The 122,762-nt window shown below is 43.8% G+C and overlaps 3 protein-coding genes across 8 annotated transcripts; all 3 read right to left on the reverse strand.

Annotated features, from left to right (window-relative positions):
* Positions 1 to 5,530: 5,530 nt before the first annotated feature.
* LOC124125829 (alpha-(1,3)-fucosyltransferase C-like) lies at positions 5,531 to 48,045 on the reverse strand. 6 transcript variants are annotated; one of them, XR_006859702.2, is made up of 5 exons: positions 48,017 to 48,045; positions 47,629 to 47,727; positions 11,730 to 12,940; positions 8,836 to 8,964; positions 5,531 to 8,273 (listed from the first exon to the last, which is right to left on the reverse strand). XR_006859702.2 is itself a non-coding variant. In XM_048402573.1 (5 exons), exon 5 carries the CDS (start codon positions 6,932 to 6,934, stop codon positions 5,654 to 5,656), a length of 1,281 nt encoding a protein of 426 aa, XP_048258530.1. In that variant the 5' UTR covers positions 6,935 to 8,273; positions 8,836 to 8,972; positions 11,730 to 12,940; positions 47,629 to 47,727; positions 48,017 to 48,033; the 3' UTR covers positions 5,531 to 5,653. The 6 variants fall into 6 exon arrangements, 4 of the variants coding, with proteins under 4 accessions (XP_048258530.1, XP_046345157.1, XP_046345158.1 ...); XR_007222948.1 differs by having other exon boundaries at positions 8,836 to 8,972; positions 48,017 to 48,036; XM_048402573.1 differs by having other exon boundaries at positions 8,836 to 8,972; positions 48,017 to 48,033.
* Positions 13,471 to 16,431, reverse strand: LOC124125835 (serine-aspartate repeat-containing protein F-like). The gene has a single exon (XM_048402553.1). The coding sequence runs from the start codon at positions 16,429 to 16,431 to the stop codon at positions 13,471 to 13,473; it is 2,961 nt and encodes a 986-aa protein (XP_048258510.1).
* On the reverse strand, positions 29,991 to 85,718 carry LOC124125834 (clumping factor A-like). Its single transcript, XM_046489204.2, has 4 exons — positions 85,661 to 85,718; positions 82,855 to 82,922; positions 70,960 to 71,042; positions 29,991 to 31,476 (listed from the first exon to the last, which is right to left on the reverse strand). Exons 1-4 carry the CDS (start codon positions 85,716 to 85,718, stop codon positions 29,991 to 29,993), a joined length of 1,695 nt encoding a protein of 564 aa, XP_046345160.2.
* Between the last annotated feature and the right edge of the window lie 37,044 nt (positions 85,719 to 122,762).

Genomic DNA, 122,762 nt, shown 5'->3' on the forward strand with positions numbered 1-122,762 from the left:
CCGTGTCTACAGGGCTGTCCCTATATCCGCCATGTCTGTGTCCATGTCTTCAGGTCTCTCCCTATATCCGCCATGTCTATGTCTATGTCTTCAGGTCTGTCCCTATATCCGTCATGTCTGTGTCCGTGTCTTCAGGTCTGTCCCTATATCCATCATGTCTGTGTCCATGTCTTCAGGTCTGTCCCTATATCCTTGTCTTCATGTCTCTACCTATATCCGTCATGTCTGTGTCCGTGTATTCAGGTCTGTCCCTATATCAGTGTCTACAGATCTGTCCCTATATCCGCCATGTCTGTGTCCATGTCTTCAGGTCTGTCCTTATATACGTCATGTCTGTGTCCGTGTCTTCAGGTCTGTTCCTATATCCGTCATGTCTGCGTCCATGTCTTCAGGTCTCTCCCTATATTTGTCATGTCTGTGTCCATGTGTTCAGGTCTGTCCCTATATCCGTGTCTTCAGGCCTGTCCCTATATCCGAGATGTCTGTGTTCGTGTCTTCAGGTATGTCCATATATCCGTCATGTATGTGTCCATGTCTTCAAGCCTGTCCCTATATCCGTGTCTTCAGGCCTGTCCCTATATCCGTCATGTCTGTGTCCATGTCTTCACGTCTGTCCCTATATTCGTGTCTTCAGGTCTTTACCTATATCTGTGTCTACAGGTCTGTCCCTATATCCGTCATATCTGTGTCCATGTCTTCAGGCATGTCCCTATATCCGCCATGTCTGTGTCCATGTCTTCAGTTCTGTCCCTATATCCGTCAAGTCTCTGTCCGTCTCTTAAGGTCTGCCCCTATATCCGTGTCTTCCGGCCTGTCCCTATATCCGTCATGTCTGTGTCCGTGTCTCCAGGTCTGTTCCTATATCCGTCATGCCTGTGTCCGTGTCTCCAGGTCTGTCCCTATATCCGTCAAGTCTGTGTCCATGTCTCCAGGTCTGCCCCTATATCCGTGTCTCCAAGTCTGTCCCTATATCCGTCAAGTCTGTGTCCGTGTCTTCAGGTCTCTCTCTATATCCGTCATGTCTGTTTCCATGTCTTGAGGTCTGTCCCTCTATCCGTCATGTCTGTGTCCATGTCTTCAGGCATGTCCCTATATCCGCCATGTCTGTGTCCGTGTCTTCAGGCATGTCCCTATATCCGTTATGTCTGTGTCCTTGTCTTCAGGTCTGTTCCTATATCCGTCATGTCTGTGTCCATGTCTTCAGGTCTGTCCCTATATCCGTCATATCTGTGTCCATGTCTTCAGGCATGTCCCTATGTCCGCCATGTCTGTGTCCATGTCTTCAGGTCTTTCCCAATATCCGTCAAGTCTCTGTCCGTCTCTTCAGGTCTGCCCCTATATCCGTGTCTTCAGGTCTGTCCCTATATCCGTCATGTCTGTGTCGTTGTCTTCAGGTCTGTCCCTATATCCGTCATGTCTGTGTCCGTGTCTTCAAGCCTGTCCCTATATCAGTCATGTCTGTTTCCATGTCTTCAGGTCTGTCCCTATATCCGTCATGTCTGTTTCCATGTCTTCAGGTCTGTCCCTATATCCGTCATGTCTGTGTCCATGTCTTCAGGTCTGTCCCTATATCCGTCATGTCTGTTTCCATGTCTTCAGGTCTGTCCCTATATCCGCCATGTCTTTGTCCTTATCTTCAGGTCTGTCCCTATATCAGTCATGTCTGTGTCCATGTCTTCAGGTCTCTCCCTATATCCGCCATGTCTGTGTCCTTGTCTTCAGGTCTGTTCCTATATCAGTCATGTCTGTGTCTGTGTCTTTAGGTCTGTCCCTATATCCGTGTCTTAAAGTCTGTCCCTATATCCGTCATGTCTGTGTCCGTGTCTTCAGGTCTGTCCCTATATCCATCATATCTGTGTCCATATCTTCAGGCCTGTCCCTAAATCCGTCATGTCTATGTCCGTGTCTTCAGGTCTGTCCCTATAGCTGTGTCTTCAGGCCTGTCACTTTATCCGTCATGTCTGTGTCCGTGTCTTCAGTTCTGTCCCTATATCCATGTCTTCAGTTCTGTCCCTATATCCATGTCTTCAGGTCTCTCCCTATATCCGTCATGTCTGTGTCCTTGTCTTCAGGTCTGTTCCTATATCAGTCATGTCTGTGTCCTTGTCTTCAGGTCTGTTCCTATATCCGTCATGTCTGTGTCCGTGTCTTCAGGTCTGTCCCTATATCGATATCTTCAGGCCTGTTCCTATATCAGTCATGTCTGTGTCCGTGTCTTCAGGGTTGTCCCTATATCCGCCATGTCTGTGTCCATGTCTTCGGGCATGTCCCTATATCCGTTATGTCTGTGTCCACCTATTCAGGCCTGTCCCTATATTCGTGTCTTCAGGGCTGTACCTATATCCGTGTCTACAGGTCTCTCCCTATATCCGTCACGTCTGTGTCCATGTCTTCAAGTCTCTCCCTATATCCGTCATGTCTGTGTCGTGTCTTCAGGTCTGTCCCTATATCCGCCATGTCTGTGTCCATGTCTTCAGGTCTGTCCCTATATCCGCCATGTCTGTGTCCATGTCTTCAGGTCTGTCCCTATATCCGTCATGTCTGTGCCCGTGTCTTCAGGTCTGTCCCTATATCCATGTCTTCAGGTCTGTCCCTATATCCGCCATGTCTGTGTCCATGTCTTCAAGCCTGTCCCTATATCCATGTCTTCAGGTCTGTCCCTATATCCGCCACGTCTGTGTCCATGTCTCCAGGTCTGCCCGTATATCCATGTCTTCAGGTCTGTCCCTATATCCGTCATGTCGGTGTCCGTGTCTTCAGGTCTGTCCCTATTTCCGCCATGTCTGTGTCCATGTCTCCAGGTCTGTCCCTATATCCGTCATGTCTGTGTCCGTGTCTACAGGTGTCTCCCTATATCCGCCATGTCTGTGTCCATGTCTTCAGGTCTGTCCCTATATCCGTCATGTCTGTGTCCGTGCTCAGGTCTGTCCCTATATCCGTCATGTCTGTGTCCATGTCTCCAGGTCTGTTCCTATGTCCGTCATGTCTGTGTCCGTGTCTACAGGTGTCTCCCTATATCCGCCATGTCTGTGTCCATGTCTTCAGGTCTGTCCCTATATCCGTCATGTCTGTGTCCATGTCTTCAGGTCTGTCCCTATATCCGCCATGTCTGTGTCCATGTCTTCAGGTCTGTCCCTATATCCGTCATGTCTATGTCCATGTCTCCAGGTCTGCCCCTATATCCGTGTCTTCAGGTCTGTCCCTATATCCGCCATGTCTGTGTCCATGTCTTCAGGTCTGTCCCTATATCTGTCATGTCTGTGTCCATGTCTTCAGGTCTGTCCCTATATCCGTCATATCCGTGTCCATGTCTTCAGGTCTGTCCCTATATCCATGTCGTCAGGTCTCTCCCTATATCCGTCATGTTTGTGTCCGTGTCTACAGGTCTGTCCCTATATCCGTCATGTCTGTGTCCATGTCTTCAGGTCTGTCCCTATATCCGTCATGTCTGTGTCCGTGTCTTCAGGTCTGTCTCTATATACGTTTCTTCAGGTCTGTCTCTATATCCATGTCTTCAGGTCTGTCCCTATATCCGTCATGTCTGTGTCCGTGTCTTCAGGTCTGTCCCTATATCCGTCATGTCTGTGTCCGTGTCTTCAGGTCTGTCCCTATATCCGTCATGTCTGTGTCCATGTCTTCAGGTCTGTCCCTATTTCCGTCATGTCTGTGTCCTTGTCTTCAGGTCTGTCCCTATATTCGTCATGTCTGTGTCCTTGTCTTCAGGTCTGTCCCTATATCCGTCATGTCTGTGTCGGTGTCTACAGGTCTGTCCCTATATCCGTCATGTCTGTGCCCGTGTCTTCAGGCCTGTCTCTATATACGTTTCTTCAGGTCTGTCCCTATATCCGTCATGTCTGTGTCCATGTCTCCAGGTCTGCCCCTTTATCCATGTCTTCAGGTCTGTCCCTTTATCCGTCATGTCTGTGTCCGTGTCTTCAGGTCTGTCCCTATATCCGTCATGTCTGTGTCCATGTCTTCAGGTCTGTCCCTATTTCCGTCATGTCTGTGTCCTTGTCTTCAGGTCTGTCCCTATATTCGTCATGTCTGTGTCCTTGTCTTCAGGTCTGTCCCTATATCCGTGTCTTCAAGCCTGTCCCTATATCCGTCATGTCTGTGTCCATGTCTCCAGGTCTGTCCCTATATCCGTCATGTCTGTGTCCGTGTCTTCAGGTCTGTCCCTATATCCGTCATGTCTGTGTCCTTGTCTTCAGGTCTGTCCCTATATCCGTCATGTCTGTGTCCGTGTCTACAGGTCTGTCTCTATATCCGTCATGTCTGTGTCCGTCTCACTTATTGGACTGCAACTCATGCCCTCTTCCTTTGCTTTTTGTTAATATGTCAGCATTGCTTTCCGAAAAGGTGTTTCGTAGCTCGCTCTTCATACGTCAAGATAATTACATGAGAGGGAGACTATCCTCATCAGAAATGTCATTTCACTCTTTCCTTTACTCTTCATGTCTGTCACTTTTTTCATCATGACTACTATCAATTATGTTCCCCATATAGATCGCCTTTACATCCTTATTATCTTCCCAGCATTTGCTAGGTCAGTTACCATGTGGTATCCGGACACACCCGCGTATTAATACAACCACAAGCATCTATCTTTAGTACAACACAAACGATTTCAAGGCCCAGATTTGCAATTTATTATCCCCGTTGTTACATTCGTATCCCCCCTACCTACTTGAGGTATCCTAAGACAGAATGTTCACTTTTCACTTGGTCAACTCAAGTATTCTGTGTGTGGCAGGTATGAAGTACCAAGTTTTTAGGTTGTTGTCATTTCAGGTTGTAAGAATTATGATTGTGTATAGTTTCACCTCTAATAGTATCATCTTTAAGCGTTAGTCTAAACAGATATTTTTAGATCTTTGTCACGATTATTACGGGTACAAGGGGTGATAGGTTGTGTTGTTGTGTCACTGCATGTGTTGTGTTCCTTGTCTGGTGTTGACTGGCATTTTCTAAAACACTAAAACTACTTGCACGTCAGCCATTGCCCTTCACAACAATTAGAGCACGTCAACGATTACATCTCACAGAACTTAGAAATAAACAACAAATCTAAAGCAGCGGTATATTCCTCCCGATGACGTGGCTAGATCTACACCCAAGTGTCACCCACAGTCTGTCTATCAATAAGAGAAAGTAATAAAGACTGACAACCGTAGTCTGTTGCTGGTCTTCCTGTACATCTACACACATGTATACCTTACCATGTATTACTTTAATCCACATTATGTTTTTAATGGGATTTGTTTTCCTGCATATTTCTCCATGAGCCTAATATTGTCATTCTACCCCGTACATATCCTGCCGAACTCACATATATATCAATACTTCATTTATACGTCACGATTTAACGCAAAAGAACTATTGCAAGGTATTTATTAATATAAGGTAATAATGAAAAATACTTTGATATTTTAAATAAGCCTTTGAGTTGTTATCTAATCCATATGTATGTTTTATGTAGTAAAAGTATACAAGTGTTTAATCAAACATTGTTCAAACATCTTCTTTTTAATTTTAAAGTGTGTTTATTCATGTATGGGAGGCCATAGGCCCATGTACATTTCAGTTATATATAGTAATATACAATTATACAATTGAGACAATTTACATTGCAAACAATCTTAAGGGTATAATATTAGGACTTGGTACGTAATAATAGGGCTTCCTTCACATACTTAGCTACATTTCTGAGTATACAGTCATTTTTGCTATTTAAGAGATTACTAAAAGTCTTAATACATGGATTGTTATAGAATCTCACAGGAATATACTTTTGTCTTATTGTTGCGTAAAACGGGCAGACAAACACAAAATGGACTTCGTCCTCAATACAACCATTGTTACATAGCCTACAAAAGCGTTGTGAAGAATCAATATCCTCTCTTCTGCCCAGATTACTCCGTATAGGCAATTCACTTAATCGCAACAGGCACATCATACGTCTATGGTCTCTATTTCTGAAAGCTGTAACATAATATTCCATATCCAATAATATCTTGACGTGTGAATAATACCTTAATTTACGAGACTCATAAATTTTCATCTGTATACTCTGTTTGTTGCAATTCAACAAACGTTGTCTAAATAGCTGCAAGAAACACTTAACATCACCAATATTCTGTTCGTACCACACATTACCAAATCCATATATGTCGAGTAAATATTTAACATGAGTTGCCCAAGTAATTCTACCACATTCATCCAGCTTCTTCATTAACAAATAACACTGTCGGGGATATCTTTCATCATTCATTCTAATCAGTTTACACCAGTAATTAACACACTTCATATGATAATCCACATGCAAACCATTTCTTCCACATTCAGCTAATATTGCCGTACTTGATACATATTTACCAACTCCTAAAACAAATTTACAAAACTTAGTATGAAAAGTTTCGACAATTTGACTACCTTTGCAGCCCCAGATCTCAGCACCATAAAGAAGAATGGGCTTTATCTTAATGTCAAACAATTTAAATAAAATGTTAACTGGCATATTTACAAAGTGAAATTGCAATTGTTTAATGGCAAACAAAGCCTTATTGGCTTTTATCTTGAGAGTATCAATGCATTTAGTCCAAGACAATCTATTTGAAAACAGAACACCCAGATAACTATAGTAAGTACTTACATTTATACGTTTATCATTCAAAAACCATCGTTCATCATACCTTAAAGTACCACCTCTTCTGAAAACCAAAATTTTGGTTTTAGACATGTTAATTTCAAGTCCCCACTTTTTACAAAAATTGGATAAAATATCAATTTTTCTTTGCAGACCTATTACTGTGTCATCAAAAATACACAAATCATCTGCATATAGTAAAAGTAATATGTCCATAAACTCCTCTCCAATAAAAATCCCTCGCATATCACTACTTTCTATCATTGACTGTAATTCATGGATAAACATCGTGAACAGAAAAGGACTCAACACCACCCTGTCTTACACCACTCAGTGATTCGAAATAATCTAAAAGAGAGTTATTTGATGTCCTGACAGCACACTTGATCTTAGAGTATAGATCCTTCAAAACCACCAATAAACGACCATGTATTCCATTTTTCATTAATGAATACCACAAGAGATTTCGGTTAATCGAATCGAATGCTTTACGGAAATCAACAAACAAACAATAAAATTTACCCCGACGTTTAGAGAGATATTTTTGTGCTAAACATTGTAATGTAAATATATTATCAATTGTACTGTATCCGCTTCGGAATCCTGCCTGAGATTCACGGATTGTATCATAAACGTCGGCAAAAGTCTTGAGTCTATCATTTAATATTGTTGTCGTCAACTTTCCAAATACATCCATCAGCGTTATTCCTCTATAATTATTGACATCATTTATATTATCTTTCTTATGCAGGGGAACTACTATACCCTTTGCCCACTCGTAAGGGAATACACCACTTTGCATAATCCTATTAAAAACTATAGTTAAGTATGATATGATTGAAGTACTACAACATTTCACCATTTCCGGTAGAATTCCATCCGGTCCAGCCGATTTACCCAGTTTCAAGTTATGTATAGCTGATGATACTTCTTCTTCAGTTATATCAGCATTAAGGAGATTAGTCATAACATCATCATTACAGTAATTGCACTCATTTATATCATGATTGTTCATAAATGTTTCTGCCTCATCTAGATTGTCCTCATCCACAAGTATACCAGTTAAATTAAACACATGCTGGAAATATTCGGTCCACTGCATATTGGTAATACCTGGGTTCCCTGTCACAGAAGGTGAAGAAATAATATTGTTGATGCGTCTCCAGAAGGATTTACCACTTTTACTATTATTGACCAGATCATTTATACAATGTTCATCATGCTTCAATCTCTTCTGTCTACACATTTCTCTATATTTATTCTTAATTACAACATATTCATTCAAAAGTTCCTTACTTCCTGAGATTCTGAATAGATCAAGTTTATTAAACTTTTGTCTTTTTAATTTCTTTGCCATCGAATCAAGGAATTGTTCTCGAGTTCTCTTCGCTTCTGCTGATCACGTGTCTTAAGGGCGTCTACAAGAACCTGTCCTGGTTTGCCGAGTGTCGATGTTGGAGACAGGCCTATGGCCATGTCTGTCGTGATGGTAGGGGTAGGGGGATTTGGATCCAACATCACTAGAGTTAACGTCAGTCGCGAGGGCACCTATACATGACGGTGTCACTCTGCTTGAACGTTCCCACCGGTCTGGTCGTTCTTGTATAGTGCTTGGTGTACATGCAGCCTTCAAAGCAGAGATTCATACTTGTGCGATTGTTCTTGATACATGTCATGATTCTAACTGATATCATAGACGTTTCAGTTGTATTTATATGCAACATTATTTCTTGTTACAGAAAGTCTATTCTCCAAATTCATCCACTTCCAATTAGGAACTATCTAATTCCTGTAGACTACTGGTATTAAACATCACTCACTTCTTATTTGAATTTCCTGATAGTTGCTTCATTACTCGTATGTTGAATGGCCTACTACATCTCCTCCAAATCAGAACTATCTTTTATGTGTCCCCTATTTCAGTTTAAATTGTTAGAAGAACACCCTACATTTTGCACCAAATACTCCTATTGACCCATCTCAACTCAGTCATGAGCAGGTCACGCCGTGACATAACTGGAATACTGTTTAAGGCGGCGAGAAAACTCAACTCACTGACTCACTCACTCATGAGCAGGAGGCCAGCTCATAAACTTCATATTCGCGATTAGTTTGAAAATAAGACCTGGTATTAGAAATGTATTTCGTATGAGGAAAACATGATTCGTCAACATGTGAATGCCACTCACTCTCACTCACTGTCACGTGACTGATAGTATCTCATAGACTTCGAATAGATTGGCGGTGTAAAACCATACTCAATCCTCACTCAGAGACCGATCTTGAAGAGCATCCTCGATAAACTGTTCCACCAAGATCTGAAACGCTGAACACAAATTCCTTGATTTAGTCAGAGCAGAGTAGTAAGTTGAATCAGTATTACTTGAACATTTCTTAAAAAGTGGCACCCTGTTAATCAGGATTTAACGTCGTGCGGATTATGAAATATCGGAATTAACGAATCATATGTCAAAGATCAATTGTGCAATATTGAACCCCCATTAATCCCTGACACAAATATTATGTCATGTTTATGATGTGTCCATTGTAATCTGTATATGTCTAATTGACTGTAGACATTAATTGACTCTGTGGTTGAGTAATGAGTGACTGAGGTGCCGCTTTGAACAGAATTCCAGTTTATATAACGGCATATCAGCTTGAGTGAGTGAGTGAGTTGTGTTTAACGCCGCTGTTAACATTATTCCAGTTATGTCACGGCGTGTCAGCTTAATGTGGGAGGAAAGCCCCAAGTGATGCAGGTCTTAGACGTTTACCACTTCGGTGAAACCCACGAACACGGGTATGGTGCTGACAAACCTAGAAACATAATCGGAGCGAACCGGGATTCGAACCCACAATCATAGGTTTCTGGCACGTGCACAGATGTTGCTGCTAATAACTAAAGAAAAACTCCTGTTCATTCCCTTAGGTCTTGTGGTGTTGTGTGATGCCCATCTCTCAGGTTAATAAGTGATGGAGAATCCGGACAAGACGGACTGGGAATAATCGAATCTGGGTCAGACAAACCAGTGATTGATATACAATGACCAATATTCCTGGCCGTCGATGTGCGATGACACAAATCCCCCGCGCTACAGATGGCGATCACAGCACTACATTTTAGTCGGTCCTCTGGTTTTTGGGGGGCTACCCGTGACGATCCGGGGTAGAATAGGCCTACAGCAACCCATGCTTGCCGTAAGAGGTAACTATGCTTGTCGCAAGAGGCAACTAACGGGATCAGGTGGTCAAGCTCGCTGATTTGGCTGATGCATGTGTTCGTATCCCATTGCGTAGATCGATGCTCATGATGTCAGTCACTGGAATGTCTGGTCCATACTCGATTATTTACAGACCGCCGTCGTATAGTTTGAGTATTGCTGAGTGCGGCGTTAAACAACAAACAAACTCGGGGGAGGGTGGGATAGCCTAATGGTTAAAGCGTTCGCTCGTCATGCTGAAGACCCGGGTTCGGTTCCCGACATGGGTACAATGTGTAAAGCTCATCTCTGGTGTACTCTGCCGTATTATTGCTGGAATATTGCTAAAGCGGCGTAGAACCATTCTCACTCTGGTACTTGGGACCTGTTCTCAGACGGAAATCCTCGTTTCATTGTTCTATCCGAACACTATTTCATCCAAGGTGTTTAATTATAGGAACGTGTTGCAGAACGTTGATTGACAGCTCATGATGTACATTCTTGGCTGCCAAGACTCATCACACTGCTATCAACCTGTCGGTCATATAATTACAGAGGACTTCTCTATTGTTGTCAGTTATTCAAATATGGACCAACATATCTTGACAATCTTCACCCACTTGGAACCACAACTTTCTAATCATTATAGATGCTGTCGAAACATCTGCCAAAAATTGTCTACAAGAGAATAGGAACTTTTGGTGTTTTTCGTAGTGGGTAAAGTCAGTGTGTGATGTTGGCATTGGCAGGATACCTAAAGAAGACAAAAATTGGAAACAGAATTAAAATAAACCCATTCTGTCCAATCCATCTGTCATCCAGTTTGGCAACCCTACATGAAAAGTGTGTAGTGTTCCAACTGACAAGACTTCAAATAAGACATTCATCATATGTAAGCATCACTACATTAGCATCAAAGACCTTGGTATAAGTGACATACTAGTATCACATAATGCCACACATAATGCTTGTATGTTAAATAAAAACGTAATCTACCCAAACCATGCATCAGCGCTATAAACTTTTGGCTTGACGCTAAAACCTGAAGACATGTCCATTCTTCCTCGCCCTGGATTCCCAAACTCCCAAAACCTCCTTACAAAGAGAGATAACTGATGGGTGCCACCACATCCCCGTGTCAAGGATTACCCAGAATCAGAAAGAATTATTTTAAATTGAAAATATCTGAAAATTGAACCGTACTGACGCTTAGTCCGCTCTCAAATAGTGAGTGAGTGAGTTGGATTTAACGCCGCTGTTAACAATATTCCAGTTATATCACGGCGTGTCAGCTTAATGTGGGAGGAAAGCCCCAAGTGATGCAGGTCTCAAACGTTTACCACTTCGGTGAAACCCACGAGCACGGGTATGGTGCTGACAAACCTAGAAACATAATCGGAGCGAACCGGGATTCGAACCCACTATCATAGGTTTCTGGCCTGCACAGCGAATCGCCTTAAACGACTGGACCACCCGTGCCCCATAATCCGAAAGAAACCTCACCTCTCATTTGATTTCATCAAGCGTTTGATTTCATTTGAAAATAACTCAAGTTAGCAATACTACATCTAAAAGCAGGATACGTCTACCTTTTCGCGAACATCTGGTGTCATTACAATTTGATAGTGATTCCTACAGGGAGACAAGCAAGAGGTACCGGGGATCAGTGGCAGTATCTAAAGGGACTTTATCTTTTGATATGTCTGGACTGTCTCAGCCGTTTACCAAAAACCGGGTGTCGTCACTGTGATTTTACGTTATTCCCCAGATAGTAAAGTATCGTGCAAATATCGTTTCCATTTTTGGAACCCTGTTCCTTTGACAGAGATGCGAATATTACTATCCAAAGTGCATCGACGTTTGACTTGAATACCACTTACCGTATATTCTTTGCACTGCGGGAGGTCATCCGTCGCCCACTTATACAGATTGGTATACGTTTGGCCAGGTATACCCCGGTCGTGCAGAGCTCCGCACAGCGAACAAAAATAATTCTCTAAGTCAAAACAGTTCATGGTTTCCAGGCATGGTGGGAGGTGATAGTATCTCATCCAATCAAAATAGCTGTTATATAAAGTCCTGTTCTGAGCTACTGTAATGATATATGTCGCTAGTGCTGAGATGCTGGGGAAGTCTCTGACATTAATGAAAGATCGTGGGGGCACCAACGCTTTGTAATCAGCTCCACCATGAACAATGGGGATTTGTTCTCTCTGCAACGCCAGCCAGTATTTCTCAGTCACATAATCCTTACAGTGAGAGTTCTCAAAAGAAAGGACAAATTTATATTTTTTTAACTTTTCATTGCACGTTTTGTCCCATCTGCTACATTGTATATCACCACATTCCCCGTACGTGTCTACGTCTATATATCTCTGCAACTCTTTCACAGTTCTATATCGGTGGGCATCGTCTTCGCAATTGCTCGCTGCCCAGAATACCATTTTGGTTTTCTCCGCGAATATGTCTTTGAGTACTGCCCCACTTTTGTCAAGTTTCGTTTCAACCCATCCATAATACATAGGCACTGTTGACTGTCTCCGGTACCAGCTGGTCCAGTTGAAAACACCATTGTACTGCTTAAGATCTCGGCGAATTTTTGGAAGTGGCTCCATATTAAAAAGTACCCAGATTTGTTGCGTTAGTCTTTCCGAAGGGATTGTGACTATGTTGCCTAAATGAAACAGAACAGCTTCGCTTGTCTCAAGACGAGATCGATCTGAAGTCAATTCACATGTTTTTGGGGAATATCTTTTACATTTAGGTAATTTAAAGTTCACATTCCAACTCGACGACCCGAAAAAAGACGTCCAAAGGAGTATGGTTTTGTGGGAGGAGTTTGAAAATTCTCGTGGATGAAATTTAAGTAAGGGCTTCCTGACGTTTAATACCGTTGTGCTTGTTATGCAATATATAATAAACGTTACACAAAATACAATCATATATATGAAAATATGTTTGAGTGTAAATTTGCATTTTGCAAACAGTCGTGTTGGCATCATGTGTCGGAGACTATGGAGACGAAGATTGATACTATGGCGTCAGCTGAGATTACGAGGACTGTCATTCCATAGTATTCCTTCAGCACCGTCTGAAATAGATAAAACATTACCTCCTATACTTAGACAAAACTTGAATATAGGGTATTTCTTCACTCCGTTCCAGCAATAAACGCTTTACACTTTACCTGCACCTAAATGCGTACAGGGTATCCAGAAATACTGTAGCGTCTATATTAATCTGCATGCCGCTCTCCTTGATGTGGATTCGCCCTGATTATACATCATGGTTTGACAGCGCCATACCCAAGCCCGTGGGTTTCACGGAAGTAGTAAACATCTACGAACTTTCGCTTTGGGCTTTCCTCCCACATTAAGTTGACACGCCATGGTAGAACTGGACTACTGTTCCCACGGGGCAATACAAAGTATTGCAGAGAGTTTTAAGATTAGAAAGAAGTAAGACATGTTTCTAAGAGAGTGTAAGATTCTAAGAAAATTGTGTTATGGGAATAGAGAACATATCGCTTTTCAACCTGTCCGAGCCACTATCCAAGTTACTGTCGGAGCCTCTGTACAAGTTACTGTCCGAACCTCTGTCCAAGCTACTGTCAGAGCCATTTTACAAGTTACTGTCTGAGACACTGACCAAGTAACTGTGCGAGCTGCTGTACAAGTTACTGTCAGAGCCACTGTCCAAGTTACTGTCCGAGCCACGGTACAAGTTACTGTCCGAGACACTGTATAAGTTACTGTCCGAGCCACTGTCCAAGTTACAATCCGAGCCACTGTCCAAGTTACTATCAGAGCCACTGTACAAGTTACTGTCAGAGCCACTGTACAAGTTACTGTCCGAGCCACTGTACAAGTTACTGTCAGAGCCACTGTACAAGTTACTATCCGAGCCACTGTCCAAGTTACTGTCAGAGCCGCTGTCCAAGTTACTGTCCGAGCCGCTGTCCAAGTTACTGTCCGAGCCGCTGTTCAAGTTACTGTCCGAGCCACGGTACAAATTACTGTCCGAGCCACTGTCCAAGTTACTGTCCGAGCCACTGTACAAGTTACTGTCAGAGCCACTGTACAAGTTACTTTCCGAGCCACTGTCCAAGTTACTATCCGAGCCACTGTCCAAGTTACTGTCAGAGCCACTGTCCAAGTTACTGTCAGAGCCGCTGTCCAAGTTACTGTCCGAGCCGCTGTTCAAGTTACTGTCCGAGCCACGGTACAAATTACTGTCCGAGCCACTGTCCAAGTTACTGTCCGAGCCACTGTACAAGTTACTGTCAGAGCCACTGTCCAAGTTACTGTCAGGGCCGCTGTACAAGTTACTGTCAGAGCCAGTGTACAAGTTACTATCCGAGCCGCTGTACAAGTTACTGTCCGAGCCACTGTCCAAGTTACTGTGAGAGCCACTGTACAAGTTACTGTCAGAGCCACTGCCCAAGTTACTGTCAGAGCCGCTGTCCAAGTTACTGTCAGAGCCACTGTCCAAGTTACTGTCCGAGCCACGGTACAAGTTACTGTCCGAGACACTGTATAAGTTACTGTCCGAGCCACTGCCCAAGTTACTATCCGAGCCACTGTCCAAGTTACTGTCAGAGCCACTGTACAAGTTACTGTCAGAGCCACTGTACAAGTTACTGTCAGAGCCACTGTACAAGTTACTGTCCGAGCCACTGTACAAGTTACTGTCAGAGCCACTGTACAAGTTACTGTCAGAGCCACTGTACAAGTTACTTTCCGAGCCACTGTCCAAGTTACTATCCGAGCCACTGTCCAAGTTACTGTCAGAGCCGCTGTCCAAGTTACTGTCCGAGCCGCTGTCCAAGTTACTGTCCGAGCCGCTGTTCAAGTTACTGTCCGAGCCACGGTACAAATTACTGTCCGAGCCACTGTCCAAGTTACTGTCCGAGACACTGTCCAAGTTACTGTCAGAGCCACTGTACAAGTTACTATCAGAGCCACTGTACAAGTTACTGTCAGAGCCACGGTACAAGTTACTGTCCGAGCCACTGTACAAGTTACTGTCAGAGCCACTGTACAAGTTACTTTCCGAGCCACTGTCCAAGTTACTGTCAGAGCCACTGTGCAAGTTACTGTCAGAGCCACTGTACAAGTTACTGTCAGAGCCACTGTCCAAGTTACTATCCGAGCCACTGTCCAAGTTACTATCCGAGCCACTGTCCAAGTTACTGTCAGAGCCACTGTCCAAGTTACTGTCCGAGGCACTGTCCAAGTTACTGTCCGAGCCACTGTACAAGTTACTGTCAGAGCCGCTGTACAAGTTACTATCCGAGCCACTGTCCAAGTTACTGTCCGAGCCAGTGTACAAGTTACTTTCCGAGACACGGTACAAATTACTGTCAGAGCCACGGTACAAGTTACTGTCAGAGCAAATGTCCAAGTAACTGTCAGAGCCACTGTCCAAGTTACTGTCCGAGCCGCTGTCCAAGTTACTGTCCGAGCCGCTGTTCAAGTTACTGTCCGAGCCACGGTACAAATTACTGTCCAAGCCGCTGTTCAAGTTACTGTCCGAGCCACGATACAAATTAATGTCCGAGCCACTGTCCAAGTTACTGTCCGAGCTGCTGTCCAAGTTACTGTCCGAGCCGCTGTCCAAGTTACTGTCCGAGCCGCTGTTCAAGTTACTGTCCGAGCCACGGTACAAATTACTGTCCGAGCCACTGTCCAAGTTACTGTCCGAGCCACTGTCCAAGTTACTGTCAGAGCCACTGTACAAGTTACTGTCAGAGCCACGGTACAAGTTACTGTCCGAGCCACTGTACAAGTTACTGTCAGAGCCACTGTACAAGTTACTTTCCGAGCCACTGTCCAAGTTACTGCCAGAGCCACTGTGCAAGTTACTGTCAGAGCCACTGTACAAGTTACTGTCAGAGCTACTGTCCAAGTTACTATCCGAGCCACTGTCCAAGTTACTATCCGAGCCACTGTCCAAGTTACTGTCAGAGCCACTGTCCAAGTTACTGTCCGAGGCACTGTACAAGTTACTGTCCGAGCCACTGTACAAGTTACTGTCAGAGCCGCTGTACAAGTTACTATCCGAGCCACTGTCCAAGTTACTGTCCGAGCCAGTGTACAAGTTACTTTCCGAGACACGGTACAAATTACTGTCAGAGCCACGGTACAAGTTACTGTCAGAGCAAATGTCCAAGTAACTGTCAGAGCCACTGTCCAAGTTACTGTCAGAGCCGCTGTCCAAGTTACTGTCCGAGCCGCTGTCCAAGTAACTGTCCGAGCCGCTGTTCAAGTTACTGTCCGAGCCACGGTACAAATTACTGTCCAAGCCGCTGTTCAAGTTACTGTTCAAGCCACGATACAAATTAATGTCCGAGCCACTGTCCAAGTTACTGTCCGAGCTGCTGTCCAAGTTACTGTCCGAGCCGCTGTCCAAGTTACTGTCCAAGTTACTGTCCGAGCCGCTGTCCAAGTTACTGTCCGAGCCGCTGTCCAAGTTACTGTCCGAGCCACTGTTCAAGTTACTGTCCGAGCCACGGTACAAATTACTGTCCGAGCCACTGTACAAGTTACTGTCCGAGCCGCTGTACAAGTGTGGCAGATACATATTATTGTATTATATAGTTATGTAAATATTAGTTTTAAGTCATTTAAGTGTTGCATTGATATTTGTATAATGACAATTGCATTATGAATTGCAGGTGTATTATTTCCGATTTTAACTAATGAATGTATTTTTTCTAACAACAGGTTTGGTCAATTTTGATACAGGCTATAATTATAAGGACACAGAAGGTTGAGTCTATTATTAGCTCTTTAGTTAGTTTCATTCTAATATGATTAAGGGTAGATAGGTAGGGCTACCACATTATTACGTGGCCTGATTTAATGAACACCGATTGGATCATTCAAACTCTTGCCCTCTTTCCTAATTCAAAGCTGCACTTCACAGTCACTCTTTGCACCATCAGGATTGTAATACCATGGAGTCATAAACAAATGCAAATACCTCACAGGTTAGTTTAATCTCTTACATTGGTTTATGAGTGTGTACACATAACATAACATGACATTGCCGAAGCTCACAGACTTGGGCATCGTTCTTCACATTCAAAGCGGCCAAGGCCAATTATTATCGAATTCCTCACTATTGACTGGAAAATACGTTCCCTTAGTCGACGTAGTGACATCAAAAGTTCAGGGTATGGAATCGCCAGCGATCTCACACAGAGACAACGGAATAAGCTACAAGAACTACGTGTACAAAACAAACGAGGATACTTCAAGAATGGCGTACTTATTGTTACTGACTCCAACCAAGACGCAGCATATGCTGCATACAGTGGTGAGAGATCTGATGATGCTGAGCAAGGTGGTCATAACACGGCCAGTGCTGGCAAATAGGGGTGTGGTCCAGTCCAAGCAAATTCTCGTCGATGTCCAAAACAAGTATTATCTACTAAGCTTCTCTTCTGGAATATATCTGGTTTGGTAAATAAAGTTTCCGACGTAAACTTTATAAACTTTTTATCTAATGCAGATCTTGTTGGATTAATAGAGACATGGACAATTGACTTTCCTTATGACCAGATATTCCACAACTTTACAGCCTACAGCCTAAATGCAATTAAAACAGCAGACAGAGGACGATTCTCGGGAGGTTTAACCGTGATTGTGAAAAAATCCATCAGTGTCTATGTGAAATGGTCCAGAATTGCAGATAATGCTATATTTTTACTTTTCGATAAAAGTGCATTTAATCTTGAGAAAGACATTCTTATTTGCTGTGTATATGTCAACCCTCCAGGATCAAGTTGGTTTAATAACAGACAAACTAAGTGTGGTTTGACTTTATTCTTCAACTCAATAAAATTATTATAGAAGTTATTGGGTCACTAAACAGAGATATACACATCCTCATAGGCGGGGATTTCAACGCCCGGACTGGGACACTGTCTGATCATATTGATGATGATATCGCCGAGGTTTTAGGTGACGAGAATATGTCAGTTATGTCCGATAGTATCAACATAGATAGAGTGTCATGTGATAACATTATAAACAATGCCGCAAAACATCTTGTCAATATGTGTGCCGCTCTCGATATGTCTATTCTAAATGGTCGCTGTGGTACGGATTTAGGTATAGGTGATTATACTTACATCGGTCACTCAGGCTCCAGTGTAATTGACTACATTATTGTATCCAACAGTCTATTCTTCCACTGTTATACATTTGATATTGTGTCCAGGGCAGAATCCTCACACCTTCCACTATCTTGTTCATTTCAAGCACGTGACCTGGAGATTCCCGTTGTGACAGCAGGGGCCGCACGTGCACCTCGTGAAAACTACCACTATGTGTGGGACATGGCGAAACTACAACAGTTCAGGGATAATCTTGTACAGCCACATGTGGTTGATTGTTTTGAACAATGTACTCTGTTACTACCAGATAATATCGATGGTGCTATTAACTCATTCACGGACGCCATTTGTACAGCTGCTCAGTGCATGAAAAGGACTTGTAAGTCTCGCGACAGTCACACACAACCCTGGTTTGATAGCGTGTGTCGGTACTACAGGTGGGAGAGAGAGAGGTGTCTCAGAATATATAGACATCTTAAAAGTGATAGCACCTTAGTTAGTTATTTAAAATCAAGAAATACTTATACAAGTTTATTACGTGATAAAAAGAAAAGTTATAATGAATATATGCGTAATAAGGTTTTATCTAGTCTTCCAAATAGTAAATGTTTCTGGTCTACCATAAGAGGATTATCTCAGAGTGCGGCAACTCGTGTACCTAACATATCACTAGAACAATGGGTCGATCATTTTAAAGATGTGTTTGACAATCCGAGAGCTGAAGATATGGTTAACACCGACACGACTATTAATGATAGTCATGATGATATGAGTTGCTATATTCTGGACTCCCCCATTTCACAAGAGGAGGTGCTTTGTGCAATCAACTCTTTGAAAACTGATAAATCCGGAGGAAATGACCACCTCATTTCAGAATTTTTTAAATATGCGAATGATATTTTTGTCCCGTATCTTTCAGTGTTGTTTAATAATTTGTTTGATAATGCATACTTTCCTGAATCTTGGTCTTTGGGAATTATTGTTCCGATACATAAGCGAGGAGACATCCATTCCCCATCCAACTATAGGGGTATATCAGTCCTTAGTGCACTGAGTAAGTTGTATGTTTCTATTTTGAACAGAAGGGTCACGTCTTGGTGTGAGGTCTATGGTAAAATTGCAGAGTCCCAGGCTGGTTTTCGTCATGATTACTCCACCATAGATAATATCTTTATATTACAGTGTATTATCCAGAGATATATTAGTAAGCGTAAGGGTAGGGTATATGGTTTGTTTGTCGATTTTGCAAAAGCCTTCGACAGTGTAAACCGGATGAAATTATGGTCAGTACTAGCTAATAAAGGTGTCGCTGGCAAAATGATAAAAGCTATACGGTCTATTTATACAGCTGTTAAGGCCAGTGTTAAATTTAAACATACATTTTCTGAAATGTTTCAGTGCCCAAGAGGAGTACGTCAGGGTTGTGTGTTAAGCCCCCTTTTATTCTCGATGTTTATTAACGAACTAGCTGCTGAAGTTGAACAGAATTCTGGACCAGGAATACAACTTCATCCTGATATTATAGAGATATTCCTGTTATTATTTGCAGACGATATTATTTTAATCGCAGATACTATAGGTGGACTTCAGAAGCGTATTGATGTTCTAGAAAAATATTGTAATGATTATGATCTAGATGTCAATTTGGATAAAACCAAGGTGGTTGTTTTTAAGAAAGGCGGAGTGTTGTCAAGAAAAGAGATTTGGTACTATAAAGGTCTTAAGTTGGAGTGTGTGTCCTCCTATAAATATTTGGGCGTTACTTTTACGAGAAGCCTGTCCTGGTCAAGTCATTTTTCTAATGCTGGTCTACAGGGGAAAAAAGCAATGTTTGGAATTTTAAAGTCATTGATAAAAATACATCCTCTTCGATATGACTTATATTTTAAAATATTTGATATGAAAATAGTCCCAATTTTGCTCTATGGTTCCGAAGTCTGGGGTCTACACCAGAATGATGAAATGGAAACTATACATACATTGGCATGCAAGCGCTTTCTAGGTGTCAAATCGTCAACACCCAACAACATGGTTCGAGGTGAATGTGGGCGGTATCCATTATATATTTATGCATACAAAAGAGTTATTGGCTATTGGATAAGGTTATTAAGTATGTCCGATTGTCGCTTTCCAAAGAAATGTTATTATATGATGCTTCAGGCAGAAAGTAATGGTAAAATTAATTGGGTATCAAAATGTAAATTTTTATTGTTCCGTTTGGGTTTTGGCTCTGTATGGGAAAACCAGTGTATAAGTCATCCTCATTCGTTTTTGACAGAATTTATGTCGCGTCTGAAATGTAGTTATGAACAGGATTGGCATAGTCTTCTGGAAAAGGGTAGTAAATCTTTCTCGTATTCTCTATTCAAGGTATCGTTTGGTACAGAGTTGTATCTTAGCTGTATGACCGTCAGTAAATTGAGAGTGGCACTAGCTCGGTTTAGATGTTTTTCGCATCAGCTGTGTGTTGAAACTGGGAGATATGCTGATATCCCACGTAACAGAAGACTATGTTGTGTTTGTAATGCTGGGTATGTGGAGGACGAGTTTCATTTTTTGTTAGTTTGCTCCGGTTATAACAAGATACGCATGGATCACTTACCACAGACATTTTATGAATATCCGACCATACAAAAATTTAATATCATTATGTCTACAACTGATTGTAAATTAATTGAACGTCTAGCTATCTATATCTATCAAGCGATGTCACTTCGTAGTACATTATTGTCACAACAATAACAGCTGTGTACATCACGTCCATTGTAATACAAATGTAACTATGGGCCGATGGCCTACACTTACGAAAATAAACCGAATTGAATTGAGTGTGTACACTTTATATGTTATATTTGTATTGTGTGGATATAAATAAAACAAGTAAATTCAACCTTTATAATGGTAAATCTAACCTAAATGTTAATAACACTTCAGTCAGGTTCTAGTGCATTTCAGAGTATAGAATCAATACAAATAACTATCAAATAACTCATATAATTCATTCAGGTAATAATATTTTCCCTATGAGTGAATTGTGGCATGTTTGAGTGTTTGATTTACTGATTTCATATATGAGAGGAAGAATAGTGTATATGTGAATGTAAGTACGAATGTGATTTTAGCCTAAGTTGTTTTGATGTGTTCCAGGTGTTGGTAATGATAATAGCTATGTTGATTTGTAGTTACTGTAGAATTAATGTTGCATATTGTTTACACGGATTTTAGGTACGCTTGATATATCTGGCTTGGCGGAGCTTGGTGAACGTCGTGTGCACCCTAGTGCCATACACCGGGTAGGAACTATGCTATTTTGCATCCCGTATGTTTATGTGATACTGAGTATCACATCTATTCTATTTGATATGCGTATTACATTAAGACGTCTGTGTCATATTTAATTTGAAGATATGAGTTAATCAAGGAGTTATCTCCCCTTGTTGTATTGTCATACGATCTGTCATTTATGTTTCACCTAATTTGTGTAATGGACTGTTTTTAAGCCTCAGGTATATTGTATGACGCTGTATATATTGAATGATATATTGTTTCAGGGTGTGTTTAACTGACCGGGAATAAAACGTTCTCACCCCGTAACCAGTGTCTTGGACTTTTGATGTTGCCTCCACACTAAAATCGGTTACAAAATGGAGCCCCCAGTGAGGACCAGCATTCCATAGAAACAGCCAGTACAGCCAGCCAAGCCAGTATTGATTCCAGTCGAGTGATTGTTCATCCACAGATATAATCGGTACTGTGAGGAATATTCTTGACACCATGTGACTGGTGCATGTGAATTGTGTTGTTGACATTCAAGAGACAGTTTATATGACTCCCATGAAGGACATGCTAGCTATGTAACTCTTCCATTATGATTTCGTACCCTGGGTAAATCTTTGTTGAGATAATTCATTGCTGTAGCTTTTGTTTGTATTGTAAATTGTGCATTGCCGGCTTAACATGTTATGCTTATGTTGGTACCAACACTTAGTTATTAGATATTAGATAGCTTTCACCATATTAGAATAGATTTTGGACTTAAGTTTATTTCTTATTACCTACCCAAGCCAAGCAATAAAGATGTAATTATTTCTGTTATTTAGTTGTTTACTTGACATCATGTGTTTAATTTAGACATAGGTCATTTACATCCATCATAGTTAGATTATTTCTTTGTGTGGTTGATTGTGAGTAAGTGATTTAATTTGATTCTTCTTTACACCTTATACCTTGCCTACTTAAAATAATAATATTAAAAACAACAACATATATAGATATATATATCAAATATTGCAAATAAATAAACATTAAACCATTGTAAACTAATTTTAGTAAACATTTATATAGAAACCATATTATATAAGCCAATAACACTGCACTTGACTTTGCACTAGTATACCAATACTAACCCTATTCATATATTGCCGCTTGGGATTGTGTGTATTGGTTGGTGATTCATTTAGGCTCAACATTGGTTTAGTAGATGCTGTGATATTTAGTTCTGTTTAACTTTGTTTCTCTTGGTGAGATAACATACATCAGTTGATTATTGCCAATGAGCTAGGTGTTCACTTAGTCTGCTTCAGTCAAGTTTTGGGGTTTTGGTTTCGCTGGTTCCAGTCTGCTTCGTTCCTTTCTGCATCAAGGTTGGCCACTGATGAATTTATTAAATTGTTTCATTCCAGGTGTGACTCCGTTGGGCAACATTACTTGTTTTCTTTCAGCTTCTGTCTTGCTGTTACCATAGTGCCACTAGTTGTTTTAGGTGTTTACTGGTAGTTAGCCATATACTTATCTAACCTTATCTGAAACCATCGAACCTGTATGTGGGTGTTGTCATATTACCAAAGGGTACGTATCCCTGTGGATACAGTTCATCTTTGAATGAACAAGTTCATAGCATCCTTTTGCTTGCAATTTCAAGCTTTGGTTTTTGGTAACTGAGTTACTTTGGGATAATTGTGTGCTTTCCGTTAGCATTTGCTTCCAACTATTATATTAACCTTGTCTACAAACCTGCACCATGGAACTCAATCAGGAGGAACTTAAGAGCATGCTAACCATCTTCGAGAAGAGGGGAATGGCACCAAAGATTGACAACACTGAAGATTTCAAGACTTGGCTCAAGGACACGTCCAAACAGGAAGGATTGATCATTGGACCAGATGTCAAGCCACCTCTTCCATCAGCACCAGTCAAGGAAGGACAAAATCCCACTGCTTCATTTCATTATTTTCCCAGGATACCCTTCTTCAGTGGAGAAGCAGGCAAAGATACTCCCTATGACTTATGGCGATTTGAAGTTGACTGTGTACTCCAGTCTAAGACCCACTCCCATGATGTCATTCTGCAGGCTATTAGGAAATCTTTAAAAGGTGAAGCAGCTCTTATTGCTATGAAACTTGGAAGGAATGCTACAGTGGACAACCTGTTATCCAAGATGAAGAGTGCCTTTGGGACATTACGGAGGAGAGCTACTCTCATGGCTGACTTTTATAGTTGTGTTCAAAGAGAGGAAGAAGATGTCACCACATGGGGTTGTAGGCTTGAGAATATGTTATACCAGATAACGGAGCACCACCCTATTCCAGAGGAAGAACAGGATGAGATGTTGAGGACTCGTATGTGGGATGGACTCAAGTCTGGACTGAAGGGTGTTGCTGCTCATAAGTTTGATGCCATCAACAACTTCGATGACCTACGACTTTGTTTGAGAGAGATAGAGTTTGACCAAAAGAGAGACAAGTCTGGAATAACAACAAAGAAGCAGTCAGCCACAGCTAGGATGGTTACTACTTCGAATGCTTCTGGTGCTGCAGCAACTAAGGAGGAAGTCACAGATCTCAAAGTCATGATGGAGGAGATCCGGAAAGAGATATCCGAGTTGAAGGAGCAGAGTCAGGCTCAAGCACAAGTGAACCAACAAGTTTACAACAACCCTTCCATACCTCAGAGACTTCATGGTCAGCCAGACAGACATCAAGGAAACATTACCAAGCCTCAGCGGAAAGATGCCCATCCAAGTTATGGCTCTTCACCACAGGACAGGTACTTTCCACCTCAGTCTGCTTTTGGACCTTTTACACAGGTTGAAGGTGACCAGCAGCAGCCAAGACGAGATGTTACTTATGAACCTGGTTCATATTCAAGCAGATACACACAAGTGCAAGGTCCACCTAGGTGCTACAGGTGTGGATATCTTGGCCATATCGCACGTGGATGTCGAGTAAGACTAGATCACCTAAGACACCCTTTAAACTTGCCCAGGCCTATGGGGAAGGGCCACCTATAGGTTTACTTAGGAGCCCTAAGGATAAGCGGGTACCTGGAGGATTGATAGGAATGGCCAATGAAGTGGAAGTTACAATAGACAGTGTACCAGTTCATGCCTTATTGGATACTGGAGCCACAGTTTCTGTCATCTCAGAATCATTCTACCTCCAACATTTGCAACATATTCCAATAGAGCCACTTGATGATGTCTTAGACATTGAGTGTGCCGGAGGTGAGTCTCTGCCATATAAGGGATTTATAGAAGTTGGAGTAACAGCTGCAGGTAGAGGAGTTACAACAAAAGAGGAAATACCCTGTTTATTCCTGATTGTACCAGACACAAGATATAATGCTAGAGTCCCAGCTTTACTTGGAACAAACATTTTGAGATGTTTACTGGATGACTGTAAGAAGTCGCATGGACACCAATTTTTACAGAAAGCTGATTTACATACCCCATGGTATTTAGCATATCGGAGCATTGTCTTGCATGACAAGGATCTTTCTCGGAATGATGGGAAGTTGGGACTGGTTAAGAGTGCAGAGACAAGGAACATGGTGATTCCTGCGAACAGTAATGTCATTATTAGAGGATACATTACAAGAGGACTTAGGTCACCACCCGTCTGTGCCCTTTTACAGCCAACTCAACACTCATACCTTCCAGATGATGTTGACATAGCCCCTACGCTCATTTCATATGATGGGTCAAGTTCAGATGTTGTAGAGGTTCATGTCTCCAACATCACCACCAGGACAGTTGTAGTCCCACCCAGGTCTTTACTTTGCGAGATACAGCCGGTCACTCTTCAAGGTCCGCCAACTTGTCTGCCAGTAGACTCTACGACACTTATGGACCAAGTGGAGATAGAAAAAGAGGGACTTACATCTGATGAATTCCAGAAAGGACTTGATGTCATCATGAAGTTTAAGGATATCTTCTCTAAGCATGATGAAGATCTTGGGCACTCTGACTTAGTTCATCATCGAATAGATCTTGAAAATTCCACTCCTTTCAAGCAGAGACATAGGCGCATCCCTCCAGCAATGTACGAGGAAGTCAGAACACATCTACAGGAACTTCTATCAGCAGGAGTTATCAGACCTTCGCATAGTCCTTGGGCATCTAATGTTGTTTTAGCAAGGAGGAAGGATGGCCGCCTGAGGATGTGCATAGATTTTCGCCAGCTTAATAATCGGACAGTTAAGGATTCCTATGCTTTACCGCGCATTGAAGAACTGTTAGACTGTTTGGGTGGGATGAAATTCTTCTCTGTGCTGGATATGAAAAGTGGATATCATCAGGTTGAACTTGAGGAGGCACACAAACAGAGGACAGTATTTACCGTCGGTCCACTCGGATTTTTCGAATATAACTGGATGCCCTTTGGATTGTCCAATGCACCAGCCACGTATCAAAGATTAATGGAACAGTGTCTAGAAGGCCTACATCTCAAGATCTGTTTAATTTACTTGGACGACCTCATCATATTCTCAAGGACATATGAAGAACATGTAGAACGGTTGGAATTGGTCTTCCGGAGACTTGAGCAGTGTGGACTTAAACTTGCTCCTAAGAAGTGCAAGTTCTTTAAGCGCAAAGTCCGATATGTTGGATATATTGTCTCTGAGGATGGTATTGAGGCTGACCCAGATAAAGTAGAAAAGATTAAAGACTGGCCAACACCAACAACTCCAGAGGATGTCCGACGCTTCTTGGGATTCGCTGGCTACTACAGAAAGTTTGTCAAAGATTTCTCAAAAATTGCAAGACCATTGTCAGAGCTTATGCCCAAGACTGGATCCAAGAAGTCACGTCAACAAACTAAGAACGTTGATTGGAATTGGGGACCTGTCCAAGAGGATGCTTTTAAGACCCTGAAGACAAGACTTACTACACCACCGGTGCTTGGTTATGCCGATTATTCAAAGCCTTTTGAATTGCACACTGATGCTTCCACACAGGGTTTAGGCGCTGTTTTATATCAACGACAAGAGGACCATCTGCGTGTCATTGCGTATGCAAGCCGGAGTTTAACTCCTTCTGAAAGAAACTATTCAGCAGATAAACTTGAGTTTCTATGTCTCAAATGGTCAGTCTCTGAGAAATTCCATGACTACCTGTACGGACATCACTTTGAAGTAGTGACAGATAACAATCCTCTCACCTATGTCCTGACTACTGCTCGTCTAGATGCAACAGGACATCGATGGCTTGCAGCCCTTGCAAGTTACAACTTCAGCATAAGGTATAGACCAGGTTCAGCCAATACTGATGCAGACACGCTGTCTCGTTTACCCGGTTGGAATGAATCAAATCAGATGGGACAGATTCCTACCGACTCTGTTAATGCCATTTGTGGAGCCATTCATACTACCAACTTAGTGGAGAGTTTGTGTCTCTCAGCTTCTTTAGTTGGAGATGAAGAGGAGACCGAGGACAGATGCGATATGAACGCAAGGGACTGGAGGAAATATCAAGCCAAGGACTCTGCCCTAGTTGAAATCATTCAACATCTCACAAACAGAACTAGACCAGATTGATCTCGCTTCATTGGCGACAAGGAGATGATTGCATTACTGAAGAGTTTCAATCATTTCAGGCTGAAGAGAGGAGTGCTATACAGAGTGATCAGTGTGGATGGGGCTGAGCAGGAGCAACTGGTTCTTCCATCTAGATGTCGTGAAGCAGCTCTGCATAGTCTACATGACAACATTGGCCACCCTGGCAGAGACAGAACAATTTCCCTATTACGGGATAGGTTCTACTGGCCAGGAATGACCAAGGACGTCGAACTTCATTTGCAGAAGTGTGCACGATGTCTGCGACGAAAGACAGCTACTACAAGCCGTGCTCCACTAGTAAACATTCAGACATCACAGCCACTAGAGTTAGTGTGTATGGATTATCTTAGTTTGGAACCTTCCAAAGGTGGACAACAACATGTTCTGGTAATCACTGATCATTGCACACGCTACGCTCAGGCATATCCAACCAAGAATATGACAGCAAAGACCACAGCTGAAGCTTTCTTCAACAATTTTGTTGTACACTACGGATTACCAAGGAGGATTCATTCAGAACAAGGTGCCAACTTTGTTGGGAAGCTGATGTCAGAGTTATGCCAAATGTTAAAAATCGACAAGTCACGTACCACCCCTTACCATCCTATGGGCAACGGAATGTGTGAACTTTTTAATCGCACACTTTGCAACATGCTTGGTACTTTGGATCCAGACAGCAAGAAGAATTGGAAGGCACATGTAGGTCCATTAGTCCATGCTTACAACTGTACCCGCCATGAGACAACATCACTATCTCCATTCTTCTTGATGTTTGGGAGACCTCCTCGGTTGCCAGTTGACCTCGCATTCGGACTTGATATCGATCCTGGAACATTTAGGTCAAGGTTGGATTATACCAGATCTCTAAAAGAACGTCTAAAACGCGCCTACGATGTAGCTTCATCATCAGCAAGAAAGGCTCAGTCTAAACAGAAGACCTATTATGATCATAGGGCCAGAGCTGCAACAGTAGAGCCTGGGGACAGAGTTCTGGTGAAGATCGTTGCTTTCGATGGGAGACACAAACTGGCGGATAAATGGGAAGAAGATGTCTATGTCGTTTTGGATCAACCTACTCCTTCCATACCAGTGTATGTTCTTGGTAAGGAGAATGGGGAGGGGAAGAAGAAGACAATACATCGGAATCTCCTGTTGCCAGTTGGGTCTCTTCCACTTCAAGAAATACCAGTTCCAAAGCATAGAAAACCTAGGATAACTTCACCTGAACCAGAATCAGCCACAGAAAAACCTACCCCAGTTCCAAAGCCTAGGAAACAGAGAAAAAATTCACCTAAACTTGAACCGGATCCTGTTACATCTGATGAGGATGAAAATGGAGATGAGTCGGTCATCTATGAATATCCTTCACGTACTTCAGTGTCTGCTGACGATGCAGCTGACAGGCCAGCTGAAGATGAGACAGAACAGGCACCAGACTTGGGAGACGATAATTCTGTCAGAGAAGGAGAAGAGATTGATGACGCTGACCGTGACTCGCATGGACGGAATACATCTCCAGAAGAGATTGATGACGCTGACCGTGACTCGCATGGACGGAATCCATCTCCAGAAGATGTTGACGACGCCGGCCGTGACACCCATGGCAAGAATCAGTCACCAGACCATCTGATACTTACTGTAGATACAGAAGAACATCAAGAACCTCTACCCCAGATGCAGACTCCTACTCCCCAACCACGGCGGTCTACCCGAGCTCGGACACAGCCTAGGTGGATGTCAGGAGGAGAGTTTGCCTTCTCTGCAGTGGCTCAACCGGATTGGCTTGTGCGAGCTAACTACCTCAGCTCACTCTTAGCTGAGGGCGTATTTGGCAGCCACCAACACAGAGCATCAGATGCTATTTTGGATCTCATCACCGGTAAAGGAAAATGACGAGGACGACATTTCCTTGTAGGGGGGAAGTGTGTGGCAGATACATATTATTGTATTATATAGTTATGTAAATATTAGTTTTAAGTCATTTAAGTGTTGCATTGATATTTGTATAATGACAATTGCATTATGAATTGCAGGTGTATTATTTCCGATTTTAACTAATGAATGTATTTTTTTCTATCAACAGGTTTGGTCAATTTTGATACAGGCTATAATTATAAGGACACAGAAGGTTGAGTCTATTATTAGCTCTTTAGTTAGTTTCATTCTAATATGATTAAGGGTAGATAGGTAGGACTACCACATTATTACGTGGCCTGATTTAATGAACACCGATTGGATCATTCAAACTCTTGCCCTCTTTCCTAATTCAAAGCTGCACTTCACAGTCACTCTTTGCACCATCAGGATTGTAATACCATGGAGTCATAAACAAATGCAAATACCTCACAGGTTAGTTTAATCTCTTACATTGGTTTATGAGTGTGTACACTTTATATGTTATATTTGTATTGTGTGGATATAAATAAAACAAGTAAATTCAACCTTAATAATGGTAAATCTAACCTAAATGTAAATAACACTTCAGTCAGGTTCTAGTGCATTTCAGAGTATAGAATCAATACAAATAACTATCAAATAACTCATATAATTCATTCAGGTAATAATATTTTCCCTATGAGTGAATTGTGGCATGTTTGAGTGTTTGATTTACTGATTTCATATATGAGAGGAAGAATAGTGTATATGTGAATGTAAGTACGAATGTGATTTTAGCCTAAGTTGTTTTGATGTGTTCCAGGTGTTGGTAATGATAATAGCTATGTTGATTTGTGGTTACTGTAGAATTAATGTTGCATATTGTTTACACGGATTTTAGGTACGCTTGATATGTCTGGCTGAGCTTGGTGAACGTCGTGTGCACCCTAGTGCCATACACCGGGTAGGAACTATGCTATTTTGCATCCCGTATGTTTATGTGATACTGAGTATCACATCTATTCTATTTGATATGCGTATTACCTTAAGACGTCTGTGTCATATTTAATTTGAAGATATTTTGAAGATATGAGTTAATCAAGGAGTTATCTCCCCTTGTTGTATTGTCATACGATCTGTCATTTATGTTTCACCTAATTTGTGTAATGGACTGTTTTTAAGCCTCAGGTATATTGTATGACGCTGTATATATTGAATGATATATTGTTTCAGGGTGTGTTTAACTGACCGGGAATAAAACGTTCTCACCCCGTAACCAGTGTCTTGGACTTTTGATGTTGCCTCCACACTAAAATCGGTTACACAAGTTACTGTCCGAGCCACTGTTCAAGTTACTGTCCGAGCCTCTGTCCAAGTTACTGTCCGAGCCTCTGTACAAGTTACTGTCAGAGCCGCTGTCCAAGTTACTGTCCGAGCCTCTGTACAAGTTACTGTCAGAGCCGCTGTCCAAGTTACTGTCCGAGCCTCTGTACAAGTTACTGTCAGAGCCGCTGTCCAAGTTACTGTCCGAGCCTCTGTACAAGTTACTGTCAGAGCCGCTGTCCAAGTTACTGTCCGAGCCACTGTTCAAGTTACTGTCAGAGCCGCTGTCCAAGTTACTGTCCGAGCCGCTGTCCATGTTACTGTCAGAGCCACTGTCCATGTTACTGTCAGAGCCACTGTCCATGTTACTGTCAGAGCCACTGTCCATGTTACTGTCCGAGCCTCTGTACAAGTTACTGTCAGAGCCGCTGTCCATGTTACTGTCCGAGCCTCTGTACAAGTTACTGTCAGAGCCACTGTCCATGTTACTGTCCGAGCCTCTGTACAAGTTACTGTCAGAGCCGCTGTACAAGTTACTGTCAGAGCCTCTGTACAAGTTACTGTCCGAGCCACGGTACAAGTTACTGTCCGAGCCATTGTACAAGTTACTATCCGAGCCACGGTACAAGTTACTGTCCGAGCCGTTGTCCAAGTTACTGTCCGAGCCGCTGTCCAAGTTACTGTCCGAGCCTCTGTACAAGTTACTGTCCGAGCCACGGTACAAGTTACTGTCCGAGCCATTGTACAAGTTACTATCCGAGCCACGGTACAAGTTACTGTCCGAGCCGTTGTCCAAGTTACTGTCCGAGCCACTGTTCAAGTTACTGTCCGAGCCGCTGTCCAAGTTACTGTCGGAGCCGCTGTACAAGTTACTGTCCGAGCCACTGTCCAAGTTACTGTCCGAGCCGCTGTCCAAGTTACTGTCCGAGCCACTGTACAAGTTACTGTCCGAGCTGCTGTTCAAGTTACTGTCCGGGCCGCTGTCCAAGTTACTGTCAGAGCCACTGTACAAGTTACTGTCAGAGCCACGGTACAAGTTACTGTCCGAGCCGCTGTACAAGTTACTGTCCGAGCCACGGTACAAGTTACTGTCCGAGCCACTGTACAAGTTACTGTCCGAGCCACGGTACAAGTTACTGTCCCAGCCACTGTACAAGTTACTGTCCGAGCCACGGTACAAGTTACTGTCCGAGCCGTTGTACAAGTTACTATCCGAGCCACGGTACAAGTTACTGTCCGAGCCGTTGTCCAAGTTACTCTCCGAGCCACTGTTCAAGTTACTCTCCGAGCCACTGTTCAAGTTACTGTCCGAGCCGCTGTCCAAGTTACTGTCCGAGCCGCTGTCCAAGTTACTGTCCGAGCCGCTGTACAAGTTACTGTCCAAGCCGCTGTCCAAGTTACTGTCAGAGCCACTGTACAAGTTACTGTCAGAGCCACGGTACAAGTTACTGTCCGAGCCGCTATACAAGTTACTGTCCGAGACATGGTACAAGTTACTGTACTGTTACTTTTCTTGGAGTGTGTGATATATTATTCAATCATTGCGTAAATATTCACTGAATTTATGGAAATATGTTATATGGAATTCGTGTCTTTGAAATTTATGACAATATTAAAGTGCTGGATCGAGTTGAAACTTTGATATCCTCTACCTCCAATAATTAGATAATTTAAGGATTTAAGGAGTTCACTAATATAGCTGTTTTCACTTTTTTCTTTTGTACAATTGCATTTGTTTGTTTGTTGTTTAACGCCGCACTTAGCAATATTCAAACTATATGACGGAGGTCTGTAAATAATCGAGTATGGACCAGACAAACCAATGATTGATATCATCGGCACTGATCTACGCAATTGGGATACGATGACATGTAAGTAGTATAGGTAATGGGGGTTCTGGCTCACTTCCACTGGAGCCGGATTCATATACCTATACTGCTACTACAGATGGAATTTTTTATGCCAAAATGACTATGCAATTCAATGATAGTCATGAGATTAAGTTAAATTGACTCTAGCTCACCAATACCTGGGGCCAATCATTGCTTTAGATGAGTCTAAATGGTAATAAAAATATTCTTCATTATTTTTATCGATAAAGCGATATTCAACATTTTTATTAAGTTCTTCGTTCATTTTACTAGGAGACCAGACTATATAACTACACTCTTTTTGTAAATTGATAAGAAACAATTGATAACCGTATTTGGTTGGTTTGACATCACTGATATAATAAAAACCTTGTGGTAATTCTTTCCATTTAATAGTTTTTTCGATCTCCATTATTATATATATTTATGTAAGCATTTGTCTAAATGTGATCAAACGATAGTAAGCAATCTATTTTTAATCTCCAACCAGTTCTTTGGTTTTGGCACGGAATAATTGACGCGCTTGTTGCCTCCCCTGTTCTATGAACTTTTTTTTCTCGTCTTCGCTAATACCACTGGTCTTACGAGATTTTGATCGAATCTCCTGCTTCATTTCATTGTATTTGGTGAGTTCCGACAGCACTAAACGAAACTCATCCTCGGATATCTTACAATCGGCCATTGCTGTCGAAATATGATCCTCAATGCTGTTCAACTTTGCTTCGGCGAGTATCCGAATACTATCGTGTTTTAATGCTTTCTTTTGTAACCTACGAGAAATGAATTTTATCGCTATTCCTGCCAGTCCCGAGACTCCAGCGGTTATTTCCATGCCGAGCACGATAGGCGCGGCGATTATAGTTGATAGTAAACCGATACCCGCTACACCGAGTCCCATGCCAGATACTACAAGAGCGGTGTCAACTCCGTCCAGAGCATTCACGGCTCTGCGATACTTTTTATACAATCCAAGTCTCAACTCCCTATCCTTCCCTATTCGATGTTTTATGTCGCTTATTTGATGTAATCGAAATCCATCAACAGTTTCCATCTTTTCAAATGCTTCACCGAGCGCCGGATATAAACTCATAGTGTATATTACGTTCATATAATAGTCTTTAATTGGTCTTGCTTAAATGTTTTGAGACTATACATCAATCTTATCAAATGTATATTATACGGCAATAATATCTTAGAAAGAGAAATGCTGTCACTTTTAATAATTTGGACCCCCTCGAGGGTTGCAATGGGCGGTGCTCCGATATGAATAATACTGCAACGTTGACGCTCGTGTTTCTTGAGCCATTTAATCGATAGACCTGGTAATATTTCGAAGGCATCTTCCGGTGCATCTCCGAACAAGACTTCAATAATAAGCGTAGAAAGATTAGGTATTGCACTCAAGTTAACTTTAATATCTTCGAATTCAGTAACCAAATTTAAAGTAACATTTTTTAAGGCCGGACGACTATATAACATATGACCTGGGTTTTCTGGCAGGGGAGTAACTAACACACTTTTTCGTTTTGACGGGATATAAGCCGCGAGTACGATGCCACTATTTATTATCTTAGTTAAATTATGTCCCTTACCCATCATCACATAAGGTGGGGTAATGACGATATTCAGTAGCCACTCGATGTTTGCTTCGACCATAGTCCATTTATTATCGTCGTTGCGAGTAATATTGTACGAAGTGTTTTTAAGGAGTCTACTAACATCAACATCGCTTAAATCTCCTAGATTACCCGTGAATGTGACTTCTTTCCGATTGTATACATTATCGCGTAAGTGTTAAGCGTATAACTTACCATCGGTACCGGGTTTACCATATCCTTCTATGTCTCCAAGATCGGAAAGCGCAATTGTATTACATTGTCTTACTGTTCCAGGGCCTGATGCATCAACCATTATTTTTAATATGGAGTGTTACACTTAAGTATCCTATATGTACAGGTTGGTGTTTTACATCTAATACAGAAATTTTGAGGTCTGAAATAATACCACACTTCAATTTTTTATATTGTAATGACGAGAAAGATTCCGTTCTACCGCTATTATATTTTTCATTTTTCACTGGAATAGATCTGAGTAGAGTTGAAGGACTTTCTAGTTGAATATTATCCGTCGTGCTTATTTGATCAAGATGGATGAACAACTCTTTATAGGGAACTAAATCGGGTAATTTAATATAAGGATGTGCACCATCTAAGCGACTAAATTCCTCTCTACCTGGTTGGCCCAATACAATTATATTATTTGCATGGTTGTATTTCACTGTCCCAGTCACCTCATTTTGTGAGAGACTAATTCTATTAGGCTTTAAAATTTCATCATTGAGTGAGCTTACGCTGTAATACCCATCAGGTATAGTAATGGATTTGCTAGTACCAAGTATGGATAATATATTTATCCTATTATTATTTTTTGCAGCATTTATATTGGTCCACCTTGGGTAATACGTTACATCGCATAGAGTGACTTCGAGTTGACCATCCGAGTTATCGATAGTATGAAGCAGTTCAATAGACTGACCATTTGTTATTCCCAGGAGTGTAACATACATATCAAATATACAATGATACTATATCATAACTTAAATATGGAATCAACCATTATTTATAATATGGAGTGTTACACTTAAGTATCCTATATGTACTGGTTGGTGTTTTACATCTAATACAGAAATTTTAAGGTCTGAAATAATACCCCGCTTTAATTTTTTATATTGTAATGTTGAGGAAGATTCCGTTCTACCGCTATTATATTTTTCATTTTTCACTGGAACACTTCTGAGCAGAGTTGAAGGACTTTCTTGTTGAATATTATCTGTCGTACTGATTTGATCAAGATGGATGCACAACTCTTTATAGGGAACTAAATCGGGTAATGCATATACAATTACTGATTCGTTGGGTGCTAATATTACTGGCTGTCCAAATCCAAGTGTAATTGCTAAGTTCTCACCAATAAGTATACCTGTTACTCCAGCGTTTAAAATCAGCGCCCCATTCGACTCATTTTGTGTGAGACTAGCTCCCATAGGCTTAAAAAATTCATCATTGAGTGAGCATACGCTGTAATACCCATCAGGTATAGTAATGCGTTTTTCAATACTATTGCTTTCACCTGGTATAATTATCATATTATTACCTCTCGTAGCACTTATATTGGTCCACAGTGGGTAATACATTACATCGCATAGAGCTACTTCGAGTTGTCCATCCGAGTTATCGATAGTATGAAGCAGTTCAATAGACTGACCATTTGTTATTCCCGGGAGTGTAACATACATATTAAATATACAATGATACTATATCATAACTTAAACATGAAATCGAGATACATTACTAATCAATCGATTATAGTAACTGCCTCTGGTGCTGAATTTTTCGTTAAATTCCCAGATATCTTTGAAAATTACAGGGTCATGGCAACTAGCGATAAAATGGTGCACCACTGGTTTCACAATCCGATGCAATTTTGGCAGAATCAGTTAAACTTTGCCATATGGTGTGCCACAACGGGATGTGGCGTATCTGTTAATGCCCCAGGATATATGCTAAATAAGTCTGTTTTATTATTTCACGTGTATTATCAGATTAGACGTATACTTAAAGAAATTAATGCTCCATTACTGCAGGATCGAGCGTGGAATGCATCAAATGATCCGTATAATAGGGGGGCATATGAACGTATTTGTAATGAATTTAATGTTTCTACGAGTAAAGATTGGCGTATTAAAGGAGCAAACCATGGTCTAGGTGTTCCTTACGCAGATGAAAAAATATCTGTCAAAGAAGAAAGCGATTATGTATATAAAATACTTAATAAACTTCCAGTTAATTTTGGTAAGTTGTATAGCACCAGCAAACTTTAGGCAAGAATATATGATCATTGGCATAAAACCGGTCATTGGTATAAAGGCTGGGAACTTTATAGTAACGATTGGAGAGGGGATATTATGAGTTTTAAGAGTGGTTTAATTTATATTGTTAAAAAATTTATACAACTGAACGATGATGCTTGGAATGAATTTCTTAATGATAAAACGGAAAATAATTTTACTAACCCAGGATTTGTAAGAGTTAATGAATCGATAAGAACTTATGTTTGGGCAATTCTCGGAGCGCAATCGCAAACACGAACGTCAATCATAGGTACTGGGACGGCGTTCGATGCGCAAAAACAGTTTGTCTCAAACGTGGAGGACGCCATTAATTCACCAGTTGACATACCATCGTCCATAAAGCGTTTTCAAGATGCATTACAGTACGCTCAATCCAAAGTGGACTTCGTTTATGCGCCGGGACTATACATGTCTCCGAGTAATATGGAACTTAAGATCGGTCAAGTGATAGGCTATAACAATAAAATTGTTATCGCTACCGATCAACAAAAACCAGGTATAAATTCAGATATTAATGTCGAATTAATAACGCAAACGATCACGGGCGAAAAGGGAATAGTCAAGCCGCAAACACCAACTATCGCTCAACAATCTTTTAATGCACAACCATCTACTAATTCTCAAACATCTACTAATGCACAAGTACCACCGCATATTGAGGCTAAAAATCAACAACATATCGATGAAAAAACAGCGCTTGTAAGGGGTGGAGTCTCGGTTGGTTTACTCATGATTTGGTGGATAAATAGTTCTTAGCGAATACCTACAACAGCCCTGCAATTGCTACGATCAACCCCCACAAGTTTTGACTAAGCCAAGTGGTGGTCTTAGCTAATAAATTCAATAGCCAGGAAACAACACTCCCTATTATACCGGGAAGTGCGGCCGCGGCTTTCTCAGCGAGCTTTCCAAGTGCTGAACCTAATGCTTTTAAATGCTTTTTTATCCACTCTTTTATACCATTTTTATCGTTAGGGGGTGTACGACCACCTGTACTGCCACCTGTTAACGAGAGAGTCAAAGTCGATATAATAAATCCCAACGCGGTTAAAATACTGGCAATTGTTATTCCCTGTTCTCTGAACAATGTTTTAATTTTATCGGTCAGTGTAGTGTCATCGTTGAGGACTTGATCGATAGTTTCTTGAATACGACTGATTTGCGAACGAAGTGCCTTTCTATTACTGGAAGCAGCCTCGAGGCGGGCCAATCTTTCGTCTTCTAAGTTACGCAATCTTTCCGCTACGCGGCGTCTACTGAACTCATCGCCTGCCTGTTCGAGTTTTGTTTTCTCATAAGCTATATGCTTGTCGAGTTCGGATAGCTTGGCTGTATTATTGATGAGTTCTCCCCGCATTGTTCGCATTGCCTTGTCAAGACCTCGTAATTCCCTAATACTGAACTCCGAATATGGTACCTGTAACGTGGAATTATCGTAATAGGTATCTAAGATTTCTCCGAGTCCGTCCGAGGCCACCTTCGAGGAAGCCTCCAAATCATCTGTATTAATGAGTTCAGTACGCACGGTTCGAAGAACCTTAGTAGTCTTCGCGGAAAGTCGTCGGTAGTCCACAAAACCTAATTTATCACGAACAGTGCTGATGCCGTGTTTAGCAGCTATCGTAGACAAGGCTAGGGGCTTACGAGTACGAGAATGCATAAGATCAATATCCGGAGCGCCACGCAGTCGCAATATTCCTTTACTATCTATCGTAAACTTTGAATAGTCACGACCTATTGGGGTATCATCTTTTAATACATCGTAATAATCATTGACGGACGTTTGTAAAATTTCATCGTTAAGATTCGTGCCACCAAAGTTGGTTTCATCAGTACCCTCTTCGTTTGGGTTATCAAAGTCATCAAAGGTACTTAGATCTAAGTCATTATCTAAAATTAGCCATTTTTATATTAAACATAGGGTACATAATTTCAATATAAACAATGTCTTTGCAATACGGACGCAAGTTAAACCCACAACGTAGACTTCGAGATCCATTAGGGGTCAAAGCAATTCGTCAGTCTGTAACTATAACTAATAACCCTAGTACCATCGATCAGAATCAAACGCTTCTGGTTCGCTTTCCTAATCTCGGCGCACACGATGTGTTAGTTCCGGGAACTGTCCGACTAGCATTTACGATTAGTTTGACTTCTACAGACGTTAACAGAGAGCCCGTTCAGAACATAGGTCGTGCTATCGTTAAGAAAATCGCGATTAAAATTAGCGGTTATGAGGTTTTGAGTATCGACGATAGCGATGTATACTATTGTTACATGGATCTCTGGAGAACGGATAATAAAGAGCGGGAAAACTTACAGTACCAAGGTATTTGTAATAAGAACACATTGAGACTGCGCGTGGGTGCTGAAAATGGTGTTGATACCAACGAAAAAGATAAGGCCGTTGCCGACGCATTAGGTAACAGATTCTATATTCCCCTAGACTTTGAATTACTAGATTCCCACATGCCCTTCTATCAAGCATCCCTAGGCGATAGGTTAGAATACGAACTCACTTTTAATGACTACGGTAGAGTAATCAGAACCGGTGGTGATGATGCTAGCTATTCCATTGACAATAACTCGCTGGAGTACGATATGATAACAGATCCCGAATTAGCCAGACAAATTCGTAACCAGTATACGGGAAGTTTACCCATTTTGTACGATCGCGTGCTGCGACACCGAAAGATCACGAGGGACAAAAAAGATACGATGTGGAATATCAATCTAAACGTCCCCACAAGATCGTTGAAGGGTATTTTAATGTTGTTCGAGGACCCCTCCGATGCGTTTAAAAGAAATACCGAGAAGTTCTACAATCCCAAGATTACAAAAGTAGAATTGACTATCGAGGGCGTTCCTAATCAACTATATAGCCAAGGAATGCTAGCGTATCACCAGTGGGATGAGATTAAAAAACTTCCTTCTATAAAACGTTCTCCGGAAGTTAACGCGGTCGTGAAAGATCTGTCTCTCGGGAGTGTATCGATGGGTGAATACCTCACCACGAAGTACGCGCTATGGCTCGACATGCGAACAACGGACGATGACCAATTACACGGCAGTGGGAGGAGAATAGAAAATGCTAGCGAGGGTGCCACCATACAGATAACGAAGCTCCAGGAATCGGCTGGTAAATTAAACATATATTTGTACGTGATTATGGATGCGCAACTTAATATACAGAATGGGCGATTCGTGCAAGCAATCTATTGATAATCTTTTACCTAAAGATCCGCACTGCGCTATCATATGCAGTCAAACGGGCTGCGGAAAAACAGCTTTTATTCTAGATATTTTAGAAAGTCATTATCGGGACGTTTTCGATCATATTATTATTCTGTGCCCGACTATAAGCGTTAATAAAACATACCTATCGAGAGATTGGGTAATGAATGACGACGGGGTACACAGAGTCGATCCGGGCGATCGTTTACAAGACTGCCTCCGAGTATGTCACGAGAAATACAAAGGAGAATCGACCCTTTTCGTAATAGACGACTGCAGCGCGAGTAAAGAACTCACAAAAAAGAAAGATATGCTTTCGTATTTAGCATTCTCCGGTCGGCATACTCAACATAGCGTTTGGGTACTTAATCAAAAATACAACTCTGTCCTGAAAGATCTCAGAGAGCAGACCAAATGGGTAGCGCTTTTTCATTGCAAAGATCGAGATTCATTCGAGGAATGTTTACGCGAAAATGATGTCATTTATACCAAGGGGGAACGAGATAAAGTCAGAAAAGTGTTAGCGGCAATGAAGCACTGTAAACTCGTATTAAAAACCAATCAACCAGCTGCTTATGCAATTGCTTAGCAAAATTATAGCAAAAATATAGTAAAATTATAGCAAATCAAGCAAAAATGTAGCAAAATGTAGCAAAATTATAGCAAATTGAACATTAGCGGTTAATATTACATAAAATGTGGTTCGAAATCATCATTCTTTCGCAACAGTTCATTATTACGGGTTGTTTTGGATATGTCATATTATATTATGTTAGACTTAAATATCTCCTTAGGTATTACATTATGGAATGCGACGAACTCATCGAACAAATGATCAAAGAATCTGATGCAGATCAACAAGTTACAGATAAATCTTTAGATAAACATAGAGAAAGACTCGCGGCTTTGGTAGCCGGTGGAAAATGTTCCCAATATTTGGGGGAAAATTATACCATCGAAAAAATTGATAACATGACCGACGAAGAAATTAAAAAACTGTACGCGCGTTACGAGTCTAGACTGGGAGCTACCATGACTAAAACGATAGGGTCTTCTATATTACAACTATACACAGCCGTAGCTAGTACGTTTCTCCCCATCCCGGCAGAACATCGCCTGTATTTATGCGAGTCTCTCGAGAAAGACCCATTCATCGAACACGCTATAAGCTCAGTGAGCTGTGAGTTTTATCATAGATTCGGAATGTTCTTAACTCCGTTCACCACAGCTTTAATAACGGCTAGGTATTGTCAATTTAAACATACTTGCCCACTTAATAATATAAATGGAGACACAATCACAACAGGTGACACCACAGATTGTGAACGAGGAACCACAGATTGTGGAAATGCAACAACAAGTGAACACACAACAAGTGAATGAGGAACCACCAGTGAATGAGGATGCACCACATGTGAATGAGGATGCACCACATGTGAATGAGAAAACAAAAAAACAACCCAGAGTGACAAAGAATCCTTTGAAAATAGCCGCAGGAAGAAAGGGTGGGCTGGCGAGGAAAGCGAAATTAATAAATAATTCAAATATTAATCCGATTAAAACATGGGCACTAGTAGGAGTTGCTGGTATAGTGGCTGTATGGTTCTTTTATAAGACTGGAGAAGAGAAAACGTCACCCCCGCCGCAACAACAAGTTCAATTAGAGGTTAGTCCTCATATAATGCTATAAGAAGCATGACTACTCCAGCTACAGACGGTAAAATGTTGGTAAAAGCGACGTATCATTCAGCGGTGGTCACCGGCTTGGCCATTGGCTATGCTCGTATGGCTAAAATGATTACTAAAGCCACACCTCCCAAGCTAGATTTTAATGGATATGACATTGGTATGGCCATTCTTGATATTGGATTAGCAATGTGAGGTGAGGTGAAATGGAGTTTAACGTCGCGTCCAAGATTATTGCACTTATATAGCGACGTGCATGCACATGTATGTATGTGTGTGGCTGCTTGTACTAGTCCGGACTGATGCCGATTTATAGTGCTAGCACACTGAGATACCATGCCGCAGTTTAACATGGATACCCCACTCAGACACAGTATACTGACTCCGAGCCGACCAGTCCTTGTTTTAGCCCCTTAATGCCGAGCGTCAGACAGGGTAACAACAAGTACCATCTTTTAACGTCTTTTGGTATGACGCGGCCTGGGATCGAACCCCGGACCTTCCGCTCTCCGGGCGGACGCTCTACCACTAGACCACGGAGGCGGTCTGGATTAGCAATGGCAACGAAGGATATGCTCATCAAACAAGGACTTATCCCGGAAGACATAATGAAGTAATTAAACATTTGAATATTTATATTCATATAAACATTTGAATATTTTATATTATTAAACATGGCAACAATTGCGATGATGGTCGGTGGAGCTGTTGTTAATGCTCTAGCTTTTTCGGGGAGTAATTATTTATTTTCCAGTATGAGGGAATCAAACGCTAAAGAAGTTGAAGAGGAGCGTAAACGACATAATGAAGCTTTAGAACAATACCAAGCAGCCCAGTTACAATATACACAGCAGAGAATGAAGAGATTAGACTTTATTCATGAACAACTGATTAAGGAAGGACATTCAATTCAAACGTTTAAGGATGTCGAATCTGCCATGCACGAATACTTCCTCGTTTATGGGAAAAAACTAGACCCAATACCGAGACCAACAATGAGTCAGTTTTATACACCGTCAGAGGAACAAAAGAACCGAGAGGTCACATTTATCATGTTGGGATAGACTGCTGTATTGATTTTCAGCTATACCATGCATAAGTCAGAGTGACCTATTTTAGAGCGATCTATAAATAGCCTAATCAATATCTCGCCTAGTGTAGATGTGATTTGCATTTAGACAAATGATATGATAGATGTATATACCATGAATAACTGCAAGTTTACACTCATGGGTAAGACTACTCTTTGTAACCGACGCTGTGTTGATGAAATTTACTGCGGTATACACAACTATTACATCAGGCGCGGAAACATAAACTATACGTGTTCTGAATGCGGGATAGGGGTCAAAGGTCGTTATTGTTTATGGAAGAAACACGGTGCTGATAGGGTCAGGAACCAGATTATTTATGCTAGGAAGAGAGATTACATCAATGAGAGGAATAGGTTGGGGAGAATATGTATTTAATATATGAAAACAACCAATTAGACATTTGTTTCATTTTGCATATACCATTCAACCACAATGGTTTTTGTCAGAGAATTAAAAGCTATGGCAAAGCAAAGTGGACTGCGTGGATATTCTCGTATGAGAAAAGCTGAATTGATGGATTTACTCGGTTTGGAATACAACAGACCCCAGACTGTTAGGGAACTCAAAGCTCGAGCGAGAAACAGTGGGCTGAGAGGTTATTCTCGAATGAGAAGAGCTGAATTGATCGCTTTACTAGATAATAATCAACCTAATGATGATGTTGATATTGATAATGTTGATGATAATCAACATCAAGAATTAATATTTGTACCCACATCCGCCGGCGTTGGTAAATATCTAAGAGGTTGGAAGATGGATATTAATTCCAACATGGATGTTAACGATATTAAGCCCATCATATCGAGTAAAATTAACGAGGAATTAGATAATTTACATAGTGTAAAATACCAGCTGACGATTAAAATGACATTGAGTAAAAGTAACACAGACGATAGCACCGAATATACCGAACCATATTTCCGTAGCAATCAAGAAGTTATAACCGAATCCGATACTATAAACTCATCATTAGATACATCAATTCAGAGAATACAGGAAACTTTAGAACACTGGACTAATAGAGGTTCGGGTTGGGGTGTGGATAAAATCGATAGTTTATATTTAGATATAGCAAATTATATGCCCTTCAAAGGTGGATCTTATATAGATTTACCCCCGTATTATAAGAAGAAAAAAGCCATAATTAACGTAAAAAATAAATCCGATGACTGTTTAAGAATGATGATAAGATCTGCATGGTTCCCCGTAGACAAAAATCCGGATAGACCTTCTAGCTATCCCCAAAATGATGGACTCAACTTCGATGGTATAGACGAACCTACACCAATATCACAAATTGATAAGGTGGAAAAGCAAAATAATTTAGCTATAAATGTTTTCGGACATTCTAAAGGAATTGTTGTACACAGGTTAAGCTCCGCTCCGGAAAATATCCCCAGAATCAATTCATTTCTGATCGAAAAAGATGGTAAATATCATTATACGTGGATAAAGAGTCTAAACAGGCTACTGTACGATCAAACAAAACATAAAGAAAAGAAATATTTCTGCGAAAGATGCCTGCATGGGTACAGCAGACAAGATCTATTAGAAGCGCATAAAGAAGACTGTAGAGGTGTTGGACAGAATGCTATCAGGATCGATATGCTTAAAGAGGGAAAAAATATATTAAAATTTGAACATTATTGTAATCAAATGCCAGTACCGTACGTAATTTACGCCGACTTCAAAGCGCTTATCAAACCCATAGAAAATACCAACCATAATAATCAAGAAAGTAGTTTTACCTACAAAACTCAAGAACATATTCCTTGTGGGTTTGGATATATAGTTGTAAGGTATGATGGGGAAACAAACACTCCCGTGATTTACAGAGGTCCCGATGCAGCGGGAAAGTTCCTAGAATATCTACAAAATGAAGAGAGAATAATCAGGGAAAAATTATTGTGTAAGAAACCCATGCGTATGACGAGGGATGATTGGAGGGTCCATAAGAAGTCAACGAGTTGTCACGGTTGTAATAAACCCCTGGATGGGGATTCTGTAAGAGATCATTGTCACGTCACGGGTAATTATCGGGGAGCCGCTCATAACGAGTGTAACTTGAAACTAAAAATAAACTCTCAAACAATACCCATCCCCGTTGTGTTTCATAACCTTAGGGGATACGATTCACATCTCATTATGCAAGCTATCTCGAAGACCGACGGCGGTTTAACGTGCATTCCTAATAATATGGAAAAATACATATCGTTCTCGTTGACTAAACCTATACATTATAGGGACAAGGATGGGAAATCTAGAACAAAGCAAAGTAATCGGCTTAGATTCATAGACTCCGTACAGTTTCTGTTATCTTCCCTGGACAATTTAGCTAATGCGAACAATCCCGATGACTTCGCGATAACAAATAAATATACCGATAAGATAACTCGTCATTTGTTGCTGAGAAAAGGTGTATATCCTTACGAATATATGGATGATTGGTCTAGATTCGAAGAAACTGAATTACCACCCCTCGAATCATTCTATAGTAACTTAACAGAATCTAGAATAACAGATGCCGATTATGAACACGCTCTGACGGTCTGGGATAAATTAGGTTGTAAGAATTTAGGCGATTATCACTTACTTAAAAACCGATGTATTGTTACTCGCCGATATATTCGAGATATTTAGAAAGACATGTTTCAAACAATATGGCTTGGACCCGGCATGGTACTATTCCAGTCCCAGACTATCGTGGGATGCATTGTTGAAGAAGACCGGCGTAGAACTAAAATTACTCACAGATTACGATATGCACTTGTTTATTGAGAAAGGATTAAGAGGTGGTATATCGATGGCAGCTAAAAGGTATTCTAAGGCTAATAATAAATTAGTGGAAGGATACGATCCGAGTAAACCCGACACTCACATATTATATCTCGACGCCAACAATTTGTACGGATGGGCTATGAGTCAACCTTTACCCACGGGTGGTTTTGAATGGGTCGATGAGAATGATAATATCAATGTGAATAATATCAATGTGAATGATGTGAATAAAGGGTACATACTAGAAGTTGACTTGGAATATCCAAGTTCGTTACATAAAGATCATAACAGTTATCCGCTAGCTCCCGAAAGATTAATGGTTAATAAAGATTGGATGTCGGAATATCAACGCTCCTTGATGGGTAATAGTAGGTTAGCTAACGTAGAAAAACTCGTACCAAATTTGATGGATAAGACAAAATATATAGTTCACTATAGAAATCTCCAGTTGTATCTATCGTTAGGTATGAAACTTAAGAAAATACACAGAGTTCTAAAGTTTGATCAAAGCCCTTGGATGGAGCCCTATATAAGGTTGAACACAGATTTAAGAAAGATAGCTACCAGCGATTTCGAAAAGAATCTGTATAAGCTCATGAATAACTCAGTATTTGGTAAAACTATGGAGAATCTAAGGAAGCGTGTTGATGTTAAATTAGTCAGATCTAATGAGGAAGAAAGACTCAGGAAACTTATAGCCAGTCCGGCTTTTAACAGAAGCAAGATATTCAATAACGACTTAGCCGCGTTGCATATGCAGAAGAGTAATATAAAATTCAACAGACCGGTGTACGTCGGTATGAGTATTCTCGACTTGTCAAAACATTTAATGTATGACTTTTATTACAACGAACTTAAGAAGCAATACGGCGATAGATGCGAGGTGTTATATACCGACACAGATTCTTTGTTGATGGAAATACAAACCGAGGATGTGTATAAAGATATGGCAGAAAAAATAGATATGTACGACACGAGCGATTACCCAAAAGATAATCCACTGCACAGCGTTGAAATAAAAAGGTGTTAGGTAAGATGAAGGATGAATGTGCTGGGACCCCTATAGCGGAGTATGTGGGATTAAGACCTAAGATGTATTCTATAAAGAAGTCCGATAATGGAGAGATAAGAAAAGCTAAGGGTGTTAAGAAGTATGTTGTAAAAAAGCATATCAAACACGAACAGTATAAAGAATCATTATTTAACGGTAGAACGTTCAAACACGAGATGATCTCTTTAAGAAGTTACAATCATAGGATATATGGATTAAGAATGAACAAGACATCATTATCCCCCTTAGATACAAAGAGATGGATTGATAATGATGGTGTAAATACCTATGCTCATGGTTATGGTGGTAATACCGTACCGTCGGGAACTATGAACAACTCTTCTCGTACAAATGCCCTACCCGGTCCATCTTAAAGATAATAAAGAATAGGCTCTCCTTCTTTCGTAACCAATCGACTAATGTTTTACGTCTTAAGGGACCATATGGGATCGGTTGCGCGACGTAGGCCTCCTTCGAGTTCACCGGCCTGGTATAAATATCTTACCCTTACTCTATCCGGAAGTTTTCGTTCTTTGCCTCTCCTTGGTGCTGAAGATTCGGAAGTCACGGATTTCATTTTAATAGCATCAGATGGTTTCTTCCCTATTAATCTCGTTACTTCATTATTCAGCCCTGATACAACGGCTGATAATCGTGTCACCCATTCGGTTGATCTCAATCGCTCCGATTTCATTTCGATCCCATACTGATAGCCAAACAAACGTTCCGCTAATGTCCTGTTAAATCTTTCGATGATAGCTTGACTGCGGTGGGCCTCTCTTTCACCACGGACGATTTCGACATCGTTCTTTGTTAACAGTTTAGTTACCGATCCCATAAACTCGCGACCGGGATCTACTTGAAATAGCTTAGGCCATTTTAGCTGTCCGCGTTTATATATGCGACTCAGTGCATTAGCTACCTCTGTTGATTCTTTCGATGTTAATGGCTCAGCCTCTTTGTATCGACTAGCCACATCAACTACTGTTAAAGCGTATTTATACGTTTTGCGTTTTACCTTATCGTGGGGAAGAAACAAGAGGTCAGCCTGATGAACTTCATTCGTCGTAAAAATATCAAACTTCTTCCTCGGTATATAACGCAGTGCTGGTAAGTATATTTGCCACATCGCTTGTTTCTTTAACCAATCCTTGGCCACATCTTTAGATACCTTAGCCGTGGTGGCTAATTTTTTTATTGCTCCTACACCTTTCCAATATCCTCGTGGGCTATAGTCAATTTTATCCATTATTAATTAATATTGATATTTCTTTTAAAACGACTTTCGTTGAATCGCATAATCATTTTTATACTAATAGAAGCAATGATTGGCCCCAGGTATTGGTGAGCTAGAGTCAATTTAACTTAATCTCATGACTATCATTGAATTGCATAGTCATTTTGGCATAAAAAATTCCATCTGTAGTAGCAGTATAGGTATATGAATCCGGCTCCAGTGGAAGTGAGCCAGAACCCCCATTACCTATACTACTCATGTATCAACCAAGTCAGCGAGCCTGACCACCCGAACCCGTTAGTCGCCTCTTACGACAAGCATATGCGCCTTTTAGTGCAAGCATGGGTTACTGAAGACCTATTCTACCCGGAATATTCCTCCACGGATATTGTACAATTGTAATTAGGCAAGCCTTTGTAGCTCATTATGTTTCACATGTGGATAGAGGGAATACTTTCACAACAGGAATAAGCCAGTGCTGCTGTCACGCCTACACACATTATACTGTAAGACGCGGGTAGAATAAGAGTTGTCGTTCTTGTTTGAAGTCGTTCGCGTGTTGACACGATATTAGATGGAAGCCTTTAGAAGGGCACGAGTCTACATTCGGCATGTCCCGGAATGGCACGATCGCGAGTTGGTCGCCAATGTGAAATATCGTGTAATTAGTGCCGTAAGAAAGTGAAACATCACCTCTGTTTAATTAGCGCCCTGGGAAACAGAAACAATGTCGGCAATGCAACATGTTGTGTGAGATTCTTACCTGACACAGAATGCAGCCAGCTGTCGCATTTGCAGGGCCGGGTAACAACGAGGTTGAGTTGATAGAGTTAAGCTTTCTGCCACAACCAGACAGCGACATCTAGTGGGACAAAGTCGCCTTATATGCTCGACCACATCAATTCATTCTATAAATACTTCCCTCAACGATCATGCATGAGTGAAGAAGTATGGCAGTTGTAACGACCCAGGAAAGCATGCTGTGTCCTCGTGGTATTTGGGCAACGACTGTCGAAGTTCTCACATTTTAACACAGACTTATGATAATCGCAGCGCTAACATCGCTTTGTTTCATAAGTATGTCTTTATATGACCATAAATGGCATATGCATATACACAGTGAAATTAAGTACCCGGAGTTAAAGTTTTACCTTTGTATTTAATGTGGAACGGTGATAAGTTCTCACAGCTTAGAATTCTCCTTTCCGAAGACGTGTGTTGTGCCATTAAACCTACAATGGTCTTTAGTCTACAATATTCATGAGTGGGCGGAGCTTATGTGAACATGTCACGTGTGCATTGAGTAAACATTCACTACAACAGTGCAACAGGGTGCGTCACTTAGTGATGATACCAGCACACATCGTTTGGTCTCATCCATACCAATCAAAAGATAAGATGACAGACTAACTAAAGTCATCTGAAAAACGGGCGTCCTTTACTTCTTGAAAGTATCATTCAAGTAAATAGTGGTATGTATTTTGGTAGGAATTTCCACAAGCACATGACGGGTCATGACATACTAATTGCTGATAAGGAAATGATTCATGAGAATCCTTGCTTTACGTTTTTTGCAAAGAAATATTTCAGAGTATCTTAAATTTTTGTGATAGTTTGCTCAACAAGGTCCTTTAAATTTTAAGGGTGTTATATGTACAATGAAATGTAGATATCGTAAAATAGACTGTTTCCTTTTGCTCTGCGTTCTCGGATGTTTCTAGTGCTGTTTCAAAGAAGAGACACTGGTAGGAAGTGTCTCGAGGAAGACCTGTAATAATTGGTGCTGTTTTCATCTGAAGTGTTTCTAACCATAAACTTAACCCTTGTTCACTTCCATTTCGTTAAGTGATGTCTTATAAATACTGTGTCAGGAAGCATATTTCTATTCAATAGCGACTTGGAAAAGATCACTCTTGAAGTTTTCGCAACACTATTTTATATGCGACAGGAACACTTCCTATCTAACCAAAACATTATTCTTTAATGCTTATGACTTTCAATTATGTTTACATGTTTGTCTTCAAACAATAAGTTTATCAAGCTAATTTCATTCACTAAAGAATAAAGCATTGCCTCTGTCTTATTTGGACTTTTGGATACTATCCACTGTTTAGCCGAGTCACTAATTCTGTTTAGGTTAGAATTCATCCCGTGCAATATACCAGTATTAGGACATACAATTAAACATAATAAGTTAGAAACAATGTGAATATGTCCATCTTAGATAAAGCGACATGGGAACATTTAAATATTGAAAGTGATAAGAAATGTTTGTAAAATTATGAGTTTGAAAGATTGTTGACTTTGCTGCACTAAGTTTGTTGTATTTTGTCCACCAGTCTGTGTTTCAACACAGATATGAACATGCTTTTATCACCAATACCTAAGGATATCAATACAATCGCAAATCCATAGTTCAAAAGAATAATTTTAATTTGAGTGAGTGAGTTATTTGGGTTTAACGCCGCGTTTAACAGTATTCCAGTTATATCGCGGCGTGTCAGCTTAATGTGGGAGGAAAGCCCGAAGTGATGCAGGTTTCAAACGTTTACCACCTCAGTTAAACCCACGAGCATTTAATAAATATTTACCATAATATGGATTTCCGAATATATAAACGACTTCAACGTTGATATTTCAGACAAAAACAAGTCTCCTGTCTTTTAACGTTCAGGGGAAAAGGGTTTGCTTTCACAAATGAACATTTGTTTTCACCAATTGACAATCAAATCAAGCCAAAAACACGACAAATACATATATATGGTTAGCGACCGTCATTATACAGCGAGGGGGGAAATTCGTCTGCTCTAACTGCCTTCACAAAAACATTCCAGCCCTTAATTACCGAGGCATCTGTGACGTATTAGCATTACATTCGCTGCGTTTGCAGCATATAAGATGTGTAATCTGTGGAGTAACTAAAGTAATATTACGGCTGAAATCTTACTTGCATGGTTGTTTTAATAGAAAACTTACGTTTTAAAAACACAATTGTTCTCATATAATGTTTTTAGGTTTGGTTTATAAATACTAGAGAAGATTTTTTATACATATACAACTGATCGAAAATACAGCTGAACAATAGAAAAAAACAAAATAAGAGTTGTGAATAGTGACAAATTTTAATTACATCACTGTGTCAATAATTATTGACTGATTCCGTCAAACAACTGTCAAACCATTTATTGCCATGTACGTACATGTACACAGGAATTCGGCGCTATCTGAGGCTCCAGGTAAATAAACATCGTGGTTTTATGACGGGAGATCAGACGAACCGTGAACCAGGGGCATGCGACGTAATTACACCTAAAGGTGGTAGAACCAGGGGCATGCGACGTAATTACACCTAAAGGTGGTAGAACCAGGGGCATGCGACGTAATTACACCTAAAGGTGGTAGAACCAGGGGCATGCGACGTAATTACACCTAAAGGTGGTAGAACCAGGGTTTTGTCTCTTGAACTGGCTAATTGACGGGATTGCCTAAAAGTCGGACCGGGCCGGGCCAAGACGGGCCAAGACGGGCCAAAGTTGTATCGGCTAATTACTCCATTATCGGCGACCATACCTATATATCATTGATGCAACACACACACATGACATTAATGAACAATCATCAACCATGAACGTGCACCATAATTAAGTGATTCGGGTTCGCTTGAAAACCAGAAAGTGGAGCTGTGTGTAAGCCTCGCTGATCTAGGTAACATGTAAAAGGGCAATCGTTAAACGAAATAGGATTTGAAACGTATCAAATACTTCTAGCTATCGTGATACACATTTCCATCGGTCGGCATAGCGTTTACATTTATAGGACAGTACTATATCTAAGTAAATACCACTTAATAATGTCACTGTTCATCGTATTTAAAGCAGACACGTTGGTTAAAGTAGACCTCTTCTCCCCATACTCTCAGCAGTCTCACAAGTGTTCGGTCCGACTTGGCCCGGGCTGTCAAAATCAACTTAAAACACAGATGTATCATCAAATGTGTTTACATCTATAGACTGGTATTATATCTACCTATATAGCACTTTATAATGGCACAGTACATCGCATTGAAAGAAAACTGATCCGTTAAAGTCAAACACTTTTACTGTATTTTCTTAAGAATATCTTTGTCAGAAGTGTTCGTTCCGTCAAAATCAACTAAACCTCACAGATGTAACATCAAATGGTTTCACATCTATCAACTAGTATAATATCTACCTATATATCACTTTGTAGTGTCTCAGATCGCGGTATTTAAAGAAAACAATTGCAAGGTGCTTTTCCCTCTCCATTCTCAACATAGTCTCCATCAGAAGTGTTTGGCTTGTGTTGGGTCCGACTTGGTCCGGGCTGTCAAAATCAACTTTAAACACACAGATGTATCATCAAATGTGTTTACATCTATAAATTTGTATTATATCTGCCTTTATACTACTTTATAATGTCACAGATCGCGGTATTTAAAGAAAGTAAGGAGCTCAAAGTGAAGCCCTTTTCCCTCTACATCTATCAGAAGTGTTTGGCTCAATTCTCATATTGTTTCCACATCATTATAATACACTTGTTTTAAAATAAACTTGTTATAATGTGCCTTCTCTGTATGTTGAATGTACTTCTGTGTTTTGCACTTATTGTGCATATATTTTGTAGTTTGTTATAGTGTAATATTGCCACTGTTTCTTCATGGAATGTTACGCAATACATATCTCATCTTCCACATCTTTGTTGTATGATAGTTTGTTATAGTGTAATATTGCCACAGTTTCTTCATGGAATGTTACGCAATACATATCTCATCTTCCACATCTTTGTTGTATGATAGTTTGTTATAGTGTAATATTGCCACTGTTTCTTCATGGAATGTTACGCAATACATATCTCATCTTCCACATCTTTGTTGTATGATAGTTTGTTATAGTGTAATATTGCCACTGTTTCTTCATGGAATGTTACGCAATACATATCTCATCTTCCACATCTTTGTTGTATGATAGTTTGTTATAGTGTAATATTGCCACTGTTTCTTCATGTAATGTTACGCAATACATATCTCATCTTCCACATCTTTGTTGTATGATAGTTTGTTATAGTGTAATATTGCCACAGTTTCTTCATGGAATGTTACGCAATACATATCTCATCTTCCACATCTTTGTTGTATGATAGTTTGTTATAGTGTAATATTGCCACTGTTTCTTCATGGAATGTTACGCAATACATATCTCATCTTCCACATCTTTGTTGTATGATAGTTTGTTATAGTGTAATATTGCCACTGTTTCTTCATGGAATGTTACGCAATACATATCTCATCTTCCACATCTTTGTTGTATGATAGTTTGTTATAGTGTAATATTGCCACTGTTTCTTCATGTAATGTTACGCAATACATATCTCATCTTCCACATCTTTGTTGTATGATAGTTTGTTACAGTTGTGTACGGGGCAGGTTGGCCAAAGTCGCCTTATGCGCTGCAATTCGCTATGCAGAGTGGTGTCCCTTGGGCACGCCAGAAACCTATGACAGTGTGTTCGAATCCCGGTTCGCCCCGATTATGTTGTCAGCACTATACCCGTGCTCATGGGTCTCACCAAAGTGGTGAACGTCTAACACCTGCATCGCTTCGGGCTTTCCTTCCACATCAAGCTGACACGCCGTGATATAACTGGAATTATACTATTCAATGCGGCGTTAAACCCAACTCACTCACTCACTACTTTTGTGTACGGTTCCGTTTGGTTAACTGGGTTTTTGTTGTGATTACTTCCGGCTTAAATTTGAAGTATGTTCAGAAGAATGTTACTATGTTCAAGCCAAACATCGTGAATATATCATGCAACCGAATTATTTTTCAGGAGAATAATTGCAAACTAAGGGCCAACCAATTGATTTCCCATGTATCCAGAAGCAAAGATCTTATACGGGTGTATAAATCTCTGCAGGAAGTTAAAACAACTGTCAATACAATAAACCATGCAGAACCATAAACCGCCGTATGTAACGGTATGAATCATATTTTACAAACAGTGAACGACTTGAAACTGTGCTCAAATTTGCACAGCAAGCACCATACATGTGATTGGGAAGACAACTTATAACAAATATTTGACCCGTTGTTTTACATGTGTTGTTTATTGAACAAGGTCATGCTTCATAGAAACCTGGGATTTAATCGTGTTGAACAATAAGTTGCAATAGCAGTGTGAAGGGAGAACGACTGAGTGCGCGTTACATGCTTGACCTTAATTCATTCCTGGAACCATTCTCGCTCTCTGCCTGAATAACATACGATACATTGCAAAGGTAGTGCGCAAAAGAGCTATTCGGGTAAGGGAGATTATCACTCATTCTCAGTGATACAGCTTGAATAAGATACGATGTATAGCTTTGCAAGGTCGCGCGTGATAAAGCTCTTTTCTACGCATACAGCTAAAGGAGATAATCGCTCAATGTGCAATAGGTAGATTTGTTAGTAAATTTATTGAACCTAATAAAGTCGATATATTTAATATCATAGATACAAATATGAAATTTTTGAGTCCGATAGTCACATGTTGTCGTTGTACAAAGGCATTGAAAACTGTTCGTTGTCATGTCACATAAGGCCACCAGGGTGCGCTGAACTCAGTATCTCGTGTAACTGCCCTTGGCAGCAATCACGGCTCAATCACCAGCTGTCAATATACAACACAGAATAATACATCAAGATGACGGTTTTCATGTATAGATTAAGTTTTTCTAAGCAAATTAAAGATACATATATCTAGATATTGTACATATCTTTAAGTTTCTTAGAAATACTTAATCGTTACATGGAAACTGTCATCTTGATGTATTATAATGTATTGTATATTGACAGCTTGTGATTAATTGTTCCCAGATGGCTCCAGCTGGGGTAGCAGACGGGACTTTCCAACGATAGGGAACAGGGTAAAAATATGAGTAGGCTGGTTATCATCGTATGTATTGAAAAAACATGCAAATAATTCTCAATCTTATCTTATGTTAATTCAACTCACATACGGGAAAGAGTGTAATAGATTATGTCTTGGTTTCTACAAGTTTGTACAAAAGTGTTTCAGATTTTGACATACTTGCCATACCAGAATCAGATCACCTACCAGTGACATGTAGACTTAATTTAATCCCTCAAGTTAATCCACACAAGACAGGCCAGCAGTTAAAGTCATGGAATAAGCTAAATTGGAAACCAAACTTCAGCCAGCTATATGTTGACCAACTTGTAAATGAAACATGCAACAGCGAGCTGCAAATGACATTTGTAAAGAATCTGGATGATAATGACATTAATGCGGCAGTAAGCAACTTGTCTGAAGTTATTTGTAAATGTGCTATTTTAAGTGGTATGAAACCAAATAAGGGGTCAGAGGGGCGTTCCCCTAGTCAGCCCAAGTGGTGGGACCATGAATGTGAGATTCTCAAAGGTGAAAAATATAAGTGTTTAGACAAGTTTAGATTATCTGGTTCTAACATTAACTTCAAGAACTACATTTTATCAAGAAATAAATTTAAGAATGCATGTAAACAAAAAAAAGCCAGATATGACATGGCGGATAACCAGATGTATTGCGGGTGATAAATAATGCGGGTGTGACCACATGGGACTTATGGAAATTCATCAAACGCTACAACAGGCAAGGGAGGTCTGGCAGTGAAGCAATTTCACCAGAGGAATGGTATAATAATTTTTCATCACTGCTCAACAACAGTAACTTTGATACTGACCCTGACTTCTGTGAACATGTACATAAGTTTACCAGGGATAATGAAGATGACACACCCTGTTGTGACAATGTTGAGGGTGTACAAGTTTTAGATAAGACTATTACTATGGAGGAAATTAGATCTGTAATTAATGATCTCCCCAATGGCAAAGCGCCAGGACCTGATGGAATTTTAAATGAACATTTAAAAAGTGTATCTCATATACTTTTACCATATATCCACAGGTTATTTAACAAGATATTATCTGTTGGAGTTTACCCATCACAATGGGCAGAGGCAATAATATTTCCTATTCATAAAAAAGGTGAAAAAACAGATCCTAATAATTATAGGGGAATATCTTTGTTATCAGTAATTGGAAAGGCCTTTACCAAAATACTAAGTAATAGACTTGTTGGCTGGTGTGAAGAAAAAGAAAAGCTGTATGAGGAACAAGCTGGCTACAGAAATGGATATAGCACCATAGACAATATATTTGTATTACACTCGGTTATTCAGAAATACCTCTCCAAGTCAAAAGGGAGCTGCTATTGTTTATTCATAGACTTTTCGAAGGCATTCGACAGCGTCCTGCACCATTTATTGAAATATGTACTTTTACAAAAAGGTGTTAAAGGTAAATTTTTCACAGTTATTTCATCTCTGTATAGTCAGCTAAAATCATGTGTTCTAGTTAACAAGTCCTCACTGTCTGAGTTCTTTGAGTGTACAATAGGAACCAGGCAAGGGTGTATGGTAAGCCCACTGTTATTCACCCTGGTTTTGAATGAGCTAGTAGATAATTACAGGTTTAATGATTGCAAGGGTATTTTTGTCAATGAGTATGCTGAAAACATCACTTTGATAATGTTTGCAGATGATATTGCTAATGTTGGAGATTCTGTTAGAAGGTTACAGCACCAGATAGATTGTTTAGCAGGATTTTGCAATCAGTATGGGATGAGGGTTAATTTGGAGAAAACGAAAGTCATGGTATTCCGAAGAGGTGGTATAGTAACAAAAAAGGAAAAGTGGCATTATGATGGTATTCCTCTGGAAGCAGTATCCGCTTATAAGTATCTTGGCGTGTTTTTCACCCCTAAGCTCTCATGGAGTTTGGCAAGAAGTACCCTGGCACAACAAGGAGAAAAAGCTCTGTTTATTTTGTTTGGATTCTTGAAAAAGTCTAAGCTTAACATTAAAGAGTCCTTGTTTCTATTTGATAGGATGGTTTCTCCAGTCTTATGTTATGCATCATGTGTTTGGGGATTTGAAAGTGTCCAAGTTATAGAAAATGTGCACTGCAAATTTCTTTGAAAAGTTCTCCATGTTAATTCAAACACTCCAGCAGCAGTCTTGTATGGGGAGCTAGGACGGTATCCATTACATGTAACAACCATGTTCAATTCAATTAAGTATTGGCTGAAAATATTAAACATGTCCACAAATAGGTATCCTAAGGCTTGCTATCTGATGTTATATCAGTTAGATGGGGCTGGTAGAGCCACATGGGCAACTAGAATAAAATATCTGTTGAACAGACTTGGATTTGGTCTAGTTTGGTTTGAACAGGGTGTTGGTGACATAACCCATTTCCTTAGAATTTGTAGGGAAAGGTTGCAGGATTGTTGGAAACAAATATGGGCACTATCTATAAGTGAAACAAGTAAGCTTTATAATTATTCTATTATCAAATCAGTGTTGAAGCCTGAAAGGTATTTGCACAATATGAAGAGTAAAAATTTAAGAATTGTTCTTAGTCGATTCAGATGTGGTAACCACAAACTGGCTGTTGAAATTGGGCGGTGGGGAGGAGTTGCTAGAGAGGATAGAGTATGTAAATATTGTTTTGATAATCTGAGTGTATCAATTGTGGAGGATGAAGTTCATTTTATTACATCATGTTACTTGTATAACAAATTCAGAAATATGCTTTTGCCAAGTATTTGTACTAGTAATCTTTGTACTCTCGACAAATTTGAGAAAGTTATGACAGATAATTCTTTGTCAGAATCTTTAGCACTTTATATTGTTAAATGCACGCAGGCAAGGCAGGTTTATCTCATAGGTTAAAGGGAGACAACTCTATATACAGTTTACGAATGCTTCACCTCCTCTTGATGATTATAGTAGATCTCTTCTAAATGATTGTAATTGTTGTTTGTAACTTAAAATTGTTGTGACTTGATTATATACACATGTACTCTGGGCTGGAGGCCTTTATTACAGAATAAAAGAGTCTTGAAGTCTTGAAGTTAATTCAACAATGTATCATACACTTGTCAGTGGGATATTCTGTGGGAGTAGTGCACTTTACCGGGCGCACTTTTTCAGATCCAATTAGCGCTGTGGGCTCGGACGCTCTGCTCTAATGCGTTAATTAGCCGACGCTCTACCACTGGACCACAGGCGCTATCACAGACAGACAGACAGACAGACAGGCAGTTTATTATAGTCTCACCTCATTACAATGATTTATACATACTTTTAAAATACAAAAAATTATATCTCAAATACATATCATATGTAAAAGTATACAAGTATAAAATGTAACGAGCCACCCTATACAGGGTTACGAGAGACTTTTAAAAAAAAGGGCATATTAAAATATAAATAAAAGGTACATAAACTACAACGCATATTAAAGTAAAACCATGAATTAAGAATAAAGGCAATCATATCTTTTAGATAAAATGTTAAAGCAGGTTTTGGCACTTAAATATATCACATCTTGGGAAGACAGGATAAAACTGGCTTTTTCTCGGATCATCGAAATTCTTAAAATCGTCTTCAACATCGCAACATTTTCTTAAAAGTTCTTCTCTTTCGGTTTCATATTTAGGACATCTTAGTAATACGTGCTCTTCGTCTTCTATACCATCAGCACAAAATGGACATATTCTTTCATCTAGGGGCGTGTTTGTGTAGCGTCCAGTCTCTACTTTGAGGGGCGCCACCCCACTCCTGAACTTGGCTAAAGCCGACCTGTATCTCCTCGGCATAGGGGTTCGAACATAATACTCCGTTTCGTAACCTTCCTTGAAACTGTTGTATGTTCTTAGCTTATTTCCGCCGATTCCTCTCTTTCCTTCCTGTTGTGAAACCTCATTCCTCCAATTTTCTTTAAATTGCTGCATAGTCTTATCTTGGATGGTATTCACAATGTACTGACTTCCATATACTTTGTCCAGTGGTACAATGTGAGTTAGGCTTGATTCCTGTAACTTCTTGTGTATTCGGAAGGTCCAGTTGGATTTTCGTCTTATTGCCCATTGATGACTCCACTTGAATATCTTGTAGTTGAAACGCTGATGGTCCATTCTCCTATGGCGCATGTATAGTCGGGTGACTGACCCCCACTGTCGCACTGAGGTCGGGACCCAGCCCATGTCTCCGGAAACAGCGTTGTTTGGCGCAAATTGTCTCAACCCTAAGAAGTATCTCATGGCTCGGTTCTGGACAGCTTCTATGCATGACATGTTGTATGTACCCCAAATGTAATCAGTGCTCGTTTAACGGGTCATTAGAATCCCCATTGACGTGCATGCGTAATTCAGTAAACGATGAATTGCGCATGCGTGTGACGTCACGGTCCGCTCTCCCGTTCACCTTTGTAAGTTTCTCTAAGACCGAGAACGGGTGTTGGATCGTGAAGCGAGAGTCACCAGAGTGTGAGGCACGGTAACGGTATAACGAGACAGCGGTGGCACTATAGCGCGGTAATTGAGCGGATGGTAGAAATCGGGTTTCGCCCGGTAAACTGCATTGTTGCCGTTTTATGTATGTACAGAAGTGAGACATTAATAAATTATTGTCTGTCTGTCTGTCTACAATGTATACCGTACAATTAAACCGATTACACACAGGAGCTTCACTTTGAGCTCCTTGTTTTCTTTAAATACCGCGATCTGAGACACTATAAAGTGGTATTTAGGTAGACATAATACTTGTCTATAGATGTAAACACATTTGATGTTACATCTGTGCTGTTTAAGTTGATTTTGACAGCCCGGGCCAAGTCGGAACCAACACAAACCAAACACTTATGATAGAGACTATGTTGAGAATGTAGAGGGAAAAGTGCTTCACTTTGAGACATTGTTTTCTTTAAATACGATGTACTGTGACCTTATAAAGTGGTATACAGGTAGATAAAATATTAAGCTACAGATGTAAACACATTTGATGATACATCTGTGTGTTTAAAGTTGATTTTGACAGCCCCGGCCAAGTCTGACCAAACACAAGCCAAACACTTCTGATGGAGACTATGTTGAGAATGTAGAGTGAAAAGGTTAGTATTACCCGCTGGCCCGGCCCGACTTTTCTTGGCCCGACTTTTAGGCAATCCCCTAATTGACCGTACATATATAATTGGTAAAATATATTCGTTTTGACACCCGTGTTTCATGCGCATCCCGGCTCATAAGCAGAATACAGAAAAATGAGGCCCCGTGATCAGCGGAGCGTGAACAACATGGATGCCGCCTTTCGGCCGTACCGAACAGTCAAGCTGCGATCTCGGAACTGCTCGCCCGATTGAATCCAATTGCAAGCGGAGACAAGATTTACTTCCCTTACCCAAACATGATCGTTGCTCAGAAATGTTCAAATCTATCTTCAGTAAATCATGAAATTAATGCGAGCATGACATTTATGGGAAAAATGCGATCGTCAGTCCCTCTGATTATTTTAATATGTTTCATTTCATCATGATAAAAAAGTTAGTCACTTATAAGGTTACCACGTTGAAAGTGGAAACGATCGTAAACAAAAACAACAAAATGTATTCTCTCATCACTCAGCCTAACAGCGATATAACTGCAAATAAAACAATCAAGTACGCTAAAGTATTACACATGGTGGGTGGAGGACCAGGGGCACTTTGAGTTTCACAGGTGTCATTAACTGGTCAAGTAACATCACGGTTTGTATATTCACGTTGATTGCACAGTCTAGACTGGCGCCAACTAATCATGACGGCGTCTTCAGAACAGAACAGAACTTTATTTCTCCCAGGTTTAGGCTTACGTGGATAACGGAAAATTTTGTTTAAGTGATAGCACATTTTTAATTCAATCTAATATACTTTCCTTGATTGATTATATGACTGCGGTCGTAGATCCGGATGTATTTAATGTGCTCAGTAAATACACAGGATTTATTGTTATACTATTAGGATTAATAGATACAATTGAGTATTTTTACCCTTGATCATAAAGTTAGTCACTACTTATATTTTCACATGTTCGATTTGTATGATTTGGGTTATGATTAAATTGACAAAATAAGAAATCATTCCGTGTATATGTGTATTATATATTGTACCCCAATACGTAATTAAATTGTGTATAAATAAGGACACTAGGTTAATTACTGTAATTGATTATTTGATAAATGTATTCACCTTTAGTTGCGTAATATGTCACAGAGGTAAAGCTAATTCATAACAACTAAATGTCCCATTTATTTGGCTTCTATCTTTTATGTGAAACAAATGCTATAATATGGGGTGATAAACTTCATTGGCAATAGACGTAGCATATAATTGTCCACATGAACAGTCTACTCTGTTCCAGATATGTTTATTCATTTTGTCAGCATTTAAATCGTTGCATTCCTGGCTCAATGATTCATTTGACGAAATCTTGTTCCCTGTTTTGAATTACCGTCAGATAGTTCCAGAACAATTATAAAATTTCCAGTCCTATGTGTTGCGCATAAATCCGATATTCTTGTACGAACACTTATCAAAATTCATTTATACCTAGTACTATTATGTACATATGTAAATTAGTTCAAATTATAATAATGAGGCCCTCTATTCTCGAAACGGTCTTTGTTCTACGACAACCGTAAGTCGGTATGGGAAAACAAAATATTTGTTTAATTGTTCAAAAGTTCATAGTCAATGTCATATGATTATAGATAAGGAAGATAAGAAATTAAATATAAAGAGTAGCCACTTTAAATGACAGAAATTCTTTTAGTTAAATTTGCTCATGATTTGGTCTTTTCGTGGTAAATAGTGCCAAAATACTCTTAATTATTTACTTTCATGTCATTACTAATCTCACATAAGGTCAAAAGTTGTACAACGTTTAACAGATATGATAATGGCATGTTGTATCCAAACATATCCAAACAAATCCAAACAAATCCAAACAAATCCAAGCTTGGGAATATGACCTTGACAAATTTTGGAATGGTCATATTTCCATTTGGAATGGTGGTATTTCCAAGTTTTGGATTGTTTGGAATGGATGATATTTTGTCCAGTGTATGTTAATGAGTACATCTTCAATATTCTTGGAGTAAGATTTTTTCCCCAGATTTCAGCACCATAACACAGAATAAGAGTGATTATAGTAATAAAAAGATGTTGACTAGTTCCTTGTATGGAAGATCGCCAACTGTCCTGTGATGTCTGTTAATGATCATCACAACTTCAGTATTCTGTGCAACTAGATAGGTTTGAGTCTGTGTGCGAACCAATTTAGTTGTAAACATTATTCCAAGATAGCTATAGAATGAAACCACCTGAAAAACGTTCATAAAAACTTCCAAAGCATTTATTTCCTTTTGCAGTAATTTAGAAACGTCTGACACATGCCTTCGATACATCACAAAGAACCATACACTACTGTTACCATCAAGAGTTTGATATATTTGGTGGTGTAGCTTAATTAAATCGATGAACAGTCGAATGACCAGCTTGCAAGTCTGTTTAATATTTTGTACAATAATTGATTCTCACAAAATAGTTTGACATGTGTTTAAAACAACCCACTCGAATACTTTACCAATGCAACTAATAAGCGACATGGGTTTATCATTTGGCCCTTTAATTGTATCACCTTTCTTTAAAAAACGGCGAAATATAAGCTAGCATCCATTCAGATATTTTTGTAATGACAAGTGAAACAATGAACACAGCACCCGTAATCATTGGTACATCCCCTATTATGACGCGTAAATGACTTTTTAAACGTTTTTTTCCCAACGATCATCATGAATGTATTATTTCATTTTGCGAGAAACAGGCTCTTTCCGTAACTGTTATGAGCCCACGAGAACATATTCACCGCGTATTGGTACAATGGGATCACACATCATGTATCCTGTCATAGCGGAGTTGCAGCGGCTTGGTTCAGTGGGACCACACACATACCATGAATCCTGTCACAGCGGAGTTGGAGTGGCTGGGTTCAGTGGGACCACACTCAAACCATGTATCCTGTCACAGCGGAGTTTCAGCGGGTGGGTTCAGTGCGACCACACACATACCATGTGTCCTGTCTTAGCGGAGTTTCGGCGGGTGGGTTCCGTGCGACCACACACATACCATGTATCCTGTCATAGCGGAGTTGCAGTGGCTGTGTTCAGTGGGACCACACACATACCATGTGTCCTACCATAGCGGAGTTGCAGTGGCTGGGTTCAGTGGGACCACAAACATACCATGTGTCCTGTCATAGCGGAGTTGCAGTGGCTGGGTTCAGAGGGACAACACACATACCATGTGTCGTGTCATAGCGGAGTTGCAGTGGCTGGGTTCAGAGGGACCACAAACATACCATGTGTTCTGCCATTGCGGAGTTGCAGCGGCTGGGTTCAGTGGGACCACACACACACCATGTGTCCTGCCACTGCGGATTTGCAGTGGCTGGGTTCAGTGGGACCACACACACACCGTGTGTCCTGCCATTGCGGAGTTGCAGTGGCTGGGTTCAGTGGGACCACACACACACCATGTGTCCTGTCATAGCGGAGTTACACTGGCTGGGTTCCGTGAGACCACACACACACCATTTATACAGCCATACCGGAATTACAGCGGCTGGGTTCAGTGGGACCACACACACACCATGTATCCTGTCATAGCGGAGTTGCAGCGGCTGGGTTCAGTGGGACCACACACACACAATGTATCCTGCCATAGCGGAGTTCAAGCGGCTGAGTTCAGTGGGACCACACACACACCATGTATCCTGCCATAGCGGAGTTGCAGTGGCTGGGTTCAGTGGGACCACAAACATACCATGTGTTCTGCCATTGCGGAGTTGCAGCGGCTGGGTTCAGTGGGACCACACACATACCATGTGTCCTGTCATAGCGGAGTTGCAGTGGCTGGGTTCAGAGGGACAACAAACATACCATGTGTTCTGCCATTGCGGAGTTGCAGCGGCTGGGTTCAGTGGGACCACACACACACCATGTGTCCTGCCACTGCGGATTTGCAGTGGCTGGGTTCAGTGGGACCACACACACACCGTGTGTCCTGCCATTGCGGAGTTACACTGGCTGGGTTCCGTGAGACCACACACACACCATTTATACAGCCATACCGGAATTACAGCGGCTGGGTTCAGTGGGACCACACACACACCATGTATCCTGTCATAGCGGAGTTGTAGTGTCTGGGTTCAGTGGGACCACACACACACAATGTATCCTGCCATAGCGGAGTTCAAGCGGCTGAGTTCAGTGGGACCACACACACACCATGTATCCTGCCATAGCGGAGTTAAAGCGGCTGAGTTCATTGGGACCACACACACACCATGTATCCTGTCATAGCGGAGTTGAAGTGTCTGGGTTCAGTGGGACCACAAACACACCATGTATCCTGCCATAGCGGAGTTGCAGCGGCTGGGTTCAGTGGGTCCACACACACACCATTTATCCTACGATAGCGGAGTTGCAGCGCCTGGGTTCATTGGGTCCACATAGACACCATGTGTCCTGTCATAGCGGAGTTGCAGCGCCTGGGTTCAGTGAGACCACACACACACCATGTATACTGCCATACCGGAGTTGCAGTGGCTGGGTTCAGTGGGACCACACACACACCATGTGTCCTGTGATAGCGGAATTGCAGCGGCTGGGTTCAGTGGGACCACACACACACATCATGTGTCCTGTGATAGCGGAGTTGCAGCGGCTGGGTTCAGTGGGACCACACACACACCATGTGTCCTGTGATAGCGGAGTTGCAGCGGCTGGGTTCAGTGGGACCACACACACACCATGTGTCCTGTCTTAGGGGAGTTGTAGTGGCTTGGTTCAGTGGGTCCACATACACAGCATGTGTCCTGCCATAGCGGAGTTAAAGCGGCTGGGTTCATTAGGACCACACACACCATGTATCCTCCCATAGCGGAGTTTCAGGGGTTGAGTTCAGTGGGACCACACACACACCATGTATCCTGTCATAGCGGAGTTAAAGCGGCTGGGTTCATTGGGACCACACACACCATGTGTCCTGTCATAGCGGAGGTGCAGCGGCTGGGTTCAGTGGGACCACACACACACCATGTGTCCTGTCATAGCGGAGTTGCAGCGGCTGGGTTCAGTGGGACCACACACACACCATGTGTCCTGTCATAGCGGAGTTACACTGGCTGGGTTCCGTGAGACCACACACACACCATGTATACTGCCATACCGGAATTACAGCGGCTGGGTTCAGTGGGACCACACACACACATCATGTGTCCTGTCATAGCGGAGTTGCAGCGGCTGGGTTCAGTGGGACCACACACACACCATGTGTCCTGTCATAGCGGAGTTGCAGTGGCTGGGTTCAGTGGGACCACACACACACCATGTGTCCTGTCATAGCGGAGGTGCAGCGGCTGGGTTCAGTGGGACCACACACACACCATGTGTCCTGTCATAGCGGAGTTGCAGTGGCTGGGTTCAGTGGGACCACACACACACCATGTGTCCTGTCATAGCGGAGTTACACTGGCTGGGTTCCGTGAGACCACACACACACCATGTATACTGCCATACCGGAATTACAGCGGCTGGGTTCAGTGGGACCACACACACACATCATGTGTCCTGTCATAGCGGAGTTGCAGCGGCTGAGTTCATTGGGACCACACACACACAATGTATCCTGTCATAGCGGAGTTGTAGTGTCTGGGTTCAGTGGGACCACACACACACAATGTATCCTGCCATAGCGGAGTTAAAGCGGCTGAGTTCATTGGGACCACACACACACCATGTATCCTGTCATAGCGGAGTTGAAGTGTCTGGGTTCAGTGGGACCACACACACACCATGTATCCTGCCATAGCGGAGTTGCAGCGGCTGGGTTCAGTGGGTCCACACACACACCATTTATCCTACGATAGCGGAGTTGCAGCGCCTGGGTTCATTGGGTCCACATAGACACCATGTGTCCTGTCATAGCGGAGTTGCAGCGGCTGGGTTCAGTGGGACCACACACACACCATGTGTCCTGTCACAGTGGAGTTTCACTGGCTGGGTTCCGTGAGACCACACACACACCATGTATACTGCCATACCGGAGTTGCAGTGGCTGGGTTCAGTGGGACCACACACACACCATGTGTCCTGTGATAGCGGAATTGCAGCGGCTGGGTTCAGTGGGACCACACACACACCATGTGTCCTGTGATAGCGGAGTTGCAGCGGCTGGGTTCAGTGGGACCACACACACACCATGTGTCCTGTGATAGCGGAGTTGCAGCGGCTGGGTTCAGTGGGACCACACACACACCATGTGTCCTGTCTTAGGGGAGTTGTAGTGGCTTGGTTCAGTGGGTCCACATACACAGCATGTGTCCTGCCATAGCGGAGTTAAAGCGGCTGGGTTCATTAGGACCACACACACCATGTATCCTCCCATAGCGGAGTTTCAGGGGTTGAGTTCAGTGGGACCACACACACACCATGTATCCTGTCATAGCGGAGTTAAAGCGGCTGGGTTCATTGGGACCACACACACCATGTATCCTGTCATAGCGGAGTTGCAGCGGCTGGGTTCAGTGGGACCACACACACACCATGTATCCTCCCATAGCGGAGTTTCAGGGGTTGAGTTCAGTGGGACCACACACACACCATGTATCCTGTCATAGCGGAGTTAAAGCGGCTGGGTTCATTGGGACCACACACACCATGTATCCTGTCATAGCGGAGTTGCAGCGGCTGGGTTCAGTGGGACCACACACACACCATGTGTCCTGTCATAGCGGAGTTGCAGCGGCTGGGTTCAGTGGGACCACACACACACCATGTGTCCTGTCATAGCGGAGTTGCAGTGGCTGGGTTCAGTGGGACCACACACACACCATGTATCCTGTGATAGGGGAGATGCAGTGGCTGAGTTCAGTGGGACAACACACACACCATGCGTCCTGCCATAGCGGAGATGCAGCGGCTGGGTTCAGTGGGACCACACACACACACACCATGTATCCTATGATAGGGGAGATGCAGTGGCTGGGTTTTTTTGGGACCACACACACCATGTGTCCTGCCATAGCGGAGATGCAGCGGCTGGGTTCAGTGGGACCACACACACACCATGTGTCCTGTCATAGCGGAGTTGCAGTGGCTGGGTTCAGTGGGACCACACACACACACACCATGTATCCTGCCATAGCGGAGATGCAGCGGCTGGGTTCAGTGGGACCACACACACACCATATGTCCTGTCATAGCGGAGATGCAGTGGCTGGGTTCAGTGGGACCACACACACACCATGTATCCTGTCATAGTTGAGTTGCAGCGGCTGGGTTCAGTGGGACCACACACACACCATGTGTCCTGTGATAGGGGAATTGCAGTGGCTGTGTTCAGTGGGACCACACACACCATGTGTCCTGTCATAGCGGAGTTGCAGCGGCTGGGTTCAGTGGGACCACATACACACCATTTATCCTGCCATAGCGGAGTTACACTGGCTGGGTTCAGTGGGACCACACACACACCATTTATCCTGCCATAGCGGAATTGCAGCGGCTGGGTTCAGTGGGTTCACACACACACCATTTATCCTGCCATAGCCGAGTTACACTCGCTGGGTTCCGTGAGACCACACACACACCATGTATACTGCCATACCGGAATTGCAGCGGCTGGGTTCAGTGGGACCACACACACACCATGTATCCTGTCATAGCGGAGTTGCAGCGGCTGGGTTCAGTGGGACCACACACACACCATGTGTCCTGTGATAGGGGAATTGCAGTGGCTGGGTTCAGTGGGACCACACACACCATGTGTCCTGTCATAGCGGAGTTACACTGGCTGGGTTCCGTGAGACCACACACACACCATGTATACTGCCATACCGGAATTGCAGCGGCTGGGTTCAGTGGGACCACATACACACCGTTTATCCTGCCATAGCGGAGTTGCAGTGGCTGGGTTCAGTGGGTCCACACACACACCATTTATCCTGCCATAGCGGAGTTACACTGGCTGGGTTCAGTGGGACCACACACACACCATTTATCCTGCCATAGCGGAATTGCAGCGGCTGGGTTCAGTGGGTTCACACACACACCATTTATCCTGCCATAGCGGAGTTACACTCGCTGGGTTCCCTGAGACCACACACACACCATGTATACTGCCATACCGGAATTGCAGCGGCTGGGTTCAGTGGGACCACACACACACCATTTATCCTGCCATAGCGGAGTTGCAGTGGCTGGGTTCAGTGGGGCCACACACACACCATTTATCCTGTCATAGGGAAATTCCAGTGGCTGGGTTCAGTGGGACCACACACACACCATGTGTCCTATCATAGCGGAGTTGCAGCGGCTGGGTTCAGTGGGACCACACACACACCATGTGTCCTATCATAGCGGAGTTACAGCGGCTGGGTTCAGTGGGACCATACACACACCATGTATCCTGTCATAGCGGAGTTGTAGTGTCTGGGTTCAGTGGGATCACACACACACCATGTATCCTGCCATAGCAGAGTTTAAGCGGCTGGGTTCAGTAGGACCACACACACACCATATATCCTGCTATAGCGGAGTTGCAGCGGCTGGGTTCAGTGGGATCACACACACACCATGTATCCTGTCATTTCGGAGTTGCAGCGGCTGGGTTCAGTGGGACCACACACACACACCCTGTTTCCTGTCATAGCGGAGTTGCAGCGGCTGGGTTCAGTGGGACCACACACACACCATGTGTCCTGTTATAGCGGAGTTGCAGCGATTGAGATCAGTGGGTCCACACACACACCATTTGTCCTGCCATAGCGGAGATGCAGCGGCTGGGTTCAGTGGGACCACACACATCTTGTGTCCTGCCATATCAGAGTATTAGCGGCTGGGTTCAGTGGGACGACACACACACCATTTGTCCTGCCATAGCGGAGTTACAGCGGCTGGGTTCAGTGGGTCCACATACACACCATGTGTCCTGCCATAGCGGAGTTGCAGTGGCTGGGTTCAGTGGGTCCACACACACACCATTTATCCTGCCATAGCGGCGTTACAGCGGCTGGGTTCAGTGGGTCCACATACACACCATGTGTCCTGCCATAGCGGAGTTAAAGTGGCTGGGTTCAGTAGGACCACACACACACCATTTATCCTGTCATCGCTTCGTTGCAGCGGCTGGGTTCAGTAGGACCACACACACACCATGTATCCTGTCATTTCGGAGTTGCAGCGGCTGGGTTCAGTGGGACCACACACACACACCCTGTTTCCTGTCATAGCGGAGTTGCAGCGGCTGGGTTCAGTGGGACCACACACACACCATGTGTCCTGTTATAGCGGAGTTGCAGCGATTGAGATCAGTGGGTCCACACACACACCATTTGTCCTGCCATAGCGGAGATGCAGCGGCTGGGTTCAGTGGGACCACACACATCTTGTGTCCTGCCATATCAGAGTATTAGCGGCTTGGTTCAGTGGGACCACACACACACCATTTGTCCTGCCATAGCGGAGTTACAGCGGCTGGGTTCAGTGGGTCCACATACACACCATGTGTCCTGCCATAGCGGAGTTGCAGTGGCTGGGTTCAGTGGGTCCACACACACACCATTTATCCTGCCATAGCGGCGTTACAGCGGCTGGGTTCAGAGGGTCCACATACACACCATGTGTCCTGCCATAGCGGAGTTAAAGTGGCTGGGTTCAGTAGGACCACACACACACCATTTATCCTGTCATCGCTTCGTTGCAGCGGCTGGGTTCAGTAGGACCACACACACACCATGTGTCCTGTCATAGCGGAGTTGCAGCTGCTGGGTTTTGTTGGAGTACACACATCTTGTGTCCTGCCATAGCGGAGTTACAGCGGCTGGGTTCAGTGGGTCCACATACACACCATGTATCCTGTCATTACAGAGTTGCAGTGGCTGGGTTCCGTGAGGCCACACGCACACCATGTAACCTGCCGGAATTGCAGCGGCTGGGTTCAGTGGGTACACATCACGTTTCCTATCATAGCGGAGTTGCTGTGGTTGGGTGTAGTTCTATAAAAATACAGATCATGGAAGTGTGAACACTTCCACAAGAAAATGTTCACGATGCAATGTGTCCCGTATTTATGTCACATCAAATACATCTAAGTTCAGCATCTCTGCAAGAATGTAAGTATTACGTCACATCTGGGATGATGCAGATTATTTTGGAAAAACAAGCTGAGAATAAACGTGCCCGTCGGGTATTAATATATGCAATTTTCGAGTAAATATCAACTATCAGAGCGCCTGCATACACAACGACCTTCACAACAATACAACTACAACAGCACTACCACATTGGAGACCCGTGAAGATCATTCAGCATGTACATATATAGCAATTGAAGATCCGCTTCCCGAGGCAAGGGAGTTAACAGTAGATGCGAGGTAGAATAGGTCTTCAGCAAACCATGCTTGCCGTAAAAGGCGTCTATGTTTGTCATAACAGGCGACTAACGGGTTCGGGTGGTCAGACTCGCTGACTTGGGTGATGCATGTCATCGTATCCCAATTGCGTCGATCAATGCTCATGACATCAATCACTGAATTGTGTGGTCCATACTCGATCATTTACAGATCGCCGTAACAAAGCTTGAATATTGCTGAGTGCAGCTTATACAATAAATATCAACATTAAAGGGGCACTGATCTAAAGCAATTCCACGGGACTGGTTGTTGTCTTTGTTATTGTATTTTCCCGTGAGTACCCGGATGATATAGCAGAAATCTAGACTAGTTCGCGATCTGTGCTGCGCAATTCGTAAGCGCGTTTGTCACTTTTATTGATAGTATATGGGTGTATGGTCACATTGATCAACAACATGAAATACAGTTTTGGAAATAATAAGGAAATGTAGGTATCTGTGTGGGTAGCATCGGTAATGGTGACGAAGTTTTGATAAGTCACTAGCTTGGTAATTGTGCGATTTTCGTTTACACTATTTTGACTTGCAAAACAAACTAAATATTTCTCTTGAGCATTGCTTATTTTATCGTGTTTATATTTTTACAGTCAAAAAGTGCAATTTTTTCACTTAGGAAATTTATTAAACACCTGAATATTCAGTTATTTTACAAATTGACTGAAAAATATGTCCATCTGTATTATTATGACAACGAATTCCAAGCATTTTATGTTTAATATCATCACCAAGAGACTGAAAATGTTACGATGAATAGTACTTTTCCGTATTGTTTGGCTTCTTATCCTACATAATAATCTATTGTTATGTTCTTAGGCCCTTTTGGAACGTCGTAATAAATTTTAGTCAATCTGTTAAAGAAATGGACAGATTTTTCAGTCAAAATGACCGAAATATTTAGACATTTTATAACTTGTCTGAGAGAATTACATTTTACAAATTGACTGTAATATATACACGCTTACAAAGGAAAAGACTTGTCACGTCTATCGCGCATCGAAGAACTTCCCAACCAAGACGTAGAGGAACAAGAATGAATCTGTTCAATGCTACAGAAAATGAAGGAAAACAAAATGCAAATATCATAATTTCAACCTACCAAAGTTATTTGTATAATTTTAGGCTGCTTCCGGTTCCAGACAACAGGGAGAGTGCAGGACAGAACGCGTTCTGGTAGACCCAGAGTAACATCTAGGGCAGATGACCGATGCGTTGTGCTGCAAGCCCTTCGGAACCGGTTCACAACAGCCAGTGCTTTGAGACTACAACTCCGACCAGCAACACACACCAACGTAAGCGTATCGACCATCAGGAACCGCCTCAGAGCTGCTCATTTAAGGTCACGTCGTCCAGCTGTACGTCCTCATCTTCGTCCCCATCACCGAGCTGCAAGACTTGCCTTGGCCAGGGCACATTTGAGATGGGATAACCAACAATGGTCCAGAGTTCCCTTCACTGACGAGTCCCGTTTCTGTCTTGAGCATAATGATGGAAGGGTAAGGGTTATGAGACGTCATGGAGAACGTTATGATGATGCCACTGTACGAGAAAGAAACAGGTTTGGCGGTGGCTCTTTGATGGTATGGGGAGGCTTCAGTTTGCACCACCGAACACCCCTCTATCTTGTTCAAGGCAATTTGAATGGAGTGAGGTATCGTGACGAGATTTTGCGCCCGCTTGTCCTACCACAGTTGAACAACATTGGTCCAGGAGCAATCCTGCAAGATGACAATGCCAGACCACATTGGGCTTGAGTCGTTAGAGACTTCCTGCAACAGAACAATGTGACTGTGATGCAGTGGCCATCATATTCACCGGATTTGGCATCAATTGAGCATCTTTGGGATGTTCTGGGACGACGTGTCAGGGACAATCATGGAGTTGCACCAGCTCTTCAGGTTCTGGTCCAATGGCTCCAAATGGAATGGCAGGCGATTCCACAGGCTACCCTTCGCACCCTTGCAAGATCTATGAGGCGAAGATGCACCGAATGCGTCAATCAACGTGGAGCACACACTCGCTATTGACATTGTGATTTCCATTTTTGACCCCAACTTTCTTATTCGACTTGTTCGTGTATGCTTTTCAATGACAGCTAACTGTAAATGTTTTTGTTTTGAAGCTTGATAATCTGCTAATGCACAATTGTAATGATACGATCACTTTGCATTAAATGTTCCTTTTTATAACAGGATATTTTCGGGATATTATAACCCGTGTTCGTTTCTCAACCAATCACATAGATTGTTTCAGGTGTTTCACTTACGTGTCAAGTCTCAAAGGTCGGCTGAGAAAGCCCACGTGACAACTATTTTCCTAACGTCCACGGTTCCTAAAAATTCCATTGTGTTAGATAACAATGAGCAATCAATCACCTTATTATCAGTTAACCCTTTGAACAACGTATGTTGTTTTTACATCGGCACTTCACGCCATGATATGAGTGTATTCCCTTTGTTTTAGTAAACCTAGACATGTAAACACTAACTTTTGACATATCCACTTTGCAAGATAACAGTGATTAATCAATCAATGTATTTTCTGTTAATCCTCTGATGACTAGGAACTGTCCGTTGATTTACAAAAAAGTTACCCCCAGACACAATAAATGCTAAATGGGAACCTTTGTCAGGTAATCTAAGTGGTGCTACTACTAATTATACCTATAATAAATTCATTAACTGAGCATCAAGTGAATGACGACAAATACACGCGTATAGGGTAACACCAGAAAACGTGGATGACATCAAGGGAGTAGTAATCGTATTATCGACGCAATCTGAAATCCGAAAATGCTTCACTGCATGGATACTTTTTTATTATTAAACTATTACAATCAGGGGTATTTCCAAATGACGACATCCGATGAACTCCGTCGTTCTTTTTGTCTGTTTGTTTAGGCAGTAGTATAGGTAATGGTGATTCTGCCACAACCCCACTGGAGCCAGATTTATATACCTATACCACCACTACAGGTGACATTTTTTATGTGTAAATGACTATGCGATTCAATGATAGTCATGAGATTAAGCTAAATTGACTCTAGCTCACCACCACCTGGAGCCAATCATAGATACCATTGGTACCAAAACGATGATGAGACTAAACTAAATTGTAATGAAAATATTCTCCATTATTTCCGCTATTTCCATACCAAGTACGATAGGAGCGGCGATTATAGTTGATAATAAACCATCACCGGCTACACCGAGTCCCATGCCAGCTGTTACAAGCGCGGTGTCAACTCCGTCCAGAGCATTCAAGGCTCTGCGATACTTTTTATATAATCCAAGTCTAAACTCCCTCCCCTTTTCTATTCGATGTTTTATGTCGCTTATTTGATGTAATCAAAATCCATCAACAGTATCCATCTTTTTAAATGCCTCATCGAGCGCCGGATATAAACTCATAGTGTATATTACGGTCATATAATAGTCTTTAATTGATCTTGCTTAAATGTTTTGAGAGTATACATCAACCTTATTAAATGAATATTATACGGCAAGAATATCTTAGTAAGAGAAATGCTATCACTTTTAATAATTTGGACTCCCTCAAGGGTTGCATCGGGTGATGCTCCAATATGAATAATACTGCAACATTGATGTTGGTGTTTCTTTAGCCATTTAATCGATAGACCTGGTAATATTTTGAAGGCATCTACCGGTACATCTCCGAACAAGACTTCAATAATAAGCGTAGAAAGATTAGGTATTGCACTCAAGTTCTGTTTAATATCATTGAATTCAGTAACCAAATTTAAACTACCATTTTTTGATGCCGGACGACTATATAACATATGACCTTGGTTTTCTGGCAGGGGAGAGACTAACACACTTTTTCGTTTTGATGGGATATAAGCACCAAGTACGATGCCACTATTTATTATCTTAGTTAAATTATGTGCCTTACCCATCATCACATACCATGGGGTAATGACGATATTCAGTAGCCACTTGATGTTTGCTTTGACCATAGTCCATTTATTATCATCGAGTAAGATTGTACGAAGTGTTTTTTTAAGGAGTCTACTAACAACGTCGACATCGCTTAAATCTCTTAGATTACCTGTGAATGTAACTTCTTTCCGCTTGTATACATTATCTTGTAAGTGTTAAGCGTATAACTTACCATCGGTACCGGGTCTACCGAATCCTTCTGTGTCTCCGAGATCGGAAAGCGCAATTGTATTACATTGTCTGAGTGTTCCAGGGCCTGATGAATCAACCATTATTTATAATATGGAGTGTTACACTTAAGTATCCTATATGTACAGGTTGGTGTTTTACATTTAATACAGAAATTTTGAGGTCTGAAATAATACCACGCTTTAATTTTTTATATTGTAATGATGAGAAAGAGTCCGTTCTACCGCTATTATATTTTTCATCTTTCACTGGAACAGATCTGAGCAGAGTTGAAGGATTTTCTAGTTGAATATTAGCCGTCGTACTTATTTGATCAAGATGGATGCACAACTCTTTATAGGGAACTAAATTGGGTAATTTAATTCCATGCTTTGTTTGGTTGGGTTCTACTGTATTTAATCTTTCATTTATAAATCCAAGTGTGTATGCTAAGTTCTTGTAAAGAATTATGATAATTCCACCAGCACTTAAAATCAGCATCCCATTCGACTCATTTTGTGTGAGACTAGCTCCCAAAGGCTTAAGAATTTCATCATTGAGGGAGCATACGCTGTAATACCCATCGGGTATAATGTGCTTGTTTACACCTATCCATAACTCATTATTATCTCTTACAGCACTTATATTGGTCCACCGTGGGTAATAGGTTACATCGCATAGGGCGACTTCAAGTTGACCTCCGAGTTATCGATAGTATGAAGCAGTTCAATAGACTGACCATTTGTTATTCCCGGGAGTGTGACATACATATTAAATATACGATGATACTATATCATAACTTAAATATGAAATCAACTTATATTACTAATCAGTCGATTTGAGTAAGTGCCTCTGGTGCTATTTTTTTCGTTGAATACCCTGATATCTTTGAAAAATACAGGTTCACGGCAACTAGCGATAAAATGGTGCATGATTGGTTTCACAATCCGATGCAATTTTGGCAGAATCAGTTAAACTTTGCCATATGGTGTGCAACAACGGGATGTGGTGTATCTCTTTATGCTCCAGGATTTGAACTGAATAAGTCTTTTTTATCATTTCAGGTGTACTATCAGATTAGACGTATACTTAAAGAAATTAGTGCGGGTGGGCGAAAGCGAAACTAATAATAATTCTAATATTGATCCAGTTAAAACTTGGGCACTAGTAGGAGTTGTTGCTATAGCAGCTGTATGGTTGTTTTATAAGACCGGAGAAGAGAAAACGTCACCCCTGATGTCACAACAACAAGTTCAATTAGAGGTTAGCCCTCATATAATGCTATAAGAAGCATGACTACTCCAGTTACAGACGGTAAAATGTTGGTAAACGCAACGTATCATTCAGCGTTGGTCAGCGGCTTGGCCATTGGCTATGCCCGTATAGCTAAAATGATTACTAAAGCCACACCTCCCAAACTAGATTTTAATGGTTATGATATCGCTATGGCCATTCTTGATATTGGATTGGCTATGTCAACAAAAGATATGCTCATCAAAAAAGGGCTTATCCCGGAAGACATAATGAAGTAATTGAACATTTGAATATTTTATATTCATATAAACATTTGAATATTTTATATTCATATAATATGGCATCAATTGCGATGATGGTCGGTGGAGCTGTTGTTAATGATCTAGCTTTTTCGGGGAGTAATTTTTTATTTTCTAGTATGAGAGGTTCTGAGCAGAAAAGACATAATAAAGCATTAGAACAACTCGAAGCAGTCCAGTCACAATGGACCAGAAATAGGATATTAAGATTAGATTTTATTCATGAAGAACTACGTAAAAAAGGACATTCAATTCAAACCTTTAAGGATGTCGAATCTGCCATGCACGAATACTTCCTTGTTTATGGGAAAAAACTTGACCCTATGCCGAGACCAACAATGAGTCAGTTTTATACACCATCAGAGGCTAAAAAAAACGCGAGGTAAAATTCATCATAATGTGGTTGACTGCTGTGGCTATTTATAGTTACACAATAACTACGCATAAACCATGAACTAGTTAGGGCGGGCACTCTGACTAAAAATCAATAAATAGCCATGTCTCACCAGAGGAGATGTGATTTGCATTTAGACAAATGATATGATAGATGTATAACCATGAATCTGTTCAGATTTACACTCATGGGAAAGCAGACTCAATGTAACCGATGTTCTGTGGGTATTTACTGTGGTATACACTCTTATTACATCAGGCGGGGAAATATAAACTATACATGTTCTGTATGTTGGATAGGGGTCAAAGGTCGTTATTGTTTATGTAAGAAAAACAGTGCTGATAGGGTCAGGAACCAGATTATATACGCTAGGAAGAGAGATTCCATCAATGATAGGAATAGGTTGGGGAGAATACGTATTTAGATATATGAAAAATAACCAAGTAGACAAATGAATCATTTTGCATATACCATTTAACCACAATGTTTTTTGTGAGAGAGTTGAAGGCTTTAGCAAAACAACGTGGTCTACGTTATTCTAGAATGAGAAAAGATGAATTGATCGATTTACTCGGTTTGGAATACAACAAACCCCAGACTGTTAGAGAACTCAAAGCTCAAGCAAAAAACAGTGGGCTGAGAGGTTATTCTCGAATGAGAAGAGCTGAATTGATCGCTTTACTAGATAATAATCAACAAGATGATGTTGATAATAATCAACAACAAGAATTAAAATTTGTACCCACATCCGCCGGCATTGGTAAATATCTAAGAGGTTGGAAGATGGATATTAATTCAAACATGGATGTTAATGATGTTAAGCCCATTATATTGAGTAAAATTAACGAGGAGTTAGATGATTTACATAGTATAAACTACCAGCTGATTATTTAAATGTCATTGAGTAAAAGTAGCACAGACGATAGCACTGAATATACCCAACCATATTTTTGTAGTAATCAAGAAGTTATAACCGAATCCGATACTATAAACGCATCATTAGATACATCAATTCAGAGGATACAGGAAACTTTAGAACGCTGGACTTATAGAGGTTCGGGTTGGGGTGTTGATAAAATCGATAGTTTATATTTAGATATGGCAAATTATATGTCCTTCAAAGGTGGATCTTATATAGATTTACCCCCATATTATAAAAAGAAAAAAGCCATAATTAATGTAAAAAATAAATCCGATGACTGTTTAAGAATGATGATAAGATCTGCATTGTTCCCCGCAGATTCTAAAATTGCAAATAGACCTTCTAGCTATCCTCAAAACGATGGGCTCAACCTTGATGGTATAGACGAACCTACACCAATATCCCAAATTGATAAGGTGGAAAAGCAAAATAATTTAGCTATAAATGTTTTCGGACATTCTAAAGGAATTGTTGTTCACAGGATAAGCTCCGCTCCAGAACATATCCCCAGAATCAATTCATTTCTGATCGAAAAAGATGGAGTTACGCCCATGATTTACAGAGGTCCCGATGCAGCAGAAAGTTCCTAGAATATCTACAAAATGAAGAGAGAATAATCAGGGAAAATTTATCGTGTAAGAAACCCATGTGTATGACGAAGGATAATTGGAGGGCCTATAAGAGGTCAACGAGTTGTCATGTTTGTAATAAACCCCTGAATGGGGATTCCGTAAGAGATCATTTCCATGTCACGGGTAATTATCGGGGAGCCACACATAATGAGTGTAACTTGAAACTAAAAATGAATTCTCAAACAATACCCATCCCCGTTGTGTTTCACAACCTTAGAGGATACGATTCACATCTCATCATGCAAGCTATCTCAAAGACCGACGGCGGCTTAACGTGCATTCCTAACAATATGGAAAAATATATATCATTCTCGTGGACTAAAACTATACATTATACGGACAAGGATGGGAAAGCCAGAATAAAGCAAAGTAATGGACTTAGATTCATAGACTCCGTACATTTTCTGTTATCTTCCCTGGACAATTTAGCTAATGCGAACAATCCCGATGACTTTGCGATAACAAATCAATATACCGATAGGTTAACGCGTCATTTATTGCTGAAAAAAGGTGTATATCCTTACGAATATATAGATGATTGGTCTAGATGATGTGAATAAAGGGTACATACTAGAAGTTGACTTGGAATATCCAAATTCGTTACATAAAGACCATAACAGTTATCCGCTAGCTCCCGAAAGATTAATGGTGAATAAAGATTGGACGTCGGAATATCAACACTCCTTAATGGTTAATACAAGGTTAGCTAACGTAGAAAAACTCGTACCAAATCTGATCAAAGCCCTTGGATGGAGCCCTATATAAGGTTGAACACAGATTTCAGAAAGATAGCTACCAGCGATTTCGAAAAGAATCTATATAAGCTCATGAATAACTCAGTATTTCGTAAAACTATGGAGAATCTGAGGAAGCGTGTTGATGTTAAATTAGTCAGATCTAATGAGGAAGAAAGACTCAGGAAACTTATAGCCAGTCCGGCTTTTAACAGAAGCAAGATATTCGATAACGACTTAGCCGCGTTGCATATGCAGAAGAGTAATATAAACTTCAACAGACCGGTGTACGTTGGTATGAGTATTCTCGACTTGTCAAAACACTTAATGTATGACTTTTATTACAACGAACTTAAGAAGCAATACGGCGATAGATGCGAGGTGTTATATACCGACACAGATTCTTTGTTGATGGAAATACAAACCGAGGATGTGTATAAAGATATGGCTGAAAAAATAGATATGTACGACACGAGCGATTACCCAAAAGATAATCCAATGCACAGCGTAGTAAATAAAAAGGTGTTAGGTAAGATGAAGGATGAATGTGCTGGGACCCCTAAAGCGGAGTATGTAGGATTAAGACCTAAGATGTATTCTATAAAGAAGTATGATAATGGAGAGATAAGAAAAGCTAAGGGTGTTAAGAAGTATGTGGTAAAAAAGCATATCAAACACGAACAGTATAAAGAATCATTATTCAACGGTAGAACGTTCAAACACGAGATGAACTCTTTAAGAAGTTACAATCATAGGATATATGGATTAAGAATGAACAAGACATCATTATCCCCCTTAGATACAAAGAGATGGATTGATAAGGATGGTGTAACTACCTACGCTTATGGTTACTTAGGGCGGTAATACTGTATCGTTGGGAACTATGAACAACTCTTCTCGTACAAATGCCCTGCCCGGTCCATCTTTAAGAAAATAAAGAATAGGCTCTCCTTCGTTCATAACCAATCGACTAATGTTATATGTCTTAAGAGACCAAATCGGATCTGTTGCGCGACTAGGCCTCCTTCAAGTTCACCGGGCTGGTATAAATATCTTACGCTTACTCTATCCGCAAGTTTTTGTTCTTTGCCTCTCCTCGGTGCTGAAGATTCGGATGTCACGGATTTCATTTTAATCGCATCGGATGGTTTCTTCCCGATTAATCTCGTCACTTCATTATTCAGCGCTGATACAACAGCTGATAATCGTGTCACCCATTCGGTTGATCTTAATCGTTCTGATTTCATTTCGATCCCATACTGATAGCCAAACAATCGTTCCGCTAATGTCCTGTTAAATCTTTCAACGATAGCTTGACTACGGTGGGCCTCTTTTTCACCATGCCTGGTTTCGACATCGTGCTTTGTTAACAGTTTAGTTATTGATCCCATAAACTCGCGACCAGGATCTACTTGAAATAGCTTAGGCCATTTCAGTGGTCCCCGTTTATATATGCGACTCAGTGCATTAGCTACTTCTGTTGAATCTTTCGAGGTTAATGGCTCAGCCTCTTTGTATCACATCCACTATGGTTAAAGTGTATTTATACGTTTTGCGTCTTACCTTATCGTGGGGAAGAAACAAGAGGTCAGCCTGATGAACTTCATTCGTTGTGAAATATCAAACTTCTTCCTCGGTATATAACGCGGTGCCGGTAAATATATTTGCCACATCGCTTGTTTCTTTAACCAATCCTTGGCCACATCTTTAGATACCTTAGCCGTGGTGGCAAATTTTTTTATTGCTCCTATACCTTTCCAATATCCTCGTGGGCTATAGTAAATTTTATTCATTATTAATTAATATTGATGTTTCTTTTAATACGACTCATGACTATCGTTGAATCGCCTCATCATTTTTACATAAAAAATTCCTCTGTATTAGCAGTATAGGTATATAAATCCGGCTCCAGTGGAAGTGGTCCAGAACCCCTATTACCTATAAAAATTTATAAACTAGTGTCCAAAAGAAACGATACCAACTTATTTTCAAAATTGTTTTTTACTAAGTGAATTGTCAAGTATGAAAACATGCCAATTCGTATTGCACATCCCAAACACAGCATAGTCGATAAAAAATACCGGGAACACGTGATCACTTCCGGGAAAAAACGTAAATTTCGTGAAAGTGACATATCCCTCTCTAGCATGTTCTGCACGTGCAGAAAAACTGTATAAAACGGCTGATCAGACACGTTGATATCACAGCAACAAAAAGAACACAAGATATGCCACGTTTGACAGCCATCGAGAGAGAGAGAGCCGTTGGAATGGTCCAACAAGGAGCTTCACACGTCGACGTCGCCAGAAGGTTGGGCTGCGCACGCATCACTATCACCAGGTTGATGCAGCGGTTACGTCAGACAGGTCAGACGTCAGACAGGCCCAGGAGTGGAAGACCACGAGTAACCACGCCCCGTGAAGATCGTTACATCCGGGTATTACACCCGAGGAACCGCACCGTAACAGCGACGTCCACGGCGGCTACAGCACTGGGACACAGGATCAGTCGACAGACCGTCTACAGGAGACTACGGCAGTATGGTATCCGGCCACGTCATCCATACCGCGGACCGCTCCTGACGCCTCGACACCGGAACAACAGACTGATCTGGGCCAGGCGAGTTCGACGTTGGCAACGGCGGGACTGGGCACGTGTTATGTTCTCTGATGAGAGCAGATTCCTCATCTTCAGAAACGATGGACGGCAGCTTGTATACCGACGATTTGGTGAACGTTTGGCGCCTAACTGTATCCAACAGGTCCGGCCGTTTGGAGGTGGAGGGTTAATGGTTTGGGGTGGCATATGTGGTGACGTCAAAACGATGCTTGTCGTAATTCGTGGAAACCTGAATGCACAGCGTTATCTTGATGACATCCTACGGCCTGTTGTGGTGCCCTTTATTCAGCAACAGCCTCGTGGACTCCTTTTCCAACATGACAATGCAAGGCCACACACAGCAAGATTGACACAGAACTTCCTTGCCAACGCCAACGTACAGGTTTTGCCATGGCCCGCATGTTCACATGAATCCTATCGAGCACTTATGGGACCACCTCGATCAGCAAATCCGACGTCGCCGTGTGCCTCCAGTCAACGTCCAGGACTTGGAACGATGTCTCCTCGAGGAATGGCAACGCATCACTCCCAACGTCATCAGACGTTTGACGTCATCAGTCCATAGGCGTGTTCTGGCATGTATTGATGCTCACGGTGGACATACCCGCTACTGACTTGATTTTGAGACGTGTGGTGTGACATTTCCCGTTGTTTCTGTGATCAGTGCTCTAACGAAATGTTCATTTTTCGACCCCACCCATCTTTAAAGGCTTGTCATATTGGTTGTACAGATTTTATTGAAATGAAATTTTTGTACAGATGTTGTGAAAGGATTTCTCAAAAGCATAACACCAATCCTAAACTTCTGCATTGTTTAGTTTTTCTTTTATGTCGTTGCAAACAGGTGGTATCGTTTCTTTTGGACACTAGTTTATCAAAGCATTGATTGACTCCAGGTGGTGGTGAGCTAGAGTCAATTTAGCTGAATCTCATGACTATCATTGAATCGCATAGTCATTTACACATAAAAAATGCCACCTGTAGTGGTGGTATAGGTATATAAATCTGGCTCCAGTGGGGTTGTGGCAGAATCACCATTACCTATACTACTTAGGCTGAAGAAATTAATTAACATGCGCCCTTTGTCGAAATCTTTATAGATCACGGTTAACAAATCAGTGTTAAAAAATGCGTAGAACGAATTTTGCCTCCAAGTTTATTTAGCTGTCCTTGCAGACGGTAGCCCAGTCTCTTGTCACGCTCAGTTGCGTTGCCTATCATCCGGGTACTCACGGGGGGGGGGGGGGGGGGGGGGGGGGGAGACAAAAACAAACTAAGGCAAAAACCAGTCCCGGAGAATTGCTTTAGATCAGTGCCCCTTTAGCATCAACCACATGGGAAACCTACAACACGATGAATGAGTGAGTGAGTGAGTTGGTTTTAACGCCGCTTTAAACAGTATTCCAGTTATATCACGGTGTGTCAGCTTAATGTGTGAGGAAAGCCCGAAGGGATGCAGGTCTCAGACGTTTACCACTTATGTGAAACCCACGAGCACGGGTATGGTGCTGACAAACCTAGAAACATAATCGGGGCGAACCGGGATTCGAACCCACAATCATAGATTTCTCGCGTGCCCAAGGGACGCAACTCTGCACAGCGAATCGCGGCGCCTTAGACGACTGGGCAACCCGTGCCCCCACAACACGATGAAACGTTGCCAGAAGTGTTCAGGGTGGTCAGAGGGTGCAGGGGTGCACCTTACATTTCACCTGTGCCATCGGCCAAGGAACCTTTTGCAAAATCCTAGATCAGCTTCTGATAAGAGAGAACCCTCGCCGTCGGATTCTCCCGTGAAGCTGATTAAAAGAATGATTTTACGAACGTTTCATATAGTTTGTGTGCTCTGGAACATGTACTGGCGAGTGAATGAATGGTGTTCGCGCTTGGCCGACATTCTACAGATGTACAGGTCTGGACTAGGGCTGGCAGTATCACTTTTACGGCAGACGTGATTTGTTAACACTGACTTACTATGGTCACAGGGCTAAGTCGTCCCGTGAAGAATAAGAGGCGACTAACGGGATCGGGTTGTCAGGCTCGCTGACTTGATTGATGCATGTCATCGTACCCCAATTGCGTAGATCGATGTCCATCGGTGTCAATCACTGGATTGTCTGGTCCAGATTCGGTTATTTCAAGACCGCCGTCATACAGCTGGAATAATGCTGAGTGCGTCGTTAAACAACAAACAAACAAACACAGTGCTAAGTCAATGATCGTTGTGAGGAACTGGTCCCAGACAATAGTACAGTCGACTGTGACGTCATGTGACAGTTGAACGTCTTAGGGTTGGTCAGTTTATAGTAGTTTCACATTGTGATGGGCCGATACCACAGCCGGTTACCTGGCTTCTTTAGTAGTTTATGTAGTATATGAAATAGTAGTTTATGTTCTAAACGAACATTAAACATTTATCAACAACAACACAATACTTCATTGGGTGACGTCTACCGCCACCTCAAGTATATAAAGATCGGGATTAATCAGGAAACATTTATTTCTAACACTTCACAACCCAAGTTTCTCTGAAACACTTAATCTGGACGAAATGGAATCCATCACGTATCCGTCTTTGGAAGAGTCCGATTTCCACCTACCATGTCTTTTAAAGAGTCTGTCCGGGACTCCAGCTTCCGCAGCCTCTGTGGCTCCTCCAGATCGAAAACTGTGTAAACCAAATGAATTCTTGTCTAAACCCAGGGAGCCCAACATCGACAAAATTGTTTCCCTCATTCCCGAATATGAAATAGGTTTTGTACCTTTTAATCTAGAAATCCCCTTAATTCTACACACACAGATCTGACGGAAGATGTACTCTTTGGATCCAGCCTGCAATGCGGCCATTTTCATGTAACGGTTTAGCATCTGAACTGGACATAATTTTGACCTACTGGCCGATATCACCACGTGATCTCCATCCCTGTATTTATCAGTTTTACTTTCCTCTAAGAAAATAGATATGTAACCCTCCTCAAACCTTATATCAGAACATTTAAGTTTCACAACTTCTGAAAACCTGAAAAAACCTGCATATGCTATTAGACAAAATGTCAAGGATCTTAAGTTGAACAAACTAGCCGTATCACAACCGTAATGGTCAACTAAACTCTTAAGAATATCTGGAGTAATTGGCTCTTTCTTAGAAACGGGGCAAGAATCGGTTCTCAGGCTGGATTCTAGAACAAACTTGACTATACTTGAACTACAGGGATTCCTTACGCCAGCCAAGTTGTGAGCCCAACCAATACTGTACAAAGTCTGCTGACTAGTAGCTGGACTTTTGTCGTTCTGCTTTAGATGTTCCAAATAAAGAGCTACATGGGAATCTGTAGCTGGTAACGGGGTAATTTCAGAAAACTGCTCGCATCAATCTACCCACTTTTTGTAATACGTTCTATAAGTTTTCACCGTAGCACTGTTTTCGATAATTGGTGAGCGAGAGTCTGTAAACGGCCGTCCTGAAGTTTCATTCCCCACTCTCCAGTGGTAAACACATCTGCAATAATAATGTTAAAATAACTTTACTGCCAATGCACTTCCCTTGAATTTACTGTTGAAAATTGTGTTGTGACTTCCTTGAACAAAGATAACTCTGTTTTTCAGTTCTATAACATCCGATACGCCTTGAACGGTCTCTCCTGATTTATCAAACAAACGAGGCCAGAATATAGCAGATTTCCAACACGGCACTATCAGTACTGACCGAAACCTTTGTACAACATGAAATTAATCACTTTAGATACGAGAGGAAAAGGTGGAACTACCCAATTGTTTTCACCTGACCAATCTTGAGTGAATGTATTTACAGCTTCGGTGTCTTTAACCCAGAACTTAGAATTAAATCTTGTCAACTTTTTGTTGTGTTCATCAGCAAACCTGTCAACAGTGAAAGGACCCCAAATTTCATTCAGCTCGTAGAAAACTTCATCTGCCACTGACCAGTCGTCATAATCCACTGACCTACTTAACTCATCTGCAGCAACATTCTTATCCCTGGTAATCCACTGAAATGATATGGCGATATTGCTCTCTCTACAGAAGTGAAATATATTTAGTGCAATCTTTTGCAATTCATCCACGAAACTGCCGTTTGTACAAATAGAACGGGCTGCCTGACTATCCAAATTCCATATAGCATTTGATCCGCGAATAAAATCCTTCAAACTTACAAGTCCAAGCTCGACAGCCTTTAATTCTCTCCATGTTGAGCTCTTCTTCGATTCCTCTGCTGACCACATATAGTAACACTGTTCTTCTGTGTTCTCTATATAGGATCCACAACCAGAATTGCTAGCATCTGAATACACTGAGAATGACGATGAAAATCTGGATTGATGAACCTAGAGTTAATGTGCTGTATGGTATCCTTCCAAAATTCTAGTTCAGTGACACAGCCTAGATTCAAAAATAAATATACCTTATCCCATGACCTGCAATTAGGTATCTGTTCATAACATCTTGTGGTCATCAGCCGCGTAATATTACCTACCACTGGCGAGAAAGAGATGACCTTACCTACTAGACGAGCTAATCTTCTTGCTGAAAAAGCTGGCAACCCGTTTAGTAGCTGAGTGATAGCATCTGCCAATTCCTTCACCTTGTGCTTAGGTATACTATACCTGACGCCGAACACCAACTAATACCAAGCCATTCTAACTGTTGTGACGGTTGCCAAACTGACTTTTGTGAATTAACTATAAACCCAGCTTTTTTCAATGTGTTCTGAACAAAATTGGAATCACTAAGTGAACGAGAATAACTTTTGTTGGCTCCGAAACCATCATCAAGATATACAACGATGTCAAGTCCTGATGACCTCCAATACTTGACCAATGGCCTCATACACTTAGTAAAAATATATGGGGCTGATGTTAAACCGAACGGTAGAACTGTAAACTGGAAATATCTCCAACTACAGTGTAAGTTCCATGCAAAACCTAAAAATGTTTGCTGATCACTACATATATCAATGTGATGATATCCTGATTTAAGATCAAACTTGAACATGAAGCATCCTTTTCGGATGAAGTCCAATACTTGAGAGTGATTCTCAAATGTTGTAGATTGCTTCAAAACGTGACTATTTACCAACCTCAAGTCGAGAATTAATCTTTTCTTCCCAGATTTTTGAACCGATACAGTGGGAGGGTTGACAACATGTGGACAAATTTTTACCTCTGTAACACACTTGTTTTTTAACAGTTCTTCAATAGCTGAATTAACGAATTCGGAGTGAATATATGCTGAAGTATTGTTCCTAGAAAAAATTCATGAGTGGGGTAGATATAAAAGGTATAACATACCCACATTTTATAGTTTGTAACACCACTTCAGGAGGTTGAAGTTGTTCCCAGAAAGCTAAATGTTTCAATAGACTCCCTTTCACGAGAGGTGTAGACGTACCATCCAACTCCGTAGGTATTTTCGAACTCTCCTTTTGTGCCACCATTCCAGTCGGCATATGAGTATTCTTGACGTCCAAAAACTCCTGAGTAACTGTGTGAGTGTTATTTTTTGTCAAACTCCCTTGACCCGGATGTTGCGGCCGGAGTATCCTCTGGGTTCCCTCGTCGAAGGGCCTTGGGACAAGAACCTCGCCAGTGTCCGTAACCGCCACAGGCAAAGCACTGTTGATGTGGCTGGGGACCCCTACGTGGTTGCCCACGAAAAGACTGAGGACCAGAAGGCAGCGACGCTATATCATGTTTATCCATTGTATATGGAGCAAGCTGGCGAAACGACCCATAGTACTAGCCCGTTTGCGTATAGCCCTGTTTTCTGCTCTCTCGAACTTTCTTTCCTCTACAGAGATCGACTCTAAGTCGTCCCCTTCCAACTCCTGAACTGTGCTCCACCCGGCTGGGGACCTATCAACTAGGCGAATAAGCTTGTTTCTCTTGTCTATGCTGCTAGATAAATTATCCAAAAAATCCATCACTCCAGAATAATTTCCCCTTCTTAGACTTGATTTTTCTAACCTTACAGTGTCCGAAAGTCCACAGTTGAAATTATATTGAACAGAATTCCCTTTATATTTAAACTCTGGTTTCGAATCTTTTCTCAACCGTTTGGTTACCGAGAGCGTAGCTGCTCCGACTCGTGCAGAAAATCTTGTTTAAGTGTTAGAAGTTTATTGTCAAAATACTGCCTGTGAACAGATTAAAAGAATCAAAGTTATCACCTTTTTCTTGCGCTGCCGTGTTCAATATCATTCGTCCAACAGGTAATCTTCTTGTGCCAGATCTATTCGTTGTTGTAAATGAAGTATTTGTCTTTCTCGAATCAGAGTAATCAGTTTCAGTAATGTGTCAAGGTCCAAATAAATAACTGAACTTGAATATGTAGTCTACAGAATAACTACTGAGTCACTCGCTGAGCAGCGTGTAGGAAGCGTATACTTAATACAGAGTTACTTCCCCTAGAGCGTTAGCCGCGATTTGTCGTCTTGTACACCCCAAGCAAACCTTTCTCAGGCGTGTTAGAGATGCTTGTACAGACATAACAATGTAGATGAACTGTGTATTACGTGCGTAGCTCAATCACTACGAAAGAAAGAGAGAAATGTTTATTTCAAAAGTTATGATAAAAAGAAGGAAGGCATTTTGGTTCCTCAAATGAACCTTGTTTAGTTATTATTACAGTTTGTTTTTATTTTAACAACTGTTGAGATGTCAAATCATGTAAGCTTTTTTGGAAATGGAACGTGTAATCTTCAAATTGAAAGATATGTCCCTTCTATTGCTCTACAGGAATCTTTTCAATGTTTGTTTTTTTATTGTTGAGTTTGATTTTAGTGGCAATAGAAATCCCAAACAGATTAAGTTGAAACAGGCAGATGCTTTAACTCCCCATCAACCCGATCTCTCCCCGTCCCTCCCACGACCCAGGTAGTGACCCCATCAGCCCGATCTTTCCCCATTTCTCTCACGACCCAGACAGTGTCCCCATCACCAGCTCAATTTTTCCCCACCTCTCTCACAACATAGGTAGTGACCCCATCAGCCCAATCTCTCCCTATCTCTCTCTAGACCCAGGTAGTGACCCCATCAGCCCGATCTCTCCCTATCTCTCTCACGACCCAGATAGTGTCCTCATCAGCCCGATCTCTCCCCACCTCTCTCACGACCCAGGTAGTGTCCCCATCAGCCCGATCTCTCCCCAACTCTCTCACGACCCAGGTAGTGTCCTCATCAGCCAGACCTCTCCCCACCTCTCTCACGACCCAGGTAGTGTCCCCATCAGCCCAATCTCTCCCTATCTCTCTCTAGACCCAGGTAGTGACTCCATCAGCCCAATCTCTCCCCACCTCTCTCACGACCCAGGTAGTGACCCCATCAGCCCGATCTCTCCACATCTCTCTCACGACCCAGGTAGTGTCCTCATCAGCCGGATCTCTCCCTATCTCTCTCACGACCCAGGTAGTGACCCCATCAGCCCGATCTCTCCCCACCTCTCTCACGACTCAGGTAGTGACCCCATTAGCCCGATCTCTCCCCACCTCTCTCACGACCCAGGTAGTGAACCCATCAGCCCGATCTCTCCCCATCTCTCTCACGACCCAGGTATTGACCCCATCAGCCCGATCTCTCCCCACCTCTCTCACGACCCAGGTAGTGACCCCATCAGCCCGATCTCTCCCTATCTCTCTCACGACCCAGATAGTGTCCCCATCAGCCCGATCTCTCCCCATCTCTCTCACGATCCAGGTAGTTTCCCCTTCAGCCCGATCTCTCCCCATCTCTCTCACGACCCAGGTACTGTCCACATCAGCCCGATCTCTCCCCACCTCTCTCACGACCCAGATAGTGTCCTCATCAGCCCAATCTCTCCCCACCTCTCTCACGACCCAGGTAGTGACCCCATCAGCCCAATCTCTCCCTATCTCCCTCACGACCCAGATAGTGTCCTCATCAACCCAAACTCTCCCCACCTCTCTCACGACCCAGGTAGTGTCCCCATCAGCCCAATCTCTCCCTATCTCCCTCACGACCCAGATAGTGTCCCCATCACACCAATCTCTCCCAACCTCTCTCACGACCAAGGTAGTGTCCCCATCAGCCCGATCTCTCCCTATCTATCTCACGGCCCAGATAGTGTCCTCATCAGCCCGATCTCTCCCTATCTCTCTCACGATCCAGGTAGTGACCCCATCAGCCCGATCTCTCCCTATCTCTCTCACGACCCAGATAGTGTCCCCATCAGCTCGATCTCTCCCCACCTCTCTCACGACCAAGGTAGTGTCCCCATCACCCCAATCTACCCCCAACTCTCTCAAGACCCAGGTAGTGTCCCCATCAGCCCGATCTCTCCCAATCTCTCTCACGACCCAGATAGTGTCCTCATCAGTCAGACCTCTCCCCACCTCTCTCACGACCCAGATAGTGTCCTCATCAGTCAGACCTCTCCCCACCTCTCTCAAGACCCAGTTAGTGTCCCCATCAGCACGATCTCTCCCTACCTCACTCATGACCCAGGTAGTGACCCCATCAACCCGATCTCTCCCCATCTCTCTCACGACCCAGGTAGTGTCCCCATCACCCCAATCTCTCCCCATCTCTCTCACGACCGAGAAAGTGTACTCATCAGCCCGATCTCTCCCCATCTCTCTCACGACCCAGGTAGTGTCCCCTTCACCCCGATCTCTCCCCACCTCTCTCACGACCCAGATAGTGTCCTCATCAGCCCGATCTCCCCCCAACTCTCTCAAGACCCAGGTAGTGTCCCCATCAGCCCGATCTCTCCCCATCTCTCTCACGACCAAGGTAGTGTCCTCATCAGTCTGACCTCTCCCCACCTCTCTCAAGACCCAGGTAGTGTCCCCATCAGCCCGATCTCCCCCCATCTCTCTCACGACCAAGGTAGTGTCCTCATCAGTCAGACCTCTACCCACCTCTCTCACGACCAAGGTAGTGTCCCCATCAGCCCGATCTCTACTCAACTCTCTCACGACCCAGATAGTGACCCCATCACCACGATCTCTCCCCATCTCTCTCACGACCCAGGTAGTGTCCCCATCACACCAATCTCTCCCAGCCTCTCTCGCGACCAAGGTAGTGTCCCCATCAGCCCGATCTCTCCCTATCTATCTCACGACCCAGATAGTGTCCTCATCAGCCCGATCTCTCCCCACCTCTCTCACGACCCAGGTAGTGACCCCATCAGCCCGATCTCTCCCCATCTCTCTCACGACCCAGGTAGTGTCCTCATCAGCCCGATCTCTCCACATCTCTCTCACGACCCAGGTAGTGACCCCATCAGCCCGATCTCTCCCTATCTCTCTCACGACCCAGATAGTGTCCCCATCAGCTCGATCTCTCCCCACCTCTCTCACGACCCAGATAGTGACCCCATCAGCCTGATCTCTCTCTACTTCTCTCACCACCCAGGTAGTGAACCCATCAGCCCGATCTCTCCCCACCTCTCTCACGACCCAGGTAGTGTCCTCATCAACCCGATCTCTCCCCACCTCTCTCACGACCCAGGTAGTGTCCCCATCAGCCCGATCTCTCCCCACCTCTCTCACGACCCAGATAGTGTCCCCATCAGCCCGATCTCTCCCCACCTCTCTCACGACCCAGATAGTGACCCCATCAGCCCGATCTCTCCCCACCTCTCTCACGACCCAGGTAGTGTCCCCATCAGCCCGATCTCTCCCTATCTCTCTCTTGACCCAGGAAGTGTCCCGATCACACCAATCTCTCCCAACCTCTCTCACGACCAAGATAGTGTCCCAATCAGCCCGATCTCTCCCTATCTATCTCACGACCCAGATAGTGTCCTCATCAGCCCGATCTCTCCCCACCTCTCTCACGACCCAGGTAGTGTCCTCATCAGCTCAATCACTCCCCACCTCTCTTACAACATAGGTAGTGACCCCATCAGCCCGATCTCTCTCACGACCCAGATAGTGACCCAATCACCACGATCTCTCCCTATCTCTCTCACGACCCAGGTAGTGTCCCCATCACACCAATCTCTCCCAACCTCTCTCACGACCAAGGTAGTGACCCCATCAGCCCGATCTCTCCCTATCTATCTCACGACCCAGATAGTGTCCTTATCAGCCCGATCTCTCCCCACCTCTCTCACGACCCAGGTAGTGACGCCATCAGCCCGATCTCTCCACATCTCTCTCACGACCCAGGTAGTGTCCTCATCAGCCGGACCTCTCCCCACCTCTCTCAAGACCCAGGTAGTGTCCCCATCAGCCCGATCTCTCCCCACCTCTCTCATGACTCAGGTAGTGACCCCATTAGCCCGATCTCTCCCCACCTCTCTCACGACCCAGGTAGTGAACCCATCAGCCCGATGTCTCCCCATCTCTCTCACGACCCAGGTATTGACCCCATCAGCCCGATCTCTCCCCACCTCTCTCACGACCCAGGTAGTGACCCCATCAGCCCGATCTCTCCCTATCTCTCTCACGACCCAGATAGTGTCCCCATCAGCCCGATCTCTCCCCATCTCTCTCACGATCCAGGTAGTGTCCCCTTCAGCCCGATCTCTCCCCATCTCTCTCACGACCCAGGTAGTGTCCACATCAGCCCGATCTCTCCCCACCTCTCTCACGACCCAGATAGTGTCCTCATCAGCCCGATCTCTCCCCACCTCTCTCACGACCCAGATAGTGTCCTCATCAGCCCAATCTCTCCCCACCTCTCTCACGACCCAGGTAGTGACCCCATCAGCCCAATCTCTCCCCACCTCTCTCACGACCCAGATAGTGTCCTCATCAGCCCGATCTCTCCACACCTCTCTCACGACCCAGATAGTGTCCCCATCAGCCGGATCTCTCCCAAACTCGCTCACGACCCAGGTAGTGTCCTCATCAGCCCGATCTCTCCCCACCTCTCTCAAGACCCACGAAATGTCCCCATCAGCCCGATCTCTCCCCACCTCTCTCACGACCCAGGTAGTGTCCCCATCAGCCCGATCTCCCCCCAACTCTCTCAAGACCCAGGTAGTGTCCTCATCAGTCAGACCTCTCCCCACCTCTCTCACGACCCAGATAGTGTCCTCATCAGTCAGACCTCTCCCCACCTCTCTCAAGACCCAGTTAGTGTCCCCATCAGCACGATCTCTCCCTACCTCACTCATGACCCACGAAATGTCCCCATCAGCCCGATCTCTCCCTATCTCTCTCACGACCCAGGTAGTGTCCCCATCAACCCCAATCTCTCCCCATCTCTCTCACGACCGAGAAAGTGTCCTCATCAGCCCGATCTCTCCCCATCTCTCTCACGACCCAGGTAGTATCCCCTTCACCCCGATCTCTCCCCACCTCTCTCACGACCCAGATAGTGTCCCCATCAGCCCGATCTCCCCCCAACTCTCACAAGACCCAGGTAGTCTCCCCATCAGCCCGATCTCTCCCCATCTCTCTCACGACCCAGATAGTGTCCTCATCACTCAGACCTCTCCCCACCTCTCTCACGACCCAGATAGTGTCCTAATCAGTCAGACCTCTCCCCACCTCTCTCAAGACCCAGTTAGTGTCCCCATCAGCACGATCTCTCCCTACCTCACTCATGACCCAGGTAGTGTCCCCATCAACCCGATCTCTCCCCATCTCTCTCACGACCCAGGTAGTGTCCCCATCACCCCAATCTCTCCCCATCTCTCTCACGACCGAGAAAGTGTCCTCATCAGCCCGATCTCTCCCCATCTCTCTCACGACCCAGGTAGTGTCCCCTTCACCCCGATCTCTCCCCACCTCTCTCACGACCCAGATAGTGTCCCCATCAGCCCGATCTCCCCCCAACTCTCTCAAGACCCAGGTAGTGTCCCCATCAGCCCGATCTCTCCCCATCTCTCTCACGACCAAGGTAGTGTCCTCATCAGTCAGACCTCTCCCCACCTCTCTCAAGACCAAGGTAGTGTCCCCATCAGCCCGATCTCCCCCCATCTCTCTCACGACCAAGGTAGTGTCCTCATCAGTCAGACCTCTCCCCACCTCTCTCAAGACCCAGGTAGTGTCCCCATCAGCCCGACCTCTCCCCATCTCTCTCACGACCAAGGTAGTGTCCCCATCACCCCGATCTCTACTCACCTCTCTCACGACCCAGGTAGTGTCCCAATCACACCAATGTCTCCCAACCTCTCTCACGACCAAGGTAGTGTACCCATCAGCCCGATCTCTCCCTATCTATCTCACGACCCAGATAGTGTCCTCATCAGCCCGATCTCTCCCCACCTCTCTCACGACCCAGGTAGTAACCCCATCAGCCCGATTTCTCCCCATCACTCTCACGACCCAGGTAGTGTCCTCATCAGCCCGATCTCTCCCTATCTCTCTCCCGACCCAGGTAGTGACCCCATCAGCCCGATCTCTCCCTATCTCTCTCACGACCGAGATAGTGTTCCCATCAGCTCGATCTCTCCCCACCTCTCTCACGACCCAGATAGTGACCCCATCAGCGTGATCTCTCTCTACCTCTCTCACCACCCAGGTAGTGAACCCATCAGCCCGATCTCTCCCCACCTCTCTCACGACCCAGGTAGTGTCCTCATCATCCCGATCTCTCCCCACCTCTCTCACGATCCAGGTAGTGTCCCCATCAGCCCGATCTCTCCCCACCTCTCTCACGACCCAGATAGTGTCCCCATCAGCCCGATCTCTCCCCACCTCTCTCACGACCCAGATAGTGACCCCATCAGCCCGATCTCTCCCCACCTCTCTCACGACCCAGATAGTGTCCCCATCAGCCCGATCTCTCCCTATCTCTCTCTTCACCCAGGTAGTGTCCCCATCACACCAATCTCTCCCAACCTCTCTCTAGACCCAGATAGTGTCCTCATCAGCCCGATCTCTCCCCACCTCTCTCACGACCCAGGTAGTGTCCTCATCAGCTCAATCACTCCCCACCTCTCTTACAACATAGGTAGTGACCCCATTAGCCCTATCTCTCTCCACCTCTCTCACGACCCAGGTAGTGAACCCATCAGCCCGATCTCTCCCTATCTCTCTCACGACCCAGGTATTGACCCCATCAGCCCGATCTCTCCCCACCTCTCTCACGACCCAGGTAGTGACCCCATCAGCCCGATCTCTCCCTATCTCTCTCACGACCCAGATAGTGTCCCCATCAGCCCGATCTCTCCCCATCTCTCTCACGATCCAGGTAGTGTCCCCTTCAGCCCAATCTCTCCCCATCTCTCTCACGACCCAGGTAGTGTCCACATCAGCCCGATCTCTCCCCACCTCTCTCACGACCCAGATAGTGTCCTCATCAGCCCATTCTCTCCCCACCTCTCTCACGACCCAGGTAGTGACCCCATCAGCCCAATCTCTCCCCATCTCTCTCACGACCCAGATAGTGTCCTCATCAGCCCGATCTCTCCACACCTCTCTCACGACCCAGATAGTGTCCCCATCAGCCGGATCTCTCCCAAACTCGCTCACGACCCAGGTAGTGTCCTCATCAGCCGGATCACTCCCCACCTCTCTCAAGACCCACGAAATGTCCCCATCAACCCGATCTCTCCCCATCTCTCTCACGACCCAGGTAGTGTCCACATCAGCCCGATCTCTCCCCATCTCTCTCACGACCCAGGTAGTGTCCTCATCAGCCCGATCTCTCCCTATCTCTCTCACGACCCAGGTAGTGGCCCCATCAGCCCGATCTCTCCCTATCTCTCTCACGACCCAGATAGTGTCCCCATCAGCTCGATCTCTCCCCACCTCTCTCACGACCCAGATAGTGACCCCATCAGCCTGATCTCTCTCTACCTCTCTCACGACCCAGATAGTGTCCCCATCAGCCCGATTTCTCCCCACCTCTCTCACGACCCAGATAGTGTCCCCATCAGCCCGATCTCTCCCCACCTCTCTCACGACCCAGATAGTGACCCCATCAGCCCGATCTCTCCCCACCTCTCTCACGACCCAGATAGTGTCCCCATCAGCCCGATCTCACCCCATCTCTCTCACGACCCAGGTAGTGTCCCCATCAGCCCGATCTCTTCCCACCTCTCTCACGACCCAGGTAGTGTCCCCATCAGCCCGATCTCTCCCCATCTCTCTCACGACCAAGGTAGTGTCCCCATCAGCGCGATCTCTACTCACCTCTCTCACGACCCAGATAGTGACCCCATCACCACGATCTCTCCCTATCTCTCTCACGACCCAGGTAGTGTCCCCATCACACCAATCTCTCCCAACCTCTCTCACGACCAAGGTAGTGTCCCCATCAGCCCGATCTCTCCCTATCTATCTCACGACCCAGATAGTGTCCTCATCAGCCCGATCCTCCCCACCTCTCTCACGACCCAGGTAGTGTCCTCATCAGCTCAATCACTCCCCACCTCTCTTACAACATAGGTAGTGACCCCATGAGCACGATCTCTCCCCACTTCTCTCAAGACCCAGGTAGTGTCCCCATCAGCCTGATCTCTCCCCACCTCTCTCACGACTCAGGTAGTTACCCCATTAGCCCGATCTCTCCCCACCTCTCTCACGACCCAGGTAGTGAACCCATCAGCCCGATCTCTCCCTATCTCTCTCACGACCCAGGTATTGACCCCATCAGCCCGATCTCTCCCCACCTCTCTCACGACCAAGGTAGTGACCCCATCAGCCCGATCTCTCCCTATCTCTCTCACGACCCAGATAGTGTCCCCTTCAGCCCGATCTCTCCCCATCTCTCTCACGATCCAGGTAGTGTCCCCTTCAGCCCGATCTCTCCCCATCTCCCTCACGACCCAGGTAGTGTCCACATCAGCCCGATCTCTCCCCACCTCTCTCACGACCCAGGTAGTGACCCCATCAGCCCAATCTCTCCCTATCTCTCTCACGACCCAGATAGTGTCCTCATCAGCCCGATCTCTCCACACCTCTCTCACGACCAAGATAGTGTCCTCATCAGCCCGATCTCTCCCCACCTCTCTCACGACCCAGGTAGTGACCCCATCAGCCCGATCTCTCCACATCTCTCTCACGACCCAGGTAGTGTCCTCATCAGCCGGACCTCTCCCCATCTCTCTTAAGACCCAGGTAGTGTCCCCATCAGCCTGATCTCTCCCCACCTCTCTCACGACCCAGGTAGTGTCCACATCAGCCCGATCTCTCCCCACCTGTCTCACGACCCAGATAGTGTCCTCATCAGCCCAATCTCTCCCTATCTCTCTCACGACCCAGGTAGTGACCCCATCAGCCCGATCTCTCCCTATCTCTCTCACGACCCAGATAGTGTCCTCATCAGCCCGATTTCTCTCCCCACCTCTCTCACGACCCAGATAGTGTCCCCATCAGCCCGATCTTTCCCAAACTCGCTCACGACCCAGGTAGTGTCCTCATCAGCCGGATCTCTCCCCACCTCTCTCTAGACCCTGGAAATGTCACCATCAACCCGATCTCTCCCCATCTCTCTCACGACCCAGGTAGTGTCCACATCAGCCCGATCTCTCCACATCTCTCTCACGACCCAGGTAGTGTCCCCATCAGCCCGATCTCTCCCTATCTCTCTCACGACCCAGGTAGTGTCACCATCAGCCCGCTGTCTCCCCATCTCTCTCAAGACCCAGATAGTGTCCCCATCAACCCGATCTCTCCCAATCTCTCTCACGACCCAGGTAGTGTCCCCATCAACCCGATCTCTCCCCATCTCTCTCACGACCCAGGTAGTGACCCCATCACCACGATCTCTCCCCACCTCTCTCACGACCCAGGTAATGAACCCATCAGCCCGATCTCTCCCCACCTCTCTCACGACCCAGGTAGTGACCCCATCAGCCCGATCTCTCCCCACCTCTCTCACGACCCAGGTAGTGACCCCATCAGTCCGATCTCTCCCTATCTCTCTCACGACCCAGATAGTGTCCTCATCAGCCCGATCTCTCCCCACCTCTCTCACGACCCAGGTATTGACCCCATCAGCCCGATCTCTCCCCACCTCTCTCACGACCCAGGTAGTGACCCCATCAGCCCAATCTCTCCCTATCTCTCTCACGACCCAGGTAGTGAGCCCATCAGCCGGATCTCTCCCCACCTCTCTCACGACCCAGAGAGTGACCCCATCAGCCCGATCTCTCCCTATCTCTCTCACGACCCAGATAGTGTCCCCATCAGCCCGATCTCTCCCCACCTCTCTCACGACCCAGGTATTGACCCCATCAGCCCGATCTCTCTCTCTACTCTCACGACCCAGGTAGTGTCCCCATCAGCCCGATCTCTCCCTATCTCTCTCACGACCCAGGTAGCGACCCCATCAGCCCGATCTCTCCCTATCTCTCTCACGACCCAGATAGTGACCCCATCAGCCCGATCTCTCTCTCTACTTCTCTCACGACCCAGATAGTGACCCCATCAGCCCGATCTCTCCCAAACTCGCTCACGACCCAGGTAGTGTCCTCTCCAGCCGGACCTCTCCCCACCTCTCTCAAGACCATGGAAATGTCCCCATCAGCCCGATCTCTCCCAACCTCTCTCACGACCCAGATAGTGTCCCTATCAGCCCGATCTCTCCCAAACTCGCTCACGACCCAGGTAGTGTCCACATCAGCCCGATCTCTCCACATCTCTCTCACGACCCAGGTAGTGACCCCATCAGCCCGATCTCTCCCAAACTCGCTCACGACCCAGGTAGTGACCCCATCAGCCCGATCTCTCCCCACCTCTCTCACGACCCAGGTAGTGACCCATCAGCCTGATTTCTCCCAATCTCTCTCACGACCCAGGTAGTGACCCCATCAGCCCGATCTCTCCCCACCTCTCTCACGACCCAGGCAGTGACCCCATCAGCCTGATTTCTCCCAATCTCTCTCACGACCCAGGTAGTGACCCCATCAGTCCGATCTCTCCCCATCTCTCTCACGACCAAGATAGTGTCCCCATCAGCCTGATCTCTCCCCACCTCTCTCACGACCCAGGTAGTGACCCCATCAGCCCGATCTCTCCCTACCTCTCTCACGACCCAGGTAGTGACCCCATCAGCCCGATCTCTCCCCACCTCTCTCACGACCCAGTTAGTGTCCCCATCAGCCCGATCTCTCCCCATCTCTCTCACGACCCAGGTAGTGTCCTCATCAGCCCAATCTCTCCCCACCTCTCTCACGACCCAGGTAGTGTCCCCATCAGCCCGGTCTCTCCCTATCTCTCTCACGACCCAGATAGTGTCCTCATCAGCCCGATCTCTCCCCACCTCTCTCACGACCCAGGTAGTGACCCCATCAGCCCGATCTCTCCCCATCTCTCTCACGACCCAGGTAGTGTCCCCATTACCCCAATCTCTCCCTATCTCTCTCACGACCGAGATAGTGTCCTCATCAGCCCGATCTCTCCCTATCTCTCTCACGACCCAGGTAGTGTCCCCATCAGCCCGATCTCTCCCCATCTCTCTCACGACCCAGGTAGTGTCCACATCAGCCCGATCTCTCCCCACCTCTCTCACGACCCAGATAGTGTCCTCATCAGCCCAATCTCTCCCCACCTCTCTCACGACCCAGGTAGTGTCCCCATCAGCCCGATCTCTCCCTATCTCTCTCACGACCCAGATAGTGTCCTCATCAGCCCGATCTCTCCCCACCTATCTCACGACGAAGGTAATGTCCCCATCAGGCCGGTCTCTCCCCACCTCTCTCACGACCAAGGTAGTGTCCCCATCAGCCCGGTCTCTCCCTATCTCTCTCACGACCCAGATAGTGTCCTCATCAGCCCGATCTCTCCCCACCTCTCTCACGACCCAGGTAGTGACCACATCAGCCCGATCTCTCCCCATCTCTCTCACGACCCAGGTAGTGTCCCCATTACCCCAATCTCTCCCTATCTCTCTCACGACCGAGACAGTGTCCTCATCAGCCCGATCTCTCCCCATCTCTCTCACGACCCAGGTAGTGTCCACATCAGCCCGATCTCTCCCGACCTCTCTCACGACCCAGATAGTGTCCTCATCAGCCCGATCTCTCCCCATCTCTCTCACGACCCAGATAGTGTCCCCATCAGCCCGATCTCTCCCAAACTCGCTCATGACCCAGGTAGTGTCCTCATCAGCCGGTCCTCTCCCCACCTCTCTCAAGACCCAGGAAATGTCCCCATCAGCCCGATCTCTCCCCACCTCTCTCACGACCCAGGTAGTGTCCTCATCAGCCCGATCTCTCCACACCTCTCTCACGACCCAGGTAGTGTCCTCATCAGCCCGATCTCTCCCCAACTCTCTCACGACCCAGATAGTGACCCCATCAGCCCGATCTCTCCCCATCTCTCTCACGACCCAGATAGTGTCCTCATCACCCCGATCTCTCCCCATCTCTCTCACGACCCAGGTAGTGACCCCATCAGCCCGATCTCTCACCATCTCTCTCACGACCCAGATAGTGTCCCCATCAGCCCGATCTCTCCCCAACTCTCTCACGACCCAGATAGTGTCCCCATCAGCCCGATCTCTCCCCATCTCTCTCACGACCCAGATGCTGTCCCCATCAGCCCGATCTCTCCCCATCTCTCTCACGACCCAGATAGTGTCCTCATCAGCCCGATCTCTCCCCATCTCTCTCACGACCCAGGTAGTGTCCCCATTACCCCAATCTCTCCCTATCTCTCTCACGACCGAGATAGTGTCCTCATCAGCCCGATCTCTCCCTATCTCTCTCACGACCCAGGTAGTGTCCCCATCAGCCCGATCTCTCCCTATCTCTCTCACGACCCAGGTAGTGTCCCCATCAGCCCGATCTCTCCCCATCTCTCTCACGACCCAGGTAGTGTCCACATCAGCCCGATCTCTCCCCACCTCTCTCACGACCCAGATAGTGTCCTCATCAGCCCAATCTCTCCCCACCTCTCTCACGACCCAGGTAGTGTCCCCATCAGCCCGATCTCTCCCTATCTCTCTCACGACCCAGATAGTGACCTCATCAGCCCGATCTCTCCCCACCTCTCTCACGACCCAGGTAGTGTCCCCATTACCCCAATCTCTCCCTATCTCTCTCACGACCGAGACAGTGTCCTCATCAGCCCGATCTCTCCCCATCTCTCTCACGACCCAGGTAGTGTCCACATCAGCCCGATCTCTCCCGACCTCTCTCACGACCCAGATAGTGTCCTCATAAGCCCGATCTCTCCCCATCTCTCTCACGACCCAGATAGTGTCCCCATCAGCCCGATCTCTCCCAAACTCGCTCATGACCCAGGTAGTGTCCTCATCAGCCGGACCTCTCCCCACCTCTCTCAAGACCCAGGAAATGTCCCCATCAGCCCGATCTCTCCCCACCTCTCTCACGACCCAGGTAGTGTCCTCATCAGCCCGATCTCTCCACACCTCTCTCAAGATCCCAGGTAGTGTCCTCATCAGCCCGATCTCTCCCCAACTCTCTCACGACCCAGATAGTGACCCCATCAGCCCGATCTCTCCCCATCTCTCTCACGACCCAGATAGTGTCCTCATCACCCCGATCTCTCCCCATCTCTCTCACGACCCAGGTAGTGACCCCATCAGCCCGATCTCTCACCATCTCTCTCACGACCCAGATAGTGTCCCCATCAGCCCGATCTCTCCCCATCTCTCTCACGACCCAGATAGTGTCCCCATCAGCCCGATCTCTCCCCATCTCTCTCACGACCCAGATGCTGTCCCCATCAGCCCGATCTCTCCCCATCTCTCTCACGACCCAGATAGTGTCCTCATCAGCCCGATCTCTCCCCATCTCTCTCACGACCCAGGTAGTGTCCCCATTACCCCAATCTCTCCCTATCTCTCTCACGACCGAGATAGTGTCCTCATCAGCCCGATCTCTCCCTATCTCTCTCACGACCCAGGTAGTGTCCCCATCAGCCCGATCTCTCCCTATCTCTCTCACGACCCAGGTAGTGTCCCCATCAGCCCGATCTCTCCCCATCTCTCTCACGACCCAGGTAGTGTCCACATCAGCCCGATCTCTCCCCACTTCTCTCACGACCCAGATAGTGTCCTCATCAGCCCAATCTCTCCCCACCTCTCTCACGACCCAGGTAGTGTCCCCATCAGCCCGATCTCTCCCTATCTCTCTCACGACCCAGATAGTGACCTCATCAGCCCGATCTCTCCCCACCTCTCTCACGACGAAGGTAATGTCCCCATCAGCCCGGTCTCTCCCCACCTCTCTCACGACCCAGGTAGTGTCCCCATTACCCCAATCTCTCCCTATCTCTCTCACGACCGAGATAGTGTCCCCATCAACCCGATCTCTCCCCATCTCTCTCACGACCCAGGTAGTGTCCCCATCACCCCAATCTCTCCCCATCTCTCTCACGACCGAGAAAGTGTCCTCATCAGCCCGATCTCTCCCCATCTCTCTCACGACCCAGGTAGTGTCCCCTTCACCCCGATCTCTCCCCACCTCTCTCACGACCCAGATAGTGTCCCCATCAGCCCGATCTCCCCCCAACTCTCTCAAGACCCAGGTAGTGTCCCCATCAGCCCGATCTCTCCCCATCTCTCTCACGACCAAGGTAGTGTCCTCATCAGTCAGACCTCTCCCCACCTCTCTCAAGACCAAGGTAGTGTCCCCATCAGCCCGATCTCCCCCCATCTCTCTCACGACCAAGGTAGTGTCCTCATCAGTCAGACCTCTCCCCACCTCTCTCAAGACCCAGGTAGTGTCCCCATCAGCCCGACCTCTCCCCATCTCTCTCACGACCAAGGTAGTGTCCCCATCACCCCGATCTCTACTCACCTCTCTCACGACCCAGGTAGTGTCCCAATCACACCAATGTCTCCCAACCTCTCTCACGACCAAGGTAGTGTACCCATCAGCCCGATCTCTCCCTATCTATCTCACGACCCAGATAGTGTCCTCATCAGCCCGATCTCTCCCCACCTCTCTCACGACCCAGGTAGTAACCCCATCAGCCCGATTTCTCCCCATCACTCTCACGACCCAGGTAGTGTCCTCATCAGCCCGATCTCTCCCTATCTCTCTCCCGACCCAGGTAGTGACCCCATCAGCCCGATCTCTCCCTATCTCTCTCACGACCGAGATAGTGTTCCCATCAGCTCGATCTCTCCCCACCTCTCTCACGACCCAGATAGTGACCCCATCAGCGTGATCTCTCTCTACCTCTCTCACCACCCAGGTAGTGAACCCATCAGCCCGATCTCTCCCCACCTCTCTCACGACCCAGGTAGTGTCCTCATCATCCCGATCTCTCCCCACCTCTCTCACGATCCAGGTAGTGTCCCCATCAGCCCGATCTCTCCCCACCTCTCTCACGACCCAGATAGTGTCCCCATCAGCCCGATCTCTCCCCACCTCTCTCACGACCCAGATAGTGACCCCATCAGCCCGATCTCTCCCCACCTCTCTCACGACCCAGATAGTGTCCCCATCAGCCCGATCTCTCCCTATCTCTCTCTTCACCCAGGTAGTGTCCCCATCACACCAATCTCTCCCAACCTCTCTCTAGACCCAGATAGTGTCCTCATCAGCCCGATCTCTCCCCACCTCTCTCACGACCCAGGTAGTGTCCTCATCAGCTCAATCACTCCCCACCTCTCTTACAACATAGGTAGTGACCCCATTAGCCCTATCTCTCTCCACCTCTCTCACGACCCAGGTAGTGAACCCATCAGCCCGATCTCTCCCTATCTCTCTCACGACCCAGGTATTGACCCCATCAGCCCGATCTCTCCCCACCTCTCTCACGACCCAGGTAGTGACCCCATCAGCCCGATCTCTCCCTATCTCTCTCACGACCCAGATAGTGTCCCCATCAGCCCGATCTCTCCCCATCTCTCTCACGATCCAGGTAGTGTCCCCTTCAGCCCAATCTCTCCCCATCTCTCTCACGACCCAGGTAGTGTCCACATCAGCCCGATCTCTCCCCACCTCTCTCACGACCCAGATAGTGTCCTCATCAGCCCATTCTCTCCCCACCTCTCTCACGACCCAGGTAGTGACCCCATCAGCCCAATCTCTCCCCATCTCTCTCACGACCCAGATAGTGTCCTCATCAGCCCGATCTCTCCACACCTCTCTCACGACCCAGATAGTGTCCCCATCAGCCGGATCTCTCCCAAACTCGCTCACGACCCAGGTAGTGTCCTCATCAGCCGGATCACTCCCCACCTCTCTCAAGACCCACGAAATGTCCCCATCAACCCGATCTCTCCCCATCTCTCTCACGACCCAGGTAGTGTCCACATCAGCCCGATCTCTCCCCATCTCTCTCACGACCCAGGTAGTGTCCTCATCAGCCCGATCTCTCCCTATCTCTCTCACGACCCAGGTAGTGGCCCCATCAGCCCGATCTCTCCCTATCTCTCTCACGACCCAGATAGTGTCCCCATCAGCTCGATCTCTCCCCACCTCTCTCACGACCCAGATAGTGACCCCATCAGCCTGATCTCTCTCTACCTCTCTCACGACCCAGATAGTGTCCCCATCAGCCCGATTTCTCCCCACCTCTCTCACGACCCAGATAGTGTCCCCATCAGCCCGATCTCTCCCCACCTCTCTCACGACCCAGATAGTGACCCCATCAGCCCGATCTCTCCCCACCTCTCTCACGACCCAGATAGTGTCCCCATCAGCCCGATCTCACCCCATCTCTCTCACGACCCAGGTAGTGTCCCCATCAGCCCGATCTCTTCCCACCTCTCTCACGACCCAGGTAGTGTCCCCATCAGCCCGATCTCTCCCCATCTCTCTCACGACCAAGGTAGTGTCCCCATCAGCGCGATCTCTACTCACCTCTCTCACGACCCAGATAGTGACCCCATCACCACGATCTCTCCCTATCTCTCTCACGACCCAGGTAGTGTCCCCATCACACCAATCTCTCCCAACCTCTCTCACGACCAAGGTAGTGTCCCCATCAGCCCGATCTCTCCCTATCTATCTCACGACCCAGATAGTGTCCTCATCAGCCCGATCCTCCCCACCTCTCTCACGACCCAGGTAGTGTCCTCATCAGCTCAATCACTCCCCACCTCTCTTACAACATAGGTAGTGACCCCATGAGCACGATCTCTCCCCACTTCTCTCAAGACCCAGGTAGTGTCCCCATCAGCCTGATCTCTCCCCACCTCTCTCACGACTCAGGTAGTTACCCCATTAGCCCGATCTCTCCCCACCTCTCTCACGACCCAGGTAGTGAACCCATCAGCCCGATCTCTCCCTATCTCTCTCACGACCCAGGTATTGACCCCATCAGCCCGATCTCTCCCCACCTCTCTCACGACCAAGGTAGTGACCCCATCAGCCCGATCTCTCCCTATCTCTCTCACGACCCAGATAGTGTCCCCTTCAGCCCGATCTCTCCCCATCTCTCTCACGATCCAGGTAGTGTCCCCTTCAGCCCGATCTCTCCCCATCTCCCTCACGACCCAGGTAGTGTCCACATCAGCCCGATCTCTCCCCACCTCTCTCACGACCCAGGTAGTGACCCCATCAGCCCAATCTCTCCCTATCTCTCTCACGACCCAGATAGTGTCCTCATCAGCCCGATCTCTCCACACCTCTCTCACGACCAAGATAGTGTCCTCATCAGCCCGATCTCTCCCCACCTCTCTCACGACCCAGGTAGTGACCCCATCAGCCCGATCTCTCCACATCTCTCTCACGACCCAGGTAGTGTCCTCATCAGCCGGACCTCTCCCCATCTCTCTTAAGACCCAGGTAGTGTCCCCATCAGCCTGATCTCTCCCCACCTCTCTCACGACCCAGGTAGTGTCCACATCAGCCCGATCTCTCCCCACCTGTCTCACGACCCAGATAGTGTCCTCATCAGCCCAATCTCTCCCTATCTCTCTCACGACCCAGGTAGTGACCCCATCAGCCCGATCTCTCCCTATCTCTCTCACGACCCAGATAGTGTCCTCATCAGCCCGATTTCTCTCCCCACCTCTCTCACGACCCAGATAGTGTCCCCATCAGCCCGATCTTTCCCAAACTCGCTCACGACCCAGGTAGTGTCCTCATCAGCCGGATCTCTCCCCACCTCTCTCTAGACCCTGGAAATGTCACCATCAACCCGATCTCTCCCCATCTCTCTCACGACCCAGGTAGTGTCCACATCAGCCCGATCTCTCCACATCTCTCTCACGACCCAGGTAGTGTCCCCATCAGCCCGATCTCTCCCTATCTCTCTCACGACCCAGGTAGTGTCACCATCAGCCCGCTGTCTCCCCATCTCTCTCAAGACCCAGATAGTGTCCCCATCAACCCGATCTCTCCCAATCTCTCTCACGACCCAGGTAGTGTCCCCATCAACCCGATCTCTCCCCATCTCTCTCACGACCCAGGTAGTGACCCCATCACCACGATCTCTCCCCACCTCTCTCACGACCCAGGTAATGAACCCATCAGCCCGATCTCTCCCCACCTCTCTCACGACCCAGGTAGTGACCCCATCAGCCCGATCTCTCCCCACCTCTCTCACGACCCAGGTAGTGACCCCATCAGTCCGATCTCTCCCTATCTCTCTCACGACCCAGATAGTGTCCTCATCAGCCCGATCTCTCCCCACCTCTCTCACGACCCAGGTATTGACCCCATCAGCCCGATCTCTCCCCACCTCTCTCACGACCCAGGTAGTGACCCCATCAGCCCAATCTCTCCCTATCTCTCTCACGACCCAGGTAGTGAGCCCATCAGCCGGATCTCTCCCCACCTCTCTCACGACCCAGAGAGTGACCCCATCAGCCCGATCTCTCCCTATCTCTCTCACGACCCAGATAGTGTCCCCATCAGCCCGATCTCTCCCCACCTCTCTCACGACCCAGGTATTGACCCCATCAGCCCGATCTCTCTCTCTACTCTCACGACCCAGGTAGTGTCCCCATCAGCCCGATCTCTCCCTATCTCTCTCACGACCCAGGTAGCGACCCCATCAGCCCGATCTCTCCCTATCTCTCTCACGACCCAGATAGTGACCCCATCAGCCCGATCTCTCTCTCTACTTCTCTCACGACCCAGATAGTGACCCCATCAGCCCGATCTCTCCCAAACTCGCTCACGACCCAGGTAGTGTCCTCTCCAGCCGGACCTCTCCCCACCTCTCTCAAGACCATGGAAATGTCCCCATCAGCCCGATCTCTCCCAACCTCTCTCACGACCCAGATAGTGTCCCTATCAGCCCGATCTCTCCCAAACTCGCTCACGACCCAGGTAGTGTCCACATCAGCCCGATCTCTCCACATCTCTCTCACGACCCAGGTAGTGACCCCATCAGCCCGATCTCTCCCAAACTCGCTCACGACCCAGGTAGTGACCCCATCAGCCCGATCTCTCCCCACCTCTCTCACGACCCAGGTAGTGACCCATCAGCCTGATTTCTCCCAATCTCTCTCACGACCCAGGTAGTGACCCCATCAGCCCGATCTCTCCCCACCTCTCTCACGACCCAGGCAGTGACCCCATCAGCCTGATTTCTCCCAATCTCTCTCACGACCCAGGTAGTGACCCCATCAGTCCGATCTCTCCCCATCTCTCTCACGACCAAGATAGTGTCCCCATCAGCCTGATCTCTCCCCACCTCTCTCACGACCCAGGTAGTGACCCCATCAGCCCGATCTCTCCCTACCTCTCTCACGACCCAGGTAGTGACCCCATCAGCCCGATCTCTCCCCACCTCTCTCACGACCCAGTTAGTGTCCCCATCAGCCCGATCTCTCCCCATCTCTCTCACGACCCAGGTAGTGTCCTCATCAGCCCAATCTCTCCCCACCTCTCTCACGACCCAGGTAGTGTCCCCATCAGCCCGGTCTCTCCCTATCTCTCTCACGACCCAGATAGTGTCCTCATCAGCCCGATCTCTCCCCACCTCTCTCACGACCCAGGTAGTGACCCCATCAGCCCGATCTCTCCCCATCTCTCTCACGACCCAGGTAGTGTCCCCATTACCCCAATCTCTCCCTATCTCTCTCACGACCGAGATAGTGTCCTCATCAGCCCGATCTCTCCCTATCTCTCTCACGACCCAGGTAGTGTCCCCATCAGCCCGATCTCTCCCCATCTCTCTCACGACCCAGGTAGTGTCCACATCAGCCCGATCTCTCCCCACCTCTCTCACGACCCAGATAGTGTCCTCATCAGCCCAATCTCTCCCCACCTCTCTCACGACCCAGGTAGTGTCCCCATCAGCCCGATCTCTCCCTATCTCTCTCACGACCCAGATAGTGTCCTCATCAGCCCGATCTCTCCCCACCTATCTCACGACGAAGGTAATGTCCCCATCAGGCCGGTCTCTCCCCACCTCTCTCACGACCAAGGTAGTGTCCCCATCAGCCCGGTCTCTCCCTATCTCTCTCACGACCCAGATAGTGTCCTCATCAGCCCGATCTCTCCCCACCTCTCTCACGACCCAGGTAGTGACCACATCAGCCCGATCTCTCCCCATCTCTCTCACGACCCAGGTAGTGTCCCCATTACCCCAATCTCTCCCTATCTCTCTCACGACCGAGACAGTGTCCTCATCAGCCCGATCTCTCCCCATCTCTCTCACGACCCAGGTAGTGTCCACATCAGCCCGATCTCTCCCGACCTCTCTCACGACCCAGATAGTGTCCTCATCAGCCCGATCTCTCCCCATCTCTCTCACGACCCAGATAGTGTCCCCATCAGCCCGATCTCTCCCAAACTCGCTCATGACCCAGGTAGTGTCCTCATCAGCCGGTCCTCTCCCCACCTCTCTCAAGACCCAGGAAATGTCCCCATCAGCCCGATCTCTCCCCACCTCTCTCACGACCCAGGTAGTGTCCTCATCAGCCCGATCTCTCCACACCTCTCTCACGACCCAGGTAGTGTCCTCATCAGCCCGATCTCTCCCCAACTCTCTCACGACCCAGATAGTGACCCCATCAGCCCGATCTCTCCCCATCTCTCTCACGACCCAGATAGTGTCCTCATCACCCCGATCTCTCCCCATCTCTCTCACGACCCAGGTAGTGACCCCATCAGCCCGATCTCTCACCATCTCTCTCACGACCCAGATAGTGTCCCCATCAGCCCGATCTCTCCCCAACTCTCTCACGACCCAGATAGTGTCCCCATCAGCCCGATCTCTCCCCATCTCTCTCACGACCCAGATGCTGTCCCCATCAGCCCGATCTCTCCCCATCTCTCTCACGACCCAGATAGTGTCCTCATCAGCCCGATCTCTCCCCATCTCTCTCACGACCCAGGTAGTGTCCCCATTACCCCAATCTCTCCCTATCTCTCTCACGACCGAGATAGTGTCCTCATCAGCCCGATCTCTCCCTATCTCTCTCACGACCCAGGTAGTGTCCCCATCAGCCCGATCTCTCCCTATCTCTCTCACGACCCAGGTAGTGTCCCCATTACCCCAATCTCTCCCTATCTCTCTCACGACCGAGATAGTGTCCTCATCAGCCCGATCTCTCCCTATCTCTCTCACGACCCAGGTAGTGTCCCCATCAGCCCGATCTCTCCCTATCTCTCTCACGACCCAGGTAGTGTCCCCATCAGCCCGATCTCTCCCCATCTCTCTCACGACCCAGGTAGTGTCCACATCAGCCCGATCTCTCCCCACCTCTCTCACGACCCAGATAGTGTCCTCATCAGCCCAATCTCTCCCCACCTCTCTCACGACCCAGGTAGTGTCCCCATCAGCCCGATCTCTCCCTATCTCTCTCACGACCCAGATAGTGACCTCATCAGCCCGATCTCTCCCCACCTCTCTCACGACCCAGGTAGTGTCCCCATTACCCCAATCTCTCCCTATCTCTCTCACGACCGAGACAGTGTCCTCATCAGCCCGATCTCTCCCCATCTCTCTCACGACCCAGGTAGTGTCCACATCAGCCCGATCTCTCCCGACCTCTCTCACGACCCAGATAGTGTCCTCATAAGCCCGATCTCTCCCCATCTCTCTCACGACCCAGATAGTGTCCCCATCAGCCCGATCTCTCCCAAACTCGCTCATGACCCAGGTAGTGTCCTCATCAGCCGGACCTCTCCCCACCTCTCTCAAGACCCAGGAAATGTCCCCATCAGCCCGATCTCTCCCCACCTCTCTCACGACCCAGGTAGTGTCCTCATCAGCCCGATCTCTCCACACCTCTCTCAAGATCCCAGGTAGTGTCCTCATCAGCCCGATCTCTCCCCAACTCTCTCACGACCCAGATAGTGACCCCATCAGCCCGATCTCTCCCCATCTCTCTCACGACCCAGATAGTGTCCTCATCACCCCGATCTCTCCCCATCTCTCTCACGACCCAGGTAGTGACCCCATCAGCCCGATCTCTCACCATCTCTCTCACGACCCAGATAGTGTCCCCATCAGCCCGATCTCTCCCCATCTCTCTCACGACCCAGATAGTGTCCCCATCAGCCCGATCTCTCCCCATCTCTCTCACGACCCAGATGCTGTCCCCATCAGCCCGATCTCTCCCCATCTCTCTCACGACCCAGATAGTGTCCTCATCAGCCCGATCTCTCCCCATCTCTCTCACGACCCAGGTAGTGTCCCCATTACCCCAATCTCTCCCTATCTCTCTCACGACCGAGATAGTGTCCTCATCAGCCCGATCTCTCCCTATCTCTCTCACGACCCAGGTAGTGTCCCCATCAGCCCGATCTCTCCCTATCTCTCTCACGACCCAGGTAGTGTCCCCATCAGCCCGATCTCTCCCCATCTCTCTCACGACCCAGGTAGTGTCCACATCAGCCCGATCTCTCCCCACTTCTCTCACGACCCAGATAGTGTCCTCATCAGCCCAATCTCTCCCCACCTCTCTCACGACCCAGGTAGTGTCCCCATCAGCCCGATCTCTCCCTATCTCTCTCACGACCCAGATAGTGACCTCATCAGCCCGATCTCTCCCCACCTCTCTCACGACGAAGGTAATGTCCCCATCAGCCCGGTCTCTCCCCACCTCTCTCACGACCCAGGTAGTGTCCCCATTACCCCAATCTCTCCCTATCTCTCTCACGACCGAGATAGTGTCCTCATCAGCCCGATCTCTCCCCATCTCTCTCACGACCCAGGTAGTGTCCCCATTACCCCAATCTCTCCCTATCTCTCTCACGACCCAGATAGTGTCCTCATCAGCCCGATCTCTCCCCATCTCTCTCACGACCCAGGTAGTGTCCACATCAGCCCGATCTCTCCCGACCTCTCTCACGACCCAGATAGTGTCCTCATCAGCCCGATCTCTCCCCATCTCTCTCACGACCCAGATAGTGTCCCCATCAGCCCGATCTCTCCCAAACTCGCTCACGACCCAGGTAGTGTCCTCATCAGCCGGACCTCTCCCCACCTCTCTCAAGACCCAGGAAATGTCCCCATCAGCCCGATCTCTCCCCACCTCTCTCACGACCCAGGTAGTGTCCTCATCAGCCCGATCTCTCCACACCTCTCTCACGACCCAGGTAGTGTCCTCATCAGCCCGATCTCTCCCCAACTCTCTCACGACCCAGATAGTGACCCCATCAGCCCGATCTCTCCCCATCTCTCTCACGACCCAGATAGTGTCCCCATCAGCCCGATCTCTCCCCAACTCTCTCACGACCCAGGTAGTGACCCCATCAGCCCGATCTCTCACCATCTCTCTCACGACCCAGATAGTGTCCCCATCAGCCCGATCTCTCCCCATCTCTCTCACGACCAAGATAGTGTCCCCATCAGCCCGATCTCTCCCCATCTCTCTCACGACCCAGATGCTGTCCCCATCAGCCCGATCTCTCCCCATCTCTCTCACGACCCAGATAGTGTCCTCATCAGCCCGATCTCTCCCCATCTCTCTCACGACCCAGATAGTGTCCCCATCACCCCAATCTCTCCCCATCTCTCGCACGACCCAGGTAGTGACCCCATCAGCCCGATCTCTCCCCACCTCTCTCACGACCCAGGTAGTGACCCCATCAGCCCGATCTCTCCCTATCTCTCTCACGACCCAGGTAGTGTCCCCATCAGCCCTATTTCTCCCTATCTCTCTTACGACCCAATAAATAATTTCATGTGCAAATAACTAGCATGTACTTCACGTCTACTGAACGTTTCGTAACAGTTTCAAATTCTACTTAACGCCTTCAAATCTAGTGGAAAGAGAGATATTCATTAAAAACAACCCGAAACATCAATCTCCTAATTCACTTACTCACATGAAGGTGGATTTTTCTGATTGTCGGTGTGATCATTAACAATGGTACATGAGAGGTGAACCTTTTTCTTCGCTTGTTTCATCGAAGTAGACATCAGGACAGACATAGGACTGGACAAGCCGTTTAAAGAAAATTCTATACTTCAGACGTGATGACTGGTTTTACCCAGATAACTATCGCCCTGTCTTCTCCATGAGCCTGGAAATCCTTGCTACCTTTGATGGCCCTGTGCTCATGTTTATACTGATGATATGTGATTTGCTCAAAGCTATATTTCAAAAGAGTAAGATGTTGGATTTTTGGTATATAATGACAAAAGCAATTAAGATGCGTAAGCGTTTAGTTTCGCTTTGAAATAAATACCCATACATATGTCTACAGAGCTCAACACTTTGAAATAGATGTTGAAATGCATGTTGACCATTATTGTTCTGTCAACATAGACGAGTGCTAAACGGTTTGGGTGCAGTCATATTTCTGTGTAGGCTTGTCTGATTTACGTGCTACGTTTTTAATACATAAATCGTTTCGTCATGCATATCTGTAACATCAAGAATCCGTTCTTAATCTCTTGCCTTCTTGCAAATACTTACACTAGAATAACGTTCTTGCAAATACTTACTCTAGAATAATGTTCTTGTAAATACTTACACTAGAATAATGTTCTTGCAAATACTCTAGAATAATGTTCTTGCAAATACATACACCAGAATAATGTTCTTGTAAATACACTAGAATAATGTTCTTGCAAATACTTACACCAGAATAATGTTCTTACAAATCCTTACACTAGTATAATGTTCTTGTAAATACACCAGAATAATGTTCTTGCAAATACTTTCACTAGAATAATGTTCTTGCAAATACTTAGACCAGAATAATGTTCTTGCAAATCCCTACACTAGTATAATGTTCTTGTAAATACACTAGAATTATGTTCTTGTTAATACTTACATTAGAATAATGTTCTTGCAAATACTTTCACTAGAATAATGTTCTTGCAGATATTTACACTAGAATAATGTTCTTGCAAATCCTTACACTAGTATAATGTTCTTATAAATACTTACATTAGAATAATGTTTTCGTAAATACTTACATTAGAATAATGTTCTTGCAAATCCTTACACTAGTATAATGTTCTTGCAAATACTTACACTAGTATAATGTTCTTGTAAATACACTAGAATAATGTTCTTGTAAATACTTACATTAGTATAATGTTCTTGTAAATACACCAGAATAATGTTCTTGCAAATACTTTCACTAGAATAATGTCCTTGCAAATACTTACACTAGAATAATGTTCTTGTAAATACTTACACTAGAATAATAATCTTGTAAATACTTGCACTAGAATAATGTTCCTGCAAATACTTTAGAATAATGTTTTTGTAAATACTTACACTAGAATAATGTTCTTGCAAATACTCTAGAATAATGTTCTTGCAAATACTTACATTAGAATAATGTTCGTGCAAATACTTACACTAGAATAATGATCTTGTAAATACTTACACTAGAATAATGTTCGTGCAAATACTTACACTAGAATAATGATCTTGTAAATACTTACACTAGAATAATGTTCTTGTAAATACTTACACTAGTATAATGTTCTTGCAAATACTCTAGAATAATGTTCTTGCAAATACACAAGAATAATGTTCTTGCCAATACTTACACTAGAATAATGTTCTTGTAAATACTTACACTAGAACAATGTTCTTGCAAATACTTCTACTTGAATAATGTTCTTGCAAATACTTACACTAATATAATGTTTTTGCAAATACTTACACTAGAATAATGTTCTTGTTAATCTTTACACTAGAACAATGTTCTTGTAAATACTTCTTCTTGAATAATGTTCTTGCAAATACTTACACTAGTATAATGTTCTTGCAAATACTTACTCTAGAATAATGTTCTTGCAAATACTTTCACTAGACTAATGTTCTTGCAAATACTTACACCAGAATAATGTTCTTGCAAATCTTTACACTAGTATAATGTTCTTGTAAATACACTAGAATAATGTTCTTGCAAATACTTACACCAGAATAATGTTCTTACAAATCCTTACACTAGTATAATGTTCTTGTAAATACACCAGAATAATGTTCTTGCAAATACTTTCACTAGAATAACGTTCTTGCAAATACTTAGACCAGAATAATGTTCTTGCAAATCCTTACACTAGTATAATGTTCTTGTAAATACACTAGAATTATGTTCTTGTTAATACTTACATTAGAATAATGTTCTTGCAAATACTTTCACTAGAATAATGTTCTTGCAGATATTTACACTAGAATAATGTTCTTGCAAATCCTTACACTAGTATAATGTTCTTGTAAATACTTACATTAGAATGATGTTTTTGTAAATACTTACATTAGAATAATGTTATTGTAAATACACTAGAATAATGTTCTTGTAAATACTTACATTAGTATAATGTTTTTGTAAATACACCAGAATAAAGTTCTTGCAAATACTTTCACTAGAATAATGTCCTTGCAAATACTTACACCAGAATAATGTTCTTGCAAATCTTTACACTAGTATAATGTTCTTGTTAATACACTAGAATAATGTTCTTGTAAATACTTACATTAGTATAATGTTTTTGTAAATACACCAGAAGAATGTTCTTGCAAATACTTTCACTAGAATAATGTCCTTGCAAATACTTACACCAGAATAATGTTCTTGCAAATCTTTACACTAGTATAATGTTCTTGTAAATACACTAGAATAATGTTCTTGTAAATACTTACATTAGAATAATGTTCGTGCAAATACTTTCACTAGAATAATGTTTTTGCAAATCCTTACACTAGTATAATGTTCTTGTAAATACTTACATTAGAATAATGTTCTTGTAAATACTTACATTAGAATAATGTTCGTGCAAATACTTTCACTAGAATAATGTTCTTGCAGATATTTACACTAGAATAATGTTCTTGCAAATGCTTGTACACTAGAATACGCGTTTAATTGCATCAGTGAATACCCTGCCTCTTAGTATAGTTAAACCTCGATAGCAAGGACCCCGTCAGTTCGGAAACCCAGGAAACGTCCATATAAATAGGTTTACAAAGGAACATTACTCTGTAATCAAGTTAATTAGTACACTTGTTCCGTCAAGTATGTATGTACATGTATATCAGTGGAAACAAACGTTCTTCTGTAGAAAATATATTCATAATATCATGTATAGTTTAATTCAAATCGAACGCTGTTAATATTGTTTACATGTCAGGGGTCTTTTACTAGACTGACATTTAGTTGCAGAAATAAATCTTATTTGATAATATGTCTGTAATATACATATAGAGCTGAGGCAATCTAGACTTGCTAAAATCAATCTAGGCTTTAATTAGACTCCTTTTTTATTCTTTCTCAAGGGTTTGGGTGACAGATTAGTCTGTTAAAATAAGCTGTCTTTGTGGTAGAATTGTGTTACCCTATGGGAGTGATGACAGGCAAAACTATGTTTCCAACAAAAAACGCAGTCCGCCATGAGAAAGAGATTGCGATTATTAAAGAGTTTAAAACAACAAAACATGGTTAAGTTTTCACTTTGTATCATGTTTAAGGACTCTACCAAATAAAAGCAACAAAACTATTTCAAAGCCACAAGAAATCTCTGCTGAAATCAGAGTGGACTGTATCGTGACCATGTGGATTTGAACCACTGTTAAATAGTGATGAGATCCTGCCACATCGTTGGCACTCGTCACAAACACAAGCAAAGGCGTCAGTGTTGACCTCAATTGACCTAAAAAAACACGGATAACGAATTGGGATTTTCAGTGAACATAGTTTTTGTCACTGATTTCCGTCAAATTTGGAAATGTCCTCAGTATGTTGTACGGAGGCCTTGAATGTTGAACAACTCTTGAGCATGACTCGCAGGACGCTCTTTGACATCTTCGAAGAAAGAATCTGCTCAATTGAAGCTCTAAATTTGTGAAATGTAGACACCAAAGGCTGGAGCTGCTGGAAATATTGCTCAATAAAGGAAAGGTTTACTATAGGAAAGTTGAAGTCATCCAAGTCTTGTGGAGTTGTTTTGTCACTCTGCGTGTTTCTGCATAGATCTAAGTATGAAACAGACATGGTGGTCTCCTTTAATTCTAGTTCTTGAACGTAAAGTAACTTAAAAATAAATAGAATGTCCGTCAATAGCACTGCAGACAAGAACGAATTACATGGGCTTCTATTCAAGAAGTTGGGTTGGGAGGAATGTCCTACTTGCCGATTACATTACAAACTGACAGACGCAAATTAACATCAGCCAATAAAATTAATGTCGACAGATGGGCGGGGCCAAAGTCAACCAATCAAATTAAAGATAAGAGAGTTTGTTAAAAAAAAGCCGGTGTTCCTGTCAGGGTAAATAAAACCCTTTTTATTCTGTTTGTTGTTTTAGATACATGTACATTACAAATGCTTGCAGAAAACGTGAAACACAAATTTTCCTGTCCTTTTTGCTGGCATTGATGCTACACTCACTCGCTCGCTCGCTCTCACTCACTCACTCACTCACTCACTCACTCACTCACTCACTCACTCACTCACTCACTCACTCACTCACTCACACTCACTCACTCACTCACTCACTCACTCACTCACTCACTCACTCACTCACTCACTCACTCACTCACTCACCCACTCACTCACTCACTCACTCACTCACTCACTCACTCACTCACTCACTCAAGGAGGTACCAGTACCACCAGTCATCTGTTGTACACGTCTCCACGTTATCGGGTTGCTATAGACAACGTGTATACTATTCCCAGTGCAATCTCTCTCAATCTGTAAACACGCTAACCACTGATGATGGCCCCAGGCTATGCGCAAATATCCCTAATGGTAAGAGTTAGCGCTTCCATAGTAAATTCCCAGTCTGAAGATGGATGAGGACGTGTGTTGCAGTCACATCCATTATTCGTGCGAAGACGATAGGGTGTTGCTTGACTGGGGTCACATCTACTGATGACGAAGTGCTTTTTTAAGCATCTCGACAGCAGTAGATGAGAGTGGGGGCGTTAGTTTAGTCTGGTATTTTAAAACATGTCAGTTGTTGATTACTCTACATTTACTCAACATATATGATGAAATATTAAATAATTATCGACATAATTCGATTAACTATTCCAACAACTAAATACACTGACCCAGTATAGGGACTCCGGGTACCAGGGATGCCCAGTGCACCACGCTTGTCGCAAGAGCTATCTAAATGATTATGTTTTTGTTCGTTTCTTCTTTTGTTTTTTCACACTTTTTTACATAATATTGTCACGGTTTATACATTTGGGGATTGGATGGACAGGCTTTGTGACTGTACCCGGATGACGTGAATGGATGCTCATGCTGTCAATCACTGGTTTGTCTAGTCCAGATTCAGTTATTTACATATCACGGTGATAGAAGGACTTTTGCCGACTGTGGCGTTAAGCCACGTTCACCCGCTGAATACACACCTAGATCTCCTCCCTGGGGGTATAATATCTGCATTCCGCCACTGGTTTCGTCAATCAGAAGTAAACATCAAAGGTTTTCCTAATCTTGTAAACGACAGCGTTGTGTGACTGATTTGGTGAAGATTTGGTGTTTGTGGTAAACTGTCTGGGTAAGAGTTCTATATCTTGTTAAAAATGACCAAATAAGGTGTTTGCACCGCCCACTGTACATAAATCTGACCATATTTGGCTTCGCCTGCGTATATGGGATTGCTTTATAAACAAGTAACATTAAAAATAAAACAGAATCCAAATCGATTCGTTATCGTGTATTGCACTGTTGACTTGGAGGGGATGGTGCTGTAACCGACTAGTCGTTCTATCCGTACGACGAAGAAAGAAATCAACAAGAACAAAAGCACAATACTTGGGATGAAATTATTATTTTACAATTATGTTTTATTCGATATCGAGAAAAAATATATCAATTATTGCAAATTGCTGAGGTTTACCGATCAGAAAATAATTACAACAGAATCAAAGCTATTGTCTTTCATGTATACCTACAAAGTGGTCCCTTTAAACCATGCACTCAATCAACAATCAGTAAACACATGACTGTGTATGCAATACGACTCATTGCATGACCGTCATGTCGTATGTTGCGTATATTTATCAAATCCATACATGGTATTATTTTGATTATCATTGCTACATAAATGTTTTGTATCCTTGTTGTGGTTGTCAGCAATGCGATGCTGCTTCTGTTCCTAATGGAATAGCAATGTAAATAATAGTTTCCTGTACAATCTTTAATCTTTCCCATACATGTACGTCGAAATTATAAAATATTCCATAACATATCGACTATATGATAAAAGCCTTAAATTTCGTTGTTGTTTGCAGACTTATGTTTCATAAATTATATGAACATATTCTTTCTGAATTAACAGATAGACCAATATAATTCGGGGATGGGGTGGGGTGGGGTTTCTGAGGGTCTTTGGTCTTCACACAATTGTTTCCTCCCAGATATATCCATTTAGGAAGTTTGTACTTGTAGTCTGAGATACTTATCTTTTTTTCGATTAGTGAATTGTTTTGTTACGGGACGGTGTGGAGCATTGGTGAAAAAAGAGAATAAAAGTTATTGTATTAATATTTGATATTTTAATCAACATGTCAAATGAAATTTGTATTAGATTGTCTCATTCAAATAGTCCGATATTTCTAGATAAAAAAACCAAATATATTGGTAGTTATTAAATGGGTAAACTATAACTTTAACAATGATCCATTTATGGGTGTCTCGTTGAACACACCAGCGCAAACTACATTTCTCTCAACTATAGCAAGGGCATTCACACAACGTCATAACGTCTGGCAGCAAATAAACTTGTAGTGTGTGATTGGGGAATTTCAGTTTATTAAGAATAAATATATGTGTTAATGTTTATGTTAATGAACACGTGGACACCACAAGGGGCATGACAATTGCATCCCGAAGACTCGAACCCGTGTTCTGAGTGTCGACCACCTTACCGCTATACCGGCCGTCGTCCCTGAATCATGCCAAGTGTGGGGGTTATTTCATTGTGTATTTTTTATCACTAGCGTTCTTAATTTCACGTGTAGAGTCAAGCCGTGCATGTGTAGGTAAACATCCAGTGTAATGATAACACTAACGCAAGTCGTTCGCTGTGTTTGAACTTTAAAGTACGTCTCATTTTACAAAAGATATGCCCACTTTCATTAAATTAAAAAAACTCGTTTCAACAGTTCTATTAACACACACAGGAGCCTTTTTGTTTCTGCTCCTGGTTTCTTTTATTGCCTCCATTTTGTTTCCTAATATATTTTCCACACCGACCTATTTTTTAATACAGGTTTACTAAGTCTTTTCTCAATGGGTACATTCATTTTAAATGTCAGAACCTTTCCGAGTTATTTGCCGTGTTAATTCGCTTATGTTCCTTTGCGATAAGGGCCCCACGAACGTTCACAAAAGGACATAAAGTTAAAAATCTTAATTTGATATATTCAAGTTTTACAGCAAACGGTTTTGTTGGTGTCGGATAAATCTTCACATTATGACCCGGATATAAAGAAAATATATAAATGGTTTCAAACGAATGTGTCAGAATGTATCAACTCCTTTACATGTGTGATTATGAATACATCCCTTTTTGATAGGCTGCTTTGTGCTGACACGCCACTACACGAGCATATATTTAACGTGTCCATTCCACGAGATTCACCGATGACTTTTTCTTTCGTCATTCGAGATTCAGTGCAAACAATAAATAACCCATATTGTGTAGATTGTAGGCATGATGGTCGAGCCACGTAAATAAAACATTATATGACGTAAACTTTTACAGTTAATGGTACCGTAATTTCAAAGACATCAACATTTCATGCATGAAACACTCAATTGTCGCTGCGAGCTTGAATAAGCAAAAATTAAAACAGTAATTATATGTAAATAAAAGCGACAAAACCCTTTCCATATTCATAACACATCTGTGAGTCGATTGTACGACTATATCGTGTAAATCTATATGTAAAGCTCAACACATGAACATAGTAACATATCCGGGTACAAGGGACTGGTTAAATGCATTAACATGAAAAATTAAAGTAGAATTTACAAATCATTGTTCTTTGGATTAATCTTAGATTTTATAAAACGACATGTAGACACTTTAGATAGACATTATTCGTTGCTATTACCCACACTTTCGTCAACACGCATAGTCTCTGTTTCCACGCTAACCGTACAGGGATAACGCCACAGTAGGACGCAAACACGAGGCATAGTGCTCCTGTTTACATCATTTATATAATACTGGCGGCTTATAAAACACAGACCGATGTCTCGGACAGCGGTACTATAATGTACCCTGAGTCAGGAATTAAGTCACAATGAACCCTACTCTTGTACAATTAAACCCCGTTAGTACGGACACCCTGTCTTCTGGTGAAATTATTACAAGATATGTGTCCTCTATGCGCCGCAGGTGCTTGTCCGGGTTATACTATTTTTATTTTATTTATATTTAATTACAGTGTTTGGAGGGGTTGTAACAGATTATGTGAGTTTTATGTTATGTTGTTAGACAATCACGCCAGCTAAAAAACTTATTACACTTCTGATTAAATAGACGATCAGAAAGAATTGTTTTTATAATTGTCACTATGTCAGAGACATTCATTGCATATGGCAAGATGATATCATCTTTCAACACACATTTATATATCACATATCATGATGCGGAACGGCGGGTCATGGATGTACTCTTGCTGTGAGAGCATTTTATTTTCAGTTATGTATTGGAAGTTGGATTCCGCCTACCAATATATGCCAATTCCGCAAATATTACACACAATATAAATATGCTACATGCAATGAATCGCCATGCAGCGCCCGTGCAACCATTACACGGAGAAGTGAACACCAAGGCTCCCATGCATGGGACAGAGTAATCTGTAATATAGAGTACATACATATCCTTTACCAGTTACAACCAAGAACAGAGAGAACATTTCATAATCAAGCATCAAGAATTCTTTTGTACAGAACACTCTCATGGGGGAGGGTACAAACTAGCTACAATTGAAAGGAAATATAATTTTAAAGCATGACAATTAAGGTAAATATGCGCATAATGTACATGATGCATAGAATATTACACATCAGTACTATACACGATACATAAACTGATGACGTGCACGTAATGAAATACAGCAGTGGTAAGTCACAGTAGTTGTAGTAAAGATTAACTTCTGTCTAACGTTGTCTAAAAGGTATGTTCCTTTTGGAAACATATCAGAGAGAATTTTTGCAACATATTTTGTTTTTGCAAAGCAAGTATTTAAAACACTTGTGAAAATTTTGTAATAATTTTGACAGTTTAATAGCTAGTTTTCTCGTGAGAGCTCTGTTACAATCTCTGAACAATATGCTTGACCGTAGTTGTTAGATTCGTACGTTGATATATTTATATATAATGATCACTATTTATGTGATAGCCGTTTTTCTTTCTGTGTTCGTATCGCTGATCTCTCGTCTTCTCTATCTATTCCTCAACAACCAATGTTTGTAGATTCATGGAGTAATAACTAAAACATGTTCAAACAGTTGCCACTGTGCCCCGTGTGCGCCCTCAGGGTGTTCAGCATGAGTAATAACACGGCACCTGGCAACATGGGGACATTTATATTGGAAATATAATACAGGTAGCTTAGTTTAATCCTCCCATTCCTTTTCATACAATATAGTCATGAGGCACAATGTTAACATTACCAGACTCATTTAGCTAACTTCGTTTAAACCTAATGGTCATCCTTGACCATAGTATTAACAGAATACGCCCCTTAAATAAGCGGCACCCTTTAAAGTCTTCCTCATTACAATCTCCCCAACCAATCTTCCACCAGCACGAACTGGTTCAAAATACAAGCGTGTTGAGCTCGGCAAGAGGTAGGGTTTGAAAACTGATAGTTTCAACCCAAAGGCCTTCTCGCCTGAAACGCATTCCTAATGAAACAGAGATGGCTGCGTTTTGTTGTGTTTTTCTGTGAGATGGAATAGTTTTTGTCTTCTCGCTTCACCATGGGTATAAATCACAGAAATATATGCGTGTTAAATGCCAGTCTCAACAACTAGTAAGAGTGGTTGGTCGCGATACCATCACAGGGAGACCGGCCCCCGATCACCTGCACTCCCTCACCCCCCGAAAACCGGTGAATGTAATTCTGCGATAATTGATTCAGTATGGGCTTGGGTCGGGCACACAAATACCATTCACTGATGTTGACATTTTCGCCAATATCCCGCAAAGAATTGCGCCAATTTTGAGGTCATATATACAATTTCTTCATGACAGTGTTTGATTATAATGATTGCACTTTAATGTTTGAAATTATAGTGACACGTGAACGGTCGTCGGTGTCAAATATTAAGGCCCTTTAGATAGATAGATAGATAGATAGATAGATAGATAGAGGTTCTGATTTTATTCATTTTTAACTTTCCTGCATGTCCTAAGTTTGTTTCTGTGCCTTTAGTTGCATTTACATCTTGAAGAGATTCCTTGAAGAGGGAGTCGAATTTTTACTTTATTGTCTCTTTGAATGTTGGTGATAGGAAATCTGATTTATTTAAATTGTGTTTTTCTAAGAATAGATTGAGTTTGTATACCCACCCTAATCGTTTGTACACCAAAGATGTACTTTCAGCAAAAGCGTCCGGAAGACTTATGTTTTTTTAAGAACCAACATGGTGATAGAAATTCATTACTTGTATTCGTATTGTGTAGATAAGAGTATTATTGGATGCGTAGATACATACAATGGTCTATCGCACAGTCCCCATATCATATATGTAATATAACAGCCACCCCTCCATCTATTCTCATCCCTCTTTCAACTCCATTAGCCTGTCCTCATCCCATTCACAGCACTGAAAGTAAGAGACCCGAGTGTTCCTTAATATTGGAGGGATTAACGCTAACACTCTCAGGGTTATTTTTAACCGTATACAAAACTTTGTTTCAGGACTATTATATATATATATATTAGTCCAACACAAAGGCAGCATTTTGTTGTAGGAGCACATGTCCAGCAGTGTGAGCGGAATTCAAATATTATCGACAATTGCAATTATGTCCTTAGATATTTTTCCAAAAGAGTGACAATCAACAATGTTATAAATACTAAGGACTTCTTTTTTTAAAAAAAGGTGAACGTTGTATTTGAGGAGGAACATTTGCATCATGATAACGATTATATTGAGACTATTTTAATATAAATATAAGACTTAATAACACAGCATTATTTTGTTGATTTTCTTCTTCTTCTTCTTCTTCTTCTTCTTCTTCTGGTCGGCTCGGAGTCAGTATACTGTGTCTGAGTGGGGTATTTATGTTAAACTGCGGCATGGTATCTCAGTGAGCTAGCACTATAAATCGCCATTAGTCCGGACTAGTTCAAGCAGCCACACACACACACGTACATGTACATGCACGTCGCTATACAAGTGCAATAATCTTGGACGCGACGTTAAACCCCATTTCACCTCACCTCACCTCACCTCACCTCACCTCACCTCACCTCCTCTTCTTTCTTCTTTCGGTCATTTAAATGAGACTAACAACACGACTTCGAGTTTGTTTTTAAAGTTCATGTTTGAAAGAAAATGTATTGAACACTAACATACGGATAAAAACTACCATTATCACTTTCAACAGTGTTGTGTTTTGAAAAGTTCTTCATACAATTAACAGACATACGATTACCAGTTATTTACATAATAAAATATAACTGTCTCTGTTCATTGACTTACTTGAATATATATAATAAATTCTCTTTTCCGCATATTGACTTAGTTCTTTTTATATTCTATTCTCCGTGTATGTATCTATTTTTACATTATTCTAGTATCCGTATATTGGATATTTCTATATATATACTTCTTTTTAACGCATATTGAGTTTTTCTACAAATAGCTTATTCTCAACATTGAAATATTGACCAGGCACTTGAAGCAAAGACTGATGCTGTTATTTTGAATACTATGAACTTTTTATACAATACTTCAAGATTCTACAGATACGTCTAGATAATGCAAACCAGGTTAACAAGATCATTGGTGAAGCATTTATAGCTCCTAATATATCGAAGTGACAAAATATCCGTCAAGAAACTGTACATTTGTTTCCGCTTCAAACCCATCTTTTGATCACGACACTTTCCGCATATTAACTTCGCTTTTGAACTTTCGTTAAAATTCCTGTACTGTATTTGCGATTAGCGTGAACTCTATGACCTTCATGACCTCAAAAGCTTCCCGCGGTTGACACAGTTATCCGCCCCTAGTTGAAGCATCCGGGCACCGATCGTGTCAGACTGTCAAAATTGTTCAGCTTCCCGCTGTCAAGCCATTTGATAAAGAGACGGCCGTGAATATAATGTCTTTAATGCGGTT

This window comes from Haliotis rufescens, unplaced genomic scaffold (genome assembly GCF_023055435.1).
Source record: "Haliotis rufescens isolate VD_foot unplaced genomic scaffold, xgHalRufe1.0.p SCAF_27, whole genome shotgun sequence".
Classification (NCBI taxonomy): domain Eukaryota; kingdom Metazoa; phylum Mollusca; class Gastropoda; order Lepetellida; family Haliotidae; genus Haliotis; species Haliotis rufescens.

What these genes read in the sequence shown, in the direction of transcription:
- LOC124125829 (XM_048402574.1), bottom strand. Translation starts at nt 6,934, where the DNA reads ATGTTTATCCATGAATTACAGTCAATGATAGAAAGTAGTGATATGCGA.
- LOC124125835 (XM_048402553.1), bottom strand. Translation starts at nt 16,431, where the DNA reads ATGTATCTGCCACACTTGTACAGCGGCTCGGACAGTAACTTGTACAGT.
- LOC124125834 (XM_046489204.2), bottom strand. Translation starts at nt 85,718, where the DNA reads ATGCCGACTGGAATGGTGGCACAAAAGGAGAGTTCGAAAATACCTACG. An exon ending in CAGACTCTTTAAAAGACATG is followed by an intron (nt 71,043 to 82,854) that starts GTAGGTGGAAAT and finishes GTTCTGTTGCAG; the next exon opens with GAAGTCTCTAACGACTCAAG. An exon ending in ACCAATGTTGTTCAACTGTG is followed by an intron (nt 31,477 to 70,959) that starts GTAGGACAAGCG and finishes TGTCTCGGACAG; the next exon opens with TAACTTGTATAGCGGCTCGG.